Below are 144,179 nucleotides of genomic sequence, written 5' to 3' on the forward strand. Positions count from 1 at the left end.
ACACACACACACACACGTACACATCTTCACGATACACGTTTGACCACAAACACACACATGAGAACACAGGCGTATTGGTTAGCGGTCAACATAGAAAAAAAGCAATTTATATTTTTTTCATTCAGTCCGTTTTTTTGGCTCGTTATGAACTCTTTCCCTTGGAGATGGTCGCCGTGGAGACGTGATGAGACCCACTCCTCCACGTGGGTGAGGAGGGTGCACTGCTCTGGCCCGGCAAAGCAGGTCCTGGAAAGCACTGCCTTCCGCTGGGACACCTGTACGGGAAGAAGAAAGGGATGGACTTTGGAAGAAAGATGAAACAAGGGTATTTGGAGTGAGCAGTTCCAATTAAAAAGAGAGAAGAAGAAAGGAGTAACACTCATATCCGGTAAAGCTGTGGAGATCCCCCTTGCTCTAAGTGCCACTGAAGTGCACCTGTCGGGGGAGAGAGAGAGAGAGAGCGAGAGAGAGAGAGAGAGAGAGAGGAGCAGTCACTTTACGACCTTGACAAACTGAACATTTGGCACAATGGTTTTATCTTGCTGGCAGCTGATGAATTCTTCATTCTCTGTTTTCCTTTTCTTGTTCTCTGCAACTGCTCCTTTGAAAAAAAAAAAACACACACAAAAAAAACAATACTCAATATTGCTCATCGTAATTGCCCAACATTTTCAGCAAGTTGACCTTTCCCCTAGTTACTTTTCTATGACCCTCATTCTGTCTTCAACTATGACCAGAACACAAAAGTAGAAAGAAGCGTGGGATAAAAACCACACTTTAATTGTAAATTGTCAATGTGATTCACCACATGTCATCCATTGACATGACGGTAAGAGCGGGGTGAATATTAGAGTCGGCCATTATGATGACGGACGTAAGCCAGAGAAGTCATGATGATTCATACCTAGCAAGGAAATTAATGATATTTTCTTTCAACTATATGCCAATTTGCCTATTTTATTCCTGTTCATATAAACTATTACCTGACAAATTGTTCTCTGTATGAAGGTATAATACAAGGTCCTTTCATGTCCTTTCATGTATTTAACCACACATATTTAGCTTTGTCCTGCGACATCGCCGATCGGTGATCACCTGGACCATTGTGAATGGGCAGCATGTTTTGTGGACACTGCCATCAAGTGGCCTACATCCAAGCCCACGACCGCACCGACATCGACGGGGAACCGGACAGTCTCCTGGACTTCTCTGGAACATGATCTCGCCTGAATCCGGGCATCAGAAGGTACATGAGGTCACTGATGCCCTCACCGAACAGAGACACACAGAAACTGCCCTAAAATAGTGTGGTAATGGCTTTTGATGCAACTAAGTTGTCCAAATTTCAAGGCTGTCATGGCCATTATATTGTAGGAGCTGTGCAGGGAGTACGATTAAAATCATTGTGTTTATTCAGATGATGTCTTTGTTATGGTAACAAATCCGATTTTTGGAGTTCATGCACTAGTCAACTGTTCTGAATTGGATGGCAGGCATTACGTCAAAGCCAAGATACTATTCTAGCAAGGTTGTTCCAATGGGAATGTCTTCTTTAATATGTGTTGAGTTGGTTGATGGGCATTCAAACAGACAGGGAGCACTTGTAAAACACTAGACTTTTCATGTAAAATATACTTTGCAATATAATGCTGGCTTGCTCATTCAACATGAGCCATCGTCATCTTGGTTAAATCGTGATTTTCACTACACTATTAACACTTTGGTTCAACAGAAGCCCCGACAACATGGCCAGAATTGTGTAATATGTAGTTGGCTCAATAAAGATCTGAGATTCAATTTTTCTGTTTTATCAAGAACACCTTCATTTTCCTTCTATAATACATGTATTTACCCTCTCTATCAATTCATTACATTTTCTTGCAATTATCATATTATACCTTATGTCTGGTATATATAGGCTACTCTGACTGTGGCAGTGTGTGTGTGTGTGTGTGTGTGTGTGTGTGTGTGTGTGTGTGTGTGTGTGTGTGTGTGTGTGTGTGTGTGTGTGTGTGTGTGTGTGTGTGTTACCATTCAGTTTGTTTTTCTGCATGATAAATGAAGCTTACCGTAATGGGTTCTCTCAAAGGAATTGCCTTAATCAATAGGCCTCCATAGAAAGTCTGAGGCTTTTGTTAAAAAAAAAACACATAATGCAAGATTATATCACTTTAAAGAAATATCCTTCTCAATATTCGACGTCCGTTGCTTAATATTCGGTACATTTTTTTAAGCGCGTCACTTTAATTGGACGTTTCCTTTTACTCATACCTCGGGGGACTAATATTTTATTTTACCACATGTTGACCTTGGCTTGTTCCAATGTCGGCAATGCACTTATTTATTTATTTTGTAAACAGTCAAACTCCTGTGTATCACTGTTTGATGGACAATTTATTATTTTAAACGGTAGAAACTAACAAAATGGTTACTTGTCTGCGTGACGGATAGAAGAAGGCCGGCGACAGACTTCCTAGTTTCAATCGCAGCCGTTTGAAGTTTAAGTCTCGCGGTAATACGTCGCATTTATAATCTCCGCCGCTTTCTAGATCCCCACGAGGAGCACGCGACTGACCGCAGCTGCGATGAGTCCCGGGTGAGTCACAGGGGCGCCTGCCCTGCCTATTCCTGCTCCGTATATAAAGAAGGGCGGCAAAACACACAAGGGAGACGACCTGTGGTTATGGCCGGGCTCCGTTTGGAAGTTCTGCAAATATTTGGATGTGCAGTAGCAGATATTCAGCTGGCTCTGAAAGTCACTACAATTAAAATAATGTACCTTCCATGTAACATAAGATTCCCTCCAAAAATATATAGGACTATCGATCTTTTATCTGGCGTTCTTTTGAGCAGATTCTATAAAATAATTTAATTTCTATCATTGTTTAACTCAATTCGCGCATGTAGAAATCCATTTGCCTAGTCGTATTGATGTAGTTTAACATGTACATTGATTATATGATGGGAGATTTTTTAGAAAATGGGAAAAAAATCGGTCTAGATAAGAAATACATATTCCAGCTTGTCAAAACTATTAGCTCTTCGGCAAATGACTTTAATTTCCTGATTGGTTGGTGAAAGCATTTGACTCACACAACCTCGCTACCACACAAAATAAAACAAAAATAAATAAATAACAGTCACCCCTACTTATACATCCTTTTCCGGGCCTTAAATACATGCATACCGTGTCAATTTATGTATGAGTCATTTGGTATGAAGCAAAGCAAATAGAACTGGAACAAATAGAAGCTGAGTCACTAAGTGTGACTAAGACATCTGGAATACACCTTCAGGATTAAGGAACATTTTGGACGTTTTTTCTTTTTTATTATCATTGGCAGGTTGCATCTCTGTGTGTGTGTGTGTGTGTGTGTGTGTGTGTGTGTGTGTGTGTGTGTGTGTGTGTGTGTGTGTGTGTGTGTGTGTGTGTGTGTGAGCGCGCGTGTGCGTGTGCGTGTGTGCGGTGTGTTAGGTGGTATGCATGCATTGTGTTCACGCATGGGTGTTGAGTGCGTGGGTGATGTTCTTTCCCACGTGCTCAAGTCCTGAACATGTTTTCCTGGTGTCACTCGTAACTAGAGTGCCACCTCCTGGCTGTCAGTGTATTCGCTCTAACGAGCTTCAGTCTTTTCGTCTACGTAGACCAGGCTCCAAATAATTTGTGCAATACTTGAGGAGATCTGTGGTTGCCAACAACATATACATCTTTGTTATTTCAATGTAAATCACATAGAAAAACGACATACAAATATGCCTACTTTTTTACAGCTAAGAATGTATTTAATGTGATAGGTAACCGCAGGCACACATGGCATATTCTATTCTATTTTATATGTAAAATGTTGTAATATTCTATTCCATAAATGTATATTCTTAATCCCATCGTGCGCTTTAGCTTTGGGTTTTTGTAGCATACCCACTACATGACACGTGCCTTGTCCTAAAAAAAGTGATTGCTCAGAACAGTTTTTTTTACACCACATACAGTCAGACGCAATGGAAACAAACTGCTACTTGTTGAGGATGTTCAAAGTCACGACATGGTGGCTGTGTGAGCTGCTCAGGGTTACCTCAAAGGTCAGCCCAAAGAGGAAGCGTTTCCATGGCGACTGATTCTCTGCATCCTGAGTTCAGCACGTTTCCCGTCCAGCACGTTTCCCGTTTCAGTGTCTATAAAAGCCTTGACTATGCTACAGCTGCAGTGTGTGGGTCTGCGTGTGTTTGTGCATTTAGGGGGGGGGGGGGGTGGGGGGAGTTATATAATAAGAAATGATAAACCACCTGTGTGATGCAGATATCATCTAAGTTAGCGTAATGAGATGTCTTTAAAGTCTTTAAAGTAGTACTTATGGTGCTTTTCTCGTCAAACTATTTCAAGTGTCAGAAAGAAAGACTTTCATTCACCGCTTTTCATTTCTTAGAAATTGTGACAAGGAACTAGAATTAAATTTTTTTTAAGCTATTCCAACAAAGGTGCATAGCACTTACGACAAAAAAAAAGAACAAAAAATGATTATGAAGTCGCTGCAGGTGACAGCCCAACTGACCTGCTGCGGGGATAATGAACTAGCGACTTCTGACATTCTCCCACATTAAGAATCTATCTCAGCTCACCTCATTTACAGGCCCTGATATCAAGTGGTAAATGGTAATCTGTCATCTGGAGACAAAAGACATCCCCTGGCCATGTTACAAGCTGAGTATTTATGCACATACATCGCACATGCTCAGTGAACGCCTGGCCGGCCACGATGGGCTGTCTTGTAATTTTGCCGCACAGGGGCCCCTCACCAACTGTCACAAATCTGCTGCATGCCAAAAATAACGTGTTTTTCTTCCTTCCCATCCAATAGCCAGAATACAACCGGAAGACATGGTTCCTATGCCATCATGTCGCAATCAGTAGGAAAAAAACCTAAAGCTTTGTTGTTTTTTTCCCCTACACATTCATTCGTCGTTTCATCAAGGCCAATTTAGACAGGTGGCCGCCAGGGAACATAGTAAGGGGAGGATGAATAGCAGTCTACGTCACCTGTATTGTTTCCTTAGGATCCAAGAGGGAAATACATTTACAATTATTACAACTGTTATAAATATGTGTATCACAAGCATTATTGGTGCCTGAATGGGGCCTTGATGTATGCCTACCTGCAGAACCAGGTGAGCCTGGACTTGGATTCCACAAGCCAGTCATTGGGGATACGTGTTATGGGTGTCGGCCATCACAGCTCCCAGAGCAGTTATCATCCTAGTAACACTGCACGCTGTAAGAGATGTCCAAGCTTGAATATTTCAACATTCATTTGAGGACAGGGAGCGGGTTTATTTATATGTAGCTATTTGTCTTTTTAGAGTACCATGACAATAATGGGCCACTTGTATAACCAATTAGAAAGAAAAGATTAAATTCCCCATTCAAATCTTTCATTTAAATAAAACCTAAAAGAACATGAACCATTCATTCGTCACCTCGTTTATCAATAAGTCTTCCAAGAACCAATGCTGTATCAATCAATGCTGTAAAGGAACCGCACTTGAACCGTTCCTCTTTTATAAACCGTCATTTGACGGAGTTCCCCATTCCCCAGTCAACCATTCTATCATTACACATGCTTGTTTTGAAAATAATAACTGCTTAGGGTTAAAACAAACAAAAATACAATAAAAATCATGAAAGAGACATGAAACGAACCAAAATTTAATAACCACAGAAAATCCCAGATAGAAAAGTCGGTTCCCCAGAGAGAAAATAAAAGCAAACCTGATAAATCGTGCAAACATCAGTAGGGCTTTTGATCTCTTTGGCTATGCTGCTCCATTTGATTATTTATTCCCAAACTCGTTTTTTTCCATCCATTCACCCAACTCTGGAGTTAAATTGGAAAAATACGTAGAAAAACCAGACGAAACACAGTACGCCACCAGATTGAATCGATTGATGCACCCTAGGAACATTTAATGAGGGATGATGTCTTTGTTACAGGCTAGGGATCTGACGGTGACATGGTAGCGGTAGACTAGAGACTGGGAAATTTCAGGGGTACATTTACAGCCCTAATGGGCTCCCCTGAAGGCTCCACATCAAACTGGTCGTAAGCCGATTGTAACTGCAGCTGTGATGTGAAAGTGACCCCCCCACCCCTCCTATCACAGGGAAGCTCAAAAGAAAACGGTTCGATTTTAACCACATAGCAGTAGCTGCACTGTTGTGATGGGGGAGATTGTATTTAAAATGCGTAATCCAAGACAATGCCCTAACTGTATTCATGGAGTACAAACGTACATGTGATGGCTCTTGGCAGTCCCTCTAAAATAGGTGCAATTATTTAATTGTGTGCCTTTGAGTTATAAATCAATTTATTGATTTGTACCTTTTGTTTATACCACATAACATCTCTGGTTGCCATTTGTGTACAAGAGCAAAGATCTTGTACACAAGAGATTTAATAATTAGCAGCAAAGATTTAATAATTAGCAGCAAAGAATCCAAAAAATGTAAATAAAGATTTTTTTGTTTATTGACGCATAAAACATCCTTCAAACAATAAAACCATTTCAAGGAGGGTCTCTGTACAATGCTTACTAAGCAGTTGATATAGAAAACGTACAAGATGCCACGGCCAAAGTGACAAGGATCTTTCAAAATTGAATGGCAGGTTCTCTGGAAAAAAAAATTACAGCATTCCATCAACAAATATTTTCAAGCAATAAATATGCATTTATAAATAGTGTAAATTTACATCAAAATGAGAAAAAAGTTTATTCCTTTGTCTATGTGCAACCCACTTTTCACTACGACTTGGCTGTTGTTTCTCTCCAACTAATTACCCTTTTTAAACCATAGAAAAGCGAAGCCAGCCACAAAAGAAACGGTTCCAACAAACGAAAATAAGTGGAAACGTTAAGTCCATTAAAAACAGGAGGAAAATGTTGCAATCAACATGTCACTCTACTCTTCACATTACAAAACAGTTTTCTTTGTTTCCTGTCCAAGGAGACATCTAGCCATCTAACATAAAAGAGCAGCTATGCCAATTACCGTTGACGGGGCGGGGGGCGGGGGATAAACTTGTGTAAAGCCACTACCGGATTACAAAATAAAGAGGGAGGGGGGCGATTAGCGTGTCAGTAGTCTTTATGTGATGTCGTTTGCCAGTTGTAACACAATATATACAAAACCAGTCTTCTATTAATAGTCGTTTTTTGTTTTGTTTGTTTTCTTGAGAAGTCCAGCTGGGCCAGCAGTAGAACAGTCTGGTCATGGTGACGGGAGAGGCTACCGTTCGCCCTCCAGTCCACTGGGGGGAGGCAGACCGCTCGGGGCAGGTTGCATAGACACACAGCTTTCACACAGCTGCCTTTTGGGATAGCTACAGAGCGCAGTGGGGAGCACTGGCAGCTAACTTCCTGAATATCAGAAACAAAACAAATGGTTTCCAGAGTGCTCCGTCTGGTCCATCAGAGCTCTAGTGGTCCGCCGAACAATACTGTGTTCCCATCAGGAGGAGGAAGGCAGAGGACTGGCCTGGTGGGGGGACAGAAAACAAACCATTACGATCTCCCTCAACATATATTCACTTCAATCATAACACAAAAAGCTGACGCAGCATCCTTCACAGTTGATCATCTTTGGTCAGAAACTAATCAAACAACCCGTGCGAACGTGGAGGAGTGGCGTTTGCTTACCAGTGTGAACTGGTCGTAGACCTGCATGAGGTCCTCTGTCTTGTACTGTTCCAGCACCACAAAGTTGTCCAGGTTGGCGCTGCCCCTGCGGGCGCAGTCCTGGCAGTGCACCACGTACGTCTTCTTGCTGTTGCTCTCGCTCGTCACAAACAGCAGGTCAAACACTTCCACCTGAATGGAGGAGAGAACACAGCTGTGAGGTCCACCCTGGGCCGGGAATGGGCTTTTGGCCTTCAACTCAGAGACGTTAAAGGTGACATATTACACCACCAGGTGTGAGTGTGATTACAAGCCGTTTTCAAAATCTGCCTCTTCTGACATCACAAGTGGGTGTGTCCACCTAGATGTATGACAGACAGATGAGCAATGTTTGCTATAGTCGACTGGGTAGGCTGATAGACTGATCTATCAGCACACATCTAGGTGGACAGGCCCACTTGTGTGCGTTTTCAAAACTGCTTGTAATGGCTAATCACACTCACACCTGGTGGTATAATATGTCCCCTTTACAACAAAGCACATTACATGCAGACACATCACATGGAACAATAACACACACATTTTGTTTGATTGAGGCAAACTAATTAAATAACATAAAAAATGTGTTAAATTGTTAACATTGACTATGAATAGGAGGTGGGTTACAGACTGACAGCTCTGTGCTCAAGACGCATGGGGTAGGGTGGGGCGGGGGGGGGGCAGAGGGGTTCATAGAGCTGTCGAGGGAGCCAGCGTGACCTTGAGAATGAGTGCTTACCTCACAGATGCTGCAGTAGTGCGCCGGCTCGTCCCGGGACCGCCCGTGCCAAACCATCTCCTTCCCTGCAGAGAGCAGCAGCTCCCGGAGCATCTGAACCTGCTTCAGCGTCCGCAGCAAACAGTACCTGACACACACACACATTTTATATACTTTTTTTGATTCTACATCACAAGTCAACACATTAATACAGGTCAGCACATAGTTCTGACATCTGACAAACATCTCCCTTTTCAGGTAAACATGCCTTCTATAATTGCAGAAATTGAGTGAGCGCGCACACACACACACACACACACCTTAAAAAAAATGCAAATAATCAAATAACCCAATGAGTGTGTGCTCACTTGATCATCTCAAAGAGCTTGTGGTCCGACACTTTGATGTTCCGGGCCATGTTCCAGGAGAGGTGGATCATGGGGACGATGGATTTGACACTCTGCAGTTTGTTCCACTCGTAGCGCTCCACAGCCAGCTTGTACTGGTGTGCTGGGGAGCCAAAGAGAGTACACAGACACCCTTATTGTAATACACGGCACCCTTGAGTTTGGTGAATCCCATTCATTCAGTCATGGTCTTCGTCACTTTACTAGGCCAGAAGGTTTTGACCATGTTCCAATTGTCCAGTCAAGCAAATCCATTATTTGGCATACTTCATTCAAAATTTAACTTGCTGCCAACTGGCATGCCAGATGAGCTACTTATATTTACATCTTTCTACATCTATTAACACACTGGTCTGTCAATGTTGACTTCCCAATACATTGTCAGCGCCAAGTTCGGACAAAGCAGTCTTAAGGTTCTAGATGGTCTGAGGCCATTAAAAAGTATTGTCGGATCCAGTAAAAGTTTAAACTCAAGGTCTCAATTCGTCCATTGCAACAATATGAACTATACATTTTGCATAAAAACAGTCTTCAGTGTCTGTTACTTGGCACAATGTATCAAGTTGCAAGTCTTTCGTTTTGTAATGCTGATAATTACAACTTTGAGTGATGGTCAGTTAAAAATGTCTTGGGGTCCATATGGTTAAGACCTACTGCCGCACATCCCTGCTTGGGGGGAGGTGGAGGGCTTTCCAATGGTTTCTGTGGTTTTTCTCAGTATTTTTAGTTTTTTAATGTCCATTATTCATTATGTGCCTGATGTTTAAGGACCTTCATCTGCCCAACCTTGGCCAGTCTTCCCACCACGGTGGAGACGCAGACATGTAGTCCCTGGGACTTAAAGATCCTGGGGGAATTCTGGTGGAAACGTGGCTTGATGCCATCAAAACCCCTGCGAGCCTCTTCAACAGTCACAGGGCAGGTCTCACTGTCGCGTACCTGTGAGGGGGCCGACGTTCCAGGCGATGTTGTTGCACCAGCCGATGGCCTGGACCCAGTGCACGGTGCCCGTGTTGAGCCACACCAGGTCGCCGGGCCGCTGGATGAAGCGGTACACGGGCACGTTGGCCTCGTACAGGTCCTCCAGGTTGGGCCACCACGAGCCCATCAGGAAGTTGATATTGTTTCTGCAGAGGAGGGACACGCCCACAGGCAGTCAATCACCTTGAATCCACGGCATTCAGACAGTGGATGGTTGATTAATGAGCTGAAACATTTGTGTTTGATTTATGAAGCAAAGGTTTGTTGGTGTGTACCTTTTTTACGTTTATACCATACAAAAAAAACATCTCTGGTTGTCATTCGTGTACGAGAACAATCTTGTGACTTACTTTTCACAGAAGTCATTGATGGTTCCCCAGTATGGCTCTGGCACAGCAAACCACTCACAGTCTCCGGGCCCAATGTTGACGTTGACTGAACAGAAGTTGTTGTTCTCTTGGTGACCTTTGGTGACAAAGAAGACATGGTTACAAAAACATAAGCCGAAGCATCCAGGACGAGGAGGAATGGGGTGGCGATTCAAATGGGCGGAGGTGAGGGCCTCTGGTATACCTGGTGTCCTACTCCCGGGGACCTTCATGTAGAGCTGCACCGTGTTCATGCCCAGGATGGTGTGCCCCACGTGGCTGAGCAGGTTGCCTGCCGACACCACCCGGGCGAAGGCCGGCAGCTTGGCCAGCTCCTGGAGCTGCAGCTTCCACCTGAGGAAAGACGGGGGTCGGCTTAGCTCAGGAGGTGGTGCGGGTTCACTTGTAACCAGAAGGTTGCTAGTTTAATCCCCGGCTCCTCCAAGATGAGTGTCGAGATGTCCCTGAGAAGGACACCTAACCCAAACTGCTCCCGACTAGCTGGCTGTCACCTTGCAGGGATGACTTTGCCGTCTGTGTGTGAATGTGTATGTTCAAAGTTGCTTGCGTGAATGGAGGTGCGTGCGTGAATGGAGACCGGGTGATGTGTCCTCAGAGTGGGCACTTACTTCTTCTCGTCTGAAAGGTCGATGTTGGTGCCGAACTTGAGGTGCTTGAAAGGCCCTTTTCGTCTGCGTGCAGCACTGAAGAAACACGGGGGACAGAGTTAAAGGAGAAACAAACCCTAGAACAACTAATTTTAGAGGAAAATGGTGTAATGGGTAACATAGTAGTGCTATGGATTGACCCTGGGCCAAAGCCTGACTTAAAAATGTTCTAAAGACGTAGGATAAGATGTATACACAGAGTCAAAGTCGCCATTCAGGAGAAGTCTGCGTATGGGCAATTCTGCCCTACCAGAAGTCTGCGAGAAAGTAATTAAAAAAAACTGAGATGGTGGGTAGGACCAGCTCAAACAGGGGGTTTTATTTTCCATTAAATATCCAGAGAGGCGGTGATGGAGAGATATGGTGTCAGAGTTGCAGACATGAACTTACTTCTCTGGGGAGGCCGCTTCTGCTTCCAACTCCTTCTTCTTCTCACTCTCCTCCTGAATGAAGGCAACGAATAAAATAAAAAATGTAAAGGATAACGTTGGAAACACTTAAGGTTAAAAGGTAATTTATATCAATCAATACAAGTTGTACGTTTAGTATTAGTTTTAAATGGAAGGAGTTGGCCTAATGTGATTAGCAGGTGAAATCTCAAGCTTTGTAATGCATTCATTCTGGGTGAGCACTCCCCAGTGGGGGGGGCATGGCGGGGCCCACTGACCCGCAGGGACTCCTGGAAGGACGAGGCCTGGTACTGGGCGTATTTGATGATGGTGGTGTGGGAGCGGCTGCTCTCGCAGCGCCACATCTTCCGGCTGCCGCTGGGGTCCCAGTTCTCGTCCGTGGGCTGAGCCAGCTGGGTCCTCACCTCCACCAGGTGGTCCGGGTTGGCGTCCACCAGCGTCTTGGTGGAGAACAGGCCCAGGTCTGTGTGGAAGGGGAGGGGGGGGGGGGGGAAGAAGGGAGGAGAAGGATTCATTCATAATTCAGGGGCGGAGAGCGGGGGGATAAGAGCAAGTGAGATTGGACGAGGAGCAGGTCGAGTGGTGAAGACAATTTGGGGGTATTCAAAGTGTGCTTACAAACCAGAGACGCATTTCTTAAAACATAACAAAAAAATACAAATTATGAATCAGTGAAAGCGTTTGTCGGTGAATGTAAATGTTCGCAAACGTGGCTGATAAGATTGAGTCAAAGTGTAAAACATATTGAGATCAAACCACTTTGACTATAACTGCAGTATGCAGCATTGCATCAAGAGCAGTGGGCACAAACACTGCCCCCAGCCACTGTACTCATGCACACTGTACGCCCTAAAAACCCACTCTGGTCTCCTGCAGAGATGGAGAAAAGAGACTGTGTTTGCTGTGTACACAGAGACTGATGCTTGTTGGACACCATTTCTCTTCAGTATCATAATTGCTGCACAAAACCGACCACAGAAACACATATCAAATAAAAAATAATCAACACATTCCCAGTTAATTAATAATGGAAACGGCACTACGGTACAGTAAATTGTTGGAAAAAAAGTGTAAATACAGTGCTATTTGCATGAAATATATGGCATCATGTTTAGCTGCTGACTAAATAAATGCATATTACAGGTGAAACGATAAATATCGATCCATTATAATGACTATGAAAGCAGTGTCCAGGGGACACGAGATCGGGACAAGCAGACCGGGTGGATGTTCTTGGCAGGGCCAGAGCGAACGGATGCCAGCCGAGCAACAGAGTGCAGTGTCACTTTCTACTTGCAGGTGGTGCTGTTGTGGCACCCTTTAAATCCCATCACCATGCACACATCCTCCAATGAACACAATGACACACCCACACAGCCACGTGAGGGTGGATCAGAGTCTCTCGCTCTCTCTCACACACACACTGAGAGAACAACAGTCCAGACACACACAGAGTATAGGGCCACGTACCCAGTTTGAGAGCCCCTGCCAGGCCTCTGATGACAGTGACAGGGTTGGCGGCGTTGGTGCAGAACTGATGCAGAGGAGGGAAGAAGGCGTCCCTCTTGTTCTCCAGCTGCAGGACATGCATGGACAGCCGCACACACACACCATGACAGGGAGACAGAGGGGACAGGTAAGCTCCTTCCACATCATGATTCCCAATCCAGGCATGTATTGACCAAGGATGGGCATCTCCGTTAGCAGAGTCCGCAAAGTACTCCACAATTGTGAGGAACATATCCAAACATATGTGGCATGTGTCTTAACCAAGGTTATAATTATGGGGGTTGACATGCTTGTATTTTTGTAACATGTATGCAATGGGCAGCTAATGTTTTCCAACCTTAGAAAGAATATTTTTTTTACTAGGCAAGTCGTTTGTTGGAACCACCAATCAACTAACTTTACAACCAGCATCCATCCCTCACAGCCCCATCCGTAGAGTTCCATCCTTCTACAGCGGTGTCGGTTGTACTCACGTAGATGCTGGGTGTTGGCGGGTTGAGCTTGTCCTTGGGAAGCACGGGGGAGGGCGAGGGAGGAGGCCGCGGGGGCGGACACTTGTCCAGCAGGATACTGCTGGTGGACAGGCCGTTCTTCCCCAGGTTCCTGTGGGCCGCGGAGAGGAGACGGATTGAGAAACCAATGTACTAGTGTCACACTGCTGCCGTGACGCAATGGTTAACGCGCTGGGTTATGTGTGGTACATGCTTCGATGAATAAAAGGAAAACACTATTTACCATGAGGGTGCTTTCTGAAATGTTTATTTAAATGAGTATACACCTCATATAGTATCTTCACATCAATCCTGTCTCGTCTGTGTTGAATTAAAACACACATTTATCCAACCGTTTAGAATTTGCAGGTTGATTTGTGGATTTGTGTACACATTCAAGCCCTGAATTGATACAATCCATCATAGAATAGGAGTTTCAATAAGGCACGCCACGAATGCATACATTTGATAAGGTTATCGCTTCTGAGCCTGAATGTCCACTGGCTGCCATGATGGCCAGTGTGTTCTGTAAGACACACAGACCCGTGGGTCAACCCTTTTACTGACTGAATGGCAGTTACAGGGTTGGCCTGGAATAGTGCAACATCCAACAAAACTCTAATACACTATTAACCTTAAGCATCATCCAATCATTGGATTATGCATTATAGTTTTCATCTGCATATACGGACAAGGTGGGAAGTTTCCACGTCCTTGGCTGTTGAGCTTGGAGCCCAGGGTTTCAGAGGACAAAACATCCATTTAGTTCAGTTTAACTCTGCCAGCTGAACTGTGCTACCTTTCAAGGCAGTGCAAGTCCCTTAGGGTAGCACATTCATGTTGCAAGTAAAATCCAGCTACGTGGTTGATGGCCGACTTTACTATGACATTGCATGGTATACACCGCTGCTAAATACTACTCAAAGTATGTTTGCTTCCATTAATGATAACCATTCTGTAACCAGCGTCATGACCATAGGAGTGGACAAAGAGCTAACCTCTATTAACCTGATTTGAAAACCACCCAATTTCTGCTGGTCATATTTCACCTGAATTGGACCTGCCTTCATAAATTATTGGCAGTTTCGAGAAGGTTGCACAACATTCCCAAGGTTCATCGTTTTGAACTGTACAATATTGGCAAGACAGCGTTGATGCAACGCTGTCTTGCCAGATGCAAGCAGTGGACGCAGACATGGTCTTGGATCCAGTAGTACTATGTTATAGCACAACTTCTGAGTGGACAACGGACCCAACCACTGCATGGGGTGGAGTGAGACCGTTCTGTTACAGCAATATCCTACCCAAAGAAACTCGCTGGTTCGAGTGGGTGAAGCTTTCAGAAGTGAACTGTAATCAGTGCATTGCTACAGGGCTGACATTTCCCGGCCTCCAGCAACAGGATGAAAAAGGTCAAAAAGAATACAAAGCAAAAGTCTGTGAAACGCCCCGTTTACCTAGATTTCAGCTCATTTGCCGTCACACTTTAGATGTGTATCGTAAGTCTGACTGGAGGGAATAGTGCAGACACAACCACAGGGAGGTATTAAGTGGGATGGGCAGAGAGCAAAAGGACTTACCTGCACGCTTTCAGCACCTCGCTGGAACTGGGGTAGATTGAAACCGAGGATAAGGGAGCCAGGCCAGAGGGGACCATGGCTACAGGTTCCACCTTCACTGGGCTCCTGGAGTCGTCGAGGCCCTTGCCGTTGAGCTTGGGCGCCTGGTCATTGGACGGGCTGTTAAGGCAGGAGAGGCTGTTGGTGGCGCGGGGGTGTGCAGAGCAGGGTTTGGCGGAGGACGTGGCTGACTGCGGCGAGGAAGAGGCGGCCGAGTGCTCGGCCGATGGCTTGGCATGGAGGCCCGGGTGGACGTTGTTGACTCGCTCCGGCGTCGCTGCGTGGTTACTGCAGTTGTTGTTGTCGTCGTTACTGCCAGAGTTTGCCTTTCCCTTTAGCAAGGCGGAGAGCTGCGGATTGTCGGAACTGAGGGCGGCGGCGGCGGCGATGGCGGCAGGAGAGCCCGGCTGTGATAGGCCGGTCGAAGAGTCCGTCCCCCGAGGCTGGACGTGATTAGTCAATCCCTGCGCGGGGGCGGCGTCTGAGCCGAGCGGCGTCCCCGCGGGGGCCCCGGCGGTGGTCTCGGCCCCCGCCGGCGGGGCGGTGCCGTTGCTGCTTCCTGAAGGCGCGGCGTCTTTGGTGTGAGCCCCTGAGGTAGTGGCGGCGTGGGGGGGCGAGGACAGGTGGCTGGGCGTGGTCTGGGGGGAGGTGGGGGACAGGGAGGAGGCCGAGGAGGAGGCAGTGCAGGGCCCGGAGGAATGTCCAACCTGATTGGGTGCACCGGGGCCAGAGGAGGGCAGCGAGGTGTGGGGGGAGGAGGAAGAGAACGGTTCTCCATTGGGACCCGCCAAATGTGAACCTGGACCTTTAAGAAGCCCCTGAGAAGAGACAGAGACGGAACACAACCTGAGCAAAAACACGCCGCGGCAACGTCACGTCTAAAACTCACCCCCGAGATCTGTCAACAATTTACAAGTAATGGCCCTAGAGGATTCATCCCAAACATGTCATTACACTGTGGCAGACGAGGGCTACCTGAGAGGTGTTGTTGCGCAGCTGGCTCCTCCAGGCTTCGTCTGCGTGACTGGGACTACTGGCGGCGCTGCTGGTGCTTGTGTGACTGGTGGCTGTGCAGTTGTGAGGTAGAGAGTTCTGCTGCAGGTAAGGCACGTTTCCGTTGCTCGCGCCTCCTCCTCCTCCGGGGCCCAGGGTGTGATTGTTGCCCAGAGGAGTGGCGTTGGGGGGGCCTGGCGGACCCGCGGGGCTCGCGGCACATGAACCATTTGCCGTGGGCTGGGGAGCCGAGTGGTTGAGGGAGGGGTAGCGGGAGAGGCCGGCGAGGGGTCCGGGGGGCTCAGCCAGGGGGCCGTTTGGGAGGCTGGGCCGGGTCTGGCCGTCTGCTGCTGTTGCCTGCTGGCGCATCTAATGCGGGGAGAAAGCCAGGCGGGGGAGGGACCCAACCAGCAGTGCCAATTAATGAAACTGATGGAGGCTAACTGGGTTTATATCATGTATGCAAAATGGGATAATTAAAGCACTGTGTCATTAGCGCTCTGCATAATTTAGGATCTCTGCTGTTACCGTGTGTGTCTGGGGGGGGTGTGTGTGGGGGGGAGAGTGTGCGTGCGTGTACCTGCTGCTGATGTTGCTGCATGAGGGAGAATTGGTTCTCCAGCTGTTCAAGCATCTGCACCTGTGGAGGTTTGAGACTGGCCCGGTTGGACCTCAGCTGATCCAGCAGCTGGTTGGACAACAGGAGAACATTAATATTGGACACGGAACTCCCTCCATTCTTTTTCCATTTATGAGTACACAGGATTGTGGACTTGGAGACAGATGTGATGTGGTGTGCCTGACCCACCTGAAGCTTCTGTGGTTTAAGATACCAGCTGGGAATCTGCTGGTGGACTGGGCTGGAAGCCCATGAATCTGCAGCAGCAGCAGCAGCAGCACCCTGCATTACGACAAAGAAGATAAACTGAACATGACTGGAGCACAAAGAGCTCCAGTATTATTCAAAACTAAAACTAGGGTGACACAATGCTTTACGATACAAACTTAGAGGTAGTGATTTCTCCGAAAAAGGCTTTGCACACAAGAGTCTAGTGCACCTAACGAGAATGCCTGTGATTTGCAAGAGAGCTTATTTCAGACTCTTAATGGTTTGTAATTTGACATAAATGCAACAGGCGTAGAAAATCAGATGCATGTATTCATGCATCAAACTTCAAGGATTAATTACAACCTTTCACGACTTTACTAGTTTACTGCAGAGGCCAAAATCGCAATTTCGATTGATTGAGTGTGAAGCCCTTGCTAAAACTAGAACAATATGATGAAATACCTTAGCTGGGCTGGCGGTACGTTTCCTCTTGGCGAGGCTGGCTTGTGACTCCACCTGGCTGCTGGAGGCTTGGCCTCCCTCTGCCTTGCACGCCTGAGGACCCAACACAACCACAATATGATAGGACGACTGCAAGATGGGGACAACCCCAAGTGTCCCTGTGTTGAAGCAGTGTTTAGAAATTTAATACTAAAAATACTACGTGCACGTCGGGAATCTTTTTTTTTCTTTTGAGTGTTGGGGAAACAATTGTTGAGCATAATTTGCGTATTTATGAAGCTTCAAAGGCTGGATGTAATAGTGTAAGTACAGATAATCACGATAACAGAACTGGTATTTCTAATTGCTCTATGGCTGATTGCCAAACGATATTCACAAACTCCAAATGTTTGGACAGAGTCAAATGATTAAGCCCAACAGGCTAAAACATTGCATGGAGATTAAAAAGACTGCAGAAGGAACATCAGGTTGACTGCAATGCTTTCACCTTATGCAAAAGAGTTGTTATTCCCATCACTCACAGAAAAAATTCAAACATGCTTCATTTTGTCGTATTCAACTCTACAGCGCATGCATATTCAGGTTAGCAGGGTAAGAGGAAGGAGAAGACAAGCACCCCAAAGGAACAGTTCACCCAGAGAAGAAAGTCCTGCCATTGTCTGCTGTCAAGGTCGACTGATCCCCTGTTTATTTCCTTATTTTGCAACAAAAAGCAAGGGCATTTTAGTCCCATTCGCCTGAGTTCAAAATACAAATAAAATAACGGAAACAGCTCAGGCAGCAGAACGATTGCTATCCTATAGGATTTTAAGTCCTTTACATGTGTATTTTAGTACTGAGTTGAACGGCGCTCCACGCACTTGCATTGCCTTGTGATTGCTACCAATAAGGGCTAGCTAACACTATCAGTCCCAAGTTAACTAATGCAATGTTCAAGTCTGGATAATGGCTGATTCACATTTTTTGGGCGAACTGTTCCTTTAACACAGCCAAAGAGAAGAAATAAAAAATGGAATAGCAGCACTAAAAGAACTGTGAGTCTTCATCAAACTTAAGAATGCGGGAAATGATGGTGTGGTGAGGGGTTGGATGATTAATTTTAAACTTGATAAGAAGTAGCAGAGCGAGCTATTACTAAGGTCAACCACCACTCTAGTAATTATACCATTACAGTGTGGGTCCTGTTCCAACTCAATTAGAAACAAGATTATTTTGGAGGCGAATCAAGTGTTGGATACACTGAGTGCCAAGGGACAAAACATTGAGGAAGGTTTCTCTCGTTATCGAATGAATGACCAAGGCCAAGTTTGGTGTAAAGTGTTGGAGCAGGGCGTCAGCTGTAATAGTGGAGGTGGTGGTGGTGGTGGAGGAGATGGCTGTGCTGCCTTGCTTGTTAGAGCCTGTGCTCTGGGTCTCACCTGCTGCGTCTGTGCAGTGTTCAAGGCCCCCTGGCGGGACGTGAGCTCAGCGGGGATGGGGAGGCTCCACGCCTCCTCAATACTAGGAAGCATTTTACTCTTACTCTGCAGACTACCTGGCTGTAGGTTACACAACTGAGCCTAGGAGAGTGGAGTGAGAGAGGTACCGCTGAGCAGCTATAGACGCTGGAGTGTATAGTGGTTACTGCATAAAGTGCATGGAAATGTTAACCCTGTTGAAGAGATGGCACATTCAAAAAAACTCAAAAACAAAAAGGAGTCCGGTCAAACATGGTCAATGGCATGAGGTTATGCCTTACGAATTACAGGTGAAAATAAAACGGAGTGTTCAAAACACACCAATATGAATCACTATTCATATCACCGTGGACAAGAAAATAAACACAAAAAAAACAACATAATTTTTGCATGATAAACAATTAAGAATAATAAGCCAATGGCACCGTCATCGCTTGCCAATAAACAGCACAAAACCGTGCACACCGACAAGGTTGACAACATTAAAGAGCGGCCAACACAACCGCGGACGCCTCGCGGTGGGGGACAGGGAGGGGAGGGGGGGGCCCTACCTGCAGCAGCTTAATGCGTTGTGTGAGCGCGGCGGTGTTGAGGCAGGCCTTGCTGCGCGTGGCGTTGATGTAGCACTTGATGGCGTCGTGCGACTGGCCGCAGGACTCATACAGCGTGCCCAGGTCCATCCAGGCGGCGGCGTGGCTGTGGTCCAGCTGCACAGCACAGATGTAGGCCTGCAGCGCGTCCATGGGCTGGTTCTGCTGCTGGTAGAGCACCCTGGGGGGGTAGAATGGAGAGCTTCTTCTTCACTCCGACACATGGAGATGACTTATATATATATATGCATGACCAGAGTCATGCATATGGGATGCTGTACAGGCAAATGGCAGCCCATCATTGGTCAGGCCAGTTGCCACTATTCACTGCTTACCCTATGGAGCACCAAGTGTCCGCACTGGCCTCTGACTTGTCAATGGACTGGCGGTAGGAGATGAAGGCATCCTGGACCTTCCCAATACTAGAGTAGCACCTGGGACAGAGAGGAAGGGCGGGGACATGAGAGCACATGATGGTTAACACAAAATATCAAGTCCACAAAAACGCACAAACATTTTCAACTGGCTTGTCAACGGCACAACGATCCAAAACAATCGGCTTACGCCGCACAACCCTGGTGGCCATTTGAACATAGAGAGGGTTTACTGTCCAGGATGTGTCCTAGCCGGCTAACCAGACAGCCTTTGAAGCCATTGTCGCATGTTGAGCCTTTGCGACATTGTCCAGCCCCCTTAGGGAACAAGCCTTTCAGTGCCCAGGGTGACGAGAGGATTCACTGTGATAAAATGTGAACAGTCTTCGTACAGCGAAGCACGAACCCTCCGAAGAGTCAATGGCGCTGCGGTGCGAAATGTGCAGATGTCGGAGTGTCCTCGATCGCCTCACCTGCCGAGGAAGTACCAGGACTGGCCCGAGTTGGGGTCGGCCTCTAAAGACTTCTGCAGACATTGGATGGCGTAGCTGTCCTTGTTGCTTTTGTCCCCGAGCTGCTCCACGGTATGATGCATCCAGCCTGCGGGGACAGAGGTCACATGGAGATGGGGTGAGCTCTGAGGCACACGCTGAGGTGCTCGGGGTTAAACACGGTGACTTGGTTGCAGGTGTGCTAGGCCGTGTTGCCCCCAATTAGGAGTGGAGCAACTGGGACTTCAAAGTGTTGTGCAAAAGGTTACGGTTCCTCCATGGTAGAGTGCTCTGCCCTGAACCAGTTTGAAACCCCCCCACACCAGGATTGGCTTCTCCCGTCTGATGTGTAAATGCACATCATAAACCGAACAAATGGTGGGCGCGCGCACACACACACACACACACACACACACACACACACACACACACACACACACACACACACACACACACACACACACACACACACACACACACACACACACACACACACACACACACACACACACACACCCCTTCTGCAAGTAAGCAAGCTCTTGGGAGGTACAGGCGAATACAAATTGCACATGAACCCTCCCATTACTTCTCTGCAACACCTGTGGCGAATCCCATGGGTCGCCATGACAACCCAAGCAAGATAGAATGGGAATGGTTTTATGATAGGGGAGGTGGAGTGGGGTGTGTGGTTGTTGGGCGGGGGGGGGGGGGGGGTCTGGAATAAACTACAGTGGGGAAGGAAAGGAAAATTGCATTACTGTGACAAAATAATTCTTGTCCATCTCAAATTAGCTAGGACAAAGGGGCAAGGGAAATAAATGACATGGACACTGCAAAACTGTTTGTATGCTGTGAACATGCTACATGCCAAGGATTCAGTAGCTCATATTTATTGAGCCTTCCAGCTTCAACAGGTGTCCCTACACAACCCACACTCTCACACACAAACAGAAAATAAGGCAGCCATAGGCAGAAGTGATTGCCTAACGAGCAGAAGCGTAGCTGAGGATCCATTCCTCGAGTTGCATGCCGGAGGGATTCAATAGCCCAAGGCAAGTAGTTAAAGATGATGAGACCCTTTCACGGCCTTTATGAGCCGGGCAGTAAACACAGTGACCCACTGTATAGGAGATCCTCACTGCCTTATAGCTTTACGGGGAGATGGCTAATCAGAACTTCAGAGCCACCGCCACAGAGAACGTACTGAAAGTACACTCTTACTATAAACTCTTTCTGTCTACAATAGGAGGTTGAAATACTGCGAGATTAGGATGATGCGCCAATTTCTTGGCTAAATACCACAATGTCACTGAATATACAACAACCATGAATACAAAAACATGCAGAACAGTGATAGTATACATGTAATAAAAACATATCCATCCCACTGGTTTGTCAATCTATATTAGGATATAGAATAAAGTGTACAGTAGCCTCATAAGATTCGTTGATTCAAATTTGCAGATGAGAATTTAACGGTTACTTGCACAAATTAAATCTTGGAACAATTTTAACAAGCCATGGGCGCTAATCCAATTAGAAGAATTTAGGTCTTTTGAAACCCTAACCCTTTCGCTGCAGCATCTTGTGTCTGAAATTGTTCATTTCAATCAATACGAACCATTTGATTGCAGTATAACATAATATAATAAAAATAAGAAAACCGCATTATAATAAACACTTCACGTAGGAGGGAGAATAATATCATGAAAAATGAATGGCCTAAATAAAATCAAACCACATGGGCCAACAATGATATTTTACGAGTAAAAGAGTACGGCCAACTGTGGGAAATAAGTTGATCGGGGAATAGCCTCCAATTAGTGGCAAGGTATCCTATTCCCACGGCACACGGCATGATGCAACTCTGTTTTACCTCAGTATTACATTCTCAAATTACTCCACTGCTAAAAATAAGACCAACACAGATAAATAATGCTGAAGGCAACACAGTAATCAAACACAGCTGCCGGTCACGACCGGCCGAAAACTAAACCAAACCTCGCCGGTCGGTATTCAACAGCTTGGCAAGTAAATACAGACAAAAGTAGTATTAGTAATGTTTGATATGAATGACACGGTGCTCTGTGTAGTGTGTGTGAGGAAAACGAAAGGGGGAAAAACTCACCAAGTTGTTGCAGTGTAGTGGCCTTCACCTGTGCAGGGAGATTTTCAGTCTGCAGTAGACTTTCATAGGCTTCCTTTGCCGTTCTGTACTTCTTCTGCAGGACAGAACAAGGTGAGGGAGGAGACACGACAAAGGTTGTATCAAACCAGACAAAGCTCAGGGCTCGTTTTATGGTCTCTCTCTATCTCTCGCTCCCTCCAGACAGACACAAAGAGACTGGAGACCTCCTCACACCAGGGCAATGGCAAGAGCCCCCCCACCCACCCACACCCACACACACACACACACACACACACGGGGGAGGGTCAGCGTGAAAATGGACAGGCCAGACTCAACATGTCTGGCAACCTTAAGTGTGTATGTTCAGTTTTGAGTGCAATGGTGTGTGGCTTTAGTTTATATGCAAGGATGTAGCGGCACATGCATTTGAGAAACCTGAGTACCCCAATGTTTGTTTTTACCCAGCGACCTCATTACCCTTGTGTCTGGTGTGTGTGTGGTGTGTGTTGATGTCTTATCAGTTCCAACAGCCATCTCAAAAGGCAACCTGTGACCACCCCACACACACACACACACAAACGTGGAAACACAGACGGAAACTCACACAGACAGAAACCCATGCACACACAGACGGACAACCACACACACACACACATCTACAAAAGAGAGGCAGTCTGGTGGGGGACTTCCTGTCAGCACTAAAGAGACACCTCAGGGTAAACAGTGACACTTGAGGCAATAAAAGACAGATAGGGGCACTTTGCAGTTCCTTCCTGGTTGGACCCTAATAGATACGAGATGGGTTTGGCCTTGGCAACCACGAAGGAAGGAGGCTAGTCTCACAATAGCTTAATTCTTCCCTATCAAAATCGCTTGGTAAATACACCATTCTGAGAGTCCACTTTAGTATCCGTTTGCAATTTCCAGAAATTGGATGTTTTACCGTTGCACCCCCCTGGCTCAAGTCTATTTGGCTACATTTGATATGTCCACTAGCCATAGAACTTGAACTAACCAAAAAACAAATGTCGTTTTTAATTCACCATCAATAGGTTATCAGGAGTAGATGTTTACTCCCATGCACATATCATTAACACAGAAAAAAATTGAATGCTGATTGTAAGGCAGAGGACAGCACACCAACATACACAGGCTGGCTTGATCCCTGATCTATTGAAGCTCACAGAAGAACCAAGTCTCATTAAAGGATAATCTTTAAAATAAGATCAAACTAAAAGAAAGGGGGATAAAGTGGGGGGTGAGTAGGGGGCCATAAAGCCTATACACAGCACACAATAGCGGCTCCTGCTCCAATAAGCGGAGGAAGCCATGGGTCCTCTGCACAGAGTAGTGACCTATGTTTACCTACAGCGTGTTTTCTGATCGGCTGCACATAACTGCCTAATGTGTGTGCTAGAAATGAATTGCTGGGTTATTAACATAAAAATTGAACACAAACTTAACAGGGCCACACAACTTCTAGTGAGTGATATAAAATAATGGATTTTAAAATTATTACACAATTAAGATGAACAGGTCGGATGTCCAACCTGATAAAGTCTATCAAATTGAAGAAGAAATGGCAGTTAAGTCACAGACCCATCTGTCTGTGTAGTGACTGATTATTTACTGCTACTGGGTCAACATCCGGAGTGAGTGAGTGAGTGTGTGTGTGTATGCATGGCAGTGACACGGCATGACAAACTAGCGTAGTAATCGCTGTCCCGTTAAACAAAAACGACAAATGATTCCCAACTGCTTTTATTGCCTCCCCTATTTTGGACAACCAATGTGACTCTAGGGGAAGCTATGGGTGCCTGGATGCAACATATTAGCAGCACGGCCACACAAGAGAAGCAAGCAGCAGACTGGGTGACAAAGCAACCTTAAAGCCAATCAAAGAGAGGGATGCATTAAATGGGCCATACCAAGCCTTATGGGTGGTCAAGGAAAACCCTGCTATGAACTAGTTCTAGCAGCAAAACAAGATTTACAGGATGACATCATTTACTTGCACAGGTTCAGGAATCACTAAAAGGGAAAGCTTCGCCTGATAACTGAACTAAAGCAGGAAGCTGGAGCACGAGCAGCAATGTAATGGTATACTACTGAACTCAATTTTAAGCAAATTACACACACTTACCTGGATTTCATACAGATGAGCAATGTGGAATTGGACTGTGAAGGAAAACAAATAGGAGACATTAATTAGGATTTAATATAATTTGTTTAGACACACAAATACACACCACTTCCTACTGAACTCTGCGGGTTCAGATTGTAACACAAGTGGCTGAAGCATGGCTACAGATGGGAGGGGGAGGAGGTTAGCTTTCCCTGTGTGCTTGCATGTGTGTGTGTGTGCTTGCATGTATGTGTGTGTGTGTGTGCATGTGTGCGCTGAGCGCAGTCTGTATGTGCGACTTGCATGCAAGCACATCCCTCTCTCTTTCTCTCTCCCTCCCTCCCTCCCTCTCCCCTTGTGTTGTCTCCTAGGCAACCCCAGACTTGGGCAGAGGCAGCGGGGAAATGGCAGCAGAGTAGGAGAAACTGCAGCGGAAATACATTTGGCTGCATCGCCCTGACTGTAAGCACTCAGAATCATTCTGCCTGCCAGTGACATGCTGCTGAAGAAGTCTAAAAATACAGGAGCCATAGGGTGTACCAGCTAGTTCCCCAGGGGCCAGTTGTAATTGTAGTATAAACCACTTACTTTCAGCTTTGGACAAAGTGCAGAGGTTGGAGTCGATCAAAGCCAGCTGAAAATGCTGCAGAGACGGGGAGAGTCAAGAAGTTGCATTTGGTCAGCACGCAACATTTGAATGCATACATTGCAGCATATACGGCCAAAAACAGAGACGAGAGCATTATCGAATCCAAGACACAATGATACAACTGAAGTTACAACTCTGCGGTCCGACCAGCAGCAATGCTTTCTGATCATGAGGAATACATTCACTGTTCTCCCCGGGTGTTGTGCGCCTAACTACACGCCCGTGTCAATGACCTCGTTGACTGTAACACGAGGACTCTGGGGGAGATGGGTTTAGACGAGCGTTGATGCACTGCTTGTCTTCACCCGCCCCCCCAACCCACCCACCCCCCAGCTCTCCTTCGTATGATGCCTCGACGTCGAGGACATGAATAGAGGCTCTCTCTCGTCGGCAGGCATGACAACAGGGTTGCTGGGGTGGGCAGATGTCTGCCCATGCTTAGCTAGGCTCCTAAGCGATCATGAGCAGCCAAGCTATTATTCGGTGCAGTGGGAGTACATTTCCTTCTGCATATCCTCTATAGCTCTGATATACCAGAAAATGTCTGCCAAAGTTAAGGTGACATCTGTACCTGAAATGTTTACCAAGGGCGAATGTATTCTCCAGGCAGGGACCCCGCTGGTTCTTTGCATACTAAAGCAGTGTAGGGAGTAGGGACCGGTGCTTTGAGATCAAAGACACGCCGTTACCACTAGAGATGCTTCTTGCCTACTACGGATGCACAAGCACCTGTGCCACCGCAGCAGTGGTTTGACTGTGACCTGGTGCCTGAGCCTGGTATTATACTGAGTGGAAGTCATGCGTCAAGGTGACATGGAACATAGCAGGTCCAGAGTGCACAGCGTTAGTAATGCAGTCCAACAGCGTCACACACTTGGTGCTGCCTATTCCATGTATCTAGGTCATTAAAACACAGACACGCATTGGTTGATAATAAAAAAAAAATCGGTTACATTTTTGAACTCATTAGCTGAACTCATTAGGCCAATATCAATGCCTGCAATCTAGGCCAGGTAGAGGAGACTTCTAATCTCTTTCCAACACAAAAGGACACACAAAGCTAAAGAGGAGCTGCCAGCCTCCCAGAAGGGACAGCGTTCATAGTCCCGTCAGACAGATTAAGATCACGAGTGCTCCAGTGGGCTCTTCAACCGCACGCATCAGTCAACCACAGGTCTGTATGCTTGCACGTGCACAGGCGCACACCTGGGTGAATCTTCAGAAACCCACTTTTTCTCTTTTTTTAATGCAGCCAGGAGCCACTATAGATCAGATATACCACCACAGATGCCACCACAAAGCAAATAACCGAGTCAAGGAAATGCTCATTTAACATATACACACACACACACACACACACACAGCTACCTTACCTTGTGAGATGGCAATCACACTGCTACTACAGCACTGCATCTTCCATTAGCTTTCTCTTCCCTGTCTCTTCCCCTACCCTTCCTTTCCTTCCTTCCCCTCTCCCACTCTCTGTACCAGCGGCCGGATAATGCAGCAGGATTGGCAGCTTAGCATTCCACCTCCTCTCCGTCTGTCTCGCCTCCCTCGTGCGAGCTCCCTCTCCCCCTCCTCTCTCGGTGTCACTGATTACTATTCAGCAGACGGCTGCAGTGGAGAGTGCCGAGCGATGACACACAATACCTCAAAGCAGGAACAGGCAGGCGCACAGCAGCTTCTCTCCCTTGCTCCCTTTCCCTCCCTCACTCACTCACTTCCTCCAACTCTCCCTACGCCTGAACTCCCTCCATCTCCCCTCATCTCAGAGATGAAAGCTCTTCTTAAGACTGTGCAGCTTGGAGCGAACACACACACACACACACACACACACACACACACACACACACACACACACACACACACACACACACACACACACACACACACACACACACACACACACACACACACACACGTGTGTATGAATGTGTATATGGTGTCGCACATTGCAAAACCCTATTACTATACAATAAGAGCAAATATATGTCTGATGGAATCCCAGTGACTTTCGTTTCAGTAAAAGGTTTTAGTTAGTGACATTTTTTTATCTTCTCTTTAAAATGCCATCCCATAATGTCCCTCTTTTCAACAGGTACATCCTTTGCGGAGGAATGAGTTGAAAAGCTAAGCAAAATTCCTTTTCCTTCCTCCAACATCTCTCACCACCTCCCCCCACCTGACGTTCTCTTCTGTTTTAACCTTACACCGCCCCTCATTATATTTCAATTCTCTGAAGATTACTAGGGCGATGGCGTGTGTGTGCAGGGCTTGGCAGGGACCAACAACTGAACAGGAGGTATATGTCAAACTGCGGACATGCATCACACCTCTACACATTGCTTTAGCCTAGACACTCCACCAAGGCAGCTGAGCAACAAATCCAAGGCCAAAAAACACCAGCAGACATTGCAATAGCCTTTCACTAGGATCCCTCTGGTATAAAACAATCTACATGGCTTGACTAAAGGCTTAGATACATTTTATGAATGGCCAGGGAATTATCTCTTGAGAACCAAAGCCCAGGATCAGGTAGCAGTCTCTCCTTAAAAAGCAACCTGGACTCAGACAACAATGGATCCATAGGCTTCTGTCTGAGGGCTCTCCGTTACCACCCGATCATGTATGGCTTAGGGGTGGACAACAGAGCTGGCTTAGGCCTCCAATGAAGACCAGACAGACAGGAGATCCAGCAGCCTTTGTTGTGCATGGAGACGCCTAAGGTCACGTCTTTTCAGGAGGATTCAGGGGGAGAGCATGCAGGTGATATCATTCTGCTGGAAGTCCTTATCTTGTGAGACAATAGGAGGGAGTAGAATAGAGACCCAACCTAGCTTGATAACAGCTCCTTGAGGTGAGGCAAGTTCACTCGCACGTTCTAGATGGAAATTATGATCCCAGGCATAATTTGAGTTCAGCGGCTTCATATACCAATCTAGGACTGTTTATATATGGAGTGTAGGACTGTTGGCCAGGCTCACCTAGAACCTGGGAGTACGGGATTCAGTGTACGGAATACCTGTATAATACAAGACATACCTTCAGGCTCGACTCATAGTCCGTGTTGACTTTGAACATGAGGCCCAGTCTTAGATGGATTTCCTTGGACCTGGAGAAACCAGGGTCTATGTACAGGACCTCTTGGAAGGACTTGATTGCCCTGCAATGGAGAGACAGAGGAGAGGGAATACTGAATTACAGTTAAAAAGACAACGAACAACCAATTCAAACATGGTAGAATCAAACAAGGAAAGCAGGAGTTAATAGTGAAAAGAAGCATTGAGTGGAGAAAGAGTGACAAGTAGATATAAATACAGAAAGTCATGTAATAATGTGATACAATGTATCTACCCAAGTGAATGCTTGTCATTCAATTATCTTAAATGTACAAGCATTATCATTGGCCAGTGATCACTTTTCAGTTTTCTGGTTGATTTACAGCGGCAGTGGTCCCAAGATAGTGTACACAAATGAATTGGAGCTGAGGCTGCATTACCAACACAAACCATGTTTAAGAGCACATGAAAATAAAGTCAGTATTCATCAAGTCACCTGGGGCAATTCAGTCTGACCACAGAAAACCATGAAATACATTTACACGTTTGACACTGCTAGCTGTGAGTAAAAGCCATGGTGTGGAACAATCAGCACATTTGCTTGTGTGTTGGACAAATATGAAACTCTTGTAACCACTGAAACGCATCCAATGCTCATGTTGGCAACAACCGAAACAGTGATAGTTTCAAACCTGAGAGCTGGAGATAATTTAAGGTTGTTAATTTCAAAATGTAAATGCATTAAGGCTTGTGCCAATTGTACAATTGGCTTGACTTGTGGTTTTAGGAGCTTACAACTGCAACTGCAATCTAAAAAATGGAATACTTTCAATTGGAATTCTACCACAAACAAATGTTTAAGCCTGAATTGGATGATTATCTCTGGCTTACAACAGGTATTGGAAACTAATGAGGGCTGGGATTGAGAGGAGGCAAGGGAGAGCAGGGCAGTGCGAAAACCCCATTACATTTATATAGAATGCAAAGACCTCATCTATCCTGCAAATGCAAATAGAGGACAATGAAAATGTAGGGTATCACTCACATCGTCTCCACCAAAAGGTATTGCCTCCCACAATAGCTTCATGAGCAACTTGCAAGTTTGCATACCCAGTTAATTTGTGTTCAGGGAAAGTATGTAGCAAATACATTTTACAACAATTAGTTTTTGGTTGTCATTAGACAACAAAAACTAGCAGAGCCAAAGAGCTAACTTGAACTAGGCACAAATTCTAATAATAACTTATTATTATTATTTGATTACTTTAGTGTGGTACAGTACCAGGAACGGTTATGTCCAGTGAGTATCAGCACAACACCTAGAGGAAGCAAAGATGGGCCCTCTGCTGCCTTGGCCAAACACAGTGTCAGGATTCCCACTCAGCTTGTCTGCAGTGACCCGGGTTCCATTTCCCCCTTCTCCCTGCTTATCGGGTCCCTCCCTCCAACCCCTGTATGTCTGCTCTTCTACCCAGTTTCATTCTCTTCCTATCCAGCAGAATGTAGAGTAGCTGCATTGGGACTCCAGCGCCTCTACTGTTGATAAGATGGATTATGACAGCAAGCATAATGCACGTTCCAGCCAGCAGGGAATTCAACGTCATTTTCTTGTCCCTGGGGATACATCCAGACAGTACAAGTGTTGACTGAAAGACCTGACCAGAAGGACAACCCGGCTCTGCCTTCTAGGCTACTTTTTCCTTAGAGTGGATACATGATGACCCAACCCTGAAAAGAACCAAATGTCTAAATGGGATCAAGGGCTAACCATGCTCATAATGTAGTCTGAGACAAATGACAAATTAAAAATACTAGCTCAGTTGCTTTCGGGGCCATGCAACACGCAGCAAGGTACCTCACGATACAGAGAGACTCGTCAATGGCAACATTTCTGGACAGCTAGTGCTGCGCCAGGAGTTTTCTCGGCCCAGAACTAAAGCCAGAGCAGCTGAGCTGCAGCCCCGTGAACAGTCAACGTCTGACAGCTCAGCATTCCTCCCTGCCGCCCGCTCTGCTCTGGGTGACGTAAGTTGCCCTAGAGAAACCAAGATGACCTGCTTCCCGGCCCGCCTCTGCGCTTTCCTCCCCGCCCCTTCTCGGAGCACAAAACTTTCCAGCCCAGACAGAGGAGGACATGTGAGCTTAGCGCAGCAACAGCGATGAAGGCCAGGGTTAAGGGGACAAACGGAGATGGCAGAGGGGTGGAAGCTTTGGTTGTTTGGGTGTTTGGGGGGGAAGGCGACATAGAGAAGGGTAGTGGAGGCAGGAAGCCGAAGTCGCTCAATGTGAAATCAAAAATTATTTGTGCAGCATATTTCAATTTGCAAATCAAAATGTAATTTTGTAACTTGCAAAGTCAATGCTATAACAGCTTTATATTTGTTGATCATTGGAGATTTTCCTTTTTGGAAAAAGGCAATGAATGCAATGTATATTCGAAAAGAATGTATACATTGCTATGCCGTAGGCAGGCGAGTCTCGCTGCATATTGCAGTGGTTTCCAACCACAATAGGAGCACTCATTCCCAAAGCGTATTCCTCTAGAGAAACTAAGCCAAGATAGGTAGGGGCGGGGCCTACCTTCTCCATCCTGCCTGGGCCTCTGCTGAGGGGCACTGCTCTGGCCTAGACAGGGAGACAGGGCACCTAGAGCGGTCAACAGCAACAAAAGCTGCAGAAATCTTGCACCACAACAAGACAGCATGGCAAACGCATTTAAAACATGGATTGGCATAGTCCAAACTCTGTTTTCCCCAAGGACCACAGCAGGACACATCTAGACTGCTTAACCATAATAGGCTGGGATCGAGAACTTCTTAAAAGGCCTAGATTTTCTTGCCAGAGACAAGAGTTATAGCTGCTGTGAGTTGCACACCGCCAGGCAGGATCTCCATCTACGGCCTGCAGAGTGCAGTCAAAAACCAGACCAATATTGCCAGGATTTTTGATAAACGCACAGAAAAACACACCCTGAATGACTTCACCACAACAACTCCTTCATTCCAGAGGAAGAGTTCAAACAAGGACTACACTGAACCCAGAGCTGTATGCAGCAGTGAAATTGTCTCTGTGGGAAGGTGTGTGTTTGAGTCTTGTTTTTCGGGGGGGGGAGGGGGGAGCAGTAACATTTGCAAATGTCCTTGACTTTTGGGCGACTATGTTAGCAAATCGATGCCGTCAAGGATGCGCAATGAGCAAAGACATTGATCTTCTCTTCAGTTATCCATCTAGAAAGGAAATGTTATTTTCATACTCAAACTTTATCTCCGCTTCATGTATCCAAATCATAATAGGCATGTCTCAGGAAGGACGCAATGCATGATGTGTACTTCAGAGATGATGCAAATAAAGAAATAAGACCATGGAAATATTAAATAAATAAAAGTGTCTATCCAAGCACTAATCATTTAGTCTAATGGGCACAAATAAAGCGATAAAACAATGTTTCAGATAAATGTACTCACCATTGAAATGCATTGTAATGGAAGTAAACCATTCCAAGGCCATATAAAAAGGCTGCATTCTGCAAGAGAAAAAAGTATAAAATGTGTTATGAGCAGAACAGTAAAATTCAAGACATTGGTTGTGCACAAAAGTAAAAAAAATGTTGTCACGTTGAATGCATTAAACTAGGATTGCAACGATTGAACAACTTCAAGGGTGACTTTGACTCTTTCGATTCAGAAACACCAAAATTGACCAGATGTTGGCAGGTTGTTTCGTAAACATGAACAAACCCTGATAAATGGTCCTATCACACAGATCGCTCTTCTCTTCATTTGACGAGCAGTGATGCACCACGGCCCGCCCAGCAGCCAATTTTTTTTTCGAGGCCTAAAAACGTGATGAGCCTCAAGAGGATGCAGTTCAGCACAGAGGCGGTGTACCATCAGGAAAGCCCTCATGTGCTCAGCCGCTTTCTTTGGATGTCACATCACACTTTTTGACCCACCGAAGACAAGACACGGTTCTGTGCGATTGGCACCACAATAACTTAACAAGTGTGACTATGCATGTTTATGAAACACATTATCACCAATAATCATAATCACTTGTTGGACTGCTACCTTAAGATTTACTTTTCATTAGTGCTTATTTTCCACTGACAAGTCTCCCAAATGCCGCAAGGTCAGGATCATGACCCCTCGCCTGCCATGTGAAAACAATGGAATGGGTCCTAAACAAGGTCCAACCACATCTCAACTGAAGATGCCAGTCACTTGTTATGCAAAGTCCAATGGAATCATACCTGTGGCCACTACAACGGTACATACAGGTATACGAGACAGCGTTGTCATCAAGAAACAATTGCTACATCTGGCTGCTTTAGTAGTGACAAACAAGCTGACCATCAGCTATAAAAGGCAGGTGACAATTACCGTAATTAAACTTAGAAACAGCCAACATTAAATTACATAGTGGTATATATTTGTTGCCATATCTCCCACCCCTACTTCATGGAAACGTCATAAAAATATACTGCAATTGTTTGGTTTTTGCAGGCGCACACATGCTAAATGCTTTCTCAAAATAAAACTTATTTTGGCAAATGATACTGGACACCAGAAGAGACGATTACGATGGTTTGATCACCCAGACCGTCTTCGAAGCCCTTACATACTCTAGCTACCTAATCAGAGACTTTAAGACTATAAGTACGTCTTTTAAACATTGAACTTGCACAAATACTTGATTGAATCAACAGATATTCTGTTGATATTAACTATTGGAATTTCACTCATGGTTGGAATTTCGTTCAGCTTAAGGTGTGTGGGAGTGTGTGTGGATGATGGCTGGTTTAGGCAGCCTCACCTGGTGGAGTTTGATTGGACTCTGGGGCTGGGTGAGACTGCACACCTGTTGCACATTGAGTCATCAGTGTGCACAGGTTAAACCAGCCGTCCACACACAGGCTGTTTCCCAATGTGAAGGCTGCAGCCTTCACGGTAGAGATGAGACAAGAGTGCTGAATAGCGCTTGTAGCATTCAGTTTGAAACACATTTGGAACAGTGCTTGTCGGCGTGCTATGCCATAGCATCCTTAAAAGTGTGGCTATTGAGTATGCTTCCTTCACATTGGGAAACAGTCACACTCGAGGGATCATCTGCATGGCAGCGGAGCACTCTTGCCATGTTCATCAACACAACTTTAACAATAGACCGGATTTAACACCGCCAGCCTGTGTCCTTTATGTTTGGAGGAGCCAATACAAGTCCCCTCGGTGGAGTGTGGTAGCCACCTAGGTGGCGTGTGGTAATGCACTTTACTACAAGGTTCTAATAAACTTCTAGCTTTCAACTCATCCTATGACTGAGTTTTTTGGTAGGTGTTGCATCCATAATCTGCACCCACTCCCTGCACATTGTCTCCGTTCAGCCAACTGATGTGTACGCATCCGGGCAGCAATAAATGTCATAGGGTCCTCCAGCAAAAATCTATGGAAGAATGGCGCTAATTTCCTATAGCTTTAATTTCCTATAAAGCCACAGCATTGTAGGCTAGACAATGCGATGCATGCTACAATGACATATCACCAGCAGCTCAGCCTTTACGGTTACTTGTATTATAAAAAATAATTTCCAGAATAATACTGCAAGAATACGCCGGTGAAGTGACTGTATGAAAAATTGCCCAAGCTTAAAGGCAAACTGATAAAGACTTCCTGATCTAAAGCGTAGAAAGTGCTGAGAGTCATTAAGCAAGAGAGTTGCAGCACAAACACCTAATATGTGGTGGGGGAAGTGCTTCGCTTTCTCACATGCATTTACAAAACGTATTCATTGTTTGTACAATACATTTTTAATATAGGTCCATCCTTAGAGGTTAGACCAGATAGTGCTGGTAGAGGTGTTTGAGGGCCAATAGGCCCTCAATCCCCTGGATGGTGACTCCAGTGCAAGAGCACTGCCTTTCAAATCACACCGAGTTTCATTCATCACCAATGGTAGTGTATGAGCTATATAATATACACTCACTATGTAAAGAGCTTTGAATGCAATTAAAAGCAAAGTAAAAAAAGTGCTAAATAAATTATATAGAAATAAACTTAAACAGAAGTAGTGGAAATTGTTCTTTAGACCCATCCATATCCAATCAACTCAGTTTAACTTCAAACATTTTTGTTTTGAAGTCCTGTATGTACATACCCGCTGAATAGATTAATACTGACTACTTGGCACAGTGCAATGCACTTAAGATCACAGGTGTGATGTAAATCGCAGTGGACATAGAGAAAAGGGTGTGCAGACTAAGAAGATGCACATTGAAAAAGCAAAAATGTTGCTTCTGGTGTCTAAATATGAGTGGAAGGCAATTTGACCGTTTCTCACTTTGCTAAATCACGGCTGAGAGGACGCCTTTTCCTGGGCCGCGTTTCTTTTCCCCCTTTGGCAATATCTCCTTGCTAGAGTCCTACCGAAATCAATGTATCCACTCTTGTCATGGTTACTCAGCACGCATGGGAGATGGCTATATACCCGGCCCCTCTGCAGCCCTGAATCCCAGTGAAGCCCTGTCAGGAAGTGTCACAGTCAAACTGCAGCCTCATGTCAAAAACTCAGCAAAACCAGCCCGGCCCCACACAAAGAGAGGGCAACTCACCATGGATGAAGGATTTTAATCAAATCTAGTCCCTCATGTTAAAAAATTTTTTTTAAATAGTTGCAGTGCTGGTCAATCTTGTCGCTCAATATCTATATCCAACCTCAATATAAAAAAAAAAGATATTATACTAGAACAATAAACATTGAAGGGGCAAAATATTGAATTACAAACATTACCAACATTTTACCAATTCAGTCTCCAAAGAAGAGTTTAAATTCATGGACACAAATTCTAGCATAGCCAGTGTATGCATGCTTCTCATTGTATCAAATTATGTTGAACCTATCTTAAATATGATACCTGTGCTGCTGAATGCACTGACATGTTCATACAGTAGACTCCATTCATACTTACTCCTTCACTACGCTATAAAGACCTAGTATGAACCCATCTCGTTTCATTGACAGACAAAACAATATTACCAATATTGTCACATTACCAAAACCACACAGCAGGAAATATTTATGGATTAGATCAAATTTTCCAACGATTAGGAATTCATCATTGAGCTGATGAGGTGAGCAAGAGCGAGCAGTAATCAGTTATTGTTTCTCCAGATAATTCAACATTAACCTCTGAATAAAGAAGTACATTTTAAGTAGTACAAAATATGGCATCCAATTCCCTTGCTGTAGGTGGCTAGTCTTTAACACTTAGGTAAAATAGAAATTTCCAACTCCACACATCCTTAGCGTCAATTATAGGTGGGGTCGGGTACCGAATTCTGTACTTTTAAAGGTTAAAGTTTGATTGTGCAACTGGTGGGCGAGAACATATGCTTCAATGTACATTAAGAGATAAAGAGAGAGCGGGACTACATCGCAACTCGTTTAGCAGAAAAACAGACTTCTAAAAGCTGTTGAATGATTCATGTTTGATAGCCCCGCAGCTAACGTTTTCACGGCTGCAGCCAGTGCCAAAGAAGTTAAACAATCCGTGGAGGACGAAACTGAGGAATCTGCAAAATCATCAATATCTTCAGGAAATGAATGATAGTTGGATATGTCGAAAATAACCTAGCTTTTTTCACTGTGATTGTTGATGTAAGCCTACCGTTTTGGGGTATTTTGACTTTGTTTACACTCGAGGAGCTTTTATTGACAGGTCAGTCAGTTCCACTCTGAACCCGCCCTGGTGTGACCGTTTGAGCCCCAGAGGTTACACACTTCACCCTGGCGCAGAAAACGTTACCCTGCCGGAGTCACTCGCCGCTAAGCCTACTCGATTTTGTGCTTCAGAGTCACACACTACAGCGTTTTCCAGCTATGGTGATGGACAGGAGCTTGTAGGGATAGGTTTGGGAGAGGAGAGGGGTGGGGGGGCTATTTTGTATGCCGTGTAAAGTGTTCTTAATAAATAACCATGTTGAAATTGAGAGGTTTTTGCTTATTTTTTTACAACTGAAACAGAGTGAAGTAAAAAAAAAAAAAGGGTACCAGTACCGAATTCCAGCTCCCAGTATCGGTTCAAAACGTTACCCAACCCTTATTACAAAAACCTTTCAACCTGAAATACAGAGAGCCTCAATTCACAGAGACAAGACCAATGTTTAGCCAACCCAAGCCAGCAAGTATTAAGACAAACAGCCCAGACATTAGTTACCAACAATTAAGAGTTTTGTATGATGAAAATCAACTAATTTCCTCTACTTCAAAAGGCCAATAGAACACAGGCTTACCTTCCAGTAGTCGGTCTGTAAACTGTAGTACCTCTGGTATGCAGATAATGCTGAAAAAAAGAATAAGAAAAAAAATTAAAAAGGTTGTGTAGGCCTACCTTTAATAATGAATATTGATTTGTCAAATAGAGGTTAGTCATAGGAATATACAGTGCATTGAGAGAGAGAGAGAAAATAATCACCTTTTGGATAGTCCTCCAGTAAAAGGTTGAAATGGCCTAGCTGACAGAACATTTCAGGGTCCACTTTCCCCTCGGCTTTCAGGATGATAGCATCATAGCAGCTGACAGCCTTAAAATCAACCATGAAGAGAAGAAAGAAATGGATATCATTGGAATATTACAAATCGTGGAGTGACAATCCAACTGTTCACACATATTTCAAGGAGGACTTTTCTTATAGACTTGGGCATGTGTGTGGAGCATGTTTTATCAAGAGTACATTCTAAACTAGATTGAACTGCAGAGCCGAAAGAAGCCAGTCAGAAGTAGTGTGTTTTATTTTGTCTTGTAGGGTGCGTGCTCCGAGCTCACTGAAGTATCACCTTCAGTTAGTACGTTAGATGTTCCACCATGTTTGAGAGATGGCTGAAACAAATTAGATCCTAATAGAATCTTTGTATAAATATAATAGAGCATTGTATAAACTATTGTTACTTGATCACCTTATGTTGGCCGCAAAGAGATGCAACATGTCATTATATTACCAAATATAGAACCTGCAAAGGCACCTTACAATCATGTTGAGGTTAGTGAGGTTTAGTTGATAATAGACAAATTTCTGGTAAGAACAACCTTTGTATTTAGTCATTTTAACCTCATTAAACCAAGTACAGAGTTACAAGAAAATAAAGTAAGTAAAATGTAATAGACCAATAACAAGGTTATTCTTTATAGCCATTTCAGTTTATAGACATAATGTTGCCAATTATCTAGGCATTGTAGAGTTCAAATCATACAAAATGAGCCCTCTAAAAGCAAGTAACTCCCCACGGTTTAGAACTGCCAGATCTAGGTAATAGCAGAGTCCAACGATTAGGAAAAAATGTAGATCATGAGAATGTAATTCAGCTAAACGTACACACGAACACACATCTAGCAACTGTGCAACAGCTACAGACTATGAAGTAGTGTTTGGCACCTAGGCTATGTGTAACATTTGCCTTGTGGTCGATCACACGTAATACAAAATAGAACCAGTCCCCCTTAAAATGGAACGTACTGCCGCACAACTTTGGATGTTACACGAATGCGGACAAGTTCCTTTACTGAACAGAAACCATATAACGTTTATCTACTTGTCAATGCAGAGACGGCTCCAACAACTGAACGTCCTCGAGGGACTGAACGCAATATGTCACACATCACTCCCAAAAAAACACTAGTACACACATAAGGACATACCTCCTAAATAATATGCAGGACTACCAATTACAATCGTTTAGTATTGCTCTGCAAGTACGCTCCAACAATGAAATATAACACGAAGAAAACGAAAAGCCACATGTTGATGACATACAAATTTGACTATACATGGGTAGCCTAATGGTACATAAGATTGCATTGACTTCTTGAAGTGTGTGCTTATGTTTGCAATAACTACTATGGGTCTACTATCACATGTACACGTCTCATTTGGCGGAGCTTGTCGCCACACCAAAATGAGTCGCCTAAATAGAAATGTCGAACTGTGCGCAGGCTTATTAGCTTAGCTGATGATGATGCTAGCTAGCTAACGTTTGCAGAGTATTTTCCTCCCACCCCGCCATCTTGGGCCGAGCCAAGCAGCCATTATTTTGTAAGCCAAACTATAAGCGTTTAATTGCATCGTCGACATGTTTCGCGTTCAGGTGATGAAAATATATCGGCGAGTTACGGGTCGAGGGACGCGCTTTTTAGCCAGTTGCCACATGCTACATGGTGGGCTGACGCACAGCTTAAACTCTGGCCACCGTATTGTTGCAGGAGTGGATGGGACAGATGGCTTGGCCAAATACAAACACTTCTACGGCAATGTCATTTGTCTCCTTTCAAAATGGAAGAAGATAAATAGACTCCGTTTATCCTCTCAATCCTGTACAGTGACCGGGTTCGCGAACATGCATTTCGTTCACTTTTGAACACATCGGTGAACCGTTCAAATAAACGACTTTGTAGCAGCTGCAACGAGCAGAGGTTCTCCTCGGGATATTTGTATGAAAGCGACTGTCACTACACGCAATATAGATGTTTGCTTCATAGTAGCGGACACACACGTTGATACAATGTTGTAACACTACTATTACTGTACCCAGTGGTTCCAACTGGCAGATCCATACATCTGGGTATTTTTATGTGTTTTACATGATATGGATGATGGTTTTTGGACATTTACACCGATTCATAATAATTATGTGGTGTATATGCCTTATTCATACCGGCCAGTAGTACCTGAAGCGTTCTTGACCAAACCAAACGCATTAATTCATAGTATAGGCCATGAAACCAAACAGTTTTACGGCAACAGAGATCAGTCTGATTCAGCATTAAAGTTGTGTTATAAGTGTTGGTGCAAATCGGGTCCAACCCACTAGCTAGCTTTGGGTTGAGGTCTGTGCCACTTGTTCCAGGTGGGATATGCACAATTCAATGGAGATAACGGAGAGAGACTCTTATCCTATTCTGTGCATACCTTTAACAACAAGGCCTTCGTTCTGGCGCCATCTTCATGAAGCCCCTGAAATCCAAACAGTGAACTGCAAGTAGAGAACAGACAACAGAGGCGGTTCCGTATTACTTAGCGCTATTGGTGTTGTTTCCCCAACTGCTCGAGAAAAAACGAAAGGGTGAAAAATAACCTATTGGGTCTTTTCACGTTATGTATTACTTGCCTGTCAATTGCGGCCAAGCTTTCTCTCTCTTGCGTTGTTAGCTTTGGAAAGTCCTCCTCGATTTCATTCGCTTTTCCAGACGCCATTTTCTTTTCCTCATCACCAGCAGCGCCGAGACTCCGAGCAGCAGCAGAGGCAGCCGCGCTGAGCGACACTCCGCACGATTTCATGGAAAGGAAACGGACAATCCGCCGACCAACTCCGCCAAAATGCAATAACGAAGGTGCGAAACCTTATCCAGAAGCAAATGGGGCGTAGCGTATTTGTTGCAAAATCCTCAAGGAAACGACCCTTTAAAGTTATATTCCACACACCTCATTGTACACCAAAATAGGCCGTGTATTCCAATCCCAGAATATGCATGAAGTTGATGCAATGTGGGTTTTACTAAAGGATGCTATTTGATAAAAATCGCAAACTTCCCCAACCACCAGCTCAAAGTTGTTGTAATTGTGTCACACAGGCAAACGCACGCCGCCACCTTCGGCACGCCTCTTTCTCCCACAGCCAATGGTCGACGTTCGGTTTGGTCACGTGACGGGCTTGTCTCGAGTGTCTCACGCACACTTACGAGTACGCGTACGTACACACCCAAAGCAGTACCGAGGAAGACTCGCCTCAGACCCTTCGATTGGTTTCTTGTGCTGTATTATGATTACGTAAGTGTGCTTCAAAGTTACCCATTGGTCGAGATAACTGTCCGTTGCCATTTAGAGTTTTACGGGCGGCTTGGCGGACCTGTCACTGCTGCTATATTTGCAATTGCAGCGTCCCAATTCAATATAAACTTGAAAGTGTGTACAATGTTACGTGTTGTCGACGATCGAAACACTTTCTAACCGTTGATGTATAATAACATTATTACATAGCAGTAGTAGTCATGATCTACGTGTTTTAAAGACCTACCTACTCAATCTCTCTCTCTCTCTCTCTCTCTCTCTCTCTCTCTCTCTCTCTCTCTCTCTCTCTCTCTCTCTCTCTCTCTCTCGCCCTCTCTCGCTCTTTCTCTTTCTCTCTCTATCTATATATTTATTATTATATGGGCTGGTCAATATATCTCACTTTATAATAGGCCTGCAAACCTAATTTTAAACACATGGACAAATAATGTTTGAATGCTACCATATAAATGCTGAAGGCCTGACGTACCCCTAGTGGCATTTGACTGGCAAAATGCATGTAAATGACGCCGTGCGTTGTGCAGTCCTCCGGTGCCAGTGGGGGCAACGGAGGACAGTGCGCTGTCACACCACCGCGGATCACTGGATATACCAAAATGGCGAGCCGCGAGAAGGGCAAGTATATGAGCCTAATAATAACTAATTCTATATCGCACAGGGCGTTTGCGATGACAGTTCGCTAACCTTAGGAAAAGTAGATGTATTACTGATTTGTCTAAAAATCGGTGTTATCTGAGTCACTTTGACTCTCCTACCACCGTGCTCTCGCATTAGACCATCCCTTTCCGAGCGATAGTTTTAATTTCGTTCTAGTTATTGTTAACTAGTTAGGCCTCGGAGTAGCCAATAGGTTTTCCACTATTGTTCCTTTTTGTAGGTCAAACACAGAAATATAGCACACAATAGCTATGATGTCTCATCATCATCCTTTATGGTAGTCATCCAAAACCATATTAATCTGATCGGAAAGTTCAAAGGGACGTTTAGGGCTCATACAAAGAACCAACGCAGAGAACTCTGAAGCTGTGTGGTACAAACATGGCTGGAATGGGATACGCAATTAAATAGGACCAGGTTTTTTGCCCTTACCGTGGCCTACCACAATCAATGGTGCGAAAAATACAGATATATTGCTTACTATTTAAGTAATATAGTACCATAGAGTCTTGCGCAGTCAAAATTTTCAAAATTTATCACAGTAGGCCTATCTATAATCCAGAATACAGCAAAGACTTGGATGGATAATATAGCCTACCCACATATACTACACAAATACTGTTGTTGATTATGGAAAACCGCAAAATGTTCCTGCCTCGGGGTGGGCAAAGTCACTCAGGACTGGCATTCAGTTTCCTGGCTCTCTCTGACTCTTCCCCACTGAATACGGTTATGGAACCTGGACATGATACACGAGGAGTCTAGTATGATTCAACGAGAGACCCACATCTTTGATGACGCCAACATACTGACATGGCACAGCTGTACACCTGTGTACTGTATTTCAATCAATTTCTTAGGTTTCTATGACTGGGATGGGATAACCTCATAAGAGAGGTTTTATTTGGCCACTATTCGTTGTGACTGTTGGGATTCAATTGATTAAGATTAAAGGCACATAGCAGATAGATATCTTTCTCTTAAAATAAATTATAAATAGCTCTATTTTCATATTTGGCCAGTAACCTGGATCTCCGAGTCGCTCCGCTCTGCAGTAAACAGAATTTGTTTTTCCTGTGTCCCGTTCCCACATTTTCCAATCAGGAAAGAGTACTCCCCAAAGAAGTGGTCCTCTCTGCATGTTTAAGAGCAGGCAGAAGGATTTCAGTGTTGACTGTGGTTGATGGCAGAACAGGTGAAACTACCAAATCCAGCGCTTCAGCCAAGCGAGAGAAAAAATGGCTGAAAAAAAGAAGGCTGACAGGAGTCATGCAAGACCCACATTTATATCTGTGTGGCCGTCAATTGGTGGAAAACAATATGATGATGACGTGGTGATGAGGAGGGAGGGGAGTTCTAAATGCAAAAAGGGACATGCAGTTTGCAAAAAGGGCAACACCGCTTACATTGGCTTTAACTAATTAGTATGTGATTGGCCGGTGTCAGGTGAGAGCTCAACCAGTTGGCCGCTCCCACAATCTCTGCTATTGGCTGTATACAGAACGGGCCCGAACCGAAAAAAATAATGTTATTCAACTTTGTACGCAACCACTATGTACAAAGTCTGGTGCTAATAACTCCCTTTGTATGACGACTAATGAAATTCTATGTTTTTATTCCTAGATCTCGAAGAAGAAATTTACGACAAAGTCGTAGATCTGACAGAGTATGCCAAACGTCAACGATGGTGGAACCGTGTCTTTGGAAAAAACAGTGGCCCCATAGCTGCGAAATATTCAGTTGCCACTCAGATTGCCTTAGGTGGAGCTAGTGGATGGTAAATTGGATATGTGCAGAAGCATTGTTTTCCCACTATTTGATCAATTGTTCCAACACATTGTGGGTGCTGCTCGATATAATATTATATAATAATATATATAATATTAACCTTCATAATACATAACTGTGTTGTATTAGGTGTGCAGGATATCTCTGTCAGAAGGTTGGAAAGGTTGCTGCTACAGCAGTAGGAGGAGGTCTTCTTTTGTTGCAGGTATTCGGCCACAAGACTCAAACACATACTTTAGCAATATTTATTTCCTCACTGTTATTATTCCCAATCACATTTATGTCTGCCTTCTACAGATTGCCAATAATACGGGATACATTCAAGTAGACTGGAAGCGAGTAGAGAAGGACGTCGACAAAGCCAAAAGACAGTTAAAGAAGAATACAGACAAAGCTGTGCCAGAACTTAACACATTTGTTGAGAAGGTATTTTTTTTGTATCTGCCCTACAGCCATTTTTGGTCATGCAAATTGAATAATTATGCAACAAAACTTGAAACTTTTTTTGGATACCACCCCAGCTTCTGTGTCAATGAAATCAGTAACCTTGATTACTCTATTGTAAACAATCAATAGACAACCTTAAATTTAAAATAAATAACTATATATAATGAATACCTCTAGAGCTTATGTTGTCCTACAGGTTCTGTCCCATCCCTCCTTTAATTGATTCATCCCTTGTTGATGCTTATATATTAAATATTTGGTAATATCACTTCTTAGATACTGGGCAATAACAAAAAATCATATTCAGCTTGGATTGTGATTACTTATTCTGAGACACCTAGTACAGACAGTATTAAGTTGTCAACTTGTTTATTTTTCTTCTCCACAGTCCACCGATTTTGTGAAGAAAAACATTGTTGTCACCAGCGGTTTCGTCGGGGGATTCCTTCTGGGCCTGGCGTCCTAAGAGCTGTCCATCTACCTTAGTGCCCAAGAAATGCAATATGGCTGTTCCATGGTCTGACAGCAAGCAACCATCGTCAGAACACCATGTAGTTCTGTGCTCCTACGTTAGCTGCATGTCCCTTTGAATCATCTCAAGCATCTACTCTGCAATATGGAATAATGAATAATCAACATCAAACAACATCAAAACATCAACAACATCAAAAAATAATGTACACTCCATCATATCACAATATCTACACTAGTTGTGAAGGGCAAGGCCATGGTGCAGAATCGAACTGAACATCAGTTAAAACATTTGTTGTCATGGTAAATCTAAATATACCACATGGAGATTTCATCAGCATTTACCTCAAACTCCAAAGACAATCACTTTTCAAATTAAACAAATGGCACAAATATATAAAAGCGAATTATATATGAACAGAGGAAACAAACCCATATGTTATTCAGTGGCCATATGTAAACACCCTGTTCATTTCTGACAAGACATTTCATCATCCATGTTTCTTCCACCATTCTTGTTAAGAATATAGTGTCTATTTAAGTGCAATAATTTTTTTAAGTAGCTATCATATTTACTGCTGTTTTGACCTAAAGAACTATGAAGCTGCAATTGTCCCACTGGTATTCCAGAAATGTCAGTGTTATAATGGACATAAAAATCACTATTAGGTTGTGTCAAAGTAAGAAATTGAATGATGTATTCCCTTTACGAGAGCTATATTAAGTTTCATACATATTATATATTGAATAATATGTAGGCCTTTGGTTATATTTGCCTATAAGGCCAGCCTGATTTATTATCAGTAGGTCATATTGCCTCAATGCTATGCTTCACGTGTTGAAGGTTGAAAGTGTATTTTGTAGAACATGAATGAAATAATTAAAGTTTCCAATGTACGATTCTGTAGTTCTTGCAGAAATATTATTGACGTTTTTCATATCATTGAGCCTATGTTTTTGTTGCGTTATCAAGCTAAGATCTAGTCACGTTCTTTAGATGAATTCAAATCAATTTTCATAATTCCATACCCTTGGAACATTATTGACCAATCCTGATCAAATAATAAAGCTGTGGTATAAGTAGTATGGTTAAAATATAAAGACTGCATATTAAGTAAGTATAATAAGTAAGTTCATGGGTTTCTTAGAAATGTCTTGTGTTAGCATCCCAATGTAGCTGAACAAAGCTACCACCCCCACATAGTTTAGTTGGGCTTTTTAAGGGGCTTTTTAAATGTCAGTCCAAACCCCTTAACCTTTTCAATCTTGGATTAGTAGTAGGAAGGAGAGATTTCAGAAGTCCCAACAATTTGACTCTGCTAATGGGTTACCTACTTTTGGGGTTTGAGAAGCATGGAATTGGATGGGTGTTGTTGGCTGGCCAGAAGATGCAACCAAAGTAATCTTTCTTCCCCTTAAGGAGAGGGAAACATTGTTCCCTTATGGTTGGCCTTGAAAACCAGATGAACTATATTGTTCCATGAAGATACTCTCTTTCCCCGATTCTATTAACACACATGCTCAATGTTACTACTCCTGAAGATTCCTCATCCCAGTTGTATAAATGGTTGTGTGTGTGTGTGTGTGTGTGTGTGGCTGCAAGTGTGTTTTTTTGTCCTTTTGTGTTGTCCTGATGCCTTTCATTAAATGTCAGCCATAAAAGTTGATGTTCAGCCGCCATCTAAAGGCAAGTCAGTTCTTCCCCAGGAAATATAAACAACTCCCGACCTTCAACTCAAATCACTCACTGTATCTCTGTTTCCCTCGGCCTGTTCTGTCAACTCAGCCATTTCAACCTTTTACTGGAGGCTGGAGGACTATCCAAAGGAGTAGTCTCTCTCTCTCTGGTTCTGGATGGTTACTGGTCGCACGGTGCTCCAGATGTAGCCTACAGAACGTCCCGGAGGACGCTATACTGGACAACTGCAACGTACGCCCTCCAGAATCCCAATATGTCAAATGACCTGAGTCAAGTGTTGCTAACATCCATCCAAAACCAGCTAACGCATTGACATATAATGGTCGGATGCCTAATTGAACAACATCACAGGTTGTCATCCAACTTAAATCCCTCAGTTGTTCTTGATTAGTGTTATAGTGTTTTATTTGATTTATTTGATTTGATTCGTGTTTTATTAGTGTCCCATGACATGCCACCAGGTGTTCAATCCACTGGGTAGGCTGCTAAACTGATCTATCCAGCACACATCTAAGTGGACATGCCCACCTGTGATGTCATAAGGGGCAGATTTCCAAAACAGCTTGTAACGGCTAATCACACCACACCTGGTGGCATGTCATGGGACCTTTAATGTTTAGATTTTTTTCTCAAATCGAAAATGCTCATGGTATTAGGTCTTATTTGGCTTGATGTCCTTTATAAAAACTATTTGGGGATTTAGGTTTAGGGTTATTTCTTTCTAACCCTAGCCATATTCACCCTCTCCCTTATCCCTAGTCATAATAATAATAATAATAATAATAATAATAATCCATAAATAAATTCATTGATACATTTATTAAGAATAATTAATGAACAAACAAAACGAGAAGACATTCATTCATAATGTCATGCTAGGTAGGCTACATGTATCTAGCGGTGCTCACAGCCCGGCCTTGTCCCGCTCCACCTCTGGACCTAGTCCAACTGATTGGGCTTCATGCTAGCCAATCAACCCAGTTATGGTCAGGGCTATGATAAGGTTGAGGGGTTAAGGTTCGGTTTAGGTGTTATGGTTATGGCTATGGCAAAGGTTACGGTTATGTTAAGGTTTAGTGGTTACGGTTATGGTTTGGGTGATGATGGCTAGGTAGTAGAACCAAGCATCCACCTCTTCTACCAAGTTGTATGAGCGAGTTGGAACTGAGCCGGGGATGCGGCTGGACCTAGAGGTGGAGCTGGAATAGGCCAAGCTCCACCCATTGGCTCTGCAGTGAGCAGCCTCTCACATGCTGTTTCTATTGCTTGCATTAAATATATCTGACCACTAAGGGGCAGTGAGAGTTAAGAAAATCAGCGTCTGGCACTAGAACAGCAAGAGCCAATGACCCAAAAATCGTGGTCTCTGCTTCTAACGTGAAAGAATGTCTTCTACTTATGATCTTAAGTAGGACTATAGTACTATGGTAGTACTATAGTACTATGGTAGTACTAGGCATTGCTAAACCTGCTGGCAGATGAGAATCCATCTCAGGCTTCAGTAGGCAAACACAAGCTCCATCCTGAAGACTATGTGATTGTGTGCGTCCACCTTGGACCCACTTCTAAGCCCCTAGGGCCCAGGTAAGGGCATAGACCTCATTTCAACTTGGGAGGAGAGGCGGAGTGGGGACATCAATAATAAAACCAACGTAGACCTATGTATAATATTCTGCTGTAACCAACACACAGCCAGTAGTAGCTCAAAATATATATTAATGAAGTATGAAGCACCACATCCACAAATGCGGCACCAATCGTAACACCAATCATATATGCTACGGTTCAGACCACTGAGCACGAATTTTCCGTTCCTCAATTTAATCACATATTCCTCATTGAATACGTTGGCTTTGAAACCTTGTTAAAATTCCTTTGCTCACTCGTGAGTCTGAATCCCTGTAATCAAACGGAGCAAATGGTTGAGCACCGTTTGGAATTTGAATGCGTCTCCTTGGTTTTTCTTGAAACCTTTTGATGTTCTTACTGACCTATGTTATGAATACCCTGCCTTGAAAAAAGTAAGAAACACTCAAGTTATAAGTGTTGGTTGTTCCCAAGTGTTACTTTGTTCCGCCCCAGTGACGCAGTTTGCCCTGTGTTCAGGTTACTGAACTGGCACTCCTCGAGTACCATCCCAGTCCCGAACCATCGCCTGTCTCCCCGACTCCCCGTCCTGTGTCTGTGTTCTCCTGTGTTGGGTTTGAATAATTAATCGTAATTACAATGAAGAAATGTATAATACATCAAATGCAATGAAACCAAACTTTACGGAGGTTGGGCATTCTTAAAATACTACCCAACATGGCAACCCTAATAGGTCGCATTATTTTACATTGACAGCCAAGTCAATAACATGTGCATCTTCTCATCAGGAGTGAGTGAGTGAGTGAGTGAGTGAGTGAGTGAGTGAGTGAGTGTGTGTGTGTGTGTGTGTGTGTGTGTGTGTGTGTGTGTGTGTGTGTGTGTGTGTGTGTGTGCGTGCGTGTGAGACAGAGAGAGAGAGAGAGACTACAGGAGACGGTGTCTGTGGGTCTTAGTGTTAGTGTAAGTGCAGTTTATAAATAAAGTGATAAATAAAGTGATACTCAAAATTATTAACAACAGCGTAAACTCCAATTCATACTTTGCGGTCACGTGACTACCTTGGATACCTGGAGGGCAACAAACGCTGGCAAAATGGCGACGAACAACGGCCAACCAGGGGAATTGCAGCCTGGTTGGCCGATACAGATTTCCGATACTTAAATAAATCAACTATTTAGACAATTTGTCACAAAATGTTAAAATTAGATACGAAGAGAAGATAAACACACTCGGAACTTGTGATCCATACACAGCACCCGCTGATGTAGGTTATTCATTGCTTTGAAGCTGGCAGACACTACCAGACTTGGAGTTTGGAGATATTTACATTTATCTCATTGAGAATCCGTCACCTTATACCGCACAACAATTGAAAGCCTACGGATGGGTTAACAACGCTGTCGTATGGGAGGTGAAAAACAGGAATATCTTCATAATCAAAGCAAAGGTGAATGTTACTATTCCACCATCCACTATGAAATGTCCCCTTTTGTCCGCGATTACATAGCCAATGTGGTCTTATTATAGCCCGATCATTCACTAAAATACACATAGAAAGATTAAAGCATCCAGCATATGATTTCAACAATGTGTGAGGGCAGGGATGATCGCACAGTTGCTGTTACAGAAGGCTGCGTGATTTAATCTGCACAGTGGAATGAGCGCTGGGCAGAGATGTTCGCGCATTTCAGAAGCAGGGAGATTCCGTACAAAAATAAATGTCTAATTTGTCAGTTTGCCATGTGTATGCCTGGCACAAATGCTCCCGTTGAACTTGTCTTTCCATCATGGGGGTATTTGGACTGAGAGGAACCTAAGGACCGTTCGTGTGGTAAAACTTGCGACGTCCTGATTATGTTACTAGGTTTCGTTGCTGGAGTTCTTGCCCGCCAGCCAGTGGTTGTGACGTCATGTGCAAAGTATGAATACCCGAGAACCTCTCACAACACAGAAAGAGAGGAGGGTTTAGCGGACACAATGGGCATCGCGTAGCGCACCCTCTTCCAGAAATGGGAGTTTGAGTCAGAGGCGCCTGGTGAGTCTTCCCGCCAGCAGAGGGGGGAATGTTTGTTGAGGAAATTCTGCAGGGTGGGGGAGAGATGGGTGTAGCCCTGGGTTTCCACCTCACCGAGCTGGACTAGGATCACTCGCGTATTTTGGGCCAAGGCCTGGTGGAGCCAGTCCTGAAAACACACACACACCCATACAAACAGCCCAAAGTTTTAGAATCTGAAATGGCTTGTTGGTTCAGACAAAATATGCGGCCGAATCGGGCACCACATTGGGCACCTTTACTGGTACCTCTATTGGATGTATTGATCATTTGGTTGTGATACTGGTAATAGGGTGTTCAAGGACCTACCTGCCAGTCAACGCCATCCCCTTCAGGGCTGCTGGGGGAAGAGCCCAGGCTCTCGTGGATCTCCAAGCCCGGAGTGAGCACCACCATCAGTCTCCTGCTCAGCCTCACCTGCTCCTTCACCTGCTCCAACCGGTCTGGAGGACGGGGAACTAGTTAGTAGTGCACAGTAGTAGTGCTAGTAGTACGACTAGCTCCTCCACCCGAAGTTATTTAAATGTAGTAGCAACAGTAGTAGCTGGTAGAAGTAGCAACAGTACTCGCAGTAAACAGGTTATAATGCACCCGTATGCTTGAAACGAAATAGTAATAGGCGCGTACGCAAGGACAAAATGGTATAATAGCAATTGAATCTGAGACAATGAGACAAAATTGCTTACTAGTTAAAGAATGGGTACAACTAGTGAACAACTAGGTTTGTCATTAGTAAGGAAAAAATGCTTGCGTTTCTAATAGAATACTAATAGAATACTTATACTAAATACTAACGTGAGTGGACTAGTAGTAGTACTACAGTTTGAGTAGAAGGATCAGTAGTGTGACGACCCAGGCGGGTCTTTGACCCCGCCCCTGCTGTGTGTTGGCTTGTATTCCTCTCTCCCTCCTAATTAGGAGATTGTCGGCAGGTGTTGGATGGACCGGTACCGCAGTATAAAGAGCCTGCCCAGACAACAGACCGGCGTTTTCCCTCTTCCCGGCATTTGATTTCCTTTGTTCCTTTGTTTGTAATACATGGACTGATATTCGCATGACTCTTTTGGTTGCTTACCTTTATACTGACTTACACCACACTAATCCTTTATTATATAATAAATTATTTATTATTATTATTATTAGAAACAGCGTGGTCTCCCCATTTTATGTTGCATGTTTAGAGCCAGCATGTCACAGTAGTAACAGGGATGGGATGGAGGGATGCAGATTAGACGAGCATCTGGAGAAGGATTTGTATACTGACCACACGTATCCTTCCATATTGCATGTAATACTTCCTTTAATACTGCCTTCATCATCCCGTCCTACTGCAGTGTGTTGGGGATATTGTGTTGCGGGTCTGGGAGGTTTGCGTATAGACGATATGCGTTTTGTACGTTTCAGACGTTCTAACTATGTTATGAAGCAGATGTCCGGTGCCTATGCGTGACAACAACTTAACTTTACTGTTGAATAACACACAGATATATACGTATGTGTCATCAATACTGTCCTAGTTATGTATTTATGTTGTCATTAAAGGGTTTATTTTCTATTTGCACCTTACCTTACAATTATTCTTCAGCCCGCTCAGATAAGAAAAGGTGCCCACTTCATATGGTATTATTTTACATATTATATATATATATATATATATATATATATTTGATATATACAGTATATTATTAATTTGCGTTGTGTTGTGTTCCTTCTGTGGTGCATTGTGAGTTCCTTATCGACACGTAACACGTGTGTGCAGATAATGTGATGTGGATATCAATCTTCAGACCTGCTCTGGGTATGTCGTTGCGGCCATGGATGAAGACCCTGTAGCCACACTTCTGCTCCAGGACGTGGGGCAGGGCCTGGGAGAGGAAGCGGTTCAGGATCTCCTTACTCTTCTCCTGAGAGTGGTACACCACGTAGACGTCGTGCCACGACCCATCTGGCACATGCAGCGAGACATCACATCAATCAAAACATTTAACAAGCTTTAAACACCTCTCAAGCGATGGTTCCCATCCTGGGACTTTGGGTGTACCACTCATTTGTCATCAAAACCGTTTGCACACAACAGTCTCATATGCAAAGGGTAAACAATAGATGAATGCACATGAAGAGCAAAGCGTGCCTGCGTTCCCTTCATTACTGCAAGAAGGCCATGCCACCCGGGAAACAGTGAAACAAGAAAAAGTCAGTAATGCTGCTTATGTCCCCAGTGTTTTATTAAGCAAACACAAATGAACACAAACAATCTATGAAAAACACTACAATAGAAAACATATGATAGAATCCAAAAAGTGACACTATTTTTGTATTAAAACATTTTTGCCTGCCTTCAATAACAAAATCCAGTAGTACCACATGCAGTACCCTTGTGTTACACAGGTGGAAAACACTTCTCTAGACCAGAGCATTCTTTAAACCCCTCTTTACCGTACACATACATTTTTAAACACCTCTAGACTCATTTATAGGTGTTTTGCTTGTCTTGAGTTAACTATGTGGTTGACAAACTGGTTAATTACTTTTTGGATCTAGCACCTCTGCAATTTGATGGATGGATGGATGATTGGATGGCTGTTTATAACAGATCTGGGACATACAACATCATTTAAACCACAAGAACACCTCTAGAGTCTAACTTAAGAATCTATATGACTTACTTTAAGCCTCTAGAACTTACTTTAACATGTCTAGAACATACTTAAGACACCTCTAGAACATACTTTACACTTCTACAACCTTCTTTAAACATGTCTAGAACATATTTAAAAGACAAGTCTAGAACATACTTTTCACTTCTTGAACCTACTTTAAGCACTTATAGATCATACTTTACAATTCTATAAACTTCTAAAAGCCCCTTTAGATTAGAACATACTTCCAAAACCTCTAGAAAATATTGTATTGTACTCACCGTTGCTGGCCTTGCTACTAAGCTTGCTTCTAAGGAACCTTCTGCAAAACAGAACCAGGTCCACAAAGAAGCATTTGATGGTGAGGGCGGCTAACAGGAACACAATGCTGACGCACACCGACACAACCACCAGGTCGCTCCCCGATTCTGAGTGCAGATTAGGAAGGAGGATCAACAGGGTTTTTCTCTCTCTCTATATATATATAATATGTTGTGTTATTTCTATAAAGTTAGATGATCTCCAATGACCTGCATGCTTGAGGCTGAGAGTGTGGAATCTGGTTTCTACGTGGTTGGAGGCCCTACACCTGAAGGAGGTGTGGAGGTCGGATCCCTGGATCTTCTTGATAGTCAGGGTGGCGGAGCAGAAGCTCTTCTTGGACGGCTCCTCCATCTCCCTGCAGTGCCACAAGATGACAGAGATCAATTAATATTACAATCATCATAATTGTTATCATCATAAGTACGTATTTTACTATTCGACTAGAGTATTAATATTAGTAGAAGTAGCATTAGCCCTGTTTTTCTTTGTGGAATAATTCCAGTTTGGTTCATACAAAAGGCCAAAACAGAGAACAAAATTGGAGGTAGTAATGGAGAGGTGTCAGAGCCGATAGTGGAGGGAGGCTGGAGGGGGTAGTGGAGGGAGGCTGGAGGGGGTACTGGAGGGAGGCTGGAGGGGGTAGTGGAGGGAGGCTGGAGGGGGTACTGAAGGGAGGCTGGAGGGGGTAGTGGAGGGAGACTGGAGGGGGTAGTGGAGGGAGACTGGAGGGGGTAGTGGAGGGAAGCTGGAGGGGGTACTGGAGGGAGGCTGGAGGGGGTAGTGGATGGCAGGTCGAAGACATAGTTGAAGGGAGGTTGAGGTAGTGGAGGGGAGGTGGAGGTCATAATGGATGGTAGGTGGAGGTGGTGGAAGGGAGCTGGAAGAAGAGGAGGGCGGGTGGGGGGGAGGTCATAGAGGAGGGGAGGCGGAAGTAGTGGAGGGGAGGTTGGAGTCATAGCTGGTGGTAGCTGGAGGTTGTGGAGGGGAGGTGGCAGTAGTGGAAAGGAGGTGAAGGTACTGGAGGTTAGGTGGAGGTCATAGTGGAGTGGAGGTTCAGGCTGTCTTAAGATCAATTTGGCAATCTTCTATCTCACCTGAGGAAGGTCTGGTGACAACCCTCCATCCCAGATATACTGAGGTTGTTCTTCTCCCAGCGAACCTCACAGCCTGTTTTGATGTTGGTCCCAAAGAAGGCCACACACTTGATCTCCAGCGGGGAACCTGTGGAGGAACCAGAGGGCTGTTGGTCTTCTACTACACGACCCTGTTTCTAAAGCGTGGAACACACTGGCCCAACCGTTGGCCATCTAAAATGTTTGGGGAGACTCGGACGAGTTTGGGAACAAATCTGTTCTGTGTGTTCAGCTGTATTGGAAGCTTTTGGAACCGCGCGAACGGTCTCTTTTCCAATTCAACATGCAAAGTCTCAGAGCGTTGGCCTCTGAGGATTGGAGCCTCTGATTGGTTGTGTGCTGCTAGCACACAAACTGGAATCAGCGCAGTGTGTGGAAGGGGCGGACTAGTGCCAAGAGACTAGCGTCCGATGTCAAGGAGACTTATTGCATCTCGCGCAAGTGCAGAACGTACAGGCTACTGTGTCGTTGGCAGTAGTCTTCGTGGTGTGTTTCACTGCATCTTTTCTTCCGAACGGGTCGGACGAGAGGCAACAGAATGGTTGGATAAAGGCTGGTAAAGGCATAAGGCATTGGTTTGAGTCTGGGCTGTGTGTGGGCCCCTTAAAAGAATACTGTCTTATGTCACCCTGTTTCTGAGAGGGGTTCTGGTTCTTGGGTCAGGTTCAACCGGGGATTTCCCCTTGATTGCATTGTTAAGATTCAGAAATTCCACAGAGTTTTTACTGATTACATGTTTGTACATCTGTTTCTATTTCTATAGAAACCCCACATATTAGTCAAACCTCAGGCAACATCTGCCAGTAATAAAAATGTCCCAGTGAATACATTTGCATCACAGCAACTCAGAGAGTAGAGGTTCACTTGTAGCTTTGAATCATAAGGTGGTTGGTAAATAGGGACCATTACGAAACCTTCAGACAACAATCTGGTAGCTCAGGTGGTAGAGCGGGTTGACTGGTAACCTAAAGGTTCCTAGCGCCTCAGTGTCAAGGTGTCCCTGAGCAAGACTGCTCTCCCTGACGGCTCCTGACAAGCTGGCTGTCGCCCTGTGTGTGAATGTGTGTTAACTGTTGTCGCTTTGGATAAAAGCGTCAGCACCCTAAATGTAACATGTTTCATCAGATATCTCATCATTCTGCAATCTCCCGTGTGCCCATCTGAATTTCAGACGACCCCAAGTTTAGGAGCTTACCTGGGTGAACGGTCAGCTCCGTGGTTTTAGGATGGATGATTTGGATTCCCTGATAGGCCGGTTGCTCTGCAGTCAAAAAGGGGATAACCACAAAGAGATAAGAGACCATTAATAGGCCAATATGATGCACGTTTCACTTCTCAATAAAGCCCTTGGAGTCGGAGCTGGAGTTATGACTCTTACATCATATTATCTGACAAGCAAGTTAACTGTGCCTGGAGCAAGAAAAATAAGGACATGACAAGAAGAACAACTACAAAGACAAGGAGAATAAACATGGATTTTGTTTAATTAATAAAACATGAGACGGGGTCTGATATCCCTCTTTAAGGAGAACCTCCCTCTCTTTCGCCTAGCACTGCTGAATCCATGTCACTGTCGGAGAATTACTTTTTAGTGCATAAAAACTGTAAAAATGTAAAAACGTTGTACACAATGTACACAATATTTCCTTGATTACACCCCCACAACCATTTCTACACCTGCTTTGAAACAACTGGGCTGGATAGTGGATAGCTGCATACCCTCTCTGATGACACAGACCACACACATAGGAGGTGAGACACATCCTTGGGTCTGTGAATACCAGGAAGAAGGACCTGAATCAATCCAGGGAAGAGTGCTCAGAGAATGTGCCCACCAGCTTGCAGACGTCTTTGCAGACATCTGCAGACATTACAAACATGTATTTGGCCAAAGCGACTGTTCCGACCTGCTTCAAAACAGCAACCATCATTCCAGTGCCCAAGCAAAGCAACATCAGCACCCTTAAAGGTCCCATGGCATGCTATTTTATGTATGCTTTAATATAGCTGTTAGTGGGCCCCTAATACAGTACTTGAAGACGTTCAAGAAATTCAGCCTTGGTGCAGAGTTACAGCCACTACGAGCCAGTCCCACAATGAGCTCTCCACAAATGTGCCATTTTTAGAGGCGGGTCAAGGTGGAGGGTGGGGGTGTGGCCCTGAGCAGCTTGCGGCCACGGTACCATGTGTTAGTGTTTACAGTGGAACACTGAACACTCTGGGTGCTCCGGCAGGAGTCCTGGAGCTCTATATCTAAATAATGTCATATTATATTTAGATATCTATATAATATAATATATATTATCATGGTCAAAAGCTGTTTGCGCCTCTGGATGATATTATGAATCTCAAACGACTGCGTCAGGTTCTCAGACGCCTCTGGTTCATCCACTTCCACGTCAATATTAAGTACAGACTGAACCGTGAAATGGAGAAAGGGATTGTTGCCCGCGATTGTTGCCCGGGGTTGTCTCCCGCCGGAGCCCCGCTGCCCGCCGGAGCCCCGCTACCACGGCAGTAGGGCTCCGGTGGGAGACAACCCCGGGCAACGGGCAGCGTTCATCGGACAATCCTGGGCAACAATCTTTTTCTCCTCCATGTCGCGGTTCCCTATTCCTTCTCAATCATGGCCGAAATAATCCCCACTACGAATCTCGTTGTGGAAATACCAGAGACCTCAGAGAACCCGACGCAGTCTAGTCTTTTCACCAAATGGGAGCTTTATGCAAGCTTGCGTTATTGTGTTGCGTGTCATGCGCCATAACACCAACAGCAGAACGGTTATCCAAAATACAAAGAACACTTGCGTTACAGTGTGTGTATTCACACACACATGTGGTGCTTGCACGGTCCTAGCTCATTGTCTCATTGGCGGGCCAAATTCTCTGGGCGGGTCAAGCAGAGAAAGGGGAGGTAACTTGGCCCCATATGACGACATATGGGGCCAGATCCCAAATCCGCACGTTTGAGCGTTAATTTTTTCAAAGGTGGAGCAAGATACCAACTGCTCGTTTTACACCTAACACAATTTTTAGGTACTGGGGGACCATAGGCAGGCTAGGGGAACTCATATTAATGTTAGAAAACCTCATAAAGTGAAAATTTCATGCCATGGGACCTTTAACGACTACAGACCCGTAGCTCTCACCCCCATCATTGCCAAGTGCTTTGAGTTGAGAGGCTGGTAATGAAGCGTCTCAAATCTGCCACCCCCCCAAACATCGACCAGCATCAGCATGCCTACAGGGAAAACCGGTCCACGGAGGATGCCATCGCCACTGCTCTTCCTACAGCACTAACGCACCTTGATAAAAAGGGGACATATGCAAGGCTGAGTTACAGCTCAACTGTGCGTTCACACCAAACGCAACGGGGCGACACGACACGACATACAAAGTCAACGTAGAGACGCGAATCTGGCGAAATTTGTCATTAGGAAACCCTGTGGCAAGATCTGACTTGTGGCGCGGCATGAAAGCCCTGTCACGGGTTCAGCGTTCACTCCCTGGGTGACATAACGTAACAGCCAATCAGCGTTCAACCGGCCGGGCCAACCGTTCACTGCGGAGTGCAGGGAACGAAAAAAAAAATGTGTCTTTTGGTGTGAACGCTGGGGGTCTTTATTACAGAGGACCTGAACTGGGAGACCAACACAACGGCCATGGTAAAAAAAAGCGCACAACAGCGGCTCTACTTTTTAAGGACACAAAAAAAAATCTGTCTGCCGAACTGCTTAAAAACTTTTACCACTGCTCAATTGAAAGTGTCATCACATACTGTATCACTGCATGGTATTCGAACTCCGCAGAAAAAGACAAGAAGTCCCTCAGTCGGGTAATAAGATTGGCCGAAAGAATCATCAGACTCCCCCTGTCCCCACTGGACAATATCTTTAAGACCCGCTGCCTCCGCCGGGTGAACAACATCTTGAAGGATGAAACACACCCCTCACACTCACACTTTTTCCAGCTCCCATCTGGTAGGCGGTACAGGGCCTTCAGAGCCCGCACCACCAGGCTGCAGAACAGCTTCATCCCCAGGGCCATTACAGAACTTAACAGCCATGCCCCACCACTCCCCCCCCGCCCCATCCCCCCAGCTTACACAGTTGCACTTTAAAAGGACTTGACAATGTCATCTTAAAAATGTGTCTTTTATACTGTATTTTATTATGTATTTTATACTATTTATTGCGTATTGAGTGTTTGTGTGAGCATTGTTTTAGAGGCTGCATAAGCACATTTCATTGTATGGTTCTACTGCACAATGACAATGTACAAAGTATATTCTATATTCTATATTCTAAAATGGGACATTTCCCCACAAGTTCCAGGAAAACCATGCCTTGGAACCAGCCTAATCGGCAAGCTCATATTTAATTTGCTCTGGCAAATGTGTCAGGTTTGATATGACATTGATATGTACAGAGGATTTCCGTTGAGGCACATGGAAACATAAAATGAACTGAGAGCCAGACTAATATGCATTTTTGAATGGGTACACATTTATACCTAAAACATAGTTATGGTAACAGTGGATAACAGTGTTTATTAATGCTGACCCATAATCTGCAGCTCTCTGGAGGCCGTGGAGTTGTACTCCTTCTCATTGTGTCTCCACGTGCACACACACATGTACACGGCCGTGTACGCCATGTTGTGTCCTTGCAGCTGCAGTGTAGGGAGATTCTCCCCCGCCATCAGACTGGAGTTCTTGGAGGAAACATAAGGATAAGATAGGGGAAGGGGGTGTGGGGGTTGCCAGTTCAACCTTCAGTTGCTTGTGGCTGAAGTCCCCTTCAAAAGTATCCTTTAAACGAAATTGACATGTCCGCGTTGGCTGTTGGAGTGCTGTCGAACTCTCCTATTCAGAGAGAGGTCTTTAAGAGGATTTAGACCATCAAGGGCTGTATCAATTTTTGTAACTTTTTTCGGGGGCCGCACTTTTTTTAGGCCTATAAAAATAACTCACTCACCACATAACTTGTATGCACAACGTTTTCTCTCTCTAAATTTGGTCTGGTGAAAGCTGCTTGTTGGGCACCCAAACTTTGCTTAAATACGTTTATTTGGTCCTTGCGTAACTGCCCCTGCAATTCACTTTGCCTAGCATGTTTAGTACTGTACCGGTAATGACGTTCCAGGTTAGTCTTTTTCATTACAGCGAGCGATTCTCCACACACAACGCAAACTGGCCTGCCCTTTACTTCAACAAAGCAGTAATCATCAGTCAAAATCATCAATTTTTCTTGGAAAACACGACATTCAACCTTTCGTTTCTTGGCAGATGCCATGCTAGCCGTCAATGGTTAGATTTAGAAATTACACTGCGACTTGTTTAAGCTACCCCAATATGACCCTCAACATTCCAAAAGGAAATTAACCTTTTTCTCCATAATTAATTTCTTAATTAATTAATTAATTTCTTATACTTGTATAACTATATTGTAGGCTAGGCTATATGCTTTGTTAAAATGTTCCCACCCCACCTGTGAGACAGTGAATACATAGACATGTCATTATGGAGCATGGAGAGGTTAGACAGTAAATGCAGAGATAGGTCATTGAAGGGGTGTGTGAACCCAATGAGGGGTGAATACAGAGACAGGTCATTACGTAAGAAGAGGTATGGGTTAGACAGGGAATACAGAGAGAGACAGGTCATTAAGAAGAGGTGAGGGTTAGACAGTGAATACAGAGAGAGACAGGTCATTAAGAAGAGGTGGGGGTTAGACAGTGAATACAGAGAGAGACAGGTCATTAAGAAGAGGTGAGGGTTAGACAGTGAATACAGAGACAGGTCGTTAAGAAGAGGTGTGGGTTAGACAGTGAATACAGAGAGAGACAGGTCATTAAGAAGAGGTGAGGGTTAGACAGTGAATACAGACAGGTCATTAAGAAGAGGTAGGGGTTAGACAGTGAATACAGACTGGTCATTAAGAAGAGGTAGGGGTTAGACAGTGAATACAGACTTGTCATTAAGAAGAGGTATGGGTTAGACAGTGAATATAGAGGCAGGTTCCATACCTGGTACCAGCTGAGAACTCCTTTGAAATCTTTGCACACATCCGTGACCTGCTCCGGACAGGGGATTTGGGGGTTGGAGTCTGAGACCTCGATGGGGGTGTAGAGTCTATCTTTACCAAGGGGATCGCTGGCCGACTTCACAAGCAGCGGTACGTAGAAGATGTGGCATTTCCCCGACAACTCAAGCCTGAATTGTGGGGGGGGGGAGCAAGGCATGAAGACACAGGAAACACTGCCCGGTCTACTACCAGATCAGACTGGTCTATCCATCATCAATAATACACCCAACCATCCAAGTGCCAGTGCAGGAAATCATCTTTCAGCTCTATTATTATCCTCCCCACGTTAGTCTTGAGAAGAAAAGTATTCTAAAGTCTCATCGCTTTCCTTAACCTGTGGTATGCGTACCGGGCAATGTAGCGACCGGTGTCTTTGACCAGGAGAGGGAGGAAGAAGAGGGCAGGGCCATGGTGATGGATCCGCTCCTCCTCTGAGGAGGAGAAATTGGTCTCTCCCCCCTGGCGGTGCCAGGTGAACAGGTCATGTTGGGAGTCGTTCCAAATGCTCCTCTGCAGAGCATCTGGTACGATGCGAAGAGCCTCCCCCTCAGTGACACCCAAAGTATTCATCTCTGTGTACATCTCACATGTAGACCCTGTTGGTGATAGTAACCATCAACAGCACCATTACTATCACAACAGCACCATTATCATGTAGTGGTGATTATGGTTGTGATGAATATAATGTTAGTGTCGGGATATTGATGGTGATGGTGATGGTGACCATGAGGATAATTTGATGGCACATGATTTTTTAACTTAACACAGAGAGTGAGTGACGTAAGATCTAACCTGAAGGTTCAGCTTCACCCTCATCGTCCTCTGCGCAGGCCACACAGAACACCAGCAGCAGAACACGAAGCCTCATCTCCCAGAAGGACATTCCCTGTAGACACAACAAAAAAAAAAATCTATATATATTTCTCCTCCATGTCACGGTTCCCTACTCCTTCTCAACCATGGCCGAGATAATCCCCACTACGAATCTCGTTGTGGAAATACCAGAGACCTCAGAGAACCCGACGCAGTCTAGTCTTTTCACCAAATGGGAGCTTTATGCAAGCTTGCGTTATTGTGTTGCGTGAGCAATATACCAACTGCTTGTTTTACACCTAACACCATTTTTAGGTACTGGGGGACCATAGGCAGGCTAGGGGAACTCATATTAATGTTAGAAAACCTCATAAAGTGAAAATTTCATGCCATGGGACCTTTAACGACTATAGACCCGTAGCTCTCACCCCCATCATTGCCAAGTGCTTTGAGAGGCTGGTAATGAAGCGTCTCAAATCTCTCTCTCTCCCTCTTCCACAACAGGTAAAGACATGCAAAACTTGCAGTGACAGATTATGATTTGTCGTGCTGCAAACGCAGAACGCATTGCCTTTATCATTACTCCTCCATTTCGCGGTTCTTGACGTGGAAGTGGAAGAACCAGAGCTGCGTCTGAGAACCTGACACAGTCGTTTGAGATTTATAATATCATCCATTTTGACCATGATAATATATTTCTTATATTATATAGATATCTAAATATAATATGATATTATTTAGATATAGAGCTCCAGGACTCCAGCCGGAGCCCCCTGAGTGTTCAGTGACCATGCGCTAGCATGGTACCATGGCCGCTCAGGGCCACACCCCCACCCTCCACAATGACCCGCCTCTAAAAACGGCACGTTTGGGGAGAGCTCATCGTGGGACTGGCTCGTAGTGGCTGTAACCCTAATACAGCTGTAACTGTATTAGGGGCCCATCAGTGGCGTCACTAGGCTGTTTTATCCTGGGCAAATGCCCCGGATGTTTCAGAAACCTAGAAACGTCCCTGGGGCCCACTAACACCTATAGAGCATCCACAAAATAGCATGCCATGGGACCTTTAAATTATGCATTTAAATCACGACTATTCGGAATTAAAACATACGTTTTGGTATTGAGCACAGAAATAGGCACATAAATTCATATAACCGACAACCGACCCATTCAGCTTCGCTGAAATGTTGACAGACGACAAGAAGAAATGCCCCTACGGGGGTCGTGTTTGGTTCGGTACACAAGCTGTCCACACGATGACGTTCATTTGTTAATTTGTTCATTAGTTTATTAGAATTGTAAAGCATCGCATCCAAAGCCAGTAATAAAATCTCTACTTCTGCACCAGAAAGTGCGCATGTGTTATAATTTGCATGTGTTAGTATAATGTATGTTTCTATATGCATTATTCTTATTTTAACCGTGTGTGCCACTTTTCTGCGTACGAGGCTATTTCGCTTCACTCTGATCTGCAAGTCCTAAGATAACCAAACTCTTAACGTCATGAGGCGTGATCGCCCGTTGTACAAACTAGCTTCATGTATCTGAATAAACTTTGAATCGCTCTGGAGTGATAAACTGCCTTTCGTCACATTGATTCCCGAGTCCTTGCTGACACAGACGATCCCGAGAAAGAGCGCATAATAACTCTATCCCTTTAACGAACCACAATCAACCCTTAACACTCAACTCACCCAGGCTTACTGCAATAGTCCGATAAAGGCACAGGGCGTTTGGAAGATGTTGACTCCAGTCTGTGTTAATGAACGTTTACGCTCTGTAGTCTGAAATATTATAGTCAGTCTCCCTGACATTGGGCTTTGCTGACCGCGGTGAAGTTTAGTTGGATGTGTTCGACGGATATTCGACATAGGCTACATTAATAATTTACTTTTTCAAGTTGGATGCATTTTCCTTTTCCTAATTATATATTTTCTTAGGGTAACTTTAAACAATATAAAACCTGTCAATATTTCTGTATTTTGCCACTTCTCTGTTGGATTTACACCCTTGACATCAGCGGCTACTCTCTCCATCTCCTTTCTCTGTTTCTTGGTAGGCTATGACAGCAGGATGTGGCTCGCTTTGCCCCACAGCCACAATTTTGGGGGAAAAAAACAAGTTTAACAATTCAGGTTAATCTTTAGCTAAATTATTCACATAGTTTTATACCTTGGCAAATAACCAACATGTATATTTTTACGGGTGAATAAATGTGCTTTGACATAGCAGTCATAATACCTGTTAAAAACAAACATACTTTGACAAGCAAAAAGCAGTTTATTGTGGAAAAAAAACCATACTTGCAACTACTTAACCATGTGCTTCTCTCCATCACAGCCGGATATCAATTAGGCCTATGTGTGCTCCTTGAATCGATGGTCAAATGAACAAAAATGTGTACATTTGCCTAAATACAGAGGGTGGGTCAACTTACCCCATCTCCTCTAATTGGCCTACAGAAAAAGGCAATGGACTACGTTTCTGTGTACAATGGTGTAGAAGTGGAATGCTGTAATGGTACTAAAATACAGTTATACAGATTAAAAACATTTATCACATCGCGATACAACAAATGCCACCCGAATAAAAGGATATAAATAACAAAAATACCTACTTTGAATGGGGTGCGCTTTTGCTTTGAAAGAGGAGACGTGATGTTCTCACAGCAGGTGGATCGTAAAAGTCCGCACACGTTGTGCCTCTCACAGCTATCTAAAGAGAGTGGGCGTGTCCGATGCATGGGTTAAAAAACGATCTGCGTATAACGTGCGTATAAACTTTTCTCAACTTTTGGACGCAAGAGACGGAGCCGATTTGACGGACGGACCCACAATGCATTTCGGGAGCGTCCCATGTAAAGTCAATGAGATCCGTCGACGGACGTGTACAGTGGATAGAGGGAACACCTTCCCGCAGCTGAGTCAGCGGGAAGGGTAGACCTACACCTTCCGGGAAGGGTAGACCTACACCTTCCCGCTGACTCAACTGTCTGGCGCTGCTCAACGTTTCGTTTACCCAATTATTCCACTCCTCAGTTTATTTAATCTTAAGCTTTATCATGATGTCCCGGATCAAGCAATGGGTGATTCTTTAGAACGGTAAATAATCAGAATCTGAGTCAGTGAGGTTGATCCCACCACTGTCCCACCAAATCAATAGGCCTACTTAACAAGAACTCCTTTACTGTAGTGAACCATTAGCGAATATAAATCTAATTGGTAAGTGATTAGCCTACTAGACAGGGTTGCCAACTCTTACACATCTGGCGTGACACTCACGCTCATTCAAGATATCTGTAATGTAATTTTGACTAGTCGAAACGACAGATAAAGATATCTGTAATTCAGTTTTGACTAGGCGAATCTGAATTACAGATTCGTCATCTGCAATGACGTCACAGAAAACGACATTCAACTCGTCACACATCTTAAATGACAATTGCAGATATCTGTAATTCAGTTTTGACTAGGCGGAATGAAAGTTACAGATATCTACAATTTTAGATATCTCTAATCAAAATTAATTTCAAGATATCTATAACTTGATAATAGATATCTACAATTAAATTATGACTATCCCTAACTCCAGTTTGAGATATCTACAACGTCCTTTTGACTAGTCATAACTCCAGTTATGCCGCTTTTCCACCGCCAGTACCTACTCGACTCGACTCGACTCGACTCGACTCGACTCGCCACGCCTTATTTGCGTTTCCATTGGCAAAAAAAGTACCTGGTACCTAGTACCGGGTACTTTTTTTTAGTACTACCTCCGCCGAGGTTCCATGCCAGCGGAGTAGGTACTTTTGTGTGACGTAAACAGGCTGCTGGTAACTGATTGGCCAGCGGCTGTAAATGGGAATATTCACTCAAGTTAAGTTGTGTCCGGCGTGGTTGGAGTCCACGAACCCGCTCCCGAGGGGGACACTGATCAGCATTTCGCCGTGTGTGTCGCTCCTTTCCCGGGGCTAGAGTTAGGCTGCGCGTCGTTGTGTGTGTCGGGCGTGGTTGTGTGTGTCCGGCGTGGCTGGAGTCCACGGACCGGCGTTTCGCTGTTTCGTTTCAGTGTCGTTCCTTTCCTAGGGCTCGAGTTTCGCCTCTATCAACGTTACCGTATGACAACAATAGACGCGCAGTCATTGCGCTTTTTATTTTATTTTATTTCCCATCATAACCTTTCCCGGGAATCAGGAAATAGTCTTGATCAGATTCAGATTTCCCGGGAATCGCGTCTCCCGTGATTAAAACCTAATGACGACCCGCCCATGGTGGAGAGGTTCTTTTCTACGACCCGCCCACATTGAAGAGGTACTTTTTTAGATGTTTTGCCTAGTCAAAACTTAAGTTAAGATATCTGAAAAGGGACATGTAGATATCTTGAATTGAGGTGAATTAAATATATCTTGAACTGGAATTATGACTAGTCAGAATCAAATTGTAGATATCTCAAACTGGAATTACAGATATCTACAATTCAGTTGCAGATATCCGTAATTCACATAGTGGATATCCGCAATTGAATTGTAGATATCTGTAAAGAGAAACCCCATAGACATGAATGGCAAAAAAGACGTAATTTCTCCTAGGAGGAATGTCTTTGTGGATATCTGAAATGACAATTGTGGATAGGAGGAATGTAGTTGTGGATATCCAAAATGTTCTTTTTATCTAGGCGAAACTGAATTGCAGATATCTGCAACACATATCCAGTCTAGCGAATTTATGTCTAATTGGCTTGCCATAATATACCGCCTACAACGTCCCAGTTGATCCACTTTTACAGTCTTCAGTCGGATTTACAGTCTCACGCCAGCCAAAAACCCAAAGTTGGCAAAACTGGACCATAAGTAAACTGTTAATTAACTGTTGGTTAATGCTAAATAATGCATTTACTATTGTTGATTGTTGTTAATTGCTAATTAATGTACCCTTGTTGTAAAGTGTTACTAATGTGTCTCTTGTCAGGTCAGATTCACCGCAGCAGCTCCTGAAATAGCTGGTCTTTAACAGTAAACCAGACCATTCTGGTTACAAGTTTATTTTCCCAAAAACGGAAATTGTTTTGCAGCATCCTGCCAGCCCATTTCTGTAGAAACAACCACCCTATGTGGACACAGGCCCAAAGTAAGCAGAACAATGTTATTCACAGTGTACAATGCCAATGGCAATAATGACAAAGAATATTGTGAAATGCTTTGTCGACATAGCAGTCACTTTCCTAAAGATCTGCTCAACAAATTTATTCTGTAAATAAAAAGACTTTTAAGCACGTTCCTCTCTTGGTCTACAAAACATAACACATTCCCAAAAGACCACCCTTGCACGCCTCTCAGCCGGCCAAGCGAAGCTAGTTTGTGTCACACAGTTGCACAGCCGGTTTGAGTGACAGAACCCTGTTATTGAGTTTGCTTACATTCTAAAAGTGACGCTGGTTGGAGTCATCATCATACACACGATACAAGTCACAACTGATTCAATAACGCTTCTGTAGAAGAGTCTGCATTGGTTTCAAAGCTCAATTTGTCATCAATAACAGTTGTTATAAATATCATTTGTTACTAGCCACCAGCTCAATGTCAGCACGTTTTATCAAACTGAGTACCGGATTAGGAGAACTCTTTCTATAACCGACGACCATGTCTTTGGTTTCAGAGCTGCTGGCCCCAGAACTGCACAGGGGGCCGGGCTTGGGGGGCCGGGGGCATGTGGTACCTCAGGCTCTTCCAGAAGGTTCTGTTTGCGGATAACTTGGTGCACACGTGGTTCCTAGACGAGGGCCCTGGCCACCTCAGCGCCCCCTGTGTTCTCTGGATGTATCGCAGGGACTCGGGGAGGGCCGCGTAGTCCACAGGACCATCTATAGCAACGCATAGCATAGCATAGGATAATATAGCATAGAATAGCATAGTAGCATAGGAAAGTATAGCATAGCATAGGATAGTGTATCATAGAATAGCATAGTAGCATAGGATAGTATAGCATATCAAATCATAGTAAAGCATAGCATAGCATAGTATAACAGGATGGCATGAGCATAGAAGAGAATAGAATAGAATCCATGATTAATACAAGACATTAAATCAGTTAAAAGTACAAAACAAAGTACATTTCAGTAGGGCACACTCTAAATGAGATAAGATGAGATAGTATGCTAGTTGATGGGAAATGTTGAAACTACTTTCAAATGAAGACACTAACTGAGGTAACGGGGGGATCACCTATTTCAACCAGGATCACCCGGAGACCTCTTTGGGTTAAGGCATCGTACAGGCCCACGCTGTGCTCGTAGGCCAGTTGTGATGGGCTGGGGTGGAGTGGTGAAGCTTCAGAGTCTCCCTGCCCAGACAAAATGAGTACCAGTCGCCGGCTCTTGCTCACTGCCTCGGCGATGACGTTGTGCAGCGCTGCACATTCATTAGGAAATAAATAAAAGAATACATGTAGTGTCAATAAACACCACATGGATTTCTGTATATGGTGATGAATTGATGAGCAATCCAGAGACAATCCGGTGGAATCTATGGTGTATACTGTCATTTAGACAAAACAGGTGTGACACCCTATGTTTTTGTCAGTACCCGGCCATCAGTTTGTGAACACAGCATGAGATGTGAATGTAAACAGGGAAATAAAATCACTGTATTTACAGTTGGTATTTTCAGTCAACTGCATTTCAGCAGTAGGCCTACATTTTAACAATTTAGCTGCATCTTGTTCACATTGATGTTTTGGGTCATGGACATTTGGGGTTGGAAACATCATACTGCCCCATTTTGTACATGTGTCGTGGAAGTTCAGCCTCACAAACTGACTGACAATTTAATCAATGTTTAAATTCACACTGTTACTAATTAGGCTGATCATATAAAGTGTGTGTGTTATTTAATGAAAGTGAAGAAGGAGTCTGTGTAAATTGGAGGCATTTGAAATGACAACCATGACAAAGCTTTTTAGAATTAGAATTTTTAGAATCTTTAGGCTCTCTGGTGAATACCATGGTGTCTGGTATCAGTCTCCCACTCTGCTCATTATTCGGACCCCTGACCTTCTCCGGGGCAGTCGTCCCGTCCTCGGATGAAGAGGCTGAAGCCGTGTTGCTTCTCCAGAACCTCGGGCAGGACGTTGAGGGCAAAGGTCACGACCTCGGACGAACGACCCTCACCGCTGTACTGATAGCTCACGTAGGCGTCGTACAGCATACCATCTGAGACTGAAGACATACAGACAGACAAACAGACAGACAGACCGGCATACAGGTATTTTCAAACTGCTGGGGTAGATAAACCTAATTCAATTCTATTAAATTCTTTATTTTATCACAGACACTAGTACAAAGTCCATAGCAGAGTATAGAGTATAAAAGTCAGACAGAATAAATTGATTTAAAAACAAGAAGACAAAAGACAAGAAAACAAGACAAAACAACCCATCAAGACAAGACAAAACAAACCATCAAGACAACAAGACAAAACAAACCATCAAACATATAAGCACTCTCTCCAATGCCTCCTAAGCTTAGAGGAGTACCTCAAGGAGCTCTTAACTGGGTTCACTAGAGCTTCAATTATACTATTTTGTGAGTGATCCAGGCGGCACATGAATTTGTACATTATATTTCTAAGGACTGCCTCACAAGTTGGCACACTGGAGAAGACAAGTAGCTGGCACTAAACCATCTAGGTAGCTGCATCAGCAATCTCATAGTGTCATTATAGGCAACTGTAAGCTTCTGTAAGCTGCTTTTCTTATATCTACACCATAAATAAGCAGTATACATAGGTGTACAAAAGGCTTTAAACAAAGAGCATTTCACATTAAAAGAGCACATACTGAACTTGCGAAGGCGACTTGGCGTTGACGATATATATCTTTATCATCACTAAGATCATCTGAGATTATATGACCAAGATACTTCTTTACACACCACAAGTGGGCTATTACACAGATAGAAAACAGGGAAAGTCTTTTTTTTATCCTCTCTGCTTCTAACTATCATGACATTGCTCTTTTTCACATTAAATTTAATGTCATACTCAAGACCATATTGTGTGCATACATTAAGTAGTTGCTGTAAGCCAGCACTGCATGGACTAACAATGGCCAGATCGTCTGCATACACAAAATGGTTAATGAGAGAGCTACCAACCAGGCAGCCAGTAGTACACGAACTTGTAGTTGGATTGACAAATCATTCATGTATACATTAAATAAGGCAGGGGATAATAATCCACCTTGCCGGACACCATTAGAGACATAGAATGGGGAGGATATTCACAGCCCCATTTGACCCTCATTGTCTGGTGACTGTACCAGTATACTAGAATCCTGATAATGACCTTTGGTACCCCTCTCTGCAGTAATTTTATAAATAATTTACCATGGTTGACTCTATCAAAAGCCTTAGAGGCATCTAAAAAACATATAAATACGGTCGAGTTCTGATCCACATATTTTGCAACCATTTCCTTTAAAGCAAATATACACATATCAGTGCCATGTTTCCTTTTAAAGCCAAACTGATTATCTGATGTTAGTAGAAAAGTATCAAGCCTTGTAATGAGGACACGTTCCAAAACTTTGGATGGAATACTAGAAAGCGCTATTGGTCTGTAGTTGTCAATGCTATTCATTTTCCTGGCTTTATCTTTTAGGACTGGAACTAGCAATATGGAGAGAAGTGAATCAGGTAGCACCCCATGGATAAGGAGCCCAGTAAAGCACATTGATAATAAAGGACAGAGTTTCTGACTCCCATACTTCAAGTGTTCTGCATAGATATGGTCCATGCCGCACGCCTTGTTATTATCTAACATTGAGATTGCATCTAAAATTTTATCATGTCTAATTACAAGATTCTCATTTGGATCAATGTTATTTAACACAAAGGGTTCACTCTTAATACAGTTAAACAGTTCTTGATAATGTTCACGCCATTTCTCAGCAATTTTCTCAGTACCAGACACTCCCTCTATATCAGAGGGGAGGGAGGTTTTACAGTTGTTTAACACTTTGACCTCCTTCCAGAAGTCATAGTAATTATTACTCTGCAACTTTTTAGCAAGTGCATCAGCTCTCATAGTGTTTTCCTTCCTTTTAATAAAGTGAAGAGCATATTTAAATTTTGCATTTGTGGACTTCTTATTCACAAACAATGGGCCTTGTCTAGGCCGACCTGATTCAGACCAAAGTTTAAAAGCTTCTCTGGCTGCAGTATGTAACACACCCACATGGTCATTCCAGCCAGGTTTTGCATTACAATGTATTTTGTTTCTCTGTGTAGTAAGATAAGTGCTTGATGTAGTTAGGCTGTTGACAACGCTGTCATACAAGGAACATAATTCAAGACCATGGTTAGAGTTCTTACAATTCATGTCCTGGCACAGCAATGCATTTTTAGGTAATGGGTATATGGTCAGAAATAGCCATGTCATACTTTATCACCATATCTACAATAGAAGAATGAGCATCTGCAGTACACATTAAATGGCACAATCTTAGTGCTGAGGTCTGTGGTGGACTCACCGGCACCGTGGAAGTCTTTATTCAGAACGTTTAGCTTATCCAGATCTTGTTTGGGAAGTCAAGTCTCTTAAAGACAGAGAATGTCACACTGTTCCAACAGCGAGTTAACATTGGTATTCCTTGCCTTATCTGCATCGCTATGTCCAATCCGCAGGCCTCGCGAATTATAAGAAGCGATCCTCATGAATGATTTGGCGTTAATTCCGTTATGGCATGCTCCTTCGCCACCGACTCTCTGATCGCAGAGCAGTTGGTCACGGTGGGTACCGTCTTTGGCACCGAAGCACCAAGCCCTCTCGATTGACGTGCCTCGTAATAGCGCCGGACAAACAAGCCCGTGGGCCAGAGTTGGGGGTCATACATCTCTGCCACCTCCTTACATTCCACGGTGACCTGGAAAGAATCTTCCTTGTGCGGCCTCTATCTTCTGACACTCAACTTCTCGCCCAAGTTTGCCTTTGAGATACTGAGTTACTGAGTGTACCTGCTTCAAGGCTCGGATCAAACCTTGTTGCGAAAACACTCACCATCTTCGTTTGGACTGCCAGTATACTGGCTGTGCCGGTACCGATAATGCCAGTTCTCTTGCGTTGAGGTTTCTGGTGTGTGAACTCGGTAGAGGGTTTTCGGTAATTGCTGCCCGAAGCCGGGTTATTCTGTCGCCTCCCCTCTCTCACGACACGTTTCCACGAGGGAGACTGTGCTTGATCTTCAGGCACCACAAGAGCAGTGACAGTGGGGTTCTCCCTTGACGCGTTAGCCCCGGCCACCTCGGTAGCTAACCGCCCTTCAGGGTGATCCACTTCCACGCTAGCAGCAGCGCTGTCACTCCTGGTAGGCATCCGGCGTAGGTTCTCCGTATTGCAATCAGGAGCACAAGTCTCCCCTGCCCAGGGAGGCCGCTGGGCCTCTCCACCGCGACCAGCGCGATTATCCAGGGCTTCGGTCGCTGAGCGTAAACTCTCGCAGGCAACTACTTGCGCTTCCATAACTTTCTTCATGCCAGCAATGTCGTTGTTGATTTGCAGCATTTTCCCCAACAGCACTGACACATCAATGCTATTAAACGAGACAGGAGGCAGTTCATCCAGGAAGTGTGAGACAAATTTAGGAATATCACCTCCACATTCATTGAGTACTTTCAAGCACAACTTCACGTTGTTAATATCCTTTTGTGCTCCTTTATGCGATACCAACCGCTGTGTCGTCTTGGTACAGACCTCGAACAAAACTTTCTTGGAGGATTCAATTCGCTCAGAGGTGAAATGGTTTGTCACTAGTGTGACGATTTCGTCTTGACTCAAAGTCCTCATTTTCACTACAATAAAGTTAAGTAGTTAATCTTCCACGATCACCTTTCCATCTTGAGTCTTGAGTCTAATGTTTGGTTGCAGGCCATTATAGACCTATACCTTCTGACACACTGTACAATTCTTGTGTATTTCTTTTAACTTTCCCTAATGAGGTATGTGCCTAGTATGCTGTATGCTATTTGGCACGTTGGCTATCCATTGACTAACTAACAGAACTTTGTTCTGATTCAACTTTTCTTCCCTTTGACTGGGACACATTGCAAGTTGAAGTTTGTGTTTACTGATTTAATTACTATTGACTGCAAATGTTTATGATCCAGAACAGTTAGTTGGCAGTTGACCTTCACAAAGTAAAAAAACAGGTTCTGTGCAACTGTAATGGAAACCAGAGTTACTCTGAAGGGAATTTGGGAGTGTCTATAAAAATATTATTGCAAACAAAGAGAGGTATGTTGGCCAGCAACAGTATTTTATCTGTAGAATATATCAGTAATGGGATTTGATGTGCATAACTGTGAGTAAATTTAAGTATTTGTCTATATTTCACATTGTATTGCCTTATACTGTATTTTAGTTTATATATTTTTTACTTATTGTATTTATATATAAAAATATATATATATATATATATATCTCAAGGAAAAAACAACCTAAAAAAAGAATATATATATATATATATATATATATATATATATATTATATATTTTTTTAAGTACACAAAAAAGGGTTAGAAAATAAAGTTACCCAAGCGGCTCAAATAAAAGAAAAAAGTAAATGTACCGACTGAATGGCAGGTAAAGCTAATCCACGCGGAAGTAAAGGTTGGACACTTCTTTACTCCAAAATGAAGATGGAAAGCAGAGAACACACAAAGTGTAGCACTACACAAACTAATAGTCACGATGGAACCCAACAGAGAATAAGGTTTCAGATAACACCTGTCTTTGCCAAAATGCCAGCACCGTTTATTCTTTTTTTTATAAGATCAAATCAATATCCCCCCTACTATGGGGGCCCCAAGCGGCCGCCTACCTATGCCTCTATGGTAAGACCGCCACTGATGGTTGGGGATACAGACTGGAACAACAACGTCCAAAGCGTTGAACATGCCGCTACAGCAGCAGCAGCTAGCTGTGAAGTGGCGCTAGGTGAAGACCTGTGAGAAGACGTCAATAAGTAGGACTCTGTGTCAGAAGCGTGTGATGTGGAGAACAATCTATCTTTTCGCTCGCTCTCTCTCTCTCGCTCTCTCTCTCTTTTTCTTTTATATATATATATATATATATATAGGTTTGTTTGAAATGTTCAATCTCAAGTGCAACCTCACACATACAAAGTAAATTATTCCTCTTGGCAATATTTGCTAAGAGGAGATATGATGTTTGTGATGTTTTGCTAAGTAGGCCTATATGACTGTTTGTGGGGGTTTACCCTAACTACTTGTCTTGCTGTTATACTGATATTGATTTGATCTTAATTCTCTGTTGGGTTCCATCGTGACTATTAGTTTGCGTAGTGCTACACTTTGTGTGTTCTCTGCTTTCCATCTTTATTTTGGAGTAAAGAAGTGTATGCAGGGTTTAAAGGGAAAGACTTTTTTTTCTGATCTCCAACCTTTACTTCCGCGTGGATTACCTTTACCTGCCTATCCACCATTCAGTCGGTACATTTTTTTTCTCTGTTCTCTTTTAAAGATCGGATGAGGTGGGTCCCATACATATCTTCGCCTTGGGCCCCCAATTTGCTAAATCCGCCACTGGTTAGTAGTACTGAAACTGTGTATAGTTATTGGTACAGAAGTAGACAGGGTTGCCAACTCTCACGCATCTGGCGTGACACTCACGCTTTCAGCATTAATCTCACATTCTCACACACACGCAACAAATGTCGTTAAATTTCTCCCCCCCCCCCGGTCAACAACTCTGCCTGTCCGCAACCCCATACTCCCCCCCCTGCCCCCCGCCCCGTCAACAATTCCATCCACAGACCCTGTTATAATGTAAGCATTATAAGATTTATGAGATATGAGATATAAGATTATTTATTTTAGAGTCTCACACCAGCCAAAAACACAAAGTTGGCAACCCTGAGTAGGACTACAACTTGTTAGTACTATAGTAGTATCATGGGAGTGTAAATAGTTGGCAGTACTCACCCTGCTGGGAAATGAACAGTCGTTTCAGCCTCCTGTAGGCCAACACCAGCTCCATCCTGAAGAGCATCCCCAGAGCCATTGTTAGCCCCACCAGACACACGGTCAGTGGGGCCAGCACACACACATAGAGGCCACGGTGGTCCGCTGGGCACACACAATGCAACAGTTAGACCTGGGCTGACGTAAGCCTTGGGATAATGTTAGCCCTGGCCTGTATGATGTAGAAATACAAAGCGAGTAGAATGGAGACTATACAGTCGCGTCAAGACTGTAGAGTAGAGTACACTTAAAAACAGCACAGTAGAGGCCGTTGAGTACAATACATGTACTCAACATAAAAGTACAAGTACATTAGAGGAAATAGAGTTGAGTCGATTACAATATAATCAAGTAGAGTAGAGACAGAGGAGGTACTAGAGTACAGTAGAGTGTGTATAATAATGTAAAGAGAGTAGTGTGCAGCGGGGTTGAGACTTTAGAGTAGAGTACAGTTTAGTACAGTAGAGTAGAGATTGTATAGTACAGTACAGTAGATAGTAGAGAGAGTAGAGTAGAGACGGTAGAGTAGAGTACAGCAACAGGACCAACAATAGCCCATGAGAGGAACTACACGTAATTCAACTTACGTCAGGGCTTTGTTTATAATACTAGTATAATACTATACTACTTCTACTACAATACTACTAGCCCTCTGTATAACAATAAATAGAAAAGTAGAAGCAGTCTTACTTAGACCACTGTGAACAGGGGCCCAGTCTCAGGCCCATTGTCTCATAATCTGCTTATGGTTAACAAGGAACGGGAAGATACTACTCAGATATAAACATGAAGGGGTGACATTCGAAAGCATTAGAGTCAAAGGGAAATATATGCCTCAACGGCGCTCCCAAATTAGTCGGAATGGGTGTGGGCCCTACGCATATGGCAGAGCTAATCAAACATGAGCTCAAAGACTCATCTGTACCCAGGTTACTCATAGGGTTCACCATAATAGTACCCTTCCCAGTGCAATTGTATGAACATCGTGCGTCATCGAGTTCTCCAGGGTTATGATATTTCCATAAACTATGAGTAACCCTCTTTTTTCATCCTGCATGTGTTTGCAGCTCTGAGAGTAGAGATAACGAAGACAATAGAGAGTTGAGATAGTAGTACAGTAGAGTAGATACAGTGGAGACTCTAGATTAAAGACTGTACCATACCGACAGTATAGTAAATATAGTAGTGCACAGTAGAGACTGGAGTAGAGAAGAGACTGTAGAGCAGAGAATAGATTGTAGAATATAGACTGCAGAGGAGAGACTAATGAGTAAAGACTGTAGAGTAGTGACCTCTGCGGAGCCGGAAGGTTCCCTGCCCCTGTCCTGCAGAGTTGAGGAGATGACAGCTGATTGGGATGTCGAGCAGCTCAGAGACCACCGAAGAGATGACCAAGGATGACATGCCAAAGACAGCACCCTCCTCCTCTGCACTGTGGAGACACTCATACACTCTTAATCACTCAGCCTACAGTCTACAGTCTACATACATATATATATATATATATATATATACTGTATATAAACACACAGACATATACACACACACAAACACACACACACACACACATATATATATACATACACATATATATATATATATATATATATATGTACATACCTAAACAAATACATACATACAGTATATACATATGTGTATAAATAGTATACACATACATACATATATATATATATATATACACATACACACATAAATACATATAAACATACATATATATACACACACATACACACTATATATATGGACCCACTATTTCTGGGAATAGCTGAGATGTGGAGATGTGTTGAAATGGTGTCCGTTGATGGTCCAGTACATGTTGGTATCATCGTCTTTGATGCCCAGGTAAGCCTTACAGCGCAGCTCCTTCCTGGAGCCTACCGCGGTGGAGACCACTGTTAGTTACATCATCCTGGATCATTCAGCTATCCTGGATAGCTAGGGCTATCTTTGATGTCTAGACAATATCTTAAAAGTTTAACTTTGGTTAACTTTAAGCAAATTGCAACATTGTTTGTCCGACAATCCGTCATTTAATCCGTCAAGTGAAACACTGGCAAATGCAGTAAGCTTGCACAAAAAGCTAACTTAGCTCTTGTCTGTTGGGCCTCAAAGACATTCAGATTAAATTCTGCGAAGTAAAGTAAATTAAGTATTCTATGCTGCCTTCACTTGAACAACGACTCCTTCTCTTACTTGTTGGCACTGTCTAGGGAAGCCTGGTAGTCAAGCATTTCATAAACACCATTTCTTCTATTGATCTAAACATAGCAATAAACTAGAAACTCGCAAAAGACAACTTGCCTATTTCCACTATCTCCACTGTCTCCACCTTCGGATACACCAACCTGGGTTCACATAGGAGAGGCACTTGGGGAGAGAGAGAGAGAGAGAGCTTGGGGTTAGGAGGTGTAAACAATATAACGGAGGGGTGACAGAGAGGTGAGGTGGCTGATGGATAATGCAGTTTACTTTTGCCGACTGTGAGCTTGAAGGAGCGGGCAGCGGTGTAGTTGTTGCCTCCCAGAGACATGTGCAGCAGGCACGTGTAGAGGCCAGCGTTTGTCTCTGAGTTCCTCAGGATCCTAAGGGCCCTCCGCGATGTCACCTCCAGATCTCCACCAGTCAGATTGACAGGCACACACTCCTACACACACACACACACACAAGTATATATAAAGAGAGACACTCACACACACACACACACACACACACACACATAAGTATATATAAAGAGAGACAGACTCACACACACACACACACACACACACACAAGTATATATACAGAGAGACAGACTCACCACACACACACACACACACAGACTGTACATATACTGCAACATAACACAAACATACATAATCATGCTTCTTCACAAAGGCATCAGAACATTAGTTCCGTACTCTGTGTCCCCAAGAGTCTGGTCCAGATCCTCCGTCTGAATCGGCTGACTCTGGCCTTGGCCCTGGGGTCCTACCTTGAGCCACTCCACAGGGGCAGTAGCATTCGCTCCTTGGGGGAGTTCCAGTTTACAGGGAATAGTCTCTCGGTTCATTTCTTTGGACTCAACCGCAGCGGGACAAGGCTGGTTAGACACCCGCACCTCATAATTCCTCTGCACCCTAGACAGAACAGGTTTGACATTATGTCAGTTCCTTCACTCAACAAATATAGGTGGATTTCAATTGATAACTGTGAATAATTAACTAACTCCATGTTGTGGACTAAAGGCCTTTAAGGAAAAGAAGAACTCCCAAAACCCGGAGGGAATAAACCTTGAAGAGGAGCACAAAAGAGGGATCCATTTGCAGAAAACAGTTCTACTGTTTCGTCATTCTGGTGTGACTGGTTTTGGTCGAATAACTACAAGCAGGGATTTCCATGTAATATTATCAGGGAAAGGCCCAAAATGAGAGGAATGCATTTATTACGATTCAGTCCAGATCCATGAATGAATAGACAGAGGGGGACGAAACATGTTGGGAAATGACAAATGAACAGACTGGAGGTGGACTACAAAGGTTGGGAAACACTGAACTCCACTTAAGGACTGTAGAATGTAGGCCTACCCCTTGATGTGACAGATGTATGTTCCACCGTGGGCCTGGACCACAGTGAGGAACCACAGCTTCCCATCTTTAACCTCCACCCCGGCGGGCAGGCTTGAGTTGCCCCCCCCTCTTTTCCATGTCACATTGGTATGACCCGTATCCGGGTTACACTTCAGGATGAAGATGCGACTGACGCTCACCTCGTGCGTCTCTAGTGCCTTCTTGTGGCCTGGGCAAGAAAATATTCAGATTGACGAAGGAAGGAATTGTTTACAATAAATTAGACAATAAATAGATAAATAGATTTAATTGTAACAAATTTACTATTAAATCGTTCTGCTCAAGAAAATAGAAAATATAATAGAAAAGTTGCAAAACATATGTAGGCTTATGTAAATAAACAGGGCCGGCTTAAGGCATAGGCCGTAGCTGTTCGTCTAGAGCACGCCATCTTCTGGTGGGGGCTGCTCGCCCTCAAAGAAAAACTAATCCTAATTTTCTGCCCTGATTTTCGAAAAGCAAAAGATGCTGTTTATTTAAAGCAATTTCTGATAGAAAATATAATATTGAGAAAAAATGATCATATTATCAATTATCAATTATCATAAAATTGTCATATTTCTCAATATGTAGGAGAAAATCTGAAAATCCCATTAGTAAGTGTTACACAGATCACATACAAAAGACTAAGTGAACACAACTGGCTTTTGAAACTGGTAACCATAAACCAATGGGTGGATAAAAGTCAAATAATTTGTCAACAATGTGATTAAGGTAGAATAGAGAACAAGTGTTACCTTCATATTAAGTGCACCAAATCAGACAATTGGACAGATTTATTCTCAAGATTCTGACAAAATTCCAGATATCCAAATGTCCAAAAAGACCATAAAAATAAACTTTGTTGAAACAAATTATTGTTTCAAAACATTATGTCTCGCCAAACTAAACTTTGTTAGAGAGAGTTTGATAGTGTGTGAGAGAGTGAATGAGAGGGAGTCTGATAGTGTGAGAGACAGTAGTAGGTTAAGTTAAATATGAAATATGGCCTAAACGACCACTCATAATAACACGTTACCATCTCCTTTCTAGAACTGTCAGCCCCAAGCGCATTATCTTGTCACTTTCCCTTTAACGTGTGTTATTTCACAGCACACACACATACACACACACACACACACACATACACACAAAACACCCGCTGCTTATGTATTCATTTCCACACAAACCTCAACACACACATATTGTCTAAATATTTTCACACTACTGCATGTGTTGGGAGTTTAGCACATCTCAGAAGCACACTCTCTAACTACCACTCTCTCTCTCTCGCTACAAGTAATGTTGTTTGATTTGTTTACATATTTGATAATAAAGTGTTTAAGTCATTTAAAATGTAAAAATATATAAATAAATATATAATATAAAAAAATATTGTTTTATATAAATAAAACAATGATCAAATATGCATTTCTTCTTTAGCATTAAATTAAACAGAAGTATTTAATAGACACTTAGAAGAGTACATTTATAGTTGTATTAAAAATACATTTTTAAAATGCTTTTCAAAGAGACTTTAAAAACAGTTCATTGAACATCACATTTAATTCTGGTTATGGGTCCATTAATAATGGCTTTTTTAACACTCTTTTTAAAGGACATTTAAATAATCTCTTTCGTGAGTGGGTTTCCGTATTAATTTCCTTCTTTTTCCTTGACACAATTCATTTCCCACACTAATTTAACCGAAAGAAGGTGATCTTTTGAGATTTCTCCAATAATTTGGGGTCTAAGGGACTAATGTGGACAAAGATTTTCGTTCTTCTTATTTTTCTTTTGCCATTGACTGCTCAGATCAGAGCCGTATAGAGAAAGAGTTGCGACAACTCCATTCACTCCAATGTTTCATTTATTTTTTCCAACAATGGCGTCTCATGCATATATAAATAGTTCCTGGAAGTTGGGATCAAACTCTGGGAGACGGCTCGCAACACACAGGGCGGATTTCGGATATAATTATATAAAAATAAATAAAATAATACAATTGTGTTTTACTACTAATTACCCAAATTCACAATCCTGTATATTCTCTATATCTTGAAGGCTACTAGGCAGTTAAAAAGCTAACGTAGGCACAGCAACTGTCACTTTGTCACTCGCTTCCGGGAACTATTTGAGGCTTACACAAAACCACGTGACCAATGTAATTTTGAACCCCCATTGTCGCAACTCTATCTTTATACGGCTCTGGCTCAGATTATATTCTTGCATTTGATTGAAAGGATCCCTATAGGGGGGTGTAGGGAGATTCCCCCCCAACAAACAATGCGGCCATTGGTGAAAAAAGTCTATTATACACATCATGTCGTGCATATTTTTAAACCATGCTCAAGCATAGTTGCATTGAGGTTGAACCAGGGTTGACCTCAATCATAGTCATGGTATTATTGCTGAGATATAGGGCTTCCAATATCACACCTGTTCAGGTTTCAGAGGTCAATAAATCACTTAAGAACTATGCAGCCAACCTGATTGAAGTGTAGAATGAAAACCAGAAGATCTGGGAGAAAATCTCACACAATGTTAAAAGTATCCCAACATTTCCCAGACACACCCCTTTCAATGTTGCGTGAGATCAATGTATCACCAATTCAAATAATATTACCATAGTGTGCAAAATAACATCAGTATTCCCAGCATGTGAAATAACATCATTATACTAATATGTGTGTGTCTTTGTGAGAGCATGTGTTTTCTTTCTTTCAACGATAAGCTAATAGTAATAGTTATTTCCCTAGAAAAATAAATCTGTTGAGCATTCTTGCGTGTAGGGTAACACATGGTGTTTTCTGCTGGGTTTAACCTCTCTGGACATATCTCTGTAATATCGGATTACTTTTTAAGTATGACTTTGAATAAATTCAACGGTTTGAATAAATTCAATGGTTAAACATAAATTCATCTTAAGCATGGTTGAAACAAATGCAGGACATGATGCATATTCAATAGACTTTTCACAGATTGCCCATATTGATTTGTTGGGCGGGGAAACCTTCTAGAAACTTTGGAAACCATGACCTGTGGCGTAACAGGTACGTAAGCAGGTACTCCAGTCGCTTACGGGCCTCGACCAATCAGGGGGCCCGTCAATCTTCGGAGGGCTTCACCCACCCCAGCGACTTCATCTTATCGCCCGGGCCCTGAATTCAGCGCTAGTTCTCAATTTCAAGTTGAGCTGAGTTGCTCCTGAGCTGCCCCCCCCTGCATTGCATTTCGCCACTCAGGTAGCATTTAAAATGTAGCCTATTGATTTTTCATGTTAGGCTGGTATCCAAGAAGATCTTAGGTTTCCGAATCCAACTCACTCACATAGCCATAGGAGGCTTCCAATCACGCCATCCGCTGGCTAAAAGACAAACAATGAATAAATTCACATTCGTTCATGCGTATTACTTTCCTTTAAATTATTGCCTTATTAAATGTGTACTAAAGAAAGCTACCATAAGTTATATTTAACATAGTTATAATCGAGCGAAACTGGCTAACATGCTTCTAAGTCTTCTACCATGAAAATATAGCCCCTGTTCGCAGCCCGCAGCCCCCCACCATGCACGCACCAGACGGCACCTGTGGTGCAGCTCTGTCGCGGACTTTAGAACGTTGATAACGTACGTTTCTATTTACGCACGAAATGGGAGCAATAAGAAAATGAATACGGAAAACATTAACCAAAGAGATTATTTAAACGTCCTTTTGTGTGAGTGAGAGTTTTAAAAACAAGCCGTTATGAATTGACGAATATATAAACTAATGTAGAGCAGTTTTATAAACCGGGAGTTTAAGAATGATCTTAAAGAACAAACCGAAAGCAAAAAATGAAGCACCTGACCGAATAGCGTTTGAGATCATAGTCAACCTATTATACTTTGTGATCCGTCTATCTCAGATACATAGCTATGGGTTACTTTAGGTGGGTTTTACTCGGATCACAACAGGTCTCGGTGTGCCCCTGCTTACCGTCTACGGGAGGCGGCCGCGGCCCCAGCACCGCTGCCAGGTAGAGAACAAGAAGGCGCCCGCAGGTCATGTTGTCCTCCGTCTTGGATGGGAGACGGCAGTTTGATTTAATAGGCTCTTGCTCATTATTATCAGATTTATGTCCTTTGACAACGAGACAATTAATAAGGCTGCCCAGCCATGGTCGCCAACTATAGCCGCCTAATCTTACGATAGGCCTACGAAGCCAAGGAAAGTCAGCCAAGAAGGGAAGTTAAAGACAGTTGCAGAAGGACTTGAGAAAACAGGGAGGAAACACCGCATGGTTCGTTTATAGACTTTACACATATGAATTATCGTGTAATATAATTATATGAGATAACCGAGTAGCGCAGTGGTTAGGCCTACAATAGAGCATATAATTAAATAAGCTGTAACTTTCATTGTATTCATTATATCTTAATATTTTATCAACTTTGGTCCTTAAACCTAAAGATCTAATTATATTTTATCGTATATATCTAGAAGATAGCTCAGTGATACAATATTAGAAACCTAAAACTCTAAACAACTTATTTCAGAATGTCAAACGTCTCTTACTTGAAGTGACGCAGTGCTGGAAATTCGAACCTCTTCTGGTTTCCACCTCGATTCTCCTCCACCGACCTGAGACCAGGTATATAACCATCTTCCCCCGGCCCCCTAACCTGACCTAGAATCACAACCCCACACAACTAGTTAGCCTTCTTTTCAAATGTGGTTAATATACAAGGGCTTCACTGTAACTATGCAACTATGCAACATAGCAACTATGGTTCTTGGGGCTTCTAACTGCATCAGGTTTATGCTCCACTAAGGGTTATGGGTGAAAGGGTAATTTCTTAAAGGGATTTCCAGAATGGGGAATTCCCCCCCCCCCCTCCCCCTCCCTTCAAGATGCATTGCCTATCTATTTCATGTCGTGCAAAGGAATTTGCCCTAATTCTTTACATTACGTCCAATATTCACTAGACACAGAGGAAATAAATGCACATTTTGGGATTATGATTTGTAAAGACTTTTATTTTACACATTTACACATTTATAATACATATTTACAATACACATTATTCCTCCAACTCAGATTTTACACAGTTCATGGACAAGAATAAGAGAAGAAGAAGAAGAAGAATGACAAGGAGAACAAATATGCAGTTTTTATGGCAACGAAAATAACAATAGCAATTTCCTAAACATGTAGTAAAACGGATATCCCTCCTCTCTCCCCGTGATCGGCACATTCGAAGCATTCGCCTGCAGGCGTTCCCCGAAGTGGGATGAGAACGCCAAGGAACTGGGCTCTTGGCTTCCACTGTCGTGTTTGTATGAGCCAATGAGCATTGACCTCCGGACTGAATCCCCAGTGGTCCTTCACATCTTCTCTGGCTGACCCCTGACCCCTCCGCCCCCAAGGCTCAACAGCGAGATGGTCGCTGGGTAGGTGCTTCTCTTCCCCCTGACGGGCATGTGGTACCTCAACTGCTTCCAGAACCTCCGGGACGGAGAGAGATCCTCCGCTCCGAACCCAAAGTCCAGCCTGCCCTTTTCTTCCTCCTCTCCCACCTCCTCCTCGTCTCTTCCCCTGCACCTCCTCCACCCCACCCTGCTCCTCCTCTGGCTCTTCCACCAGCACAACGCCCCCTGCCTCTTCCGCAGGTGGAGCACGGACGGAGGGAAAAGCGCCAGCTGTTCCGGCCCTACTTCCTCCATCTCCACCAGCAGCACCTGGATGAAGATTACACCCAGATTAGTATCACACCATTACTACCATATACTAATGTCTACCTCACTACAACCATATTCTAATCCACACCATTACCACTAGGGGTGGGAAAAATAATCGATTCTTCGATGCATCGCGATTCTCTCTAGAAAAATGCCTGCGGGTTCTCTGCGCAGAGAACCGACTTTATCATCTGATTGTCTTTAATGATCATCACACAAGTAGGAAGTGATTAGCAAACTGAGTAGCAAAGTCAGATGTATTTGTATATTTTTGAAAATCCCGCATGGAAATGTACATAAAAAAAATATTTGAATCGAGATGCATCGACAATCGTTTTATAATCGAATCGTTGACCTCTGGATCGGAATATAATCGAATTGTGAGGTGCCAAGAGATTCCAACCCCTAATTACCACCATATTCTAATCAACACCATAAATACCACATTATATTCCCTACTTCACTACAACCGTTTTCTTATCCACACCGCTTCTACCATATTCTATTCTAGACCATTAAAACCATTTTTTTAATCTACATAATTACTAGCATTTTGTAATTACATCATTACTGCCATATTTGAATTCAACCATTACTGCCATATTCTAATCTCTACTTCACTACAACCATATTCTTAACTACATCATTACTGCCAAATTATAATATATTGCATTACTACCAATTATAATATACAGCATTACGACCAGATCATAATCCCTCCATCCTTACAACCAGATTAAAATCAACTACAGAATTACGACCAGATTATAGTCCCTCTATCATTACAATCAGATCATCATCTCTCCCACATTACAACCAGATTATGATCTACCACAGCATTACAACCAGATTGTAATCTACCCAGCATTACAAGATTATAATGAACATTAGTATAGTTACAATTATATTATATTGTACATTTCTAACATTGAAGATTCACTGTAGAACTAATACTTACTATTGTAAATAACTATGGTGTCAGGAGAGTTATTTATAGTTTCAATCCGAGTCAGATTTACTTGATATCAGCATTGCTTGCTTACTGGTAACACCAGGTGGGGTTCCTACCTTGATGGATTCCTCCAGCAGTGCTCTGTGCATGGCCAGCTGACATTCAAAGCTCAGCTGACATTCAGAGCTCTGTTGCCCTTCAGACTTGTGTCCAGGGATGGTGTGTCCAGGTGGGGTCTGGGAAGACATGGTGTGCCCATCACCCTGGGACATACTGGAGTAGGTGTTGATGCTGGGGTGAGGTCTGTCGCTGCAGCCCCTCATGGTAACCGTCTCGCTGCCGCCGCGGCCAGAGTCGTCATTGGCTTCATGGTAACAAGCGAAGGTGGAGGCAGTGTAGATGAGGATGAGGCGACGGCTGGCCCTCATGTTCTCCTCCAACGAGTCGACCAGGGCTGAAGAGAACACCAGAACACACATCATACAGTAGCTGAAAGAAGTTTCAGGGCATTCGGGGATGTGTGTGTGCATGTGCGCTCGTGTGTGTGTGTATGTCTCACCCTGTCCAGGCAGACAGTCTCGGCCGGGGATGAACAGTTTGTGTTCGCAGCGTCTCTCTAGAACAAGAGGCAGGGCCTGGAGGGCGAACGACTCCACCGCCTTCCCAGCATTCCGGGGGAACATCACATACGCGTCAAACAGCTTCCCGTCCGACTCTGCGTTCAAAAGCACACCGTTAGTCTGTCTGTTTGTCCCCCTGCACGGTTGCCTGCGTGTCCATATCTGAAAATGTATTGAACAACTAAACTTACTTTAGAGTAGCCTACACTTCCAAACCCTGCATAACCAACTGCATTACCACTCGGCAAAACATAATAGGCACCCAGTGATGCCGATCCCCTGTGACGAGAAACAAGGCCAATACTCTTTGTGGTGTGCTACAGAGTAGAGCTCTGGCGCCTCTGCTGCACTGTGCCCGTATACGTGTCCTGTGGGTTATGGCTGTTTGCTTCTACACACTCCGTCTCTAACCACAGTGGTTTCACGTCCTGTCACATCGATATCTTGGTACCTCACTGGTTTTCTGCTATTCTGACAACATGTCAGATGGAAACCTTGTGGGCGTGTGGGTGCTGGGTGTACAGTCGAGGTCATCCCAGTGTGTCACCTGTGTGTGTCGTGCGTATTTAAGTGCGTTACCTGTGTTTCTGTAGAAGACGGGGAAGGCCCGCCTGAACCACAGCACAACGTCCAACTTGAACAGAAAGTAGAAGACCGCGGTGGAGACGAAGAGCAGCGCTACTCCGGCCAGAGACAACGCGATGGGGACCAGCCGGTCGGGGTCTGGGGGACGGAATCAAAACACACCCACGGTAGGTTAAGAGCTGCAGCAGAGCCAAGCATTTAGTGAAACTACTACGATTTAGTGCAATTCACACACAATTGAACATACTTAGTGTTTGAATCCGCGTTAGATGACTGCATGTATTTCCCCCGCTGCGCGATTGAGAAAAATATTTCCCCGCTGATTGTTGACCATTGCAAAGCGACACTTAACCAGCTGCCGGTCATTTTGCCTGATGAATGAGAATGACAGTAGCATCCTCTGCGTGACCTTATATAATAACAGAGATTCTTATGAAATGTTCTGAACTGAATTGCAAGATACTTCAGCTTATGAGCATGCTCATGCAGTATTCTTCTAGTATTCTCATAGAATAGCTAAACAATTTCAAGCATTAGCCTGTTCCCAAACAGCCTACTTGTATTTCAGCTAGGGTACAAGTAGGCTGCTTGGAGAGAATTAAACAAAGCCTGATTCATGTAGGCTACTGTGAGCCGCACCCCTGTTGTGGAAACTCGTAGAAACATTAAACCGGTTAAGATGTTGAATGCTTTTGACCAAACATAGGCTACATTTGTTGCTGCTTATCATGGTGACGAAGTCCCATCAGTTCAAGCTACCTGAGTGGGGAGCACAGTCGGTCAGCAGCACTGACATTAGAATACATTCAATTTCAGTGGATTTTTTTTTTTTAATATTATTTGCTGTGCTTTGATATTTTTTGCTGTACACACACAAACACACACACACACACACACACACACACACATACACACACACAACCTTTAGCTACCAAATGTAATTATGTGGAACTCCCCACAATTTCTGCATTCTGGGATTTCCTGGGAGAGACATTCAATCCATTCTCAGGGACCCACATGTACACATTCACATACACCCACACCCACACCCACACCCCACCCCATAACCCACCAGCGGGCAGCAGGCTGAAGCTGGCGTGGGGGAGCCCACGAGCGCTGTAGGCCCGGCAGGTGTAGTTGGCGTAAAGGTCCTCCTCCCGCACCTCCGTGATCCGGAGGAGGCACTCCTCCCAGTTCCCTGGGCGGGGCTCCTCCACCCTCTGAGACCTGGACCCAGACAAACACCAGAGACCAGGGGTCAGAACCACACCAGAACCAGGGTCAGAACCACAACCAGGGGTCAGAACCACACCAGAACCAGGGTCAGCAACACACCAGGAGTCAAACCTCAGACTTCCTGCAGATTTTTTTTTATATCTGAAGGTTTTATTTTACATTTATATTTTTTATTATCGTTATGTTGTTTAATTTTCTTTTATATTTTTTTTCGTTTTGTTTTTTCTTATCCTGTCAAATTTCTCTTTGTTGTGTGTGTGTGTGTGTCTGGTGCGTTTTTTCTTCAACAAACAAACATGGTTTAGAAAGTTTTTTTTAGAAAAACAACCATAACCATATTCACATGACATTTGGCCACAAGAGGGTGGTGTTGGAGAGTGTGTATTTGCTCACAGCTGCCACTAGAGGGCGTTATTACTCACGGCCGAGACTCCACGTATACGCGGTCTTCCTCCTCACCGATGAAGTAGTCGTTGAAAACCCACTTTACGTGCACATGGTGTTTCCCCACGCAGGGAACAAACACCCTGCACAACTGACTGAAGCTGAAGCCTACAGAGTACACAAACACACAAAAAAAGATATAGAGTAACAAATACACCCACTCACAAACAGTTTGCATACCCTGGATGAAGTACATTTTTTGTAATTACTTGAGAAACCCTCCGTACTCACCAATCTTAGCCTTGATCTTCTCATTGGCTGGCGCGTGGACCTCAGGAGGAAGCACATATCCATCTGAAAGACAAATGGTAGCCGCTATTTAGCACTGCTGCTAACAAACAGAACTGCTAACAAGCTTACTGCTAACTAGTATCACTGCTCACTAGCTTACTTCAAACTAGTTAACACAGCACGCCTAACTAACTTACTACTTACCGGTAACTTACAACTTACTGCTTATAAGCTTACCGTTAACCAAGCCTAACATTCTAGTCTCACTCTTAACTAGCATTATGGGTAACTACCATCAATCACTAGTATTTGATGTAACGTTACTCACATGATTCTTACAGTTTTTAGTTTTTTATCTTCATATCTTCAAGTTGATATTCTAAGTCACTTTGGACAAAATCGAAGCTTAATAAATGTATGGTCATATTAACGGTAAGTAGTATAAACTGTAACAAGTATTACCATGACCCAGAGCTAGTTTGACCCTTAACCTAAACCTCCACGTTAACTAGCTATAACCAACACTAGTAAGTTATTAGAGTGAGTTTGGCCCCATGCTAACCTTTGACCTCTGCGTTGATGGTCTCCGAGACAGAGCCGGCGACCCCCGCCAGGTCAAAGGTCAGGGTGCAGGTGTAGGAGCCGACGTCGTCAGGAGACACCCCCCCCACGTTCAGTGTGGCTATGCGCCGGTAGGTGAACCTGCCACGCCCGTCCTCTATCAGGGAGCAGCCCTGGAGGAGAACACATGACCTCGTGAGCCTGTGACCTAAGGGCCCAATGTCCCAGGGACCAGTTCAGATCACAGATTGTGTTTGAGTTGACCAGATGAAATGGCTGCAGAACGTCACAGAGAAAGTTGCAGCAGTGTGAACTGGTTGGTTGGGGAGCGACTGAGGCTGTGCGATAGCATCTAAAGAGATTTACCTTGTCCGACAGCAGGGTGGAGTTTACAACATATTGAGGGTATTAACGTTAACATTAACACAATCACCTGTTTGCGGCACGATTTACAAGTGACATTGGAGGTACTTATTTTAAAAGGGGTAATCATAACAATGTAACAAGTGAAAACATCACTGGGTTGATATTTTGTTTCTCATCAGTTGCCAAGAAGCGCATCAATATCAATAATTTGTCACCTTTTGAAATGTTTTGTCTCTTTTTCTCCACCAGTGCAATCACCACATACAGCTTGACGTTGCTGCTTGTTTTAGCGATGTGAAAGGTCCGCTTTAGGAATGAGACTTGTACGAATCTTACAAAAGAATCTTGTGATTCTTCTGCAAAAGAATCTTGTGATTATTTTGCAAGCAGTTCCGTCGTGAGTCATTGATCTGAACTGGTCTGAACTGGTCTGGACTGATAATGTGATAATGATCACATTATCACATGAAGATCACATCATGACTTGACTATCATCTAGTAGTCAAAACACACTGGGCAGAACTATATAGATATGACTAGATAAATCAAATCAAAGAATCTGGAATCAGTGGCTGTCACAGTCCCTGTAAAAAGTCTTGTCAATCATTTCATCTCCTGAAAAAAATAAAACAAGCATCCAACCAATAGAAAACCTACCACTCCCTCTAAACATGAGTAGCCAACCGCACTTCGGACCTCACATTGGATTCTACTACTTACAAGTAGTACTACAGTACTACAAAAACGGCATCAAGCATCAGTAAACATCGCAATCCAAACAACATCGCTGTCCCCCTTGTTTGACTTGCAGCCTTAACACCAGAATAGGGTAAGTACTAGGGAATCAATTAACCAGGTCTGACCACTTGGGCATCTTCTTGTAACAACACTGTCATAAACTTTTAACAACTCAGAGCAGTCTCTATAATTTCTGTTTGTTAGAAATGATTTACTAATGATGTCACATCCAAAGACTGTCACCTATCTTTATAGCCTGTTTCCCGGTCTATGTTATTTTTTATTTCAAACTGGGTTATATAAGGCTTTCCCGTCAAATCGTGTTCTGTATCTTCAGTCGTTATCAGAGTATTCCTTTGCTCTAAAATGCTACACTATTTTATTAGCAACTGGTGAACAGCATGGATGAAAAACCGAGACAAATAGACTGCGAGACAGTTCTGTAAATAAAACATGCACAGCATCAGTGAAAACAAGATCTGTATGAAATCCCTGTTCAAGCACTTTTGGCCTGAATAAATTCAGAAAATAATGAGACACCCTGTACTTCCAGATGTGAAAGTATATTGGTAAGGTTTTCTAGTTTAGAATTCTATTCTTCGGGGAGCCCCGGTGGCGCACGAATCTGACCTGGGTCATTTTCTGCATGTCTTCCCCTCTGTCTTCCACACTTTCCTCTCTGGCTCTCTCTATAATAAAGCTGAAAAATGCAAAAAATAAATCGTAAAAAAAAGAATTCCATTCTTGCCCAGCTAGACCGCTACAGGAAGAAGCCAAAAAACGGAAGACTGAAATAATTCGAAAAAAACAATGGTGTCCTCGCTCATGGTACTCTTGGAATCATGGAAGACAATCTGTTGTTATAATGGTGTCTACAGATCATGCTCGACACTCACCTTTCCTTTGGGAAGATACAATATAACTTTGCATTCCAGTGGCCTCTCGGGCCACAGTTTGCATAAGCAAAGCCCCTTGGCTTTTTGGCACGTCGTTGATGTTATCGACAGAAAGACGAAACAATAATCTGATGCAAGTAGCAATATGTCTTCAAGCAGCAGGGTCCTAGTGTCTGGAGTGAGAGCGCACAGCGGCCAGTGAAGGGCTTACTTTGTACCAGCTGATGGAGGAGGGTATCCCATAGCTGTCCAGCTTGCTGATGTAGTGGGCCAGGGGGCAGGTCAGAGCATCGTTCACCCTGCGGGTCAGCACCTGGATAGCATTCTTGGGTCGCCCGCAAGTGCCGGCCCCCAGAGGGGGGTCCACCACCAGCCTGATGGCCTGTCGGAAACACCCAGTCTGGGTTCTGTTGAGGAGACGGATGGACATTGAACAGGCCTGTGAGAAAATGATGTTTATTGATGAAAATTGATGAACGATGTAGAACATCAAGGAGGGTGAAGTGTTAATTACAAATCTTCGTTAAATCTTTGAACAAAACTGTACCTGACAACACACACATAGTCCCCCGCATCCTCCAGTGTGACGTTCAGGTGCCACAGCGTCTCCCCCCGCAGTAGGAATCGACCGGTCTTGTTTACCATCTCCATCCCGTTGAGCAGGTCGTACCAAGAGATATTATAGGGGAGTGCAGTGTAGTGGAAGACGTTGGGAGACAGCAGTGTGCTGTTGAGCATGGCCACATCACCAGGGACAGAGAACACACTCACCGGCAGACGGGGGTTACAGTTCTCTGGAAAACCACACCACACACACACACATACACAAAACACACAGTCACGCACCACAACACACACCTTAATGACACACCACAGGGCAACATGACACACCATAGCACACACAGCTGAATTGGTGAAGCTAGTTTTAAATATTATCACTATATTATGAGTTACATTTCAATTTCAATTGTTGCAGCCTAAAAATAAATGTTGAATTCCGAAGAAGCTATTTTTTATCTTACAGCAGGACAGATCTAGGCTTGGCTGGTCATTCAAACTATCTTAATCATCATATCAAAATATATGACTTCCTGTTCGGCTGACGTTTGATAGCAATAAACTTTGCTGGTGGTTTTCTGTGTGCTGGAGACTCAAGACACCATCCAGCACTGTGTCCCGATTGGTCCACTCACCATGCATGACAACACTTCCTGACAGGACACACAGGACACATGGGAGGAAGAGGAGGGGGATCAGGAGCTGTCTCTGGACCATGGCTGTGGGATACAAGCACACACTATTATAGGGGACACCAGCCTCTTCCCTCTTCTGGTAGAGCGAGCGAGCATGGAATGAATGACTCATCAACAAACACTCTCCAATACGGTCAGTGCCTGGCACTAAGCCCTGGCTTGGTGCTCAACTATGCTCTTGTGCTGGTTAGTGTACCACCATAACACCACCTCATTATAAACCATAACTGACTCACAGGTAGCATCACCCTAGAACCTTTCCAACAAAAACACACACACACACACAATTATTTTATAATCTATACACAGTATCTAGTATTTTTCCACCTCTGGGCCTCCTGGGATGTCAGGCCTGTCAAGGGAAGTTTGAAGCTCTGAATCACGGTTGAAACACGGTTTCCATGGTAACCTTCTCTTCTGTAAAACTGTAGATTTACTCACTTCATAAATAATACTTATCGTACATGAGAGCTTAAAATTAGACTGCACATTTGACCTGCTACTCATTCTTCACTGTATTTCAGACATGAATAGTACTCATTTTAAGAAGTTTAAACCAATGTGGGTCAATCCATCACATGCAATTTGATATCCAGCCTTGAACATGCACTTTCTGTACCTAGTTTTACTTTAGCCTGTTATTTGTATACTAAATTGACATGATAGATATTTCTAGTACTAAATATCAGTTATGACCACACATCTGTGGTAAAAACGGTGGACCAGTTGAAGGGAATCAATTAAGCTTAATACACACGGACACAGGCAGGCAGGCAGACAGGGGACAGGGGAGTTAGGCCTACTTTATTCAAATCAAATCTTTATTCATGACTGTACACAGTCATACATAAAGATGAATTAAATCAAGTCATTTGCAGTGTTAAATGCAAAAAGGTAAATCTTTCAAAACAAATAGAAATCCAGTAAAGTAACCTATAGCGTTGAGTTTCTGAGACGGCAGATTGAGGTTCATGCTGAAGTAGCCCCACTGAGGAGACGTCCTAGGATTCAGCTCCTCCTTTTTATTACTATCAGACATTTAGCAGATTATTGTATCCAAAGCGACTTGAATGAATGTATCTGAATGAATTCAGATACATGTCATTAAGGAACATGTATGACAGCCCACTCAATTTTACTGATGTCCCCCTCGAAGTTCCCCTTTCACAGGCACAAAACCTTTTTGGGAAGGAAAAATAACACAAGGCTTTGGCATCACTTCTTTTGGCCTGCCCTGAAGTTTTGAAGTTTTGTTTTGTTCCGAAAAAAATCGAACTTGGTTTGCTTACCGACTTGACACTGCTGGCGTAACTGCTAGCTAATTTGTCCCCCATAAAAAGGACAGGGTCAGAACTTGGGCACATCAAATTACTGACGTAGCGGTGTCTCGGTTTTAGCTTTCTTTGTGCACCTTCAAAGTACCCCTAGGGTTAGGCGTACCCCAAGGGGTACTTTGAAGGATTGCAGGTTGGTTGAGGAGCAGTGAGAAACACTGCTCTTGGATGCCTACAGGTAGACTGCGGACATTGGGGATTGAACCCAGAACCAGAATCAGGTGGGTGTCAAACACCCTTACCATTGGAGCCTCCTATCAATGTCAAAGTCAAAGTCAAAATCAAAGTCAAATTGAATTATCCCACTAGGGGAGATTAGGATGCAGTCAGGTATTAACAAACACACCATCAACAAGACACAGACTAAATGAACAGTTAGTGATGGAAGCACCATCAAAACACAAATGACAGAGACCAGTACATAAAAATACATAAAAATACATCAAATACAGAGCAAGATCGATACATAGGGAGGCCAAGATAAGCAGTGGTCCAGTGAACAGTGTGCAAAAGAGGCATAAAGTGCAATAGTGACATTACTGCTGACAAATTCAGCAGGATAATGGCAGTACATACAAAGGAAAGTTTGTATCGTTTAGTCCTGTGAGTGGGAACTCTGAATCTTCTACCTGAGGGTAGAAGCACAAACTCAGGATAAAGGGGATGGTCAACACAGTCCTCTCCACTCCTCACCTCCTCACCAGTCCGATCTCCTCACGGCAGCAGGAGAACCCAGCAGCTCACAGTTTAGGAGAAAAAATAGAAACAGCCTCCTTGAAAGTTCTCAAGAGAAACAAGCAAACAGCACGAGAGAGAGCGAAATAGAGAGGGAGGGAGAGGGAGAGGGAGAGAGAGCGAGAGCGAGAGAATCTAGAAGTCCAGTTGGAGAACTTCCTCCAGCAGAGGTCAGTTCCAGCCCAGGGGAGGGAGCTGACCGTGGGATAAGAGAGGGCCTGGACGCGCTACCACTGTGTCTGGTTACTGTGGTGAACTGACTCAAATGCAGAGCATGCTGTTATCAACAGGGAAGGGGCGGAGTCATTGGGAAGGTGGGTCTGGCCATTGAGTGGTGGGCGTGGCTCAGGGAGCCAAGCAGGTCCAAGTGGTTTGGCACCGACAGCTGGCGTGCCCGCTCTCTGTGCGCAGTAATTTACTCCACAGCAATAAAGGATCTGGAGTTGGTCCCAGTTTTCTGTGTGGAACCCTAAGGCTGACCACAACGTGTCACCTGACAGACAGAAGCATCAGCATGCATCCCCGAGCAGGGTGTTGGTTTGATGAAGTACAGGGGATTGTTTGCGGGGGGGGGGGGGGGGTTACAATTTAAAGTTCTCAGTGTGCATCGCAGGGGTCATGACCTCCACCATAGCCCTGGCACAGCATATGACACACAGATCCTGTGATTTGTGAAAAAAAAAAGATGTTGTTTCACAAGTTCTATGTCCGTGGAAAGCAGCGGGCTGAAGGGAATCGAAAACGCTCACTTCTGTTTGCTGAGAGCATGTTTGTCTAAAAATGCACATGGACAACTGAACCCAAGGTCTGGCCGAGAGGTCAAGCTTGTGAAATAGAAGCGTGTGTTTCCCGCTCATGGGATGGGAAAGGTACAGAACAAATATCGGCGGGTCGTAAACATTCGACAAGCGTTCCCCTGAAACAAACACGTAATGACATCATGACTTCTAACACCCCCACTCTCTCTCTCTCTCTCGCTTTGACTCTCTACCCCTCTACCTCCCTCTTGCACCCTTTCTTTCTGCCTCTACCTCGCTCTCTCTGTCCATCTTCTATCTGTTCCAGATCCAACAAACACATCCTAAAATGAACACACTCTGTGTGCCAATGACTGCTCTGACATTCCATTTTAGAATGCATCATTCCTGGTAGTTCTTAGAATGACATACTCCTGACTCCTGACTCTATTCTCAGAATTCTGACTTTAACCCCAGAATTCTAACTAATCTCAGAATTCTGACTTTAACTAGTAAAAAGAACAAACACATAATCACGTAATCCTCTTCGGTAGATATGCTATAATAGCAATGTTTTTTCAGTATGCTACACTAGCCGTGGTCTACTAGCATTCTATATGTACGGGGTGAGTTAGCATGCTACATTAGGGTTGGGGTGTTGGTTGTGGTGTGTCAGCATGTTAGCAGTGTGTCAGATGGTTAGTCATGGAGGGAAAATGTGTTGCAGTTCCATCCTGTGCTATATTTTATCACATGAGGAGATAAGCCGTAATAAGGCTACTACCTCATAGGCCACTTCCCAAACATGGTCCACTGAACCACACAAATGGATCTATCTATATAGATATCTATGGCTACGGTATATCTATATAGATATAATTATTAATTAATTAATTAAGTAAATTATTTAATACCATTTTTTGTCGTATATCATATATATAATAATATATAATAATATTGAATTCAAATATGTAATTATTATTAATTAAAGATGACAGAAATAAATAAATGAATTACAATCTTGATTACCAGAATACAAATTTCAATCAATTGGCCTATATAGCAATTGTAAATTGTACAATTATTTCCTAACATTCACACATCGAAGGTGTTGGCAACTAAATGCTTCACCTCAACAGGAGCAGTTACGGTTAGGTGACTTGCTCAAGGACATCTCAACACTTGAGGTTAATTGAAGGAACTGGGGAACGAACCAGCAACCTTCCTGTTGCCAGGCAACCCGATATACCTCCATATACCTCCTGAGTCCCTGCCGCCATATAAAACCATGTTCAAGGTAAAATCTTAATGAATAAACATTTAGGGTCTTGATTGTGCTCTGAACTGCTATTAGCGTCTGCTGCCGAATTATCATATTATTACATTATTAATATTATTATTTTATGTTCTGCATGTTCCGTTCCCACCATTAAAAAGCAACACTATCCTTCATGCCCAGGGCAGTCATAAGTCAAGTCTGATTTATTTGCAGAGAATCTCCACCACTGTGGGAACCTTTCACCACAAATGATTGAATTCACTTGTGAGTGACATCCAGTAGCGGGCATGTCTTTATAACGGTGAAGAACCTCTCAAACTCACAACAAGCTCGCAATCTGTCTACATGAACACTGACAGAGAGATTACTGATCTAGTGACGCTAACTTGACGATGTCAAATAAGTCAACCACAAACAGAATTTATTAGTGAACTCAAAAAGACACCAAATACACCACCCACTGTTGTTCAAAAACTGACAGATGTCCCCTCAGCATTCTCTTTATGCTGTCTTGTTTAACACGCATCATCATGTGTGTTATGCTTTCACATTCCTAGATGGATAGTTGGAGATACAAGCGTGACGTGTCCTGTATCAAACATCTTGCTAACACCAAAGAGACAACTAACGTCAACCCAAAGTAACATCTTAGTTAAAATGACTAAATATAAATCATTTTTCTTCTGAGACCGTTTGCACATACTATCAATCAGTTATTATTCTGTAGATCAATCTGGAACTTTCTAAAACATAAGATTTGGATCTAAAACCTCACCTCAGATCCTCTGATCTCCCCCGGGTAAGACCATGTTACTACATGTATATACGCGGGTATATACATGAGTATACAATAAACCAAACAGACCGGTCTTACCTGCACCTCCTTCTGGTGTGTGTATGTGTGTGTGTGTGTGTGTGTGTGTGTGTGTGTGTGTGTGTGTGTGTGTGTGTGTGTGTGTGTGTGTGTGTGTGTGTGTGTGTGTGTGTGTGTTTTGGATCCATGGTTTGTTCAATTCATCTCGGACCGCATACAAAATCAAAAATGTTCTGTTTTGTATTCAATTCATTGAAAGTTCAGAGAGAGAGAGACAGAGAGAGAAAGACAGAAGGTGTAATGGGCTGCGAGATAGGGGGTTGTTGAGGTGTGTGTGTGTGTGTGTGTGTGTGTGTGTGTGTGTGTGTGTGTGTGTGTGTGTGTGTGTGTGTGTGTGTACAACAATGTCTTTCTGCATAGACGTTCAGGGGCTATCAGTGAGCTAGCTAATTCAACTTGACCTATAGGTCACCGGGTCACCGGGTGGGAACCATGTGGGGTGAGTAACCGATTACATCCCAGAGTTAAATTAAACATCAAAACCTCTAGAGGAGAACAATGTTTCTGGTGGAAGGTACTTCTGACTGCAACCTGTGAAAGCATTTCCTCTGAAGACCCAGAAGTGTGCCGGACAATAGCAGACGTTTCCTGGCAAGCAGTAGGCACGCACACGCACACAACAAGGATGAAATCCAAACACCGCACAAAAATTTGACCCTCATCTTGTGACAACTTTTGGAACAATGTGCAGGATCAATCCAATTATAATATACTGCATAATATAAAATATTTGTATATTATATATTAATTATTATTATATTATAATAAAAATGCTATTTTGTGTTCGTGTTGTGTGCCATAGACACCTAAACAGACACGCTCGATGTAGAATTGGTGTAGAATTGATGTAGAATTGGCTACTTATTATTTAATGTTACAGCCCATTACAGGCTTTTTAATTGCAAACCCTCTTGACCGCCTCGACTTTGATTCATCATGTGTGGTGTTTATTGGACACGAATATTAAATGTGTGGTGTTTATTGGACACGAATATTAATCTACATAAACCGATGGGAAGATTGCAATTCAAGTACATCACACTGCGTTTAGTGTGCTACTTGCTATGATCCGCAAATATCTATAAACATTGATAACTTTGATAACTGTTTGCCAGTAACGGTAAGTTTAACCCAGTAATTGTATTCAGTAATTCAGCAGCAGAAGCAGACGCTTTTATCCAAAGCAACACACAGATAGATCATATAGACAATTAATGACAACCCACGTGCTCGTCAATCGCCTTCAGTTCGTTAGTTACAAACAACGCCAAAGATTGAGTTCTTAAAAAGTCCTAAAAGTCCTACCAGATTTGTGTTGTGCCAAGCTTCCAGCAGGAAAACGAGGACTCCGGACTCAAGTCGCAGTGGAAAGTATTCGTGAAAACATATTTCTCAGGATATTGTTCATGTCTTCAGACGCTGGGCTGTAGCTGAACGCTTAGGTATGCAGTTCCCAGCTTCGAAGTTCCTCTTCGAGACATAAGCGAGTGGTGCAATATCCTGAAGAGTATTAGAAACTGGTCGGTGTCCCAATCTGAATCGAACCCTTGCGCAACAGTCGGGAAGAGAGACACGTGCCCCACACACACACACACACACACACACACACACACACACACACACACACACACACACACACACACACACACACACACACACACACACACACACACACACACACACCTCTCTGCTTTTGAACATGACATTTTCACATACTGTCTATATATTCGTTTTCTAGGGTGTTTTTTCACAATCATCGGATCTGAACTTTTCTAAATTTATTTGTGCACTTTGGCGGTTCCCTTTTATCAAAAATACAAAGCAAGTAAATCGAATTAGTTAATAAACCATTTATTATCCTTGGATTCTCTGCACATAGAAATGTGTCCTAATAATAGGTCCATGAAAACCACAATACATATCAGCACACAGATTGAAACCTTAAAGGTGTGGTGTGTAGAGTGTGTTTCAACCACACTGCCAGATGTAACTTAATCCTGCATGGTGGACGAGGATGTTGGTGGTGATTGTAGTATCATTACAATCAAAGGTAAACACTAACACATGCATGCAGCCACACCCCACAGGAGTCTACTAATTGTGTGTCACCCCTGCTCAGCATCCCCACACAGGGTCAGCCCAAACACCAGTGTTGTGCATGAACTAATTCAAAAGAACTAGTTCATTGAACAAGTTCATTTTTCTATGAACTTTGAACTGAACGTAACATATTTTTAACTAAAGAACTTGAACTTTAACTAGTTCAGATTTTGTGACATTCTGAATTGATGCTTAGGTCCAGATGACATGTTTATTAAATAGAGTTACTGCCTTAGTTGTGATGAATGAAACAGGTGTACAAATAATATCCACAACAATTTGAAATTGTAGTGATGGGCAGCTGGTAATGGAGAGGATTCATTTTAAAAGATAAGCACAAAATACTCACTCCAACAGTTTTTCTTCGGTTTCTTAAAAAAAACTGTTAATGAACCGAACATGAACTAGTTCAAAACTGAATTGGTGAACTATGAACGTGAATTTATTAATTTTCTTTTGTATGAACTGAACTTTGAACTAGTTCATGTGAAGTGTGAACTTGCACAACACTGATAGGAGCCTACTGGCAGTGTGTCAATCCTGCTCAGCATCACCACACACAGGGTTAACACGAATGTATGGAGCCCCACCTCACCCCAACATATCCTTTGTTTGAACTACTTACTGGAGGTCCAGCCACCGATGACAGACTTTGCCAGATTCCCATGCACGCTGTAAAAACGATACCTTGAAATTTCTGGTCTTAAAAGGATTTTTACATTGAGTGAACATAAAACTACAAGTTGCACTGTAAACTGTTTATTTGAGCTGTTTCAACTAACTTCCAAACGTTTCTGGTTAAAAGTTGATCTCACTCCATAAACTGAGTTGGCAAAATAAACAAATAAGAATTGAATCCTATGGTTCCAACTTCCCATGTGTTAGCGCCCGGAGGTGGTGGAATAGGTGGTTGATTTCATGCATGCTATTATTTCACTCCTCCCCTGTCCCTCTTAAAGTGCTTGGGCCCGGTTTTGCTGTGGGACAGGAGGTCCGGAGACTGGTGGGCGAGAGGAGTGGTAGTGTGTATGAGTGTTGGTTGGAGATAGCTGGTGGTGGTTTAGTTGTTGTTGTTTTTGGTTGTTTCTACTTGTTTTGGATTGATTGGTTATTGATTGATTTATTTTGATTATTTTGATTGTTTCTTTGGTACAGAATCCCATCTAGGCGGGCTTCTGTTTTAAGGGGGGGATGTGACGACCCAGATGGGTCTTTGACCCCGCCCCTGCTGTTTGTATGCCTGTGTTGCTCTCCCTACTATGGTTTAAAATGAAAAGGCTGGTTTATTGTCAGTTTGTGTAATTGTTAATAGGATTTCCTTTGTAAGAAAAACTTAAAATGGATGTCTCAATATAATATTGACTTAGAATTCTTAGTGCGTACAACTAGATTTCTGAAACTTTCATTGTTATGAAACACTTATTTGGACCAAAAAAACTTAGTTGTCTCAACTTTGAAATTAGCTGGTACAACTATAAGAATTAAGTTGGCACAACTGTGTGATATTTTCTTCAAAATGTAGAAGTTTGAGTTGACATGAAAACCCCCAAATCCTGTGCAGACAGTTGCCTTGAAATTTCAAGTTGAATTCACTTTTTATTTTTTACAGTGCACTGTACCTGCATCATGTGAGACTGCTGTGGTCAGGGGCGGGGCAGTAGATCAAACCAAGTGGATCAAACCAAGTTTGCCAAACTTATATCAAATGATGACGTCATAAATACACATATGTCAATAAGGAACAATATTTATCCTGTTCCGATGCAGAAACACCGCAGTGTGTAATATTTGGTAGAACAATATGGTGTTGGAGTAGTAGTACACAAAATACAGGTACAAGACATTAGAATATCCTCTGATATGGGTACATAGATATATAAAAATATATATTAGTCATATAAAACAAATGTACCGTACCGTGTCACTCTGAAACATTGAAACCGCCTTTGACCTTGAAAAAAGTATGTTCCACTAAATTCATGAAGGTATACTTTTAATATATGATAAAGGAGGGTATAAGGACAAAGAAAAACAATGAAACATTACTACTGCAATTTCCCATGGGGAAGCCCCGTTTTAAGATAGATGTCTGATTGACTGGGGGATAGGATGATGGCTTTTAAACTTAGAAACACGACATTACGGTTGGTGAGCGTGACACCTGGTGGTCATGACCATTACAGCAACAGTTAATGAACAGCAACACTTTAATTAATTTGGAAGAGCAAACACAACATTCCAGAGAGGTAAAAACAAGTCAAACAAAGATAAATGCAGCAGAATGTTGTATTTTTGTATTGAGGTACAAATATTGTACGATTGTAGCAACAGTGAAGACCTAGCGCTGTAGTATGAATATTTCTGAAACATAACATAAAAAGTTAATTCAAGTCTATACCAGAGTGAGGCTGTGTTTCAACAGTGTTCTGTGAGCATGATAAATAATAAGGCGGTGATTCAGATCATTCCCATGGACTACCCAGGCAGCCTTAATCCATAGCCCTGGGGAGCGCAGCCTGGGCCTGATGAGCGCGGCTCTGTGGGCGTGGTTAGCAGATGCTGGTCTGTCGGGCCAGGAAGTAGTCGGCCTTGCGTTGGGGTTTAAACAGGAAGTAGAGGAAGACAGAGACGACTGAGAGGAAACAGCCGGCGATCACCGGCCCCACCACTAGCCAGGTGGACAGGGGGTCTACACACACACACACACACACACACACACACACACACAGGTAGACATGTGATATTGTGTTATGCGTTGTCTTTGATCCAAAATACTTTTTTTTCAACATACATCATTAAGGGGCAGGTGGAGATTAGGCATAATGCTTAGAAATGTCTACATTAGGTAATAAACTCAGTGCAGGCAGACAGACAGACAGGAAGACACACTCTCACACACACACACACAGGACTCACCTTCTAGCCTCAGCTGCACAACCACTTCCTGTGTCCCGCCTTCATTCTGAGTGACACATTTAAACTCCGCCTCCGTGTCCCTATCTGTCAGCGCGATGATGACCAGCCTCACCTCAACCTGGCATCCCCCAGTCATCCTCTGGGTTACCCTGGCAACGGAGAGAGGATTGGAGAGGGGGTGGGTGTGTGAGAGAGGGCAGTTTGTTTGAAGACACAAAACTATGTATACTAGCTGGTAAGATGGTGTAATATAGCTTATAGAAAGTTACACGTTTTGTAGAGTGTTACATCTAAGTCTTAAGATGGCTCTTAGGATGACATTTATGGAAAAGCTTTTATGTTTACCTCCTTCCACCTTCCAGGGCCCGCCCATTGAGGTAGGAGGAGTCAACTGATTGGCCATCCACCATCCATGTGACCAGGGTGGAGTCAGTTGATTGACAGCCAGCCAACACCTCACACCGCAACTCAAGTCCTGAGCCTGCGAAACAAATGAGAGAACAATAAAGCATTTCCTGTCTGTCTGTCTGTCTGTATATATACCCATAAAAAGAAAAAAGAACGGTATGTTGAGGTAAGTCTGCCAGTCTACCTGTCTGCCTCTCAGCCTGTCTGCTACCTCTCAGCCTGTCTGTCTCTCCCTCTGCCTTACTATCTGTCTGTCTGTCTGTCTGACTGTGCATGCCTGTCAGGCTGTCTGTCCGTCTGTTCGTCTGTTCTTACCATGTTCAGTATGATAGACAGTTCCGTTGACTGGAGCTGAGATGACAGGAGGAGGCGGTCCTGAAACAAATAAACATACAGGTTACTATAGCGACCATAGCCTGCTGCTTGAAGCCGGATTCCTACGCATGTCCACGGGGGTCCGCTGTAGTCAGCGTGACATAAAGGTCGTCTTCCGTCCGGACCTCTACGCGGCCCACCACATGCAGCACAAAATGTGATGCATGTGGCAACGGATGTGTCCAACGGACCAACGGACGCCATTTCAAATGTGTGACTGGGCGGTGGTCTGCACAGCGAGTGCCCGGACCGGGAATGCTCCAGATGAACAAAATGTAGGATTGTTTATAAGAGAGGTTGTGAGCTGTTACCCAAATGTTTATAATTAGTCATCAAAATAATATAAAGACAAGTCATGCAAACGATTGGGATTCCGACAACTCAGATGAAAAACAACAGATAGAAACAGGACATTGTTGTACAGTTTGTTGTATTATACACTCTCTCTTACTGTCGTCTGTAACTGTAGTCTCTCTGTCTTTGGGATGGATGCTGGGGTTAGAGGTCACAGAGGGCACCGAAAGGTCAGTGGTCCTTGAAGGCAGTATAAGGGGAACTGGAATACAGACACAAACACACACACTTAATTACTTGGTTGTATTCTATTTGTCATGTTAATTGATATGCTGCAGGAAAACTGTCATTTCCTTTGAAATGTATAAACCACTCCCCCTAGTGGCTGGTGGGTGTTAGTACCGTCAGACTGCAGCAGGATGGTCCTGCTGACTGTATACTGGGACTGGTCGATCAGCACCATGAGCAGGCAGGTGTAGAGGCCCAATTCAGAGGCCCCCACAATCGGTAGTCGGAGGTCCTTGCCTTGGGAGGCTGACTCAAGACGCTGGGCACTGGCACTGGAACCCTGAACAGTTCTGAGATCAGTGCGGGTTCTATTCCCTGGGTATAGCCAAGCACTAACACTGGCAGGGTAGGAGGTTCTATCAAGTACACATGCACAATCAAACTACACACATGCACAATCAAACTACACACATGCACTATTAAACTACACACCTGCACTATCAAACTACACACGTGCACTCTTAAACTACACAGGTGCACTATCAAACTACACACATGCACTCTAAAACTACACAGGTGCACTATCAAACTACACAGGTGCACAATCAAACTACACAGGTGCACTATTAAACTACACAGGTGCACAATCAAACTACACCCGTGCACAGTCAAACTACACAGGTGCACAATCAAACTACACAGGTGCACTGTCAAACTACACAGGTGCACTATAAAACTACACAGGTGCACAATCAAACTACACAGGTGCACTATCAAACTACACAGGTGCACTGTTAAACTAACATGCACACTGCCTCACCTTGAACCACTGAACGTGCTGTATGGTGTGGAAGCTGCTGATGGAAGGGCAGAAGACGGTGGCAGGCTGACCCATGATGGTGTGGTGGGGGTACAACAGCTTACTAACGTCCACCGAGTCCTCTTGGAACACCTTGAGAGAGATGGACCCCGCCACACAGACCGACTGGGTTCTGGGGAGATGGAGAGAGATCAGGGTTTCTTTAATGCCATTTGCTACTGGTGCCACTGAAATCCTGTATGCATCTCTCATACACATTATCTACACAGGAAAAAGTTACACAGCCACAATCCACAAACAAGACATCATATTGATCCACAGGTAAACCAATAAAAGGCCACTCTAGAGCGCAAGCAGTAAAAGTCGTGGAATGTTAGAGCTAGTCCACTAAACTAGCTAGTCCAATCAGACGTCTCACCTGTAGTAGCAGGTGTACTCTCCGGAGTCAGAGCTCTGTGATGGGAGAAGCCACAGCCTCCTGCCGTGCTGCCGGATGCGGCCCTCGCTCCCCTCGGCCACAGTGTCCGTTGCGTTGCCCTTGGTGATCAGGTAGGTGGAGTTCAGCGAGACAAAGTTGCGTACCTGCAGGACTCTGTCCAGGAAGCCCCAGGTCAGGACCACCGCCTCGCCCGCCCGCCTGAAGAGCGGCACCTCTGGCGACAGGCGGAAACACCCGTCTGGGGTTCAAAATTCAGAGGTTACTCCTGCACATTTAGCTTAGCACAGTTAGCTAAGCCTGCTAAGATAAGCTAACTGCTAACCACTAACTTTTACGTGGGCTTTTTTTAAGCCAGCTGGAACACCAAAGAGAGCTAAAGCTAGATGTTGCAGTTGCCCGAGGCCTTTGGGCCAATACATACAATACGCTTCAGCTTTAGCAAATATCAAATGAATAAGTATGGACTAATGTTCCTTTTGGTGAAGAAATTGCTTTAAAAATAAATCTCATGTGTGTACACAGATTCAGTTGATTGATTCTGGTGGAAATTGTTTCAGTTCAAATCTGCGATAATAGAATAGAAAGCAGAATAAATATGAGCACCAAATAAAAAATCACAAGCAGTACGATAAAATACATGCCTCTCATTGGGAGGTCGGGGAGTGCTCCTCCAACACCCCCGAAGAAGAACACAGCCCCAATCAGCGCCAGGTGGACCAAGGAATTCTATCAGGAAAACAAAACAACAATAAACAACAACCACCAGCCTGTGTACAAACATCTCATAAGACGACCACTGCAGAGTCAAACATGTGTCATCTAACTAACTAACTATCAGTCATCAGAGAAGTAATCATGTACAGTTCTACATTACAATACCATTTCTGCTGGCAGACGTGGAACACAAACCCGAGAGGATGACACATTGTTATCCCCTTAACTATAAATGACATGTGACGTCATGGGTATCGACTGTAATAAAGTGTGGACATCCCGGCTCCTTCCCTCATTTACTACTCGCCAGGCGGTACCACATGCTGGGCGTGGGTGAACCTATAGTGTGTGAGAGGTCACAAGTATGGCCCGAGCAGAAGTTGGGTCTGAGAGCTAAACTGTTCCACTGTGATGGCATAAGGACCACATTTTAAAAACATGGTGCAGTTTGACACTCCTGTAAATCAAATGGGCCATCTATCACATATGTATGTAGAAGTAAAAGTTAACTACAAGTACCTCAAGCAACCTTGTCAAATAGTCACATGTCATATGTTTAATGTTCAGTTTTAAAATAATCGGGACAGCAGTCTGGTCATTTCACACTGGGCTTATGGTATGTTTTGATTCTCCGTAGTTCTCACTTCTGTTTTCTGGATTGTAGTTTAACCTGCAGAGTCAGCTGCCTACACTGTAACCTTTCAAAGCAGACAGTGTCCCTGTAAAATCTCTCCAGGACTTTGATTCATACAACCCACGGTATCCCCATTCACAAAAAAGCCCAGGGAACCGCTAGCCAATCACAAGCCTTGACTCTATAATAATAATAATAGTTAGTTATTTCTAAGATAAATTGTCACTTAATCTGACATTCTGAATGATTCAAAATTAATTGAATAAGATTGAAAATTAAATCAAAAAAAGTTTTACACATATCCAAATTTTTATGCATACAGTATTATAAGTATCTACATGTGTTATTTGTTGTTATCTTGACCAAATACAAATTATCACACACACACACACACACACACACACACACACATAGAGCATCATTATCATCAGCCTACTTACAGTTTGACAGGTAACCATGGCAGCGGTGGACAGACGATGGGATCGAGGAGAGCGGGTCAAGAGGAACATGTGGTCACGTTCTGTCTCTGGGTGCGACTGACACTCCACTCAGGGTGAACCTGTGTCTCTTTTGAAGGTTCCCTCCCCTCCCCAGACAGAAAAATTCTCATGTTTCCCAATGTTATCAAGTCTAATGTTATGTTTTGTGCTACAGCGAAGCATAGCGCAGTTTCATGCACAACATAACGGCAAATAAAACAACTACAGGCAGAAACACACATAATACAAATATATTGCAATTCCTATATTTAGAGGACAGGGCTCTAGGGTGGTAATGAACTCCCTAGAGGTAATGAGGTAATAATAACTTATTGACATCTTCAGAGGTAACGACATGACATACACGAAATGGTACAGGTAATGACGTCATAGGGGTAATGAATTCTACAGGTAATGATATCAACCCTGTTTAGGCCGTCTACATATACTTCCAGCATGGGGGAGTAAGGACATCTACAGGAAATTATGTCATAGGGTAATGATATCTACAGGTAGAGACATCTACACTAATAATGACATCAGACGTAATGACATCTAAAGATAATTACATCATTACATCTACAGGTAATTACTTCAAAGGTAATGAAAGCAGTCATGACAACAATCGACATTGAACTGTTGAAATGCTACAAAACAGAATGCATCTAGATAAGCCTGTTATCAATAGTTTTTAGGTTTGTTTGTTTATTATTTACCATTTCTTATCCTTGGGGAGATTCCAGTTCCGGGTTTCACAAGACTGGGGAACAGTTTGTTTGTGTATAGTAGTGTGTGTGTGTGTGTGTGTGTGTGTGTGTGTGTGTGTGTGTGTGTGTGTGTGTGTCTGTGTGTGTGTGTGTGTGTGTGTGTGTGACAAACGCTTGTTTATCTGGATTTGACGGCGAGGTCAAAATTCCAGGTCAGGGACTGAGTAAAGACCTGCCGCTGGTTATGTGGACGCTAGCGTAGGCAGAGGTGGTCGAGGGGCTACTCTCTCAGGTTAAAGCACCCTGAGAACCAACAACAACTACACCTCACAACCAACCTACACATACGTGTAATGTGTGATGACTTCATGAATGTTTGTGAACAGAAGTCTGTCTCTGTCCTCTTTAGAAAGATTGGTGTCTCAGAGGGAGCATGAGGGGGGAGATGGGGGGTCTAGGTTTGTGCAGAGATTGCAACAAGCTAGACATTTTTATGGCTGGGGATTGTTGGAGGGGAGAAACGATGACGAATCACAGCTCTGTGTTTACACCTCGTCTTCCTGTGAGTTGTAAACAGTTGTAAAGAGTTGTAAACGCCCTGTGTCCATTGCTCACGTCAGTGGTGGATATTTAGGTTTGCCTAAGCAGGAGACCACACGCACATGCAGTGTTCACAAATGCACACAAACACACGTGTAGAGACACACACACACACACACACACACACACACACACACACACACACAGGCATGAGTACTCACGCACGCATGTGTACACACATACACGTACGCACTCACAGGTGTGCACGGAAATACACACACAGGCATGAGTACTCACACACAAATGTGTACACACATACATGCACGCACACACACACACACACACACACACACAGGTGTGCACGAAAACACACACACACACACACACACACACACACACACTTACACACACACACACACACACACAAACACACACACACAGGCTCGCTAACGCCAGAGGAGGTAAACAGATCATGCATAAGAGCGCTGCTGGTAGGGGATGTGAGGGCTGAAGCTTGACCAATCGGCTGTTAGTTCCTACAGGTGTTCTCCCCTAGAAATCCCCTCTGGTGTGCAGGTCACCCCCACCCCATGTGGAACCCTGAATACATTGTTTATTGGGTCAGTCATGTTGTGGGTTAGCGAATAGTTAGTGTTGCACATGATCCGTCAAAACATTGGGTCTACTCTATAGGGTACTCTGATATGATATATGTATATATGATATATGATCACTGATTTCAGTACTACTAGTAGCATTGAACACACCCCCTAACACTGACACTAAAGGACCTCTAAAGGAGGTATTGAGTTACGAATGTGAGCTGGTCTGTTTGTCGAACTTGAGGTCTAAGTTAGTTCATCGCGTCACCAGGGAAAGGCGGGGATGGCGGGGACGGTGAGTGGTGTACGTGGAGACCGGCCTGTCGGCCTGTTCCCTGGGCGGACTGCGATGAAATATCTGAAATCCCCTGCTGTTGTGTTCTGACACAACCCAGGGAACCCAGGGAACACAGGTGCACGCGCCTCGTATCGCAGTGATTACGTAGGTGGGCATTTGGAGGTTATAGCTCAACCCTCAGCTGAACTCTGTAAAGAAAGAACAGCGGCTCCGTCAGATCACGAGGGGATCATGCAATGATCGGGGCAACACCTCTTCCCACTGATTTCCTGCAGGCCTGAGAAAGGCACAGATTAGCTCATACATTTCAGAAAGCACATAGTGTTATTCTGACACCTGCGATCAAAATGGCATCCTGGAGAGCGAAAGAGAAGAGAGGCCTAGTTAAATGCCGGATGACAGCAAGGTTTGTCATTCTCTGCTGTAGAGCCCCCAGGCAGTCAAACAAGCCGCTGTCTTAAGGAGCATCTTCAAGGTAATAGATGATCGGGGGGCAGAGCCAGCACACCAGGAAACCATCCTATTGGATGAGATAATGGGTGGAAGGATGCTGGCTCAGTCTATTGCCATGTTACTTCTGGTGGTCAGCCGGAGCCATGCATGAATGTTTAAACACAATATACAGTATATATACAATATACAATATACAACCTACACGCTGCTCAGGGCAAGACGAATTCCCAACATTGACTGATTGATTGATTTGTGGACAACACAAGCATGGGCACAGTTTGCTTCCTTAAATTGGAGTGGATTATTTCTGCTCATAAGTGCCTGCTTCCTGCTCTAGAAATGGCTGTCAAATCTCTGTGAGGTCAACTCATGACATCCTCTGCGGAGCTAGGATGTTCAGAACAGCGGCTGTATTTTTTCTGTTGTCATCGGGTTCAGCGTGACACACCATCCTAAAGACTGCCGCAACACAGCCAGATCAAACATGGTGAGGTACGGCTGCAAAGGTTACACAACGCACCTTGCAAAATGTGCCCTTTACAACATGCGCCATTTACTGATCTCCATGTGTCATATTTCCACACAGTTCTGCATGCATTGTTCCTCCAGCAATTCCACCACCACCCCCGCACTGAGAGACCAGGCTATCCATGCATGGGGAACCTTACACTTGTGATCCTCAACTACTGCATTTTGAAGTGGAATGACAGCATGTACCCAAACATAATCTTTAGACAGAAGCCAATGACTAATAATACTAGTTTCATTGTTCTTGTTTCGATGGCTTACAATTTTCTAGAATTTAGGCCCAATTCTTGCGGCTTTTTTTCCGCTCAGTGTTTTTAACATTACATGATGGCTTTGCTGAAAAAATGTATGTCTTGACTGATGACATGTGAGTTCGGAGACTAGACCAGTTGATGAAAAGAAAGTGAGAGAATGGCTCAGAAAACACACACAAATACAAACTAATAGACAAACACTAAAAATAATGGGGATTTCTACCAACCCTGACGGACGGTATAGTCACCATTACTGTACACTTTCTACAATAACAAGTGCATTAAGAAGGGAAGAATTTAACATGTCTAACATCTTGTAAACATCTGTAAGTTAAACATCTTTTCACTAAACACATGAACAAACTAAACTAGACTAGACTAAACACTAAAAAAACAAACAATTTTCATCGTACAGTTCAGGAAGAGAGAGCCGAGCAGAGAAGACTTTCACTGGGATCTCAGAAGTGACATTCAGGTGCCTCAGCAGAAAGAGCAGGACAGTAATAGGGGGGGGGGGGGGATTTTGAAATGAGAGAGGAGAGAGAGATAGGTTTAATGATCTTTTATTACACATAGACACTATAGTTTATGCAACGTACCCACAACGTACCCACAACGTCCCCACAACCAACAGAGGCCTTCTCCATTCAAACCATCTCCCTGTTTGCGGGTCGCCGGGCGAAAAAGCAAGCAAACAGTGGACCGCGTTTTAAATCGTGTAAATCTTTAAAAACAAGGTAAAAGACATGTTTAATTCCACATAGTTACACTTATCTCCAGGGAATAATATCCATTATAATCATTCAAAAAAATACTATTCTCCACTCCACTTTCAACATCTTCGTTTCTTTCTGGACGCTGATTGGCTACAGCTGTATGACACAATACCCAACAACACACATACATACCCATAGTTAGTCCCCGTTACATACTAGCACACTTACAGTAAATCTTCAATGGGCCCCTCCTACACTGCTGTCGCCGTGACAACCCGGGGCCCCCCCAAGCTCATTCATTGGCTCCCGTGCTCGCCGAATGTTCCCCTCCCCCCTTCTCTGATTGGCCGCCGTGAACACGCGGCCAGTCAGGTCAACAGTCATTGGAACTAAATAGATACATTTACATACAGACTCCGCCCCCCAGACCCGCATCCATACGCTAGGAGGAGAGGGGGCGGAGCCAGGGAGTAAACTGGGCGGGGCTTCAGGGGTGGAGAAGGTAGTCATAGTAACGGTACTTTGAACGCGGCTAGCCGCTGGGACGGCTGTCGAGCCTCCTCCCGTCGCCATGGGAACTCGACTCCGTCGTTGCCTCCCTTCCCGCTTCCCGCAAAAAGCAACAAAAAAAAAACAAACAAGTGGAAAAAAAAAACCTTGAGTATTCACATTTAATATTCTTTTTTTTCCTTCCGTGTCAGTGTTGGTTATTATCTTCCTCTAACCCTGGGGGGGGGGGGGGGGGTCAAAGCCCTGCCCACCGGGGGGGGTCAGGCTGCCCCCCCCCCCCCCCCAGCCTGTGGACGATGGTCCTTCTGTTGGTTGTTAGTTCGTTTGTTTGTTGATCTGTGTACTCGGGGCGTCCGATGACGCCGGGCTGTGGGATCCAGTGTTGGCGGTGGCGGTGGAAGGGGGCGTGGCCAGGAGGGGGCGGGGGCCTCCTACCAGCTGAGCAGGTTGGTGCGCCCCAGGGTCATGAAGTACACCTGACTGGAGCCCCCGGAGCGCACGGACGCAAAGAACACCTGCAGAACACAGAACACACAGCCTTAATCCTGGACCTCACCACCGCACGGCTTGCAGTACCCCTTGAGGTAACCGCCTGTAACTGCGCGGCGATAACCACTCACAGTCTCCTACCTCGACTGTGGTCCGTGACTGTTTTGTGTCTGTCATGTAGGCCTACAACTATAAAACAATATATGATTTTGCGAAAGAAACTCAAGTGGCATATTTGACCACATAAAGCTGTCCAAAACAGAGTCTTGGAACCATTGTAGAGGTGAGGAGAAACGGCCTAAAAGATGTAAATTTCAACAGCGTAATAATATACATCTTTGTGCTTCCTTGCATGCGTGTATGTGTGCATGTGCGCGTGCGTGTGTGTTTGTGTGTTTATGTGTGACTGTGCGTGTGCGTGTGCATGTGTGGCCGTGCGTGCGTGTGTGTGCCCGTGTGTGAGTGCATGTGTGTGAGTGCATGTGTGTGTGTGTGTGTGTACCTTGTCGTTCCTCTCACAGAGGAACTTCAGCCTCTGGGCTCTCTTGTGCATGAAGACCCCGTCCAGGTGACCCGTCTCCACCGAGCGGATCTCTATCGCCTTCTCCCCCCAGCCCATGATCTGGTTAGAGCGGATATAGGCTGGAGAGAGCGAGAGAGAGAGAGCGCGAGAGCGAGAGAGAGCGCGGGAACGCGAGCGAGCGCGAGAACGAGAGCGCGCGAGAGAGCAATAGAGAGAGAGAGCGAGAGCGAGATAAGAGAGCAAGAGAGAGAGTGCGGGATCGAGAGCGAGAGCGGGAGAGAGAGAAGCGGAAAGAGAGGACGGTCAACAAGTCTCTCATATCATCCATTCCGGACCATAATGTAACGGAGGAGAGGAGAGGCACAGAAGAGGAGGAGGAGGAGGAGAGGGCGGGGCGCGCCACCGCCGGGGCGGGCCCTACCGACGGAGGTGGGCATCTCGCCCCACTGCAGCACCACGTCCTTGGTGATGCGGCCGTAGGTGTTGACGTAGACGCCCTCGTCCTCGTAGCACACCAGCAGCTCGATGCCGTCCGTGTTGGGCAGGATGATGATGGCGTGCGACTGGATGCTGCTCTGGATCTGGAGGAGGAGCCACACAGGTCAGCTCCTCAGGTTGCGGTCGTAGGACTTAGCTCTCATAGTGGTAGACACACAGTGTCTGTGTATGTGTGTCTTAGCCACGTGGGAATGTGTGTGTAAGGGGGGGGGGGGCATGGGAGGGCATGTGTGTGTGAGCCTGTGTGTGTGTTTGTGGCACGGGATAGTGTGTGTGTATGTGTGTCTTACATTTGCGTGTGATCAAGTTTGTGCGTGTGTGTGTGTGTGTGTGTGAGTGTGTGCGTGAGAGAGGGTGCGTTTGAGTGTGTCTGCGTGGGTCTTACGTGTGTGGGGAGGTAGATGTCGTACACGGCCCCAGAGTCCACGTCGACGGCGTGGAAGCCTGAGTAGGAGCCGTAGATGACCTTCAACCTCTGACCCTCCTCCACCGTGAGGTCCACCAGCAGGGGCTTGTGGACCAGGTCCCCGAAAGACTGCCGGGACCGACGGCAGGGTTAGTGCCTTGCTCCACCCAGGGAATAGAACCCCCAACCCTGGCAATGTTAGTGCCTTGCTCTACCCAGGGAACAGAACCCTTAACCCTGGGAGTGTTAGTGCCTTGCTCTACGTATGGAGCACCCTAGGGAACAGAACCCCCAACCCTGGCAGCGTTAGTGCCTTGCTCTACATACGGAGCACCCTAGGGAATAGCTCCTAGCCGTGGTCTTTAACTCCCTTCCCAGGCGTCTAAAGTGAGGCGACTCTGGTCCGAGGTTCCTACCTTGAAGGCCATGAACTTGTGGTAGGGCTTGGGAGCCCAGGCGTACACCTCCACAGAGTTCTTCAGTGCCAGGACCAAGAACTTAATCCTCTCGTACTTCACTGGGGGGGGGGGGGGGGGGGGGAGAGAGAGAGTGAAAGTGGGAAAAAGAGAGTAAGGAGAGAGAGGATTGAGAATGTTGTTGGGGTACAGCTATTCACTGTTGTTGGTGCTGATGTACTAGACGATGTGTCTAGTGCACCTAAATGTGGATGATCATACTCGTGTGATATATGGACAGAAAAGGCTAGTATTAGAGGCTAGGGTAGATTGACTGGATGACCCCCTAACCTGCACATTGAAACATGAAAGAATAAAGTCTCTTTGGGTGAAAGTGTAAGTAAATAAAAACAAATACCACAGTGGTAATTGAAATGGTTGATTGTTGCAATTGTAAAATGTGCATAAAAAGATAGGTTAACCATACATAATAAAGGGTTAAAAAGGATCCAACTCAAACTGTATTGCTGATTAACCTAATGACCAAAACCGGAACATCAGCAGTTGGACATTTTCAAGAAAGTCCACAAAGTCTCGTAACTTCTGACAAACTGATCTAAATGAGCCCACATCAATCCCACTTCTACGGAGGAAACGGATTTCCGCTGCCACCAGTGGTGCGTGGTTTCCAACAGGAAGTATAAGTCTGAACAGTAGCACTATGTGCCCTGTGCACGGTGCGAGGTCGCCTTATTAAACTGGGGCATTTCCAGCTAAAATGAGTGCCACCTGAGTGTGACACAATACTCAATGGAGATGATCATCTTTATTTTCATTGGTTTCATCTAAACTGGGAACCCCTAACCGGGGCGGTGTCCGTCCCTTGCTCTAACACAGGGAATAGAACCCCTAACCGGGGCGGTGATGCCGTCTTCCTCCACGGACGGGAAGCCCCCGTCCGTGCGCTACGTACCGACTTTATAGTGGACGGCCCCCTCCAGGTCCCCCACGGTGGTCCAGCCCTGCTTCTTCTCCACCTCGGGGTCGTTGTGCAGGATCTTGTTCCTGAGCCACGACAGGTAGTACACACGCAGCTTGTTCTTCTTGCCTGAGGACCAGAGGGAAGCCAGGGACCACAATGACACAGATAAACGTAGCGGTAGAGGGAGATGGGCGTGCATGCTGCTCGGGCTAATGAATCTCGGAGACACAACCTGGTTTCTTTTGTACTCACGCACTTGTCCTCGAGTGCTATTGTGTTTGATGTCTTATTTAAGTGTCTGAGTATTTAGAAAGGTGCTCCATAAATGAAATGCAATATTATGATTATTATTAGGGCTGTCAAGCGATTAAAAAAATTAATCTTATTAATTACAGGCTCTGTGATTAATTAATATAAATTAATGGCAGAGAAAGTATTTCTAAATAATTGAATTCTAATAAATTATGGCAGATGAGTGATTTAATGAATAATAGACATAATATACTTTAAAGTTCAAAGTCTCTCCTATTTAAAACATGTCTTTCATTAACATATGGTGCATTTTAAGAGCAAATTAATAACATTTCCATCTCACTCAAGATACAATGCATTTCAGGCAAAAATACTTTGTTTTGAATTTAACACTTTTTCTTGAATATTGTATGTGGCAAAAAACTCAATCTGAAAAAAATAAATAAATCAGTGTTCATTTTTTTAACACGTTATTTTTTCTGTCATTAATTAATCTAAATTAACGAGTTAATTTGACAGCCCTAATTATTATATTCATATTTAATTATTATCTTTTATGCAACAAAAGTTGGTTGAAACATAGATAAATTTTTCCCCCCGTATTGGAGTATTGAGTGCAGTGTTGGTAATACATGATGATGTAATTAAGTGCATTTAAAAACGCACTTGACAGCATAGGGTACACCCTGTCTGACGTGTTGGTGAGTGTAACATGTTCATTGCGTGTGAACCACATTGGATCGGAAATGACTCAACTGGAGCAACACCAGTTTGATATTTTCAGCAGTTCCACAACGTCCTATAACTTCCAACATATTCATCAACATGAGGTGCATTGATCATTTTTGAGGAAAATTAAAAAAATTAGGGGAAACTCACACATTATTCCTCATTCAAGAACAGAGTGTGATTCTAGACTTCTTGTCTGAGCGTGGGTACTTCCTGTCTGACCAACTAAAGTGTCAGTGTCTTGTATTTAGATTGCGTTGCAGGCCACATGCAACATCAACCCCATAATCCGTGACGTGCATGGCTACTACTGATTCCCACACACCTATCATGGAAACATTTAGTGTGTCGGACTACATGCTGTAAACACGCCAGGCTCTTAGCTAATAAATAAGCTGAAATAAGCCAACCACAGGCTGACCACACAACCCCGAGAAGCACGCACATGTTCTAGCGGCAGGGAAATATAGGAGAAGTAAGGCATATTCACACTTTCCAACAAAGATTTTGTTATTCAGATAAGCGGAAGTGAAAGTCGCCATTTCTGTGTCCAGTTGCACACGTGACAAATTATGTTTCGCTCTCCCTCTCCCCCCCCCCCCCCCCTCTCTCTCTCTCTCTCTCTCTCTCTCTCTCTGTCTCTCTCTGTCTCTCTCTCTCTCTCTAGACATCCCTCTGTCCCTGTACCTGAGATGGTGACGAGTACGTTGAGTCCCTCCAGGACGTCCATCTGCTGGAAGCGCCGGCGGTTGATGAGGGGGTAGACCTTCCCCTGGCCGCTGCGGTCCAGCAGCATCAGCCCGCTCTCGGTCCCCACCAACAGGTTCACTCCTACGACACACAGCGTATGCAGTCCATCATGCATAATCTGGTACCCATCACACGCCATCTGTCACACACCTGAGCTACCACATGGATACCACACCTCGGTCATCTGGGACATTACATCATCTACCCACACACCACCTAATCTGTAACCTGTAATATACACCACCTACTCTGTAACCTATAACATACACCACCTAATCTGTAACCTATAACATACACCACCTTATCTGTAACCTATAATATATACCTACTAATCTGTAACCTATAACATACACCACCTCATCTGTAACCTGTAATATACACCACCTAATCTGTAACCTATAACATACACCACCTAATCTGTAACCTATAATATACACCACCTTATCTGTAACCTATAATATATACCTCCTAATCTGTAACCTATAACATACACCACCTAATCTGTAACCTATAATATACACCTCCTAATCTGTAACCTATAATATACACCTCCTAATCTGTAACCTATAATATACCCCCCCTAATCTGTAACATAATACAACCCACTTTATCCATAAACTGTACCCTACACCACCTAATTTATAATCTATGAACCAACTAATCTGTAACCTATAAACAACACCACCTAATCCATTATCTATGCACAACCTAATCTTTAACCTGTGATCTACACCACCTCATCAGAACCCCTCACACCTCTGTAACCTACACCACCTCATCAGTAACCCTCACACCTCTGTAACCTACACCACCTCATCAGTAACCCTCACACCTCTGCAATCTGTCACCTGTCATCTACACCACCTCATCAGTAACCCTCACAAGGCGCCTGGTTCAACGGTTCAGAGGGTCAAAGGGTCAAAGGTTACGAGCTGTCCTCACCCCAGAGGGCGGCACACAGGATCTCGGAGTTGAACCTCTTCTTGTACTTGCGGATCTCGGGCGTGTCGCTGTGGGGGCGGGTGTTGACCGGGTTGACGTTGACCACCGAGCCCTTCCGGGACGGATCGAGCCGCAGCGCCTCCGCTAGCCGGGCGTCGTTAGCGTAGCCTAAAGGGTCAAAGGGCAGGCCTTAGGTAGGGGAGGAGGAGGAGGTGGAGGAGGGGGACGAGGACAGGTCAGGGTCATGGGGTCACAAGACACATTTTTGCTGTTTAAATTTAGATATATCATTATCATGTTTTGTCGTCGTGTCCTTGCTTTTGAACATAGTCGCTCTAAAACTGACCTCAATCAATCGAGTTTGATTTACGGTCATGCCTGAGTGAGTTTCCCAGCATGCCTTAGGCTGGGAGTGGGCGGGGCTTACCGACATTGTTGAGTGCGCCCGCGGAGGGCGAGACCTGCAGGAGGCGCGGGTCGATGAACGGCGTGAAGGAGGAGGAGGACTTGTGTTTCTGCATCGTGCTGCTGTTGGACTGGCTCTGCGCACGGTGGGAGCACAGTCAGAACGCACACATAGTACTGCACTAACCCACTCCACTAACCCACTGCACTGACCCCGCTGTGCCACTGGCTCTGCACACAGTCAGAACGCACACATAAAAATACTACACTAACCCACTGCGCTAACCCAGCTGTAACGCTGGCTCTGTACACAGTGGTGAAATATATTCAGACCATGCACACCAACACTGAAGCTAACCCTAATAACCCTGCTAATAATAACAATAATAAGCCCTAGCACTAACCCCAACATTAGCCCTAAAACTAACTCCAACCCTTACATTAATAACACCAACACCCAACACTATACCATTATAACCATACGCCACAGAATCCAAGCATACAGAGATATAGAGGAGGGAGAATAAAACCTACGCCATCTAGTGGTCACGTTTCAAAGCTGAGCGAGTAATGCATTGAATTTCCCATTGACCGTGTGATAACTTAAGAGGTACTGTCAAAAAACATGACAAAACGTCTGTTAAGAAACGTATTTGCAATCAAAATATAAACCTTTTAAAACATAAATAGAAATGATGACTTTTGTTTTACAATGCACCCTATTATTAATTATTAATAAGTCTATGGGGAAAATCAATGCATTTCACTGGAGAGTTTGAATACCACCAGCAGGGGGAGCCGTTTTACTCTCCCTCCCAATTATTATAGCATATTATTAGGGGATATTATTATGGGTTGTACAGCAACGTGTATGAAGAACTCAACCAGGCGGTGGAATGACAAACACAGGATGGAATGTCATGCAGTGAGGCTCAGATGGTGAGTAAATACATGCACATAAAAAATAAATAAATAGAAACACCCGGAGTGGTGGGAGAAACAAAGGAAAATGGTGGTGGGTAAAAACGAAGAATTTGGATAAGTGGTACAAAAGTATGGTCGTCTTTCCACCAGGAACATACTCACAGCTGCTCTACCTCAGGAACTCTTTGAGCTCAACCACGGGCCAGACCCTCAGGGTGCTAGCTAGACATCTATGCATCAAGGTTGTGTCTCGTACACGAAAAAGGAAATGTTTAGCTGCGCACCACCATGAATACACAAGAGCGGAATTAAAATCATCCATATATAGTGATCTACAAGATAGGCCTGTTAATATATGTCCACCAAAACCAACACCACCATCTCCTTGGAGCTTGAGGCAGACGAGGAAGAAGAAGAAAGGTGAAAAAAGGTGTCAGGGCCAGAGAGAGAACGACCAGTAGAGGGCACTGTAGGCGACGGGGGAGAACAAGACACGGACTGGCTGAAGACGGCATCGTCATCCTAAGATGATGTTGTCTTCGTGAAAGAGCTCAGACATAGAGCCGTTCGCACGTAGCTCGGATTGGTTAGGAGGAGGATGTCGCAGTGAAAGGACAGACGGATAAACAGAGCTCTGACCGGTCAGCCATGATAATCTGAAGCCCATGTTATTATAATTCAAGCTCAACGGTGCGGTTCAGACGGCCGACCAGCAGAGGTCGGCGTGAGTGCGGAGCCCTCTGCGGGGGGGTTAGGTTGGAAGGCACGGGGGAACGGTGTTAGGTCAGGAGAGCGGGACGGCAGGGTGGCCCGGCTGGGGCGACGTACCTCCAGAAAGATGGCGAGCTGGTCCAGGGGGATGTGGGGGGAGACGGGGCAGGGGCTGCCCAGGCTGGAGGCGGGGGAGGAGATGGGCGAGGAGGTGGAGGAGGAAGGGGAGGAGGGGTGGTGGCTCTGCTGAATCAGATCCGGGAGAAGGTGGATGCGGCCGGCGAAGCCGTTGCGGTCCGGGTGGTGCGGGTGTTGGTGGGGGTGGGGGTGGGGGTGGGCGTGGGGGTGATGGGGGCTGGGCGTGTGGGGGCTGCTGGACCCTGGGGAGAAACCGGGGAGCAGGGCGTGGTTGTTGTGCACCACCCCTGACCCCATGGACGACCCTGGGCTCTGGAAGTAGACAGAGGGGTGGAGGTTGGGTGGAGCTGCTTGTCTCACTACTTTAGGACAGGGGAAGGTGTTTGCTAGAGCGAGCGGGACGCTTAGGCGGCTGCCATGGCTCATTAGGCTTCCATGGCTGCCATGGGTTACGTAGCTACCGTTGCTCATGAGGCAACCGTGGCTAAAGCGGCTACCGGGGCTAACTAGGCTAGCATGGCTAATGTGGCCGGCAGGGCTAATGTGGCAAGCATGGCTATTGTCGCTAACAGGACCCGTGTGGCTAACAGGGTTCATACGGCTAACAGGGATGTTGCGGCTAACAGGGCTAATTAGGCTAGCAGGGCTACTGTGGCTAGCAGGGCTAATGTGGCTAGCAGGGCTAATGTGGCTAGCAGGGCTAATTAGGCTAGCAGGGTTAATGTGGCTAGCAGGGCTAATGTGGCTAGCAGGGTTAATGTGGCTAGCAGGGCTAATGTGGCTAGCAGGGCTAATGTGGCTAGCAGGGCTATGCTACAAGCAGGACATTAAAAAGTTAGTAAGTTCAGCTAATCACTAAAGGTTTAATTTAAGGTAGTTAACAGTACATTTACACATACAATTTTACTCAGGTTTTACATGTATAACTAACAAAATAAATTACACTAGAGTCAAGAATAAAGATTAAAAAAAACTTCTATCTAATCAAAATACTAAGGATTGGTTTAACTCAAAATTAAAGAGGAAAAATTCATCATCAGAAATGTGAGTTCCCCTGTGGCATTGTATAGAATACTGCCAAATGTCTAGCTAGCTTTCACAATTAATAATAAAGCCTGTTGTACATAGCATTATAATACATGTTATTGGTTTATGCAATTTATAAATGTACATTTACAGAATGTTGCCTTCTGATGTTGAGGGGAGGGGGGGGAGCGAAAGTATTTCTGGGAGGCAGATAGTGAGAGGCCTGACGACGGCCAATTGCAATAAGATACAGTAAGTATACAGTAAGATACAGTAAGTACAATAGGAAAAATAAACCCTGAAATCGATATTAAATAGATTTTCACAACAATGTCAGTTTTAGCCTATATTATTACTGTATTAGCCTGTATTATTACTTTAACATTACATTATTTAAAATGTATTGATTACTTTTGTAAATAAAAACATTTAACTGTTTCTACCTCTGCTTTTGATGCAATTTCTCTCTCTCTCTATCACTCCATCTCTTTATATCACCCCATCTCTATCTGTCTTACTATCGTTCTTTCTCTATCTCTCTCATCCTGAAGGCTGACCAGAAAGACAACGTAAAACAAAGTCAAACACAGAGGTCCCAACACAACACAAACAGACACACAAACTTGATACTGAAAATGAAAAATGAACTTAACAAATTAATGGATGCCTAAATGTGGGGGGTGTGGGCACACGTGTTGGGTGTGTGCGTGTGTGTGTGCGTGCGTGCGTGCTACCTGTCTGACCATCAGGGTACGGTCTCTACACGGCGTGGAGCCAGCGTCATCACCGTCGTCCTGGACGACCATGGTCTTCGCCGATGCTGTCTCCCCGTTACTCACCCGGGACGAGCTGGAGGGGTAGGGAGGGAGGTTGACTCGGTCACCTTAAATGTCTATGTACTACTGAGTCGTTCAGTGGACACTTTTAATCCAAAGGGATTTACAGTGAATTCAGCTACATGTCATTAAGGAGCGGGTCGGGGTTGGAGGACATTTTATGCAATCAAGGCGAGTACTCCGGGGTTAAAGGTAATAAGAGTGCAAACGCTACAGAACCAGGGCGAGAGGTCAAAGGTCAGAGGTTAAGCGGTGAGACGGTACCCGGCCCGCGGGTCCTCTGGTCCCGAGGTGGACTCCTCCCCTCCGTCCTGGTCCACCTCCTCGTCGTCGTCCTCGTCGGTGGTGCCCGACTCCTCGCTGGAGGAGGAGTAGTCGGTCACTTTGTGGGGCGGGGTCACCTCCTCCACTGCTCGCAGCTCCTTGGCCAGCGCTGTCAGGTCCTGTCATGGGTGGGGGGGGGGGGGGGGGGGCGGTCAAAGGTCACAACGTCAAACTCAGGTCAGGGCTCAGCGGTTGTCAGCGTCAGCGTTCTACAGGAGCAGGAAACGGGAAGGCTGCCGGAGAGGAAATGTTGGTCAGAGAGGGCAGCCAGCCAATGAAAAGCCAGCGTTGTGAGCGGAGAAGATATTAGAGGATGTAACAGGAAATAGATTAGTCGGCGTCAAGACTGCGGGCTGGGCGAGCGAGGCGCTGGAAACAGGAGAGAGAGAGAGACGTGTTAGAGAGAGGAGAAAAGAGAGTTAATTTCAGAATAGGAATGGGCGATAGAGAGAGCTACAGTTAGAGTATGGTTAGTCCAGCAGACTGAAGCCATGGACTGTAGACCCGGAAGCATTTGATGAAGCAGACCACTGCGTGCTTTTGGCTGGCATGAGGGGTAAGATGTTCACAAGACACAACTCAAACCATCCAGCACATTTTGTATGATTCACACATAAACCATATACAAACACATACACACAGACAACCCAGGCTCGATTGCAACCCACTCAATCCCCACAAAGCTCTTCTCATGGACCCCAGAAACCACTTCAACCACTCGTACCAAGCATCACAGAGCTAGCATTAGCCAAACAACAGCATAGGCCAAACACTGGTATTAGCCAACCATTCACAGGATCTAATAGTTTGGTCAACAAGCATTAGTCAACAAGCCAGAACTAAGCCAACCATTAGCATAAGCTAACCCTTAGCCAAGTCTCTTTCAACTTGACACAACTCTCGGGTCCGATGCAGCACACACACACACACACACACACACCAGCTCCGCTACAGCCAGTCTCCACCGGTAGAAGTGCAACTAGAACTAGTACAACTAGTAGAAGCAACAGAACGAGAACGAGGAGAACAACCAGTGAAAGTACTAGAAGTACAAGGAGTACAACCAGTGAAAGCACTAGAAGTACTATAGAAGTAGTCAAGTAGCAGAAGGCGTAGAAGGATGAGGGTAACTAGTAGAGCTAGTAGACCGCCATCCAGTGGCCGTGGCCCGAGCGGCCCTCACCGCAGTACGGGAGGGTCTGCCCTGCTCCCTCCTCTCCTCAGCAGGGGGCTTCTGGAGGGGGGAACCCTCAGACTTGGAGGAGGCTGGAGAGAGGAAGAGGCACAGGTCAGGAACACAGCACTAACCATGGTAGGGCACTAGGCACTGTGTGCGTGTGTGTGTGCGTGTGTGTGTGTGTGTGTATGTGTGTGTGTGTGTGTGTGTGTGTGTGACTCACTGCGGGGCCTGATCTTGTCCCCAGACCCCTGCTGGGTGGGGGTCTTACTGGAGCTGCTGGTGGAGCTGTTGGAGGAGCTGGAGCTGCTGGACCCCCCGCTGGGCGCGCCCCCCGGCCGCGACACCAAGCGCTCCACCCTGTCCCACAGCACCCTGGGCTCTGCAGCACTACACACACACACACACACACACACACACACATTTAAAAAGGGTTTATTACCATGACCATTTCTTGCATACAATGAGCATGTGTTGAGCCTGTATATTCTTTATTGATCTGATTGTTTACTTCCTGACTGTGTACAGTATATTGACTAATCTCTGACTGACCCCGTCTTGAACATGTGTTTTGTTATACATTCTTAACAACAACCACAACAAAATTTGAAAAAAGAAGGGTTTACTGTTGGCCTGTTGGATGTAAACACACATAGTGCGTTTCTAGGTCAAACAGGGGACGGTGTCCTGATGCCCGGGTGCGACCCACCTGATGGCGTTGCGCTGGGCGGCCTGGTGGCCGGGCGGTGCATTGCCCTGGTGCTGAGGAGACTCTCGCCTTGACAACACGGGAGACCTGGAGGTGGTTCTCATTGGAACCTTGCATCACAGACACAGTGAGCTGCTATGCAAACACCATACATTATGCACACACGCGCACACACTATACACGCGCATGCGGGCTCATGCACACACACACACACACACTCTCTTTGCAACTATTAAATCATGTTGCACTTAGGAGTGTCAGACCACGATTAGCATGATGGTACCAGAGAGGAAAGACATTGGCTAGCTCCTGCTAGAACGCTACACCCAGCTTCACCACCGCTAAACAGCGCTGTACACATGCCTACCGTTCTACACCACTCCACTAAATGGCTACAGCCAGCTAAACAGCAGCATTCCTGCTACAACATTACAGCCACACAACCACGCTGATGTACTGCTACACAGCTGCTACATTGCTACAACCAGCTAACGGCTACACCCAGCTACACGGCTACACCCAGCAACACCACTGCTTACCCTGGGTGGGAGCTCCTCTGGGGGGGCTGAGGGGTTGTTGGGGGAGGGTCTAGGCTGGGGGTGGGATGGCAGGTCAGTGCGATGGGGGATTGATGATGATGATGATGATGATGACGATGGGGATGATGAAGATGGATGGTTGTGTTGGTGTTGGTTGAGGAGGTCCTGTTTGGAGCGGAGGTGATGGTTTGGGAAGCCGGTGTGTGAGTGGGTCGCAGAGGGAGGGGCGCTAGCGGATGATGAGGAAGAGGTGGAGGAGGAGGAAGAGGTGGAGGAAGCTGCCATGCTGGCGTTGCTCTTTAAGGCGGCCATGTTGGAGCGCACCTTCCAATGACAAAAAACACAGGGGGGGGGGGGGGGGATCAGCATGCGCACAAAATCATACTTTAAAAGAAAGAAAGAAAGAAACAAACAAAGACAAAGTAAACAGGGTTACCGTGGCAACAAAAGGGGGGAATCATGTGATGGATACTGGATTAAAAAAATGGATGCAGTGGATACTGCTTACGCCGTTATTTATGGAGTCCAGGCATTATAACAAAAACACGAAACAAGACTTAACTTAACTTCATGGATTGGAGCGTAGTGAACTGAAACTAGTGTACACATTGAATGTTAAGTTTTAGTTTCAGAAAGTGGACCCGTGGGGCATTTTCACGTCCGAGGTCTTGATGCGGGAGATGGCTGTTTTAGACCAAGCGGCGTTGGCTTGAAGCCAGACAGGATGTGCGTGTGCGAGTGTTTTGTATGTCTGACTAACTTTGGTATTTATGACACACCAAGACCTTATAAAACACAAGTGTTTATGATGCTTTCTGTCCTGTATTCTACAGTCAGACCGTTGCAGGCCTCATGAAGTTACAAATACGACTCAGCCAATGAGAGCAAGAACGTCACCAACCGACCTCATGCATAACAACTCTCTCAACTTTCCCAAATTCTCATAGACAGGCACACACACGCAGAACACACACCCATAGGCACAGGCAACCGATGAACATGAAATGTTTGCAAACACAAACACACACACACACCTAACACCCCATGACTTCAAACTCATAAGCCTTATATAATTATCTTGACATTAATAACATACAGAACACACAGAAAAAACTGACTAACAGACACGGGAAATGTGTGTTAGAAATGTAAGAGTTTCATCATCACAGCATGACAACAATCAACAACCAATGGAAAGTTGGTTGCCCACCAACTGTGTTCAGAGTCCCATCCTGAAGGAAGGAGCTGTGTTACTGCTGTTATTGTTGTTATTGTTTACACAGGGTAGTGATGTCACTGCTGGGCTGTCGGAGAAAAGCGATGGGGGAAGAGATAAAGCAAGGGGCCACTGAGCTCCCGGGAGCACTCCTCCGATACAGGAAGTGAACGCACAAACACAGGAAGTACAGCACAGATGAAGACCAGGATTAGCATCACAGACATTCAGAGCAAAAAGATGACTTCAGAAAAAAGACAATAATACCTTAAACATAGAAAACAACATGAGTTTGTCACATCAACATTATTAATGCGCTTATATATAAAGGGTCATCATTACTTCATGTTAATAACATCAACAGACAATAGACAACAGATTAATACTGAAATTAACCACTTGCACCAGTGTTGGCACTCTTCCAAAGGTAACGGGAGGTAGTGGGATAGTGTTAGATATTAGCAACATAGCGTACTGTGTGTGTCATAGGGTTGTCCGTGAAATCATGTTTGTGTATGCATTATCTCTCTGTCTGTATGTATCGTGTTTGTGTGTGTGAGGGGGGACGGAGGTTGCCGTAGTTACCTGGGGCTCCATGGGCCGGTGCAGGGCGGGGGTCTCTGTGGGGGCGGGGCCATTGGGGTGGGAGGACTCTGAGCGGGGGGGCGGTGGGGGCGGCTTGGTCTGGGGGGAGCCCTGGATATTCTTACGGTAGCGCTCGTCAGCCTGGACACACACACACACACACACACACACACACACACACACACACACACACACACACACACACACACACACACACACACACACACACACACACACACACAGAAAATGGACAGACCCAGAAACGCAAGTTAAGAAGTGCTCTATGCAGTAACAGCAGTGATAGCTAAGGAGAGAGAGAGAGCGAGAGAGTACTAGATCGATAGAGAGAGGGAGCGCAAGCATTTAGTTGCTAGAGTAAGTAAGCGTCACCCTGCAGAGCACACAGTTAGAGTAGTTTCTAGAGGAGACTCACACACTAAAGACAGACACACAACCTCCCTGAGGAGTCATGTGACCGACCAAACCAACACCTCAACATGTTTCCATGCCAACCCTACACACAGGGACACCCACAGATTGTCCGACAGTTGATGAGGTGTTGATGGTGGTGATGAATGTTGATATGATGTGAAGATAATATGAACGTGTTATTGAGGAGGTTGGGGTCTTGGAAGATACTGGGATCACACCGGGAAATCTTCACACTAGCAAGACCGGAAAAAATCTTTATCTAGTGGTACTTTCTCAACTGCACAAGAAAGCAGGAGAGGATTTTCTTCAGAAAGTATTTTGGCTTTAATAATAATAATAATAATAATAATAATAATTATTATTATTATTATTTTCAATAAACAAACATGAGAAATTTTTGTAGTCAACTTTTCTAACAGAAATGCTCTGATTAACAATTTCCCCGCTGTCTCGTCAATCTTTTCTCTGGCTTCCTTGGTACATGATGGGAACCCAGGACACTGACAAGGACTAACAATGACCAACGAGATACCTTGTTAGGGTTGAAGGAGTGAACATAGCCAGTTCACAACATAAAATGTTAGCTTTACAGGCGCTAGCACAGTTAGCCCCATTGGCATGTTACAGAAAGTAATGAATAACTGATATTGAAAATTCTAAATCAGTTATTGTACATCGTAGTGGGTGCTTAATGTACTTTTTGGTTAGAAATGGCTTCGATTCATATTTTAAACAGGATTCACTGAAGTTCACAGCCACTTGGTCAGTTGTGGTCGTGTCATGTATTATATTTCTCTTTAAAACGGAAATATGTTGTGTTAGAATTAAAGAAGATTGAAGAAGCAGACGCATCCTGGCAACAGGCCTATGGTTAGACTGGTTGTACTGGGAGATGTACTGGTGTAGAAGAGGTGTAGCTCAGAGTTTACAAGGCACAAGATAAGGGTCTTCCATCACCATGACAACACCACCACATCATCAACACTCAGCCCATCCCAGCGCGAAGGGGGTGTGAGTACACACAAGCACACAAAGCATTTCTACTGCGGCTGGCACCATGGCAACCTGCAACGAGGGCTTCACCTCTCTGATTGGCTCAGAGTCAGGGGCGGGGCCTTGGAGCTGGGAGGGTGGGGTCCTCTCATGGACCACATCAACCTGACCGCCCGCAGCTGATTGGGCGGTCTGCGGGGGTCTGCTGGCCTGCTGATGCTGCTGGAGAGAGAGGAGGTACGCCTGCTCCTCCTCCAGCTGTTTCTTGAGCTTCTGAGCTTGTCTTTGCTCCTCCAGCTCCTTCCACTTGCACTCCTGGGTTCAGGGAGGAGGTGGAGGAGGAGGAGGAGGTGGAGGCGTATAACGTCATCATCCATGTTACTACAATGGGCTAGACAACCCCCAGACAACCCCGCAGTGTCGTTCGGGACAACTGGAAGCATTTGACCCGAAACCACAGATTTGTATTGATTTCTATCCAACATGCTTACATGATTGAATTTGCATAAATATATATAAAAGTACCTATTTATTTCCAAGAACCTTAATTCATTCTTTAGTAGCATTTGGCTCTCATTTGGAAATTGTGTAAAAAGGAGCTATACACACTAAACGTTTATGATAAGCTGTTTGTTTCATGTTGTCGTCATGGAAAGGATCTCCACGGTTACAGCCACACCTGAACTGTTTTTGGCGGCGGCCTACAAGAGGCGTGTAGGACTGTAGTTAAATCCTTCTCCATGACTCATACGTTGGTCCATGCAGACGCAGATCTGCATGTTTTTATACATATGCGGTGAGAGTGCTCTTGCTGAAAAAATAGGTCAGTTTTCTCTTGAGGAACTAATGAATGAATACCTTTCCGGATGAATGAATGAATGAATGAATGAACGCTTCATCGCAGTGAGAGCTAACCACGCTGTACAGGAGGTACTGCCGGTGCGAGTGACGATGACGATGATGATGATGAAGATGATGACGGTGTGTGAACGGGGAGGGGGAGGAGGCGGCGGCGGTAACGTGCGAAGCGGAGGAGGAGGTGAGGCGTCCCTTCCTCCCTTTATCTCCCTTTCCTCCGTGCGTGAGAAAAACAATCCCTTAACAATAAAACTACTGCGGGCCCCCCCCCACCCCCCCCCACAATGCCCGCCTCCCTGACCTCCCTCCCTCCCCCTCTACTACCGACCCTCCACCAAACACGCAGTAAAACATCTGGGCCAGACACTGACAGTTAAGCCTTTAACTCCGCTAGGACTGGCGGTTACCCAGTGACGTCCTCACCGGGAGGGGGGACACAAACAACCCTGTTCCCATCGGCAGGGGAACATGCATTCTAACGCAGCCATGGAACATCACAGATCACACTCTGCTGCACAGCTGGACGGGCCGGCAGCTGTTTTAAACACCTGTTATTTTGGATGCTAACTGGTAGCATGGCTAGCTGGAAGGGGTTTGGAGGAGGGGGGGGGGGGGGGTACTCACATGTAGCATGGTTAGTCGGTGGAGGGTTAGAGGGGGGTAACTCACCAGGAGCATGGCTATCTGGTGGAGGTTTTGAGGGGGGTAACTCACCAGGAGCATGTCTATCTGGTGGAGGTTTTGAGGGGGGTAACTCACCAGTAGCATGGCTATCTGGTGGAGGGTTAGAGGGGGGTAACTCACCAGTAGCATGGCTATCTGGTGGAGGTTTAGAGGGGGGTAACTCACCAGGAGCATGTCTATCTGGTGGAGGGTTAGAGGGGGGTAACTCACCAGTAGCATGGCTATCTGGTGGAGGTTTAGAGGGGGCCGGGGGGGGGTAACTCACCAGTAGCATGGCTATCTGGTGGAGGTTTGAAGGGGGGTGTAACTCACCAGGAGCATAGCCTGTTCATGGAGCAGCTGTTGCTGCAGCATCTCTAGGTGCCTCTGCTCCTCCTCCAGTTGGCGACGGATGTACTCCTGTCGATCGAAAACAAAACGGAATTTAGACCGACGATTGATTCCCTCTTCGATGGCTGGCCGAGTGCACATCCGACACTCGTGTAAAATGTGACATCTCTTGTATTTTGCAAAAAAAAAAAAAAAAAACTAAATGGTAACTGCTTACTCCTCTCCTAGCTTCCAACCGGTCTTCCTAGCCGCTAACGCCTAGCTCCTCGCTCCGCCCCCGGTGCTACTTACTCCTCCTACCTGTTCACGGTCGGCCCTTCGCTTCTCGTCGTCGGCCCTCCGGCGGTCCTCGTCCTCCTTGCGCCGGCGCTCCACCTCCTCCACGCGGCGCTTCTCGTCCTGCTCCCGGCGCCGCTGCTCCCGCTCCTGCTGCCGCCGCATCTCCCGCTCCCGGCGCTGTTGCTGTGGTCCGCCACCGGGGGGCGCAGGGGGGGGGGTGAAGAGAGTGCAGAGGTCAGTCGCGTTGAGAAACAAAACGTACGGCGCTGCACTGTCGTTCCGAGGACGTCACGTTGGCGACGTGTTACCGTGAGGCGAAAGCTGGGTGTTAAACGTTTAAACGTTTCATTGTGATTGTACGATCCTGTCAAGAGTAAAAACACGCCTTGTGATTGGCTTTCCGACTCGTTGGGTCATCGGTGATTAGGCTGAGTTCTACATGAAATATACAACGGTAGGAGATTTTGATTGGCTGTGACTGGTGTCCGGGTGATGGGAGTGTTTGGACGAATGAAGACAGAGCATCAAATAATGTTTGAGTAAATTGCCCTCAGCAAGCAACGAAGCACGTTCCAGAAACCCAGATGCTGCCGCCATGGCAACAGTACAGAAGCGACCGGGTGATCATGTGACTCACTGGGCCGACCTTGAGAGGTGATTTATCGCTTGATAAAGTTCAACCCCTCTTTAATCAGTCTAGCGGCAGTAGTCCATAATGATCCCTTGCAGTCAGGCCGGGACACCAAAACATCACATTTAAGGCTTTGGGCACTCGGAGGAATAGTTCCGCTGGTTGCGGAACACAGCTCTGCTGTGCTGGCTCCTGGCCAGCCGGGACAACCATCAACCAACAACAGATCACATGTTCAGCTGCGGTACATGTGCTCTCCGCCTGACATGGTGACAAGTCAGCCTGGGCTGGTGTGGTTTCCGCAAAAGAGTCTAGTCCAGTGGAGCCCCTGCCTTCACCCTCGAGGGGCTATTAGCTTGTAGCATAGCCAGCCGGTTAGGGGAGGGGGATATTAGCCAGCAGGTACCATTGCTAGTCCATAGCTCGATGGCTAGCCCATAGCTTGGTGGCTTGCTCATGAAGATTGAGTGGTGGGTGGGGGGGGGGGGGGCGGGGGGGTGAGACTTAAGACTAGTAGAACAACTTGCATTACGCATGATGAATCGGGAGCTAAAAGGAGAACTCTCCCATGAAGGACGATCACATGACGTCGGGGAAGAGGATCAATCACAGTGGAGATTTTATCAGAGGAAAATCTGTTTCAAGCCACCGCCCCCCCCCCCCCCCCACCCATAACGTCCCAGTAAGTACTACAATAGACAGAGGACGCTCTCTCTCTATCCCCGCTTCTCCTCCCCCTCCCTTCCCTTAAGCCACTCCCTATATCCTCCTCATCTAACACAGCCTCCTCCTCTCCACCTTCTCCCGCCTTCCCACCGAACCACCACCACCTCCCCATCTCCCCCCCCCCCCCCCCCCCCCCCCCCCCCTCACCTCCTCCAGCCTCTTGCGCTGCTCCTTCTGCTGCTCGATGCGCTTCTGCCGCTCGGCGAGGAGCTGCCGCTTGTACTCCTCCTGCTCGCGGAGCTGCTGCTCCTGCAGGTGCTGCTGCCGCCGCAGGGCCTCCGAGCGCTCCTTGTTCTCCTGCTGCAGGCGGATGAAGTCGCGCCGCAGCGTGGACTCGCCCGGAACGTTGACGATGGAGCTGGGCGGGGGGGGGAGAGACACACACACAGGGCGAGCATGTTGGTACCGCGACAGCAAAAAGATATGTGCGCATGTAAGCATCTCGTAGCAAAGGGGAGCTTGGTGTGTTAGCATCCCATCGCAGTACAGAGATGTTTGCATGCTAGCACCCGGGTACAGCAGAGTTCTAGAAATGTGGCATCTTGTAGCGTCAGAAACGGAGAGGTGTATAACATTTGTTTTTATGTAATAAACCAAATATCTGGTATCTGATTTTGCGGGTTAGCATCTCAATAGCAGAGGTGTGTTGGTATGACGGTGTGTTTGTGTTTGTGTTTATACAGTGATGGATCCTAGTGTTCTACAGGGAACACCAAGATAAAAGTATGTACCTGGGCTCCCCTTGCTGCTCAGGGGTCTCCTCCTCCTCTTCCTCGCTGCCACTGTACTCGTACTCCGTCTCATCTGGAGGTCAAAGTTCAGGGTTCGTTCACAACCGTCGACATGGACATGGAAGTTGAACGGTATTTTAAGTCAAGCGACAAATACAACGGCGACGATAATATCATGTCAAATTAACTCTAAGGGACTTATATAAATAATATAGAATAATAGAATAATATAAATAATATAAAAGCGGCCACTGCTTAATGAGTTTCTAGTGAACAGGAGGTCTCGGGGGTCCCTCCCTCCAGCCCCGGGTGGACCCCCAGCGGAGGCTCACCCTTCTCCCCCCTCTTCTTCTTGGTGCGGTCGATGTGGTCCTTGAGCTGGATGCGGACCTGCCTCTCGTTGGGCTGGTCCCTGATGAAGGGGTGCTTGAGCAGCTGCTCGGTGGGGGGCCGCTGGGTGTAGTTCTTCACCAGGCAGCCCTCGATGAAGCTGAAGAACTTCTTGGACCTGTGGGGAAGAAACAAAGAGGAGATTTACACGGTCTATACTCGAGTAGCGTGGCACTCGCCCCCCCTCCCCCCTCATTCACTTTGTATGGGACAGGTGGGGGCAAGGGATTCTGGCAGACCATACGGACTCATGGTGGGATTTCATTTCCTGGTTTGAAGCACTTCCGTCGACAAAGTGGTAAACTGCCACAAGCAGCCGCTAGAGAGAGTGCAGGGCGTTGTGATCCTTTAAATAGCCTGATGCATGATAGGGAATTATTTATGGGTGGATGGATGGCTAGATACCTAGCTGGAAGGAGAGATTGAGGGTGGGTGCAGGCATGGATCCTGCATCCACGCCTCTATCCATCGATGGATAGAGGGGTGGATGGATAGATACTGTAGAAAGACGGATATTGAGAGGATGGCTAGAGGCATGGATGGATGCAGGCATGGACGGATGGATGGATAGAGGGATGGATGAATAGAAAGATGGAGAGAGCGATGATGGATAGGGGAATGGTTGGCTGGATAAAAACAGATAAGGTACAGGAACAGGACAGGAACAGGACAGGAAACCAGATAAATGCCACTCTACCATTTCTTGGACTTGAGACGAGGGGGCGGGTTCCTGGGAATCAGGAAGAGGGCTCTCATTGGATGCATGTCGCACAGCGCTGAAGAAAGAGGAGGAGCCAAGAGTCAGACAGGACCAGGCGAGCCAAGATCATCTGGCTCCCAGATGGGACCATGTGACACGTATTAACTTGTACTTTACGGTTTAATTAAGCAGCACTAGTGTCTTGGGTGCTTGACTTCCGTCCGAAAGATTATGGGTTCAATCCCCGTAGTCAGCTTACTGGTTACTGGCCACTAGAGCAAGAGGGCTTAACCCTTACCTGCTCCTTCAAGTCCCTTTGGATGAAATCATCTCCTAAATGTTGCTAAATAGTAACAGCCATGATACGTTTGAAAATGGCCTCGATGAATATTGGCCACGGTAGACAGTGACGCTGTATCTAAAGTGAATTCCCTTCATGGAGTGCTAAGCTTAGTATCCTAATCTCCTCTTTGTTGATGCTGCTGTGTTTGTACACACTGTGTAATGACAGTAGTAGTAGCTAAGTGCACGTGGTTTCGCACAAGGACTTACGCGGAGCCCCCTCGGCCATCTCGATGGCAGTGATTCCACAAGACCACAGATCACTCTGCGGGACACAACAACAGTCAGCACGACGCAACACCGGAAATCTCATGCCACTTTCCATCCATCTGTCTGTCTCAAACCATCGACGTCAAAAAACTTTTCTCTTCTCTTACTCATGCATGATTTTGTGCTGTGGTATTGGTTAGTTAGTCTTCGCTGTCTTCTCCGTTAGCAGGGTTAACCCGATTCTTACACTGGTGAGTCTGATCCCGTAGTCGGAGTGAGCATGGTTAGCGTCGTTATAGCCTGACTTCATACCCGGTAGTCGTATGTTGCATCCGGGTTCTCGTCGCAGGCGATGACCTCGGGGGCCATCCAATAGGGCGTCCCGATGAAGGTGTTCCTCCGCCCCACTGTCCGGTCCAGCTGAGCACTCACCCCGAAGTCCACTGGAACCAGTCAGAACCGGTTAACACCAATTAGAACCGAGCCGATTAGAGCACGTAATAAAGGTTTTGAACAGGTTTTAGAACCAGTAGAAACAGGTGAGAACAGACTAAAACCAGTTAAGATTATGTCATAAAAATAAAGATCCAGGAAAGTAGTATATAGAGTAAAATGAATAGTATTAAATATAATGGAAAAACGTTAAGCACTTTGTATGGCAGTTTTGCAAGAAGAACAGTCTTAAAAACATTTGATATGATTAAGCCTGCGCTAAGCCACGCTAGCGGAGAGCTCTCCGTACCAAGCTTGACCTCGGCGTTCTCCGTCAGAAGAACGTTCTGTCCTTTGATGTCTCGATGGATCACATGATGGGCGTGAAGATGAGTCAATCCCTACGCAGAGATTCACAAAATAACAAATGCGATGAGATTACTTCAGAGTATATGAGTAATCCTGAGCGAAATAGTTTGAGTGACAATTACTGTGCTTGTTGGGCATATGGCGAAAAAAGTTTGCCACTACACACACAGGTGAGTTGAAGAGCGCGTCTGATGCAGTAGCTCCCTTTCTGCTGGACTAACCATTGCTGATTGATGTAAAGTACATCACTAATTGTGCACCTCTTGTTATTAGCCTCAATAGCGGGAATGCAGCCAGTTATACCCAGTTCGTTATATTCATAATAGTGCTAATTCAAGGGCTTTCATAAATGGCCTTAGGCTCCATCCAAATTGTGCGACCTCATTCGGCCATGGATAGTGACATTGTGAACTTGTTGAACTAAAAACCATTGGAGCTCTTTGATTGCCACTTTAAGTATGTTTAGGTTCATATCCCAGTGTTTTTGGAGATAAACTCCATCTCCCAGCATGCCCCGGGGAGGTGACTGCGTGGCGTTGGGTGGCGACTGACCCGGAGGATCTCTCGAGAGATGTAGGCGATCCAGTCCTCCTTCAGCGTGTTTCCCTTGGTGTTCTTCACCAGGTCTGTGATGGAGCCAGCACCACAGAACTCCATCACCAGCTACACACACACACACACACACACACACACACACACACACACCACAAACAAAGGCATGTTCAGGGATTGCACATTATAGAACTACGATGGCTACGAATGTAATTTTGGACCAACAAGACTTCTAATATTTATTAAAAAAAACCTTGAGAGGACAGAGTGTTGTAATCATAGTAATCTACATTGATTCCTAAGAGTAAACATATTCAGATTATCAGATTATTCAATCCGATAATCTGACACATTATTCAATGTGTGTGTACCCAGAGCTGGTCATCGTGTCCCGGGGGGCTTTTCTTGATGAAGGCTCCATAATATGTAGCAATGTTCCTGTGGTGGGAGTACTTCTTCAACATGTTGATCTCAAGTTTGATCTCCTCCTCCTCGTCCTGCACACACACACACACACACACACACAGACACACACAGTTTCAGAATGCTCGACATCATCTTTAACCAACCAGCCTGCAAATTAAACAGTTATTCAGAAAGTCAGACAGACGTCAGGGAAACAGACAGCTTACTGACCTCTGTGACGTCCATGACCTTGATGGCCGCCAGCTGGCCGGTCTTGACATGTCGACCCTGGAGAGAGATAAAGAGAGAACCTCAGTTCACAAGGCCAACACATGCACCACCAGGCTACGTTGCTCAGTTAAATCTGGCTGTGTCACTGTAACATTGTAAACATCGCTTATACTTAAGTTCCATAACGCTACAACACCATGATGTTACGTAATGTCAAATCTGGCACAAGACACATAGGGAATATATTTGGGAAATATCAGGAGTGGTGTGAACTCATTACTGAAGTAGTGCAAAAAGACGACCTGCTGACTCTGACACTAAACAGGTATTTTAAACATAATCAAGTGAATGAGTTGAACAAGTGAACTTCCACGTCGTGTGGTCTTTCATCTAAAGCCACGCCCTGTCGAGTCCTAGCTACCTCATCACAAACACTCATCATCATAAACACCAACAAAATGCAGGAGAACTTTGTGTGTGTGTGTGTGTGTGTGTGTGTGTGTGTGTGTGTGTGTGTGTGTATGTACGTGTGTATTTGTGTGTGGGTGTGTGTTTGAACACAAACACAAGACAAAGACTGGTTTTAAGCCTCTTGCGACGCACTTTCATCTGCGATCACACCGCCCCCATAGCGGCGCTAGTGGCTCTAGACTAGGGATGACATCATCCCTCACACAGACGGAACCGGGGGGGGGGGGGGGGGTTGGATGTGTGTGTGTGTGTGTGTGTGTGTGTGTGTGTGTGTGTGTGTGTGTGTGTGTGTGTGTGTCAGGACCGCTATATGTGAGCCGATGGAGGCAGAGCATGCCTTGTGTGTCTGCTTGTATACGTGTGTTCCAAGGGTTTTATCTGATTAAGTCAAAGCACACACTTAATGGGAGCGTGTGTGTGTGTGTGTGTGTGTGTGTGTGTGTGTGTGTGTGTGTGTGTGTGTGTGTGTGTGTGTGTGTGTGTGTGAGTGAGAGTGTTTCATAAAGGCAGTCACATGATTCCATTGTGTGAAATGGACACCTGAGCTGCCAATCCCCCCCATCTGTATGTGAGAAATGGCGCAGTCCGCAGGCAATGATGAGAGGTTAGCCCACCTCTGCTGTGTGGGTTAGCCCACACAGCAGAGGTGGGTGGCCTCTTGCACTAGGCAATCTCAGAAATCTACCACAGTGTAATGTGGCACACTAAACTATACTTTGATATTATACCATACTAGGCCACAACACATTACATTAACCTACTCGCATATAACATTCTATTCCTACCACCCTAGTCCGTACTGCACTATACACTAAAACGACACTATACTTTAATACTACGCTATACTGCAGAAAGTAGGCTGCACTGCCGCAGTGCCCTTTGGCCAGAGATGTCGGATGCTCTCCTTCAGATCCTCATCTCATGCCTGACCACATGCTGAGTCGACTGTTCATTTGGTAACACACACACACGCACAAATGTAGACACACACACACATACACACACACACACACACTCAACTATACACATTAATACACACAGAGCCAGTGACATCATGACAGACTTGACAAATGGGGCGAATCTCTGGTAACTTCAGACCACAACCTCTCAGTCAAACTTTCTCTCTGTTTCCTTTTGTCACTCGCTCGCTTAGCTTGTGTGTATGGCTGAATGTGTGTGTTCTCCTTGTGGCAAAAGGTGACCTCAGAAAGCAGACAGTAATAATTATAAGGACAGAAAAACACACACACACACACACACACACACACACACACACACACACATGCGTCAGGAGGATGACATCATCCAACTTATTTTCAAAAGAAATCCTTCTTCTTAGAATCAACTTGTGTCAAAGGGTAGCAACTATACAACACAGCTTCTCTCACATCCATTAGAGTGGAGACACTAACTCACCTAGTTGAAGTTAGTTCTACGATTACTATGCTGTCTATGTAACAGTGTCCCATGACAAGCACGGGGGGGGGGGGGGGGGGGGGGGCGCTAAATCCACCATTTAAACACTAACACCCAACACACCTCTGGCTGCTTGTCTGTAGAAAACAAATACAGCTTTGTCCTTCTAATCCTCATCTTCCTCCAAACCTCCGCCAGTCCCTTAGTCACCCTCCGTCCCCCCCAAGCCCCCCTTCAATGCGTCCCAGAATGCACCACTCCCCTGACATCACCTCTGGTTCCAGTTCTGCTGCTGGACTGGTTTCTGCTGACTACTGAGGTTCTGTTAGTCAGCACAAAGAGGAAGAGATGAAAGCCAGCGTGACCTCCTCCTCTCCTCCTCCTCTCCCACCCCCTCCCGGTGGTGGAGGGTTCCTAAAGTCGGCTGGGAAAGCGACGTGTGTGTGTGTGTGTGTGTGTGTGTGTGTGTGTGTGTGTGTGTGTGTGTGTGTGTGTGTGACTCCACTGCCATGGCATTTCCTCCAGGGGAAGTGCAGAATCTCTTTCTTCTTAGTTCTCAAACACACACACAGACACACACACACACACACACACACACACACACACACACACACACACACACACACACACACACACACACACACACGCAGTGAGACAGAGAGATAGGGAGTGAGAGAGGATCCCATTTAATGTCTGGCTCAAAACATTGGACTCCGTAAATGAACCCATTTGCCTTCATGGTTGCGAGGTCTGGGGTCCACTTGCCATTTAAGAATTTGCGGATGATAAAGACGATACTCACTAAAAATCTAAATTCAAAAGAAAGAAATGTTATCACCTAAAATAAAGTGACCGGGACACGCTCCCTAGTTTACAGAGATAATCCAGAGACTATAGAGAGATGCCCCTTCTGCCCGCTGGTTCTGGAACTCACCAGACAAAGACCTTATTCAACTAAAGCAAGTTCAAGACACTTGGACATAATCATCCATAAACCAGACCTAATTGGAATGCTATTTGGCCCTAAACAGAGAATTCAAAGTGGCCGAATACCTGAGCACTGTGACTGATCCTAAACTACTAAAATGCCTGACTCTGAACGGACTAGGTGAGCACAGCCTCGCCATTGAGAGAGAGAGACCCACGGGCAGACCTGGCTCCCAGGAGAGACCGTGCACCCAATGCACAAAGAAATGAGGTTGAAACCGATCTGCACGTTTTAACTACCTGCAAATTTCAGGTAGTTAAAAAAAAAAGACATCAGTAACACATACTTCCCACAGATAACACCCCAAAACAGTTTGAAACCATGACTGATAACAAAGAGCTGCCAGGTAAAGTACAGCAATGTGCAAACAGATGCAGCAAGATTTGTGACCTATCGTGACAGGTAAAGGCAATGTTATAAAACCACAGACGCTCTCTCATCTGTGTATTCCTGCCTTATCGACACCATGCTGATGGCAGTGACGGTGGCAGTGAATCTAGATACATGGTTCATGGATCATGATAAAAAGGAGGCTAAGCAAGAACATTTAAGACATCACTTTGGTTTGGATTTTATAGACTCAATAATGAATCCAAAATTATTTTCATCAATTTATTGACTATAAAAATAATCGTCAGTTGTAGCCCTAGTTTAAAATAATACTTATATTAGTATTAGACTTAATTGATCCACTTTCGATATTGTGTGAGTATATAAAAGTCTGCTGGAAATAATAGACCCGTTTCATTGTCAGTCTCCATGGGCGCTTACTTCCGCTATGTTGTTCCTTTTGTGTTGTTGTTTTTGCATTTTTGTTGTTGAATTTGCAGTTCTGTGTGGCCTTTTGTGTTTGTGTTTCCGTTTATGCGCTTCCGTTTTTCAAATTTGCAGTGTTTTGGATCTATGGTTTCTCAGACAGCATACTAAAGCTAAAATGTTCCGTTTATATTCTTAAGTTAAGAGAGAGAGAGACAGAGAGAGAAAGGCAGAGAGTGTAATGGGCTGTGAGATGGGGGGTTGTTGAGGAAGTGTGTGTGTGTGTGTGTGTGTGTGTGTGTGTGTGTGTGTGTGTGTTTTTCTTTCATCACGTAACGACTCTGTGTCTATTTTCAGCCCTAACTTGACCTACAATCTGGGAAACAGATCTCTACACACACAGTAGGTCCAGCTAGCTCAAACAGCCCTGCATGCTAACAAAGCACAGTAGGTCTGGCTAGCTCTACCAGCCCTGCATGCTAACACCAAACCATAGGTCTGGCTAACACTATTAGCCCTGTTTGGTTACACAACACTATAGATCTGGCTAGCACAGTATGCTAACAGACACAGTTGGTCTGGTTAACTAGCCCAGCACACTAACACAACAGGTCTGCCTCAATGCCAAAAGCTTATATTAGCACCTTTACATTGCTTGTCTCTAGTAACCACACTAAGCATCCTACTTCTGTGTGTGTGTGTGTGTGTGTGTGTGTGTGTGTGTGTGTGTGTGTGTGTGTGTGTGTGTGTGTGTGTGTGTGTGTGTGTGTGTGTGTGTGTGTGTGTGTGCGTGCGTGCGTGCGTGCGTGTGTGATGGTTATCAGACTTTATGGCAGGGACTGTCTACATGTTGCTTGCCTGAAGCAATTTCAACAGTCAGACCTAATTAACGTAAACCACAACCAACAGGAAATGACTTAATATGAACTTCACTTAAAGAGCCAATGAACCAAAAACAGTTTTTTTCAGAAGATCTCTTGTATGATCGTCAACATAGTAATCTCTGTCATTTCGTCACTGTTACTGAAATGAGAGCCTTTTATGAGAGCGTTCCACTCTGCTGCCAACGTTCTTTTCGTGATGTCCGCGTGCCTTTTCAAAGACTTCACGACCAAGGGGCCCCGGTGGCGGGTGTGTACGGACGTTTTGAGCTCTGTCCGGGCAGTAGTTGACTACGACGTTCATGAGAAAGTTCCGCTTTTCGGACACTTATAGTTTAACTCCACGGTGTGCGTGTGGATGGTGAGGCTCTGTCTGAGCAGCGGTTTATTTAATGTCCGACTCTGAGTGAGGGGTAGGGTTAGGGTTTCCGGATACATATATTATATCACATTATTTTTAATCTCATAGTGTTTGAATTCCAGCTAACACACTCTTTAAAGTATTTTACAAAAATGTGTGAGTTTGAATAATTGCGTTGCGCTTGTAAAACAGGAAACATCAAACACAAACAGAAAACCAGAATTCATTAAGTTATCAACTCTACAAAAGGGCTTTCACGGATGTTAGATTGATTTTATTCCTCATATGCACCAAAAGGTCAGGGGGGATTCCCGTCAAGTCCTCCAAGAAGCAGCTGATTCAGCCGGTGTTCGCCGCTTACTACAGACTAGAGGACCTACGGTGTGCAATGCATGTAAATGTACAGATGGTGTGAACTAGTACTGGGTTGCATGATGGCATCTCATGGATTCCCCTTTATTCTCCTTCCTCTCTCCTCCCCCCCAGGGAGTCCAACACCTTCCGGCCGCTGCACGGTCGCAGCTCGTTTTGACGACCTGCTCGTCCTAGTCAGCTGCTCCGTCCCTAGTGGCGCCGTGTGTGTGTGTGCGTTAGGGCGACCTACTTTCCCTGGTCACTGATGCAACACAGCGAGAGTCCTGCTGCAGTCTTAACAAGAGCTCCGCTACACTCTGGAAAACCACCAGACCACCTACCCTTGTAGAAATATCCACACAGGGACTCTGGAACAGAACCTTCACCATTTGAACCCTAAGCAAGAACCTAGACCAGTAGAATCAAGACCAGTGGAACCTAGACTGCAACAGACATAGACCAGTAGAAACTAGACTAGAGCCGGACCCAGACCAGAACCTAGATCAGACAGTTATCACTGGACTTGGAATAGTTGTGCATCAGTGTTGACTATAAAAAAATGTAATATTGTGTGTTCTTTTTTGTGTTGATGCCTGGGTTCCAATGTCTGTCGGGGTCTGCAGGGGGCGTTGGTCAGACACTCAACGTCTTGAGAGAAGCAAGACAACGTCGTCAAGAACCCTGTCATTTCCTGCCAGACAGGAAGTCTGCTCATTCAGCTGCAACACAGGAAGGAAGTAGTTCTCTCTCTCCCCCTCCGCTCACGTCCAGAGGAACGATGGGAGATGCACCCGACATTTTAGCATGGGAGGTTCAGTGGAACTTTCTCCAGTCGACTACCCTCACCTCTTCAAAGGCCGGGTGGTAATGGATGGGTGGGGAGGATGGGCAGGGGGGTAAATATAGGCTACCGGCGTGCCCAGAGACGTGCGGTGGGTGGGAGGGGTCTGTGCTGACGATGGGGCATAATAAAAGACTGCAGGGGAAGGGCGAGGCGAAGTTAATTAGGAGGGAGATGTTTAAATCCACTGCAGCGGGGACAAGAGTGTCCACCATTCCATTTATGTTCTTCCTATAGCCGAGTTAAGTGTAGCACAGGGAACGGGCCAGTATAGTTGGCTCGCCTTAAAATAAAAGTGCGAAAAGAGGAGAAAATAAGTATGCGTGCATGTGTGCAAAAAAAAACGTGCAAAAAAATAACTCTTGAGTTGGGATAAATGTGGACAGGGGAGACACTACTACATTAGACAGCATTGAGGAGCTTTGGATAAAGCGTCTGCTAAATGCCCTAAATGTAAATGTCAAATTGGGTGAAACTTACTTTACCGCTTCAATCAATCCAATAGGCTGAAGGCCAACTGCTTCAATAAGAATATTTAAAGGCCGAAAACACAAGGAGAAGTTATTTCTCTCAAAATTCAAGCCTTTGCCAGAAGATTGCTTTTATGCCGATTAAGAAATCAGCTTGGACGCCCAAAACAAACAGACCAAGTGTAGTGGACGGTTTGGACCGTATACATAGATGTCTATGGTTTGGACAGCTTGGTATATGTGCATCACCTCACCTCATTGTCACATTGTTACAGTTACACACTGGCTCACTAAGCTCACTTGTTCCCTCCGTCCCTATAGGGACGGCGATGACAATGAAAACCGTGATGCATCATGGAATATAGTGCGGAAATAAGGGTGGGTCAGTGGTAAACTTATTTTACGGTGCATTGTGGGTATGAAGTAGTGCACTGTATTAGGTAACCAGAGTGGTAGCCAGAGCAGAGTATAAGGTAGCCAAGCTTGTTACTTAAAGCTGCTGTACCTATGATGCGAGAATTGTAAAGCAAGAATGCAGAAAAGATCAGATTTTGAAAAAATAGGCAAGCAAAAAATAATCCCCTTCCTCTCTGCTCTCTTCCTGAGCAGTGTTGCATACACGCAGCTATGATGGACGGCAATATAAATCTAAAATTTATATGGACTCATGCAGAACTTCTCAGAGCATTTACTAGATTGGATTACTTTCTGGATGCTATGGCCATAAAAATTCCACTAAAATAATAGCACTTAAATCGTACCTACAGCGCATTTAACTGAAAACAATTACTTTAGGTTGTCTTTAAGGTTTGCTAAGTATGTATTTATTTTATTTGAATTAACAATTATTCCATCCCTAACACTTTGAATGACCATATAATACAGCTTTATGTCTTTAGAGGAATGTGGGTCATCATCATGAGTTTTGATTATGGTGATACACTATGAGGTATAGCCCATCCCTAACCAGAGAGAGCTGAGGGAGGGATTACAAGAGAGAGAGGGAGACAGAGAGAGTGTGGAAGAGAGAGTGGTAGTAAGAGAGACAGAGAAAGAGAGAGAGAGAGAGAGAGAGAGAGAGACCCTATCCCGACCAGAGAGGTATAGCGCTGTAGAGATTGTGTCCATTGAGCTATAGTGAAAGACAGATGTGCTGAGAGGATAATTCCAGACCACATGACCAATTGACCAACAGCAAATCCATCACTATTACATCATCCCTCCAACATCCTCCCCACCGACATCTGCCATCCTCTTCCTCAGTTCGGCTACCGGCTTATGATGACGTCATCAAACTGCACCAGGTGCTACGGCTGCTTGGCATGACGGCGGTAAACTGATAGCCACAGGCTAACAGTTTTACTAGCTCAGAGATTGTGCACAGAGCCCAGGGCTAATGCTAACTAATCCATACAGAGGAGTATACACGCCAAAGAAATTGGACAATTCTGAACAGTAAATAGTTAAATTGCTCTCTGATCAAATGGAAGGGGGGGGCGACAGGAAAGAGAGGGGGGGATTTTGGGGGAGGAGAGAGAGAGAGAGAGAGAGAGAGAGAGAGAGAAGGAAACTGTGGTTACAGGATGTTTACTCTGAAGGAAAATGGCAGGAGGATAAAATGGAGGAATAGAGTGGGGGTTATTGTGTGTGTGTGTGTGTGTGTGTGTGTGTGTGTGTGTGTGTGTGTGTGTGTGTGTGTGTGTGTGTGTGTGTGTGTGTGTGTGTGTGTTTGTGGCCATCTCTCCCCTAACCTCTGACCTTTATGCATACATAATAACATACAAACTCTCTCTTGCTCACCGACTAGTTGTTGTGGTTTGGTTCTGGCTCATAACAAAAAGACATAGAGATCACGATGTGTGGTTTGATGTTGTGACATCTTTGTGACCTTACAAAGACATCACAATTATCTGGCCCCTGGTCGCAAAGTACCCTAGAGAGACAAACAAGATCAACCAAAAAGCATCCATATAATTTATTCATTTTATTATCGGGATGGACTGGCGTTGGTCACCGTGGTTACTACTCCATTCAGCATCCTTAGCAACAAACCCGTAGAAAATGGTCCACCACATTAATAAACCATAAAGTGCACGGGGCCCACCTTTTACACCTTTAACCCTTCACACATAAACATATATATTTGAAGACAAAAATGTTCGTTCCCACTATATACCTACCGAGTATCTTATCAGGAAATGCATATTAACATCTTATAGTCAGCTTATAAACTCTCAGAAACATACAGGACTGTAGGTGTTGTCTGAATCCTGCCTACGCCTCGCTGGTTTGTACTGCCTCAGGGTCTGAAAGGCTGTAACTTCCATCAGCTGCAGTGTCGCAGCATTGTGAGTGTACAGTAATTCGTCACTGGCTGGGCCAAGTGAGTGTTAGGAAGTTAGTCACCAGGCTTGGCTTCGTAACCAAGAGGGAAAATAGACCATTGAATCTCATAACCCATTAAAACGTCTTGAAGGAAAAGATTGACGGAAATTACATAAGATTGGATTTCACAAAACCTAATTTTCTGATGCTTAATGCACACCTTGATAACCCTTAATAACATAATTAGAGGTAATTTACGGATTTCTGTTTTCCATGTCACTTTGAATAGACGTAAAATACTAATAGAATTAGCCAACGAGCTGTCCGTACTAGCACTGTTGCACCCCTGTGAATTTAGTTTGCAGTGAGTGTTGGTTCGGTGTTAGTTTACTTTTGTTTGTGTTGTAAGTATGGGTCTTTTAGTTTAGATGTGTGAGTATAAGTGTGCAAGTGTAGTAGATGAAATGTTTATTTGTGCGATTGGTTAGCAGTTGGTGCAAGTAGGAGTTGGTGTATGTGTTACGTGTGCGACAAAGACAACAAAAGAGCACTTAAGCGTTAACAAGTGTGTGTGTGCGAGTCTGTGGCTTATTCCTGTGTTTTGAATCGCTTCAGCTGTTAGGAGTTGCAAACGAGAGTCTGCCCGGTGACAAGACAGACAGCTTTGAGGAACTCTGCTCCAATAAGAGACCTGTGTTCCGATCACATGACCAGGGTACTGGGCTGCTGGCCAACCAGGGGCTGTGTTGTGATCATGTGATGGGGTTTGGGGCGGGATTTAGAGGCTGAAAACAAAGCTAATGAAGGCATGAGGGGTGCCAGCTGGCAGGAGGAGGAAGATCAGAGGAAGAGGAGGAAAGAACGGAAAGAACAAGAACAAGACGTTAAAGGAGAAGAGGAGAAGGAGGAGGAGGAGGAGGAGGAGGAGGAGAAGACTCTAGTCAGGTCTGGTTTAGTCCTAAAGACCTCCACATTCCCACCTCACATACAGTGAAGACAATCCCCCCCACCCACACACACACACACACAACCCTAACACCCCCCAGACAGACCATAAAGCAGAAGCAGCTAGTACAACTGGACATGGAACAGGTGTTGTGTTACACTGAAAAGCAAGAAACCATTAGAGCTGCCCTCTGAGCCATAGGAGACAAATAAAACCTGTCACAGCTGCCTCAGAGCCATAGGAAACACTAGAAACCATGAGAGCTGCCTTCAGAGAAATAGAGAACAAGAAACCATCAGAGCTGGCTTCACAGCCACAGGAGACAACTAGAAACCATCAGAGCTGGCTTCAGAGCCACAGGAGACAACTAGAAACCATCAGAGCTGGCTTCAGAGCCACAGGAGACAACTAAAACCATCAGAGCTGGCTTCAGAGCCACAGGAGACAACTAAAACCATCAGAGCTGGCTTCAGAGCCACAGGAGACAACTAGAAACCATCACATAAACACTATTATCTATATATTAGACTCATTGTGTCAGTACAATGCTCAAGCGGAAGCATCACTGGAGCATCAGCAGTAGCAAGATACAAAAGATGTCCTCTGTCAGCGAGATGTGTCTGATGTCGATGTTTGATGTCTTTGATGTCTGATGATATATCAAAGAATCACTGCAACACTTCCGGGTAGGAAACACTGATGTTTCCTGTGCAGGGCCCAACCGATATTACTTTTTTGCCACTGACATCAATACCAGTTTCAGGATCAAATTCGGACCGGTTTCCAAAGAGAGCATTCACACTGGCACTGCCATACGGTTCTCCCACGCGCGGCAGACATGTGACCCCACCCCCCCCACCCCCACCCCCCGACAGGAAACTGCTCAGGGGTTATGGGTCTGGGACTTCAGCCACCACCCAGAACACCCCTTGACCCCAGGGGAACTTTGACCTATTGGAGGGAGGGGGGGACTAAGACGGTGTCTCTTTAGTAAGAGACTGAGGACATTTCTGTACTGTTAAGAAATATGGGTGCCATAGCAAGCTAGTCTAGGACTACTAGCATATAAAAAGAGGTACAATTGGAAAGACTGGGAACCTGACCTGACCTGATCCAGAACCACAGAGGTCACTCTGCCCAAATCAAATATGTGTGAATGTTTTATTTCAGTTTTACAGAAGTTAATTTCAACCTCCTCTCCAATGTTGGCCCCTCCCCCCTCCTGTTCCCATCGGCTGACCCAGATGGTCAAGAGATGGTCCGCCCTCATACAATACCACCACCCCTACATGTGCACACACACAGAGCCAAACTAAAAGAGGCTCAGACAAGCAAAACCACCGGTATTAAGGAAGGAAGGGGGGGGGCGGTCTAGGCGGGGTTCTGTGCTAGCTTAGCTCTGCTCAGCTAGTCCAGGTCTGGTCTGGTCTGATTAGAACACAGGATTAACCACTCGCCAGATGGACTTGATATTACTTCATAACATCAGTACAGGGACTAGCCGTTTCTGAAAACTTCTAATCCACACCTGGCACTGATACTTGCTTAATTGGAGCATATTCTGCGCATGCATTCCAAAAGCTTTATTTATAGAATTATGTTTAACTTAATTTCCCTCTGTATGTACTTTGTACATTTACCTTTCTATTGAGGAAGGACGGCCGAGTGGCCATCATTTAGCAACACACCCTACCTGCCCCTTATTGACATGCACCTGGAATGTCCCTTAGATGAAACGCG

At 44.8% G+C, this 144,179-nt stretch overlaps 7 protein-coding genes across 21 annotated transcripts in view; 1 reads left to right on the forward strand and 6 right to left on the reverse strand.

Moving 5' to 3' along the window:
* Window positions 1-6,499: 6,499 nt before the first annotated feature.
* On the reverse strand, window positions 6,500-39,630 carry kdm6a (lysine (K)-specific demethylase 6A). Of its 4 annotated transcripts, none has more exons than XM_084478560.1 (31): window positions 39,190-39,630; window positions 38,991-39,054; window positions 36,503-36,611; window positions 36,321-36,370; window positions 31,503-31,561; window positions 30,619-30,663; window positions 28,022-28,142; window positions 24,916-24,970; window positions 24,346-24,380; window positions 22,203-22,296; window positions 20,057-20,183; window positions 19,545-19,643; window positions 19,171-19,390; window positions 18,581-18,721; window positions 17,163-17,255; window positions 16,680-16,772; window positions 16,452-16,559; window positions 15,854-16,240; window positions 14,840-15,696; window positions 13,242-13,371; window positions 12,730-12,835; window positions 11,517-11,722; window positions 11,240-11,292; window positions 10,811-10,885; window positions 10,387-10,535; window positions 10,164-10,278; window positions 9,772-9,959; window positions 8,794-8,935; window positions 8,447-8,573; window positions 7,690-7,860; window positions 6,500-7,528 (listed from the first exon to the last, which is right to left on the reverse strand). In XM_084478560.1, the coding sequence occupies exons 1-31, from the start codon at window positions 39,357-39,359 to the stop codon at window positions 7,502-7,504; spliced, it is 4,416 nt and encodes a 1,471-aa protein (XP_084334686.1). In that variant the 5' UTR covers window positions 39,360-39,630; the 3' UTR covers window positions 6,500-7,501. The 4 variants fall into 4 exon arrangements, with proteins under 4 accessions (XP_084334686.1, XP_084334685.1, XP_084334687.1 ...); XM_084478559.1 differs by having other exon boundaries at window positions 30,619-30,684; XM_084478561.1 differs by lacking the exon at window positions 30,619-30,663.
* A 786-nt stretch (window positions 39,631-40,416) lies between these two features.
* Window positions 40,417-44,132, forward strand: fundc1 (FUN14 domain containing 1). Its single transcript, XM_084478116.1, has 5 exons — window positions 40,417-40,484; window positions 42,150-42,303; window positions 42,444-42,519; window positions 42,612-42,740; window positions 43,150-44,132. Exons 1-5 carry the CDS (start codon window positions 40,466-40,468, stop codon window positions 43,225-43,227), a joined length of 456 nt encoding a protein of 151 aa, XP_084334242.1. The 5' UTR covers window positions 40,417-40,465; the 3' UTR covers window positions 43,228-44,132.
* A 5,764-nt stretch (window positions 44,133-49,896) lies between these two features.
* On the reverse strand, window positions 49,897-62,187 carry LOC311358779 (interleukin-1 receptor-like 1; the record flags this gene model as incomplete). The annotated part of the gene is made up of 11 exons (XM_084478897.1): window positions 62,183-62,187; window positions 59,545-59,638; window positions 59,102-59,348; window positions 58,694-58,880; window positions 57,229-57,379; window positions 53,863-53,928; window positions 52,629-52,755; window positions 51,741-51,889; window positions 51,492-51,638; window positions 50,361-50,516; window positions 49,897-49,931 (listed from the first exon to the last, which is right to left on the reverse strand). Exons 2-11 carry the CDS (start codon window positions 59,633-59,635, stop codon window positions 49,897-49,899), a joined length of 1,356 nt encoding a protein of 451 aa, XP_084335023.1. The 5' UTR covers window positions 59,636-59,638; window positions 62,183-62,187.
* Window positions 62,188-64,583: 2,396 nt separating this feature from the next.
* Window positions 64,584-80,886, reverse strand: LOC311358099 (interleukin-1 receptor type 1-like). The gene is made up of 12 exons (XM_084478095.1): window positions 80,760-80,886; window positions 80,181-80,262; window positions 76,182-76,392; window positions 75,590-75,734; window positions 75,087-75,261; window positions 74,919-74,984; window positions 74,368-74,491; window positions 73,889-74,028; window positions 72,558-72,701; window positions 66,613-66,777; window positions 65,786-65,971; window positions 64,584-65,424 (listed from the first exon to the last, which is right to left on the reverse strand). The coding sequence occupies exons 2-12, from the start codon at window positions 80,248-80,250 to the stop codon at window positions 65,216-65,218; spliced, it is 1,635 nt and encodes a 544-aa protein (XP_084334221.1). The 5' UTR covers window positions 80,251-80,262; window positions 80,760-80,886; the 3' UTR covers window positions 64,584-65,215.
* A 320-nt stretch (window positions 80,887-81,206) lies between these two features.
* Window positions 81,207-96,252, reverse strand: LOC311358342 (interleukin-1 receptor-like 1). Of its 2 annotated transcripts, none has more exons than XM_084478352.1 (12): window positions 96,070-96,252; window positions 89,746-89,829; window positions 89,100-89,346; window positions 88,764-88,959; window positions 86,554-86,725; window positions 85,992-86,054; window positions 85,739-85,868; window positions 85,153-85,307; window positions 84,075-84,218; window positions 83,435-83,590; window positions 82,992-83,329; window positions 81,207-81,923 (listed from the first exon to the last, which is right to left on the reverse strand). In XM_084478352.1, exons 2-12 carry the CDS (start codon window positions 89,825-89,827, stop codon window positions 81,570-81,572), a joined length of 2,037 nt encoding a protein of 678 aa, XP_084334478.1. In that variant the 5' UTR covers window positions 89,828-89,829; window positions 96,070-96,252; the 3' UTR covers window positions 81,207-81,569. The 2 variants fall into 2 exon arrangements, with proteins under 2 accessions (XP_084334478.1, XP_084334479.1); XM_084478353.1 differs by lacking the exon at window positions 96,070-96,252 and adding an exon at window positions 91,833-92,123.
* Window positions 96,253-99,413: 3,161 nt separating this feature from the next.
* On the reverse strand, window positions 99,414-104,203 carry LOC311358603 (interleukin-1 receptor type 2-like; the record flags this gene model as incomplete). Its single annotated transcript, XM_084478694.1, has 10 exons — window positions 104,133-104,203; window positions 102,986-103,070; window positions 102,324-102,582; window positions 101,906-102,077; window positions 101,260-101,425; window positions 101,015-101,119; window positions 100,504-100,563; window positions 100,126-100,261; window positions 99,781-99,929; window positions 99,414-99,553 (listed from the first exon to the last, which is right to left on the reverse strand). Exons 1-10 carry the CDS (start codon window positions 104,199-104,201, stop codon window positions 99,414-99,416), a joined length of 1,341 nt encoding a protein of 446 aa, XP_084334820.1. The 5' UTR covers window positions 104,202-104,203.
* A 4,822-nt stretch (window positions 104,204-109,025) lies between these two features.
* LOC311358664 (mitogen-activated protein kinase kinase kinase kinase 4-like) overlaps window positions 109,026-144,179 on the reverse strand; it is a 39,892-nt gene continuing 4,738 nt past the window's right edge. The window contains exons 3-32 of one of the 11 annotated variants that reach the window (XM_084478767.1): window positions 132,631-132,687; window positions 132,366-132,491; window positions 131,995-132,105; window positions 131,384-131,474; window positions 130,954-131,084; window positions 130,642-130,696; window positions 130,087-130,165; window positions 129,332-129,507; window positions 129,000-129,072; window positions 128,416-128,626; window positions 126,924-127,094; window positions 126,615-126,701; window positions 124,851-125,075; window positions 123,336-123,476; window positions 121,535-121,858; window positions 120,996-121,105; window positions 120,510-120,676; window positions 120,293-120,375; window positions 119,050-119,228; window positions 118,693-118,798; window positions 116,903-117,235; window positions 115,173-115,287; window positions 114,746-114,934; window positions 113,741-113,884; window positions 112,064-112,198; window positions 111,112-111,212; window positions 110,675-110,824; window positions 110,213-110,372; window positions 109,771-109,910; window positions 109,026-109,294 (exon numbers count right to left, since the gene is read on the reverse strand). In XM_084478767.1, the coding sequence (XP_084334893.1) occupies window positions 109,211-109,294; window positions 109,771-109,910; window positions 110,213-110,372; window positions 110,675-110,824; window positions 111,112-111,212; window positions 112,064-112,198; window positions 113,741-113,884; window positions 114,746-114,934; window positions 115,173-115,287; window positions 116,903-117,235; window positions 118,693-118,798; window positions 119,050-119,228; window positions 120,293-120,375; window positions 120,510-120,676; window positions 120,996-121,105; window positions 121,535-121,858; window positions 123,336-123,476; window positions 124,851-125,075; window positions 126,615-126,701; window positions 126,924-127,094; window positions 128,416-128,626; window positions 129,000-129,072; window positions 129,332-129,507; window positions 130,087-130,165; window positions 130,642-130,696; window positions 130,954-131,084; window positions 131,384-131,474; window positions 131,995-132,105; window positions 132,366-132,491; window positions 132,631-132,687 (4,254 nt within the window). In that variant the 3' untranslated portion in view covers window positions 109,026-109,210. Of the gene's footprint in view, window positions 109,295-109,770; window positions 109,911-110,212; window positions 110,373-110,674; window positions 110,825-111,111; window positions 111,213-112,063; window positions 112,199-113,740; window positions 113,885-114,745; window positions 114,935-115,172; window positions 115,288-116,902; window positions 117,236-118,683; window positions 118,799-119,049; window positions 119,229-120,292; window positions 120,376-120,509; window positions 120,677-120,995; window positions 121,106-121,534; window positions 121,859-123,335; window positions 123,477-124,850; window positions 125,076-126,614; window positions 126,702-126,923; window positions 127,095-128,415; window positions 128,627-128,999; window positions 129,073-129,331; window positions 129,508-130,086; window positions 130,166-130,641; window positions 130,697-130,953; window positions 131,085-131,383; window positions 131,475-131,994; window positions 132,106-132,365; window positions 132,492-132,630; window positions 132,688-144,179 lie in introns of all 11 variants that reach the window. The other 10 variants (XM_084478769.1, XM_084478766.1, XM_084478768.1 and 7 more) reach the window with 10 other exon arrangements.

Source organism: Micromesistius poutassou, assembly GCF_964030765.1.
Source record: "Micromesistius poutassou genome assembly, chromosome: 14".
NCBI lineage: Eukaryota > Metazoa > Chordata > Actinopteri > Gadiformes > Gadidae > Micromesistius > Micromesistius poutassou.

Bases quoted from the DNA above. Each gene is read 5' to 3' on its own strand.
- kdm6a (XM_084478559.1), bottom strand. From the start codon at position 39,359: ATGAAATCGTGCGGAGTGTCGCTCAGCGCGGCTGCCTCTGCTGCTGCT. The intron at 31,562-36,320 runs GTAAGCCTGTGT...TTTCTCTTGCAG, and splicing joins TACAGACCGACTACTGGAAG to AATGCAGCCTTTTTATATGG. The intron at 16,773-17,162 runs GTATTTCATCAT...GTCGTAATGCAG, and splicing joins GTACCGCCAGCCCAGCTAAG to GGTGCTGCTGCTGCTGCTGC.
- fundc1 (XM_084478116.1), top strand. The intron at 42,520-42,611 runs GTATTCGGCCAC...TGCCTTCTACAG, and splicing joins GAGGTCTTCTTTTGTTGCAG to ATTGCCAATAATACGGGATA. The intron at 42,741-43,149 runs GTATTTTTTTTG...TCTTCTCCACAG, and splicing joins TTAACACATTTGTTGAGAAG to TCCACCGATTTTGTGAAGAA.
- LOC311358099 (XM_084478095.1), bottom strand. From the start codon at position 80,250: ATGACCTGCGGGCGCCTTCTTGTTCTCTACCTGGCAGCGGTGCTGGGG. The intron at 76,393-80,180 runs GTAAGCAGGGGC...TTTCTTGCCCAG, and splicing joins GCGGCCGCCTCCCGTAGACG to GCCACAAGAAGGCACTAGAG. The intron at 74,985-75,086 runs GTAAACTGCATT...TCTCTCCCCAAG, and splicing joins CAAGCTCACAGTCGGCAAAA to TGCCTCTCCTATGTGAACCC.
- LOC311358342 (XM_084478352.1), bottom strand. From the start codon at position 89,827: ATGGTCCAGAGACAGCTCCTGATCCCCCTCCTCTTCCTCCCATGTGTC. The intron at 88,960-89,099 runs GTACAGTTTTGT...TCTCCTCAACAG, and splicing joins GACTATGTGTGTGTTGTCAG to AACCCAGACTGGGTGTTTCC. The intron at 85,869-85,991 runs GTGAGTACGGAG...TGTACTCTGTAG, and splicing joins GAAGATCAAGGCTAAGATTG to GCTTCAGCTTCAGTCAGTTG.